General features: G+C 40.9%; 4 protein-coding genes across 4 annotated transcripts; 3 read left to right on the top strand and 1 right to left on the bottom strand.

Moving 5' to 3' along the window:
* Positions 1-54,182: 54,182 nt before the first annotated feature.
* On the top strand, positions 54,183-103,683 carry clmpa (CXADR like membrane protein a). The gene is made up of 7 exons (XM_066709843.1): positions 54,183-54,636; positions 93,646-93,806; positions 95,678-95,879; positions 97,098-97,265; positions 97,788-97,910; positions 99,035-99,176; positions 99,771-103,683. The coding sequence occupies exons 1-7, from the start codon at positions 54,531-54,533 to the stop codon at positions 100,093-100,095; spliced, it is 1,227 nt and encodes a 408-aa protein (XP_066565940.1). The 5' UTR covers positions 54,183-54,530; the 3' UTR covers positions 100,096-103,683.
* A 3,656-nt stretch (positions 103,684-107,339) lies between these two features.
* Positions 107,340-111,531, bottom strand: smfn (small fragment nuclease). The gene is made up of 7 exons (XM_066709818.1): positions 111,186-111,531; positions 110,224-110,307; positions 110,057-110,134; positions 109,647-109,758; positions 109,392-109,500; positions 108,981-109,034; positions 107,340-107,773 (listed from the first exon to the last, which is right to left on the bottom strand). The coding sequence occupies exons 1-7, from the start codon at positions 111,498-111,500 to the stop codon at positions 107,644-107,646; spliced, it is 882 nt and encodes a 293-aa protein (XP_066565915.1). The 5' UTR covers positions 111,501-111,531; the 3' UTR covers positions 107,340-107,643.
* Positions 111,532-111,981: 450 nt separating this feature from the next.
* rbm7 (RNA binding motif protein 7) lies at positions 111,982-117,830 on the top strand. Its single transcript, XM_066709831.1, has 5 exons — positions 111,982-112,219; positions 112,837-112,999; positions 113,195-113,282; positions 114,106-114,208; positions 116,137-117,830. Exons 1-5 carry the CDS (start codon positions 112,127-112,129, stop codon positions 116,485-116,487), a joined length of 798 nt encoding a protein of 265 aa, XP_066565928.1. The 5' UTR covers positions 111,982-112,126; the 3' UTR covers positions 116,488-117,830.
* Positions 117,831-124,598: 6,768 nt separating this feature from the next.
* On the top strand, positions 124,599-144,031 carry barx2 (BARX homeobox 2). Its single transcript, XM_066709805.1, has 4 exons — positions 124,599-125,105; positions 136,717-137,026; positions 141,111-141,195; positions 141,943-144,031. The coding sequence occupies exons 1-4, from the start codon at positions 124,919-124,921 to the stop codon at positions 142,216-142,218; spliced, it is 858 nt and encodes a 285-aa protein (XP_066565902.1). The 5' UTR covers positions 124,599-124,918; the 3' UTR covers positions 142,219-144,031.
* Positions 144,032-144,179: the final 148 nt, after the last annotated feature.

The raw sequence follows: 144,179 nt of genomic DNA, 5'->3' as shown, positions 1-144,179 counted from the left end.
TGGGCTCTGACCTGTACATGCTGCACTCTCAATAATTCGATTATATTAACCAACTGCAACAGATGTTTTACTGGTACAAAGTAATCTTATTATAGCAAACAATAGCAGTGATTGAATAAGACCTGTATTGATTTTTACAGATTACAACTGTTGCAACTGTAGCAGTAGTAACTGGCTCTGTAAATACTGATGTGTTGTAGAGGTGTCATAGTATAGTGGCATAGCCTGACAAGGGGACAAAGAAATAAAAATATGTATGTGCTTGTCAGGGCATTGAGACTCTGCAGTGACTTACCAGTGTTTTATATTAATTTGCATTATCGTATGATGCTGGAAACTACTGCTTTAGTCCTTCAGGGAACCAACATATTCGTTTTTATGTACATGTGTAGGAACTGTGTAGCAGTGTACACAAACCTGGAAATAGATGTTGTATTTCCATTGCAGGCATACAAACCAGGCCAAAGAGGGAAGTGGGATCTGGATATCCAGTCGTGCATCACCTAGCTGTATGAAGTGTTAAAGTCCCGTGAGTAGAATTAATTTCAAGAGTTCACAGCGGTCCATTCATTCAGTCAATCAAATCAAATAAAGCATAGAAATGACACACACCAACATACCTTGATGTCCCCAGGCTACTCAATCTGCACCTTCATTTCCCCTTTCACTCTCCTCTTGGCTTTAATCCGGGCCAGAATTGGATAGAAAAATACCAATCGAATCACATGTCCACATGCATTCCCACCTCGCAATGTGTTTAGCAGTCAACTTAGTTTGCAGTTTCATTTCCTCAGTCCCATTACGTTGTTCAAGACCGAGGCAGGGACACAGTTGCTGGAAAATCAAATGGTATTTCCCAGACCCATGAAGTCACTGACCGCTCCACCAGATATCATTTTCAGAGCTCAGAGTTAATTGTGTGTTAATCACATTTCACTGTCATTACGTTTTAAATGTAGTAGTTTCCTGCACACCACTAATGGATGGGTAATGTCCAATATTTCACAGTCCATTTTGGTGAAGGACAAGTAATGTACCCAATGGCTGTTAGCTCACATTTATACATTTGCTGATAATTAATATATTTCCTGTTACATGTCCTAACATAAGTGTTTTCCCACATAATGCCATGTTGTTCAGACATCGATGTTTGTTTACTATAATAACTAACACAAAAGGATCAATTTTAATTGGTCACTGGGGAAGCACATGAAGGATTGCTTACATATCCAAAGAGGCATTGTGGATTAGCCTTGATGTACTACAGCTGTACTTCACACATGATTTAGTCTGATTCATCTTTGAACATACTGGGTATTTGTATTAAAAGTGTTCATATTATTTGAGCTGTGTGTAGTGAATTATACCGGCTTCTGCAAGCGAATACTAATAATTAACTGCAACGTGTAAGGAAATCAGTTGCCATTAATAAGCTAATAGAAATACATTGGTCATTTGCTTATTAAGTTTGAATGTATGTAATGATAAAATAATTGCTATGCATGAATTTCGGTGAAAACAGTGGTTCCCAACCCTGGTCGTTTCTTTTTTAAACAGTAGAGGTTTTAAGTTAAGTATAGAATTGTTTAAAGAACACCAACTCTTTTATTGCAGGATCTTAAAAGTCACATCTAAGCATATTGTTATTATCAATTAAGGCTCAATTAAGTAATTTAGAGCTCAGTTGGAACAAAACCCAGCAGGGCAGGGGGTCCTCCAGGACCCCTGAACTAAAAGATAACCGCCGTTCTATGATTCCCTTCATCACTTCACATATCAATGATTTCTCAAATATGTGATGCATGTATTCAGCACTCCAGTTAGTTCCAGTTGATGTTTAATGTATTGGTGGAACAATGATTATATATGCAATTAATTAGAAACCACCGTCTGCATAGCACCCTCCTTGTGGGCCACTTTAATGGGATGAGCAACAGATTAAATTATTATACTTTATGATGTGCTTTATTGCAAAGAAAAAGTAGGGGAGTAAAAACAGGCTTTAATAAATAAAATCTATAATACCCAGCTGTGATCATTAAAAGGACTATTTAGCCAGTTCTGTGTGTGTGTCAGTATATTATATTCAAAAGCATCCAAATGTATCTTCAAAAGGAGCTCTAATTTCTAATTTTGTGAGAGTGGGTGTGTGAGTTCAGGCTACAGGTGAACTGGTCTGGTTTCCACAAGGACAGATGAGTGTTCGGTTTTACAGAAGCTTCCGTTGAGAAAACATATAATGGTTTAATCTTAGACGTGTTCTTCAAAATCGCACCCTCTTCACCTCTCATCTTTCTAGTGGCTATAATTAGTGCCTCTGAAAGACAATGAGTCTTTTCATTCTGGGTCACACTAATTCTCATTACACTTGGCTTCCCTAAAATACGAAGGGTCTGGAGGTGAGAGGCACTCAAATAGCAATTAGTCATCCAGCATGTGAGGCTTAACGGTAAAATTTGAGATCCTGTTGTATTTGTGATTGCTGATGACATGAGTTTCACATTTGTGTTGATAACTATTCAGAAATGTGATTGTTCCTTCTTCATCAAGGTTGCTTTGTCATTTTATTTGCATGTATCTTATAGTACCTATTGAGTTATAGATTGATGCATTGAAGTTTAAAAGGTAATATACATTGTGATTGGCTACTTTATCCTGCCTTTAAGTAGGAGTTTATCTTTATAACAAACTTGTAATGTGTATTTTCATTGTTTTTGTACCATAAATTACTTTGACATTTAAAAGCCCTTTCCAAATTAGGGCACAGCGGTTCTTCCGACAGCACTTCTAGAGTTGCATTATTTACCCCATAATGTTCCAGTCCGTGACGTGATAGCACTGAGATCGGTTATTCAGGCAGGACGGTCTTATTTATAGACTGGTGCATCCTATCAAGGTCAACACGGCAGTGCTAACGTTACCCCTCGTTCAGAAACACTCGCATTTGGGTGTTAACCATCCTCGTTTTATGTAAATAAGATGGTTTTGGAAACATTTCTCTACTTTAACCAAAACACACTATCTGTGCATCTTAACCGTACCCCCAAAATGCACCCTAATCCATCAGTATACAAAAGACAGTCTCCAGAGACAGTTAAAGTTTATCTTCCATTTATTGTACCCCGATTTACCAAAACGTATGGTATGTCAGAGAGATTAAGGGTGCTGTGGTGAAAAATCATTTTTAAGTGCAAGATCAATGATCCATTTATAGCTCATCATAAATATTTCCTCCCACTTTTTTGGGGAGGAGAATACAGTCGGTCTCCACTAGAGGGTGTGTCTGTAACACAAAATACTTTTCCTGCATTGTGTATTCTTAATGCATCGGGCCATGATTTCTCCTCTGTAAACTCTACTGCTGTGAGTATGAGGAGAGTCCCTTGTCAGTTAGGGAAACCCCCCTAAAATGCACTGCATTTCAAAAACGGTTGAGGTGAATGCAAGAAAAATTTATAAAAACCTCATACATTAAAGGGCCTAAATTAGATTGACATTTCAAGTGAAACACCATTGATACTGAACAAAGAATCAAACCGCAGCATGTGAAATGTTGGTGCCATGTTTCATGAGTTGAAATAAAATATCCCAGGTTTTTTTCCATACGCACAAAAAAGCTTATTTCTCTCAAAGTTTACATCCCTGTTAGTCTGCATCTCTCCTCTGCCAAGATACTCCATCTGCCTGACAGGTGTGGCAAATCAAGAAGCTGATTAAACAGCACGATCATTACACAGGTGCACCTTGTGCTGGGGACAATAAAAGGCCACGCTAAAATGTGCAGTTTTGTCACACAACACAATGCCACAGATGTCTCGGTTTTGAGGGAGCAGTGATTGGCTGCTGACTGCAGGAATGGCCACCAGAGCTGCTGCCAGAGAATGTAATGTTCATTTCTCTACCATCAGCCGACTCCAATGTAGTTTTAGAGGATTTCGCAGTACGTCCAACCGATCTCACAACCGCACCACACCAGCCCAGGACCCCACAACTGAGGAAGCCGGGTGTGGAGATCGTCTGTAACCAACCACCCGGGCAGCTGATGAAACTGTGAGTGTGCACAAGAGAAGAATCACAAACTGTTAGCGTCTCAGGGAAGACGCAGTGGACAACTTCAGTGGGCAAATGCTCTCCTCCGATGCCCGCTGGCACATTGTGCTCTTTATGGATGAGTCCCTGATCTCCTTATGTGAACTGAATCTTTGAAATTGTTGCATGTTGCGTTTATATGTTTGTTCAGAATGCAAATTATGAAGCTGGTATTTGATAGTGGATGGTAATTTGGAGGTGTATTGCTTCTACCATATGCCAATCCTCTGGCAAGCAGTGGGATTGTGATTTGCAATTGGTTGGAGTTTAGAAAGTTTTGATTTCACCCACTTTGAACCAGTTTTTCTTCCTCTTCCTCCTCCTCCTCCTCCTCCTCCTCCTCCTCCTCTTTTTTCATCTTATTCTTCCTCCTTTTTCTCCTCCTCCTCTGCTTCTTTTCCTCTTTTTCCACTTCTAATCTTATGGTCACAAGTGCTGCATCTGCCATTATTACTGCTACTTTAAAATTCCCTTATGCTAAAAAGCCCTTGTGTCTTTTCGTAACGGTTCATGTCAATGTGAGTTTGAGGAAACACTAAATAAGACAAACGTAGGATTTATTAATACCCTGCCTTCTTAAGGTTGGATTGCACATAATGGTCATTTTATAGTCAACGTATTTTTTCTTTTCTTTTTTCTTTCATTCAAAAAATGAATTACACTTCATACACAAAACCACCAGTAGAGGTCAGAATTCTACAGCCTTACCACACCAGAAATTACATTTACACACAGTTTTCTTTTTCTTTTATTTTGTGCCCCTTTTTTACATTTACCTTCAGCTAGATTTCTTGCTTGAATCAAGTGACATGAATGATACATGGAATGAGGTTGTTTGCTGTACGAACACACTGCTTTATGTATTTCTATGTATTTTGAAATGAGTATCTCCAACATTATCTAGAGAAGTCTAGACATCATTTTTATTTCCCCAGTAGGTTAAGAACCCGCTAATGTTTTGGCTGGAATCAAAACGATATTCAATGATTATGTGGCGTACGTGGTTAAAATTAAAATCCTTGATCCGTCCTCAAATTGGAACATAAGATTAAAAACAATGATTCTCCGGCCCATCTCCCTGTTCAGTCTTCTGATCTGCGGTCGTACGTGTAGGAATCCGTGGTGAACCACTCAGACGGACCAAAGTTACTATAATAATTTATTGAGGTTCACGTCTCGTTTCATAATTCATTATTCCCATTGAATGAAGTAATTCACCTTCATTAAATGAATAAGAATATTTGTTGTATAAAAAATGTATTGAGCCATCACTCAGCGTGTGGTAAGGGAGTATTCTTATTCTTTGACTTAATGGCACTTCGAACACTAGTTACATTCGCAAGTCTAACTCTTTTCATTTGGCACTCGATGGCTTCCTTGGGACTCTTGGAGGGTTAGGTGGCTCCTGCTCTTATCACATGGAGGTTTATTGATCGCAAGTGCAATGGCAGAGGCTAGGAAACTGCTGTAACTGACATGTAGGCAGAAAGAGAACTCCTGTATGATTGTATAAGTTAATAGGTCGTGCGAAAGAATGTGTTTTATGTTGTGCAGTTTAGGTGAGTGGACGGTTCTGGCTGCACAAACTGCACGAAATAACATCTCTTGTACAATAAGAAACCCTCTTCACATGACCTGTTAACTTATTATAAATCACACACGTAAGGATTAGACACATCATAGTGAAAAAAACACATTCATTTTCATTCAATTTAATAACCAACCCCCTTTCTCTCCATCTAAAAATGTTGCAGTACAGGATCCACTATACAGGAGACACTTCTTCACACAGAGAGGCGTCACAATCTGAGCAAACTCCACAGCAATGTGGCTGAAGAGACAATTTGGGAACATTCAAAAACAGACTGGATAGGATCCTTAGATCACTCCTCTCGATTGTAAACTTTATGTTCTTATGTTCGTATGTTCTGAAACTATTATAAATAAATCTACATCCCGTGAAACTTGCACCACTACCATAAAAGTGTCCTGAAACATTGTTGGTAAGAGAAGTGTTTTTAAATACTCATAATTATATGCACAAGATGACATTTATACGTAAGATCTAGGAATTTCTTGAGATTAACTGGTTTCTCAAATATGATTTATAATGCAGATCAAACAGGCAATTGGGCAACCAACCCACTTCATTCCAGGCTGAAAGAATTCACTCGCCATACGGGCAGGAACTGGCTGTAGCAGAGAGCAAAATGGTTTTAAATATCCTTGGACGAGCACTCCGTCCACAAAGGCACACACACCCTTCATGTATATTAATGGGTATCAAGGAACCTTCAGTAATTAGAGGCTTTTTTAAATCACTAGGATTAGCGTTGACCAAACATCCACATCTATAAATACAATTTAGAAAAAGGAAAAGTCAGAAATCTTGAAAAGCTTTTGCGAATTTGTGAAATATGTAACACAGTTCATTAGCTCTTTCTTAGAGGGGTCGCAGCTGGAGAATTTTATAAGCTTCCTGTGAGGTGCTGTTCCCTGTAATGGACCCAACGGATCACGCAAGTGTCTGAGTGAATTCTCACCTTGCAGAGGGTCTCCTTTGAACCGTGGCGTGAAAGAAGTCACATCCATTTATCTATTGCAAGAGCAAAGACAAAGGCAAAGGCAACCTCCGCAGAGGTCAGCGGTCGGCCGTCTCAGTGTGTGCAGAGACAGGTTGCGGACGATAGGGAGCACTGCTTTGTCACTCAGGTTTATTGAGGCTCACCGGGCTTTCGGAAAGGCTTGGCGCGCCCCGTGGGAACGAAGCACTGAGTCATCCTTTCACCTCCACCGCTCCCCTTCCCCGTGGGAGACGAGACATCACTGTGCCTTGTATTCATAACAAGTCGTCAGATGTGCAGATGTAGCACTTTTTGGTCTGAGTTGTTGGCGTGATTGGTGTCATAGTTAAGGGCATGCACAATATCCTAGATTTGTAACAGCTGTCATATGACCTGAAGGAACGAATTGGTCTCATTGGCCGAGTTCCCTGTTTGTTTTGGGGGGTTTTTACCGCCACTTTTGTTCCACATTTGACACCTGTAGTTTGAAATCACCCACTGCTGTTCCACCTGACTGGTCACAGCACACACTCATGGATGTCCTGTGAGACGTGTGCAGTCACAGCGGAAACATGTTTTCTCGTGGCGTATTGGGACGGGGACAGCAGAACCGAAATGCCAACTGCAGGCACTACACATCTCCAATGGCAGTGCTTTCAAAGTCTCCCGTCTGGACCCACTGTGACTTCTGGTTTTCACTCCACCAGCGACCTCGATCACTGAGGCTCATCAAACCCTTTTATTTAACTCTTTGTTTAGTAAGATGTGTGCTTTTAAATACAAATAAAAGCAGCTTAAAGACTTGAGCGTCAGAACAAAAATAACCAGTCACAAGGGCATTTAGGTGAGCTATTAAAACATCCAGGTGTCTAGAATTAAACCAACGAGTCTACAGGCACAGAAGCAACAATACTTGAGAGTGACAGATAGATACGGTAATTACCAGCCATGTCTGCGCTGTGTGAACTGTGTTATCCATTAACAGCAGTTTAGAACTGGTTAGATTGAAGATACAATAAATTGACGACATACTGGGTATAATTCTCTTTTCTCACGGACTTGATAACACGTGAAACCAGAACTGGCAGCAAGAAATAGAATCAATAAATAAATACGAGTTTTGAAAAAGAACTAATTAGGAGAAGAGTTCAATTAAGGGCTCAAGAAGTCTGGGCTCTTTAGATGTGGAACCCAAACCCGCCGAAGACAAGGACTGGGAAATCTGTCTTATCGGTGCTGCTCACTCCTGCAGCTGCCCGACCACAAGAGGGAGCCGCGGCCCGGTCGGATTCGGTTTCCCTTTTGGGTTAACCCTTTCACATCCCGGCCCCTGCACTCTGGTCGTTAGCTGCCTGCTTATTTAATATGTGATGAGGGACCTCCAGCGACTGAAGTCAGGCTTAGGCTGCGGAGTCCAGATCTGCGTCCTCTGCTTCCCAGATCAATTCCATCTCAGGGCTGTTGTCCTAGAAGTTATTTAATTACTGGAAATTAAATAATTAAGGGCTGTAGCAGAGCGGCACGTCGTTTTGCATAGCCCTGTTTTTAGGGAGCGAAGCATACGTACATTTTTCACGCTCATCAAATCCTAGCCTCCTCCTTTTTAATAGAATATCCTCTGCCAGCTGTACCATACCGAGCAGAGATTCGTTGAGTTTAGAAAGGTCTGACTGTGCCTTTTTTTCAGAACTAATGGATGAATGTAAAATAAATTAATTTGAAATGTCCAGAACTTAGTCATGTAATTGCATGAGGGATGGTTGCATTTAGCCATGTAATTGCACGAGGAAGCAATGCGTTCAGCCTTCCATTTGCGGAGTGCACAAGAAGGTCAAAGAATCCTCAATCTCGTTGGCAGCGCTCACTGTGTAAATTAATTGCTGTCTGAAGCTTTATGGAATAATTGAATTGGGAACAAACCGTATATTGGCATAAAATTACAGAACTAACCTTCAAATGCGCGGCAAGTTCCCGGGAGAATGGGGATTCTTTCCCACCCTTTTGTGAGGCCTATTTCTTCATCTTCAATATCGTTTCAAAACCAGGTTGGCACTCCAAATGACAGTTTTATTTTATTAATTCAGAGTATGATACAGTAGGCAAGTTAAAGCACAGACTGGCGAGCAGTTATGAAAGTTAGAGACTGAAGAATATGTCATAAATCTAGCCTATGATAACGTTTAGCTCAAGTTCATTACTGTCAGAGCCTCGATGGTGATTTACGATCTCTCTCTCTGAGCCTGGCACGGGTTGATTAACAAGGCATTTTGAATAATTCCACAGTTTTTGTTCATTTAAAATTTTCCTCTAATTACTAACATGCATTGTGTTGTTGCTGTAAACCCTAAATTAGATACTTCATCACATTGGTGTGTTTCATCATCCATTCATTAGATAAAACTGAATTAACTTGAAAATAAATATATGAAATCTGCATTACAATTGTTCAATTTGAACTATATTCAGTATTATTATTATTATTATTAGTAGTAAAACTATTATTATAAGCTGTAGTAGAGGTATCGTTGCTTTTGTTGTTGTCTTATTTTATTGTTTGCTAAAATGTTTTTAAAATGTTTCATCTATTTCGAGTGAACAGCAGCATATCTTAATACTCAGAAGAAGTTATGAGCTAGTGGATCTGAGATTACTTTAAATGTAATCAGCTATGGTTAGGCACAATGTATGCGTGATGTATCTGCTCTGTTAGAGGAGAAACTACCAAGTCTTCCAAAATAATTTCCATATTTGCAGCACTGCATGGCTCGGATGATGCCTATAAAATCAAAACCTACCCACTTTTGAAGCCATAAATTGACTTCACGTCGAAATGAATTTGGGTCAGCGATGATTGTGTGATATATAAAATGCTTTATATTCTTTGTATGCTAATCATAGTGTTTACGAGTTCATAAAAGCAGTCCCTGGAGCAACAGTAATGCATCAGCACTCTCCACGGTATCAATGTGGGATAAGCAGTAGATCTCTGGACAGGTACCAATACTTTCCACTAGAATATACGATGTTTGATTAACCGATTCCTGCACTAAGGAATATGTTGAAAGCATTGATGCATTTTCCTGTAAAACAGATTCCTATTATGTGGCCTGAGGGAACTCGTAAAAGATTTAGACCTACAAAAGTGTTTATAAATAGTCTCTATGATAATCCTGAGTTTCTCACACCTGCACAAAGCACTGACTAGCTGCCAGGATTAGCTGTTATAATTGAACTATTTTAGTTGTTTGAATGGAAAATCAAATGGGGTGATCGCAGTTTCTGGCTTTGCTATCATTGCATTTTCTTCCTCTGCACTCTGCTCTCAATTAAGGCTCATAAGCTTTAATATTAACTGCAATGCCATGGCAAGCATGGTCTTTACCTCTGCGCTTTCATATGCATACTGCCATCCGGATGACATTAAACAAAGGCACGGCTATATCCCAGATTTGAAATGAAAGAAATGGGAGTTACAACCTTCCTGTCAGTCTAATCTAAATTGACATTAGGGGTAATGTATTATAAAAATGTGCCCTGGCTATGTATGGACTAATGTACCCTTACATAACCCAGATAGGGAAATACAATATTATTCAACTTAATTACAGGAATACAAAACGCTAACATTTTATATTATAGTGTCATTAATTCATTATTGGTAAATAGTTTATGAAACAGTTATGCACCATTTATACATGATTAATAAACCTTTATAAGATCATAAAAAAGTGCTTTAGTGCTGACAAAACACATTTGTTTCAAATCTTTATTATAAATGATGAATCATATCTTATAAAGGTTTATTCATCAATTTAAAATTGAATTATTAATGGTTCCTAACTGATTTATAAACTATTTACCAATCATTTATTAATTGCACTGTAAGATAAAGTGTTACTACAGTGTAGTAAACAGTTAGTAAACAAGAATGTTACCATATGTTAAGACAAATAAACACTATCACTCCACGCAGAGAATCAATTGTGTTGTTGACTTTTTAGTTTTGATGCACATTACAACACACACAATCCAAACAAACCAAATTAAATCAAAGGATGTGTTTGTATTTGGGATTAATAATTGACATAAAAAAGCAACCGCAAGTAAATGGCAAATAACTAATATAGAGAGCTGGGATACTTGTACATAAACAACATCCCATCATGAAGTGGAATCGTTGTGGTGCATGGAACCATAAACTGTGAATGTTTACCAACATCACGGCGTATGAGAGAGATTAGCAACCCTTTGTGAAGTCCGGTTTCCTTCCAAACACATTCAGTCAATCAGAGAAACAAGGCTTCAGCTTACTGACAACAATCCTTTGACAGGAATCTGGTCCGAGCTCCCCAAGTTGTTTGATTATGGGCTATGTGAGCAATCTCTGGTGCACTGCCATTAATTCTCCACGCTTTAACCTTCTTTTGAGGACTTTGTAAAGGATGGGGTTCATTGTGATTCCACACATGGATAATATGCTGTATGTATGTATGTATGTATGTATGTATGTATGTATGTATGTATGTATGTATGTGTATGTGTATGCATAACTGAAACAAGGAATTTGCTTTCTTTCTCATGGCCGTTACCAAACCGGGTTACTAAAGAGATTTCTTTAAAAAACCCTAGAGATCCTGAGAAAGAAAGGTAATTGCTTGCCTTAAATACGCCTCCTGACATGACCTCTGTGCTCCTCAAGAAGGAGACAATACTATTATTCTCGTCAATACCCGTGAACAGCTGTCAACTCTGGTGAGCGTGAGATGAGTTGAGCTCCGGCCCAAGCCTGAGAGAGAAATCACACGGAAATCACAGTGAAATGCACCTCCCTCATTGAGAAATTAAACATGTTACCCATCGGGTTGTGTGAACAGGCCTGGGAAGTCAGGTGTGTGAGCCAAGGCAGCACGGTTTATTTACGCTCGGTGCACCTAACGAAATTCTTCATTCGGATCTCTTGTTGTAATTAGAAATTAAGGGGAGTTTCTGAGTGTCTGGTGTGGATATCTGAGTCAGATCTGATTAATTTAGTCACAAGTACATGATTAAGTGCAAACTTGCATTTCCCTGTGTAGTTCATTACCTTTTACCTGCTCCCACCGCCAACTGTTCAACCACGCATCATTCGGCTTACTCAGCGCTTCTTGTAACCAAACAAAGTGCTGTGTCCTTAACCAGTCTTAGAACTTCATATGCCCAGTGTTTGTGAAATATATATACACCGATCAGCCATAACATTATGACCACTGACAGGTGAAGTGAATAACATTGATAATCGCGTTATCATGGCACCTGTCAGTGGGTGGGATATATTAGGCAGCAAGTGAACATTTTGTCCTCAAAGTTGATGTGTTAGAAGCAGGAAAAATGGGCAAGCGTAAGGATCTGAGCGACTTTGACAAGGGCCAAATTGTGATGGCTAGACAACTGGGTCAGAGCATCTACAAAACTGCAGCTCTTGTGGGGTGTTCCCGGTCTGCAGTGGTCAGTACCTATCAAAAGTGGTCCGAGGAAGGAAAAGCGGTGAACCGGCGACAGGGTCGTGGGCGGCCAAGGCTCATCGATGCATGTGGGGAGCGAAGGCTGGCCCGTGTGGTCCGATCCAACAGACGAGCTACTGTAGCTCAAATTGCTGAAAAAGTTAATGCTGGTTCTGATAGAAAGGTGTCAGAACACACAGTGCATCGCAGTTTGTTGCGTATGGGGCTGCGTAGCCGCAGACCAGTCAGGGTGCCCATGCTGACCCCTGTCCACTGCCGAAAGCACCTACAATGGGCACGTGAGCATCAGAACTGGACCACGGAGCAATGGAAGAAGGTGGCCTGGTCTGATGAATCACGAGTTCAAGGTGTTGACTTGGCCTCCAAATTCCCCAGATCTCAATCCAATCAAGTATTTGTGGGATGTGCTGGACAAACAAGTCCGATCCATGGAGGCCCCACCTCGCAACTTACAGGACTTAAAGAATCTGCTGCTAACGTCTTGGTGCCAGATACCACAGCACACCTTCAGAGGTCTAGTGGAGTCCACGCCTCGACGGGTCACAGCTGTTTTGGCGGCAAAAGGAGGACCTACACAATATTAGGCAGGTGGTCCTAATGTTATGGCTGATCGGTGTATATATACAGTGAGGGAAAAAAGTATTTGATCCCCTGATGATCCCCTGATGATTTTGTCCACTGACAAAGAAATGATCAGTCTACAATTTTAATGGTAGGTGTATTTTAACAGTGAGAGACAGAATAACATCAAAAAAATCCAGACAAACGCATTTCAAAAAAGTTATACATTGATTTGCATGTTAATGAGGGAAATAAGTATTTGATCCCCTATCAATCAGCAGGATTTCTGGCTCCCAGGTGTCTTTTATACAGGTAACGAGCTGCGATTAGGAGCACTCTCTTAAAGGGAGTGCTCCTAATCTCAGCTCGTTACCTGTATAAAAGACACCTGTCCACAGAAGCAATCAATCAATCAGATTCCAAACTCTCCACCATGGCCAAGACCAACGAGCTGTCCAAGGATGTCAGGGACAAGATTGTAGACCTACACAAGGCTGGAATGGGCTACAAGACCATCGCCAAGCAGCTTGGTGAGAAGATGACAACAGTTGGTACGAATATTTGCAAATGGAAGAAACACAAAATAACTGTCAGTCTCCCTCGGTCTGGGGCTCCATGCAAGATCTCACCTCGTGGAGTTTCAATGATCATGAGAACGGTGAGGAATCAGCCCAGAACTACACGGGAGGATCTTGTTAATGATCTCAAGGCAGCTGGGACCATAGTCACCAAGAAAACAATTGGTAACACACTACGCCGTGAAGGACTGAAATCCTGCAGTGCCTGCAAGGTCCTCCTGCTCAAGAAAGCACATGTACAGGCCCGTCTGAAGTTTGCCAATGAACATCTGAATGATTCAGAGGAGAACTGGGTGAAAGTGTTGTGGTCAGATGAGACCAAAATCAAGCTCTTTGGCATCAACTCAACTCGCCGTGTTTGGAGGAGGAGGAAAGACCTCAAGAACACCATCCCCACCGTCAAACATGGAGGTGGAAACATTATGCTTTGTGGGTGTTTTTCTGCTAAGGGGACAGGACAACAGCACTGCATCAAAGGGACGATGGACAGGGCCATGTACCATCAAATCTTGGGTGAGAACCTCCTTCCCTCAGCCAGGGCATTGAAAATGGGTCGTGGATGGGTATTCCAGCATGACAATGACCCAAAACACACAGCCAAGACAACAAAGGAGTGGCTCAAGAAGCACATTAAGGTCATGGAGTGGCCTAGCCAGTCTCCAGACCTTAATCCCATAGAAAATCTGTGGAGGGAGCTGAAGGTTCGAGTTGCCAAACGTCAGCCTCGAAACCTTAATGACTTGGAGAGGATCTGCAAAGAGGAGTGGGACAAAATTCCTCCTGAGATGTGTGCAAACCTGGTGGCCAACTACAAGAAACGTCTGACCTCTGTGATTTGCCAACAAGGGTTTTGCCACCAAGTACTAAGTCGAAGGGGTCAAATACTTATTTCCCTTATTAACATGCAAATCAATTTATAACTTTTTTGAAATATGTTTTTCTGGATTGTTTTGTTGTTATTCTGTCTCTCACTGTTAAAATACACCTACCATTAAAATTATAGACTGATCATTTCTTTGTCAGTGGGCAAACGTACAAAATCAGCAGGGGATCAAATACTTTTTTCCCTCACTGTATATCCTTGGCTAGACCCAGTTATTTTGAAATGTACACACATTTGATGATGCTGCTTGAAATATATATTTTTTTATTAAAGCACGGTAATTATTTTATAATGTAAACGTTCAATTATGTGCTGTTATTGTAAAGAAACAAATTAAATTACAAAAATGGTAACAAATGTATTATTTGATGACATCTAATCTAATGCCAATTCATTTTTTCTTACCCAGACATTAGCAGATTTAGTGGAAATAAGCAAGAATAACTTTTACATTAATCATTGAACTGGTATTGCGAATAGCCACACATCTGGTCTCCGTGAAGTAGCTCTGTCAGGGCTGATAACCAGAGAGTGGCGAGGCGATGCATCTCCAGCAGTCGCACTGTTAAAAGCTCTCTTCGGATGTATTTTTAAAGTCTCGTTCACTTTAAATTCCCTCCTTATGCATTGACCAAAATGCAAGTGCCAGCTTGCATTACATTAGACAGTCAGACACTATGGGAAGTTTTATTCAAACAATGAAGAATCTCCCGAGAACAGTGGTTAAAAACAAGCGCAGGTTACACTAAACTGAAGTAGACTGCCCTAAAGGAAAAATATGGCTAGGTATTCCCGAAGGTAAACTTCACCAATTTGTTCACAAGGCGTGAAGTGTAATGTAACACACAGTTGGATTTTATGGCGTAGATGACTAGTATAGCTAGTAGGCCATTTTCCACAAATTAAAACAAAACAAAACAAACAAACAAACAAAAATAACAGACAGAAACTAAAGCAACATAATATTTGTGATTTGTTGTGAACAGATATACACTCACCTAAAGGATTATTAGGAACACTATACTAATACTGTGTTTGACCCCCTTTCGCCTTCAGAACTGCCTTAATTCTACGTGGCATTGATTCAACAAGGTGCTGAAAGCATTCTTTAGAAATGTTGGCCCATATTGATAGCATAGCATCTTGCAGTTGATGGAGATTTGTGGGATGCACATCCAGGGCACGAAGCTCCCGTTCCACCACATCCCAAAGATGCTCTATTGGGTTGAGATCTGGTGACTGTGGGGGCCAGTTTAGTACAGTGAACTCATTGTCATGTTCAAGAAACCAATTTGAAATGATTCGACCTTTGTGACATGGTGCATTATCCTGCTGGAAGTAGCCATCAGAGGATGGGTACATGGTGGTCATAAAGGGATGGACATGGTCAGAAACAAAGCTCAGGTAGGCCGTGGCATTTAAACGATGCCCAATTGGCACTAAGGGGCCTAAAGTGTGCCAAGAAAACATCCCCCACACCATTACACCACCACCACCAGCCTGCACAGTGGTAACAAGATCCATGATGGATCCATGTTCTCATTCTGTTTACGCCAAATTCTGACTCTACCATCTGAATGTCTCAACAGAAATCGAGACTCATCAGACCAGGCAACATTTTTCCAGTCTTCAACTGTCCAATTTTGGTGAGCTTGTGCAAATTGTAGCCTCTTTTTCCTATTTGTAGTGGAGATGAGAGGTACCCGGTACTTCTGCTGTTGTAGCCCATCCGCCTCAAGGTTGTACGTGTTGTGGCTTCACAAATGCTTTGCTGAATACCTCGGTTGTAACGAGTGCTTATTTCAGTCAAAGTTGCTCTTCTATCAGCTTGAATCAGTCGGCCCATTCTCCTCTGACCTCTAGCATCAACAAGGCATTTTCGCCCACAGGACTGCCGCATACTGGATGTTTTTCCCTTTTCACACCATTCTTTGTAAACCCTAGAAATGGTTGTGCGTGAAAATCCCAGTAACTGAGCAGATTGTGAAATACTCAGACCGGCCCGTCTGGCACCAACAACCATGCCACGCTCAAAATTGCTTAAATCACCTTTCTTTCCCATTCAGACATTCAGTTTGGAGTTCAGGAGATTGTCTTGACCAGGACCACACCCCTAAATGCATTGAAGCAACTGCCATGTGATTGGTTGATTAGATAATTGCATTAATGAGAAATTGAACAGGTGTTCCTAATAATCCTTTAGGTGAGTGTATATTATAATGATCTTGACTCTGCAATTTAGTTAGCAAACTTGTCCAATTTGCAGATGATGCTAAAATAGATGGCTCAGCAGATACAGTCTCGGCAGCACAGGCTATTCAAAGGGACTTAGATAATATTCAGTTGTGGGCTGACATCTGGCAGATGAAATTCAATGTAGACAAGTACAAGGTATTACATGCAGGTAACAAAAATGTCCACTATAATTACACTATGGGAGGAACAGATCTAGATGAAGTAACGCATGAGAAAGACTTAGGAGTCTATGTGGACTCCTCACTTTCTCCATCCAAACAGTGTGGGGAAGCAATAAAAAAGGCAAACACAATGCTAGGGTATATTGTCAAAAGTGTGGAATTGAGAACAAGGGCAGTGATGTTCATACTGTACAATGCACTAGTTAGAGCTCATCTGGATACTGTGTACAGTTCTGGGCTCCACACTTCAAGAAAGATATCGCTGCTCTAGAGGCAGTTCAGAGGAGAGCAACCAGACTTATTCCAGGTCTGAAGGGAAAGTCCTACTGAGAGACTGAGGAACTGAACCTTTTCACCCTGGAACAGAGGAGACTACGTGGGGACTTGATTCAAGTCTTCAAAATCATGAAAGGCATCGACCACATCAAACCAGAGGAGCTTTTCCAGATCAGCAGGGACACACGCACCCGGGGACACAAATGGAAATTGGGCTTCAAGGCATTCAAGACAGAAAACAGGAGACACTTCTTCACACAGAGAGGCATCACAATCTGAACAAACTCCCCAGCGATGTGGCTGAAGAGACAATTTGGGAACATTCAAAAACAGACTGGATAGGATCCTTGGATCACTTAGTTATTAATGGACACCAAACGAGCACGATGGGGCGAATGATCTCCTCTCATTTGTCAACTGTTCTTATATATCACTGTAACTTTCAATTCATACATTTAAATATATATTTGGTAACTAAAATACATTGAAACAAAAGATGCTCATATAACAGTAAAGCCTGCTGTATTATTGGTTTTGGTTAAAGTGCACTGAATCATGTTGCATTATATTTACATGCATGAAGAAATATATTACTAAAAATTAGAAAAATAAAAAATGAATTATAAATAGTCATGTTTCTAATGATACAACGGAATATGGTTTATTGTATTAGAATCCACTTAGAAATGAAACAGCGGGCACAGTGGGATTTTTCATTTTTTCTTTCTAAACTGTATTATAAATGGTCCTCATCCAATTATGATGAATTCTGTACTCAGATTATATATCTCGCCACATAAAGCTTAATCTAGAAAGAAATTATGACACTGACACAATTAAAGATAATGAGATTTCAGAACAGTCGTAATTAATGAACTTCCACAAATAAAGAGAGCCTGATTTCTCCAAGTTTCTGCATGCATGCTAATTATTAGTCACGCTGAAATATGTTCCAAATATAGGACTGGTGAATGTGTGTAGTTTAAAAATACTGAATAATGCAAACGCTCATGTTATCCTATTTAATAACGCGGTAATAGGAATTACAAGTGATTAAAAAAAGATGAGACAAATGACTCACAAAAATATTGTAATAATCATTAGGATAAATCTGATTTGTATGTAGTGGGTTACTTTTTGCACTTTGAGATTTTGTTAATGAATGATTCATTCAGGACTATGATTACATTTAAAATAAAACGGGTCAATTGGGTTGTGCTAAAATAGAGCACCTTCTCCGATGTCTGTCGCAGCTGTTTTGTTTTTCCCAGCAGTGGGTAAAAGTAAGTATTTTTAACTACTTTAATGTGGGTTGCTTCTTTTCTGCTGGGACCTAATACGGAAATTAATATGATTTCCTAGTTTTATGAGTGGCTGCTTGAACATTTACAAAACCTCGCTGTGAAGAGAGCCCTTGTGTCTTTGTACAGGAGCCTGCTACTCAGTCCCAGTGCATTTTGGGTCTTAAACAGAGAGGCAGGCTTGAACATGTTTCTTCCACGTGAAACAGAAGGTGCCGTCTCTTTCAAACAAATGCAAACATGGCCTTGCAAACTAATCCGAAGCCACAGTTATGGTTGAAATGTCCCCTCCAGGTGTCTGACTGGCTGATCGACCCAGCAACTAGAGCAGGGAAATCAACTTTATCCCACAAGTCCAATAGAAAAGGCGGGTCAGAACAGGGGTATGAGGACTGGACTCCAGGGACCCATGATCCCCACATGGGCTGGGTCCCACCACTACAGCAGAGCAGTCCACAGGCCCCTATAGCCAATCAGTTAATCATCCTGGCTGGCAGTAATGGATCCTTCTACTTGTCCTCCTTCCTCTATAGCAGGACATCCTGGGCCCTCTGGGTGTGGGAAGCTTCTACCTCCTCCCAGTGCCGGACCACAGGGGACAAGTTGGACTTTAGAGAAGCTCTGGGGATGGCTAGGATATTGAGGACAGGTGCAGTTCCTTTCTCCATCTGGGAGAGGACGTCCCTTCCTCCTAAATAACACAACTTTCTCTGGAGACAGCTCTCGAGCAATATAAATACTTATGTACAGGACAGTCTACCTGGTTCACCTGGTAAACATTTATAAACAACACATTTACAATACATTAAACATCTGTAAACTTCTTGGTATCCAAAATATGTGTCTCTATGTCCATCTAGCCATATCCATCGAAGCAGTTTTTTATCACTGCGAATGTACATGTATTTATAGGAAAATATGATGAAACAAAGCCAAAAATAGAAGTGTCCTCTAAAATAGGTTGCATCTCTGTGTTTTTTCCAACGAGACACATACAATCCTTGTGATCTATTATCTGCTAGACACAGTCACCGGTCAGAGCCTGCGCTGTAGGTATGGCATGGACAGGAGTGAAATAATGGATCCAGGGGATATGAATGCTGTCGTATATATATATAGCAGCCACCTCCTAAAATTAACTAAATTAATAGACCTCTTTTGTTATTGTTGTTATTTTGGTTGTTAGTTTAATGTATTAAAATTTTCCCTCCTCAACCCCCCAACTCATTATATGCCATCATCGTAAGTGCCTTTGCTCTATTGACAGGCCTGCAGGGTGGGGGTAATAGTGTTCCCAGCAGCGGTGTTCAGGGATGCAGCGCCTTTCAGATACGGCTGCCCCGGGGCCGTCATTTATGAATTCATTCCTCCCTCTCGGAGCACAGCTCTGCTGTCACATCACATCAAGTGCGCAGAGACAGCTAATGATAACCGCGCGAGAGCTTTTCATATTTCAGATGAAGCTCTAGTGAATATCGTGTTGCTGTTGCCTTTCTCTTCTGCATTTGTCTGCTGAACAAACGTTGGGGGGGGTAACCTGACTTGTTTTCCATATTGTTTATTGTCCTTCCCACTACTGTTGATAGTTGACAGTTCTCCACCAGCATAAATAGGTGTCCAAGATCACGTCTATGGGAAGCTAAAGAAAGCCACGGCTCCTGAAACCTTGTCAAACCACAAGGAGTGTGGTTAGAAATTGTGCATTTAATTTGTCTTTCTTCTCTCCTCATCCATAATTATGAATCTCAGCTTTACTCCGATATGTGTCCATTCCATTTTGTTTTTTTCCAATTATATCAAGCAAAACCGTTTTCATTTCTTTAAAATGCTGAAGTGCCAGATAATAGGATAACTTGACTCTCATTATCCTAAGTGTCGTTGGTTTTCTTTTTAAATGAGTCATTTAAACAGAAAGATATGCTGGAAAATATGTTTTTCACTCTGCCCTCTTCGGTTTAAGTAATGCCCAGGATGTCCATGTGTACTTGTGCAATTGTCATGTTCAGTTTGCCATATTTGAACTGTTTTTCCATATCTTTGAAGGTTTCACCAGGTTGTAGATCTTTGAAACAGAAAACAAAGAAAGAAAAATAAAAAAATACATTTATATTTAAACACAAAAACTGTCCTCCCCAGGGGAGTTCTGTTTAATAGACATAAAAGTAGGACAAGGTATAAAGCGTGAACAAAAGGAGCCGCCAAGTGCTGGTCAGATGCATCTCTAAAAAACATTAAAAATAAAAAGTAAGGAGGATTGATAGGGTCTGGCGATGCAGCAATAGAATAAGCAACGTTTTTAAGAGCAGGTATTACAAAGCCGTAAACAATTTGAGATGCAACAACCAGACACATCAATCCTAAACGCATGATGAAAACAAAACAAAACAAAACCCAAGCAAAACATCCACTTTAATAAAACATTTTTTTTAAGCCGCTGTGAAGTTATTTGTTTACTAACACCTGAATGCGCTTCGGTAGAATTTTGCTGCAAGTCATAGATGGCAAACAAAGACAGGAAGAGAAAGCGATGACGGAAAAATAAAACACTTATTAAAAACATTGAAATCCATAATTCGCAAATGAAAAAAGTGGAAATCATAGCCTAATTGTTTCCATGATATTTAATTTACTGCTTCAGGACTTTTCTTAATTAAAAACATAATCTCTAAGGAGAATGTGTATATGTGTTGTCTGAATAACATACAGTTTCAAGGTAATACATTCATGAGGTTCCTGTGTGTCAAAAGAGGAGCTTAGATGTTACTGAAACTGTCCTGATACGTATTTAAAACACAGAGCACTAAATGGAGGTTGTGTTTCTGTTGGATACAGTCATCTTTTGCGGAGGTCAAACAAAGGTGACGCGAACGCTATGGCATTACGTTTTTACATAAGTGGAACATATGCCATTTTCCCTCCAGGTTAGCAAATATGAAAATATAATTCAGCAATTTGAATATGATATTGAGGTGCATTTGTGAAGTTGTCAGCAGCCATAACGGGCAAACTCCTAGGATGAAAGGGCTGAGTTTCTGTGTTGTGCGGTTTTCTCTTTGTTGCGGTTTATTTTTTGTGACACGTATTCCCAAACCATTGTCTGTTTCGGTTTCCCAAATACATTTCAAATATCTCTGAATGAGTTATTCTCCCAGTGGCACAAAACATTCTGCCTTCTTTATGGTGACATCACCGATGCGCAGATCCTTCTGGATGCAACAGTAATAAGGACAGTTACAGCGGAACAGAAATAAACACAACACAGAGGGGAAAAACGCAGCTATTTGCTGCATTGTTGGGAAATCAAATCCCACTGTGTGTTTTACTTCAGACATAAATCAAGTTATTGGTGTTCAATCATGTACAAATTCACTGTGATTGCCACTGAACGGTACATATACTGTTCGCTTCAAACGGTAGTTACCCGTTATTTGATTTCACGAGTCGCAATATTACATCACGCTGCAATGATGAAAGACTCACGGTGAGCCTCAGATTTGTCCCTGCTTTTGCTATCCGTCAAAGCGGCAATATATTCCTGGAGGATTTTCCTGGGATGTGGAGCGATGTTTTGTCTCAGAGTGTTTGATAATGTAACTGTCACAGTGGTTGCGCGTCTCTTCAGAGACAGTCATGCACAGAGTGGCGGCATCTCGGTGTCTTCGGAGGGGCGCGGGAGTGGGAGGCCCTCGCATCCCGCTTTCCACTCAGAGTGGCAGCTTTATTGACCGTCCGCCTCACGGGCCTTCTGCCTCTAACAGGCACGGAGTAGACACAGGGAAGCACAACTATAGCCACGAGGGGGTCAGGAGGGACCGAGACCACAAGACTGAGCAATGTGTTATGACCAGAGAAAATACTTCTCAGATCCAAACACCATGCAGCTGTAATCCTTTTCTTCTTCTTTTTCTTATTTTGCAATACTTCAGGGGGAAACCTCATTTTCTACATTGTGTTTTCTGAAATCACCCTGTTAGTTTTTCATATACTGTTTTACTTCATGAACGAAACCAAAAGGTCATTGCTAGGTCAGTGCACTGGGGTCATATTTGATGGACAGCTTAGACTTTGGATGCAATATATCTAGTGTACAATAATTCTCCCAGACCTCCCATATATATCTGAGTTCTGGGAGGATGACTGTAATTTTTGTAGATAGGGATAGCTGAGGTGGTGTCAATCAGACATTATTAGTTTAGTTATTTCCTTAAATGTATTTATCCTTTAAAACTGTAAATGTCTAATTAAATAAATGTTTTCCAACCATGTTGTTTACTTATTTGCAACTATTTACATAAATTGCTTTATTATTGATGTTGTCCATTGTTGGTATTTTTGCAGTTTATATTTTTCAAATTGTTTAAATAGTCACACTGCAATTTGATACACTAAACAAAATATATGTGATCTGTTTGTACTAATGTAGTTAGATCAGTGTGGAGGAAAAGGCTGGCTTTTCATAAGGAGGGTGGGGGATATCGGATATTGTTTTCGAGAGCTAAACCCCAGAAAAGCTGTCATCCCTGCTTTTGAGCCCCAATCAGTGTGAAGTAAAGAGCTAAGTGACAGTTCTGGTCGAATCTCCCCACTATTGCTGGTCATGCTGTGAATCACAGGATGACATTATGTAAAGATGGCTGCTGGATACGTTTCTTTTGATGAATAATACCACAGTCGTCGGGCTTTTAAAAAACGAAGAGCAAGAGAAACATATATGCCAAGAAATTATCATCGTCGTGTGCCTCAAATTGTCCTCGTTTGGAGGTTTCTGCGCTAACAGGGCGGGGTGGGTGGTAATCGGACTGGACAGGGCCTCTGTAAGAAGAAAACCTTAACTTGCAGCGCTGTTCCTTGAAAAGTGAGCGAATTACAATCAAAAAAGACATCTGTCACTTTAGATCGAGCATAGGTGGCAAAGATCTAGGGGCTTAATTCATAACCCTTTCAACCAGCACAAATTGAATAGGTTCTGATTACTTTTGATATATTTTTGTTCGCTCCTCTTTTTTTTTCTTCCCAGGGATGGAACACAGAATTCAACCCGAGTTCCTCCGCTCTCCCGGACGAGTAGTGCGGCTGAAACGATACTCAGCGTTTACACAGTGAGTGAAGCTGCAGTTCCAGTCCATGCGCACGAACACGGGTGCGGTGCTTCTTTTCGTATAACGGTTTGTGACTTGTGTGTGAAGAAACACGTTCACACTCTCTCCGTTTCTTGTCTTAAATTGTTTATTCACCAAGAAGGCAATCACAGATTTTCTGGAGAGGTTTGTTTAAGTAAAGGTATTGAGGAGAATGTGATGTTACGTTAGTAGGATATCATTTTTTTTCTCTTTCAATTAAAAATACATCTGGGTGTTTTGCATATCCATTACACACTAACAGTTTTTTGATGTGTGAAAAACATTTAACAGCAGCTATCAATGCGCCTGTCATTAGAGGCCTTTAATTATCTACAAGTGTGAGTTTTTTCTCACTAAAAGGTGTGTGTTGCACCTAATTACAACACTCTGGTACTACAGCAAAATCTGTTTCCCAATCTTAATTCAAGATACAGTTGAGGTAATCTGTAATGTGTGCCTTCAAGCAACAGAAACAACAGTTGTGTTTCAGTCACAGAAATCGCACGTTATTGATTTCACAGAGAGCCTCTGATAACAGCTCAGTTTCAGGAGCAGCCGGTCAGACAGAGACCGTTCTCGCTATGTGACAAATATAAAAAACTTGCTTTTACAGGCTTGGTCCCTGAGGGCCACTGTGTTTTCAATTTTAATTCCACCTGAACTAACAAATGTATCTCATAATGGGCTTAATTGGACCAATTATTCCATCTCTTCAGGTGCTAGATGCTTGAAGAGACCAAACAAAACTAAACTAAACAAGTAACAACAAACACAAACAACAGATATAGATGCAGATATCATCTAGATATTTGATAACCAATGATAACCGTTAAACTTTTTAAGCCACTGCTGCCTTTCTTTGTGTAACTCTTACTGAAAGAGACGGACAACTAAAATAGTCCTACATGTCTGTGCTTGTGCCCCTGGGGTGTTGTGAGCCTATAAATAATTCAGTGGGAGACAAATAGAAAAAGACAGGTTGTCAGTTACCAGATTTTCTCTGTGCAAGACGATATGAGACTGGACAGACTTCCTTCCACACAGCCAGGGTCCTGTGTGCCTTGGACTTCCCTAATGGCAGACAGAGGTCATCAATACCTGTCTGGCTACTGTCCCTAACTGGAACCCTTCTGTAAGAGCAGGTCTGAATATCCATCTGAGCGCCGACCAGATCATATAGCCACACAGCCGCTGAAGCTGAGCAGAGGGACTGACAGGTGTGATTTTACAGAAGGTGTTTCAAAGTCTTAACCTGACACATTATCTTTGTTTTACGTTCCCTGTTGGTTTCTTCCAGGGTCTTTAAAGATTAGTGATACAGATCACCTGGGCTCACCTCTTCATTGCTCTTTCTTGTGTGACAATGGATACGTTTTGTTTTGAAGAAAGAATACGGGAGCAACTAGATGAAGTAACGCATGAGAAAGACCTAGGAGTCTAGGTGGACTCCTTACTTTCTCCCTCTAAACAATGTGGGGAAGCAATAAAAAAGGCAAACACAATGCTAGGGTATATTGTCAAAAGTGTTGAATTGAGAACAAGGGCAGTAATGTTCAGACTGTACAATGCACTAGTTAGAGCTCATCTGGATACTGTGGACAGTTCTGGGCTCCACACTTCAAGAAAGATATCGCTGCTCTAGAGGCAGTTCGGAGGAGAGCAACCAGACTTATTCCAGGTCTGAAGGGAAAGTCCTACTGAGAGACTGAGGAACTGAACCTTTTCACCCTGGAACAGAGGAGACTACGTGGGGACTTGATTCAAGTCTTCAAAATCATGAAAGGCATCGACCACATCAAACCAGAGGAGCTTTTCCAGATCAGCAGGGACACACGCACCCGGGGACACAAATGGAAATTGGGCTTCAAGGCATTCAAGACAGAAAACAGGAGACACTTCTTCACACAGAGAGGCATCACAATCTGAACAAACTCCCCAGCGATGTGGCTGAAGAGACAATTTGTGAACTTTCAAAAACAGACTGGATAGGATCCTTGGATCACTTAGTTATTAATGGACACCAAATGAGCACGATGGGGCGAATGGCCTCCTCTTGATTGTAAACTTTCTGATGTTCTTAACATCAAACAAGTTGTGACGTGGAGATTTTTAGTAGCTACAAAGATGACAAAACGTGTCCATAAATGCCTGACATTATGAATCCCACTTGGAAGCTGAAATAAAATAATACAATCATTAAATAAACGTCATAAAAAAGCACACTTCTATACACTTGCTCGAAAATGTAGACGTATATATATGGAAGTGTAGTTATAGAATAAGCAAAGTTTTCATCACATCAGCTCTCAACAAAGAAATATCATCGATTTGGAATTTTCCAGTGAAACTTTTGCTTATTTCATCATCTGACAGCAAGGATATAATTACCCAGGAAGAAAAACAAAACAGAAAAAGCTTGTTATTGGCTGAAATGATTTTGACATTAAACTCCCTCACTGTAAATCAAGAGGGCCCTTTCTCATTGTACAAATTGATAAGGTTCTGGAAACCCCAGGAAGATTCTTGCGGTTCCCTTAATGGTTATTTGTGTCAGTATTTATTGCATCTGTTGAAATATGTCCCAGGATGTATCTGTAGTTTACCCTAGTTCTTAAAATGTTGTTTGCTTTGTTTGAGTCTCTGTTGAACATGCTGTAGTTTGAATTGTGTTGACCAAGATGAAGCTTCATCTATGCACCAGCCCAATGGTGACCAGAAGGGGCTAAGCCAAAAGCCTAGTTTTAAAACTGGAATAGATGGGAACATTGAAACACAATGAAGAAGTAACGGTAACACTTACAATAGGTCTCCCAAGTTACAGTGTATTAACATTGTAGGTACGCAGTCACTACATCTTAGTTACTAATAAGAACAGTGAAATTATACATTTGTTAACATGTACCTAATGTGTAAAAATGATTTACGGTGCATATAAGTGCACATGTGTCTGGTAAGGATGCCTTTGGAGCTATACCAGGCATGGCCCATTTTGCACACATTAAGTACATGTTAACAAATGCATAATTACACGGTTCTTATGAGTAACTAACATGTACTTACTGAGTACCTACTATGTAATTAGGGAGTCCTAGAGTGTTACTGAAATACAACTGAAAGGTGGACACTAGTTCATAGAGTAGAAGTTCTTGGACACACTGCACTACTATTGTGTAGTGTGCAACAGTGTAGCATGCTGGTATCTTCATGTGTGATTTGGGTTTTAAAGAATACAAATTAACACATGATCATAAGTTGGTGCTAACCCAGTGATAATATTTTACATTAAAATGTTTTAGAAAATAAAGTGAATGTCCAATCTCAGATTTCATAAAACCAAGTTAAACGCAACATCAGGATGGAGTTTGGCAAAGACAAACACATGACTTAAAATAATTCATAAAACGGCATGTTCAGACAGGACGCTGATCATTTCAATCTGTGGCAGCACATGGCTATAATATTTCAGCTAATAAAATAACTGAAAGCCTCTGTCTAGTTAGTTTCTTGATGGTCTGGTCTGCAGAATCATGGAGTAGTGGGACCATTCAAGTGGTTTCCAAAGTATATGAAAGTGGACAGGCTTCCTATAAGAGAATGCATGTACAGTGGTATTGCTGTCTGTGTACCAAAGAACACGACACGCACGTCTCTTTCGATTAGATTTATAGAATTAATTAGCCAAAGAATAGGTGTTCTCATTAGGACTTTAGCATGTTTTGTGTGACAATTTAACTCGGTCAGTTAAACACTTAATTATAAGTGATACCTTTGCTTTATCCAGCTCGCAAAGCCCTCTGCAGGAGGGGGAAATGTACAGTATGTTGGCATTCATTTTTTCTTTTTTAAACTTTGTAGGACACAGCCAAAAACGCCCTCGTCCAAACTGCAAGTCAGCATGACTCACTTGATGATTGCCCAAAACACGATGCAGAACCAGTGCGACGCAGGACTCTGGGCCAGGACCAGAAGACAAAAGAGCTCATTGAGTTCCCAGGCATTGTCCCAACATTTACATTAGGTTACACAGCAGCCCCGTTTGCTGACTCCCAATACAGGGTTATAATATCTGACTTGGACATCTTCAACTTAAATTATATTCTTGTTGCTAGCAAACTTATGTTTACTTCTGCGTGCCCTTGGACATGCTGGCTTGGCCGCGGGTTGCAGCAGATAAATACTGATGGACTGCAGTTTTTGTGTGTGTGTCTGTGTTTTGCTCTGCTATGATGCACAAAGTTCAAGTACTGCGGCTCTGCTGGATTCGATAAAGCCATACACACACCTGAGGCAGACAAATGGTTGCGGATGTGTAATTAGTGTCTTTTTCTGCTAACTCTCAAATGTGCTACAGGACACAAATCACACTGGATACCATTCGTTCCGGCCAGATAAAACTGTGAGGCTTGCACTGAATAATCTCCAAGCAAGTGTCATAAATATTAATTTAGTTTATCTTCTAGCTAATCAATCTTTCACTGCCCTTGTCCATAATCCCTGTTGTTGAGTTTTGTGTCCCTTTGCGCTCCTGATTCTGGTCAACACTTCCAGTCTCTCAGTGTCCCCTGTACGACATCTCCTCTGCTAAAGCCTTTTCATCGTCTAGCTTTGCGTACTCTATAGGTTGAGACTAACAAGCAGTGTAGAGCGTGTAGATATCCTTTTCTATAATTAATTGTGGCATTTATCTGCACAACACTTCTCTATGGAATAAGCATTAAAAGTGTAATCTCAGAAGTGGTAATCTGCTTTGGCACTCTCGAATTCATGGGTAAAATCACAGTACAGGAAAATCTCTGTGCGCCGGTCGCTGTATTCCAGCCCAAGAGGAATATGTTTCCGATGGTCACCAGTGGCCAAATCCAATTCTTGTTTGTAAACGAGCTCATTTTGACCTATTCTCACAGTGAGAGATTTAAATTAGTTTCCCATTAATGAAATGAGAGATTTATAACCTTTTTAAGAAGGAGAATTGCGGAGGGAGGGAGGGGGCAGGACAGCAAACCTTATCACAAAGCGTCGCTCATCCCAGCTCTGTCTGTGGGTGGAAGACCTATCTGTCTATCTGAATTGTATAATATTAAAATTGTCCTTATTTCTTAAAAATATATATATATATATATATATATAATTAAGGTTTGTAAAGCTTTTCTTAGTGTGTCAGTATAATCAATTTATGGTAATGCGTGAGATGATGTGGCCCAATTGAATATTTAATAGATTGCTAATCTATTAACATATAACGAATTGCTAAATACATATCAATAGAATGTTAATGTAATATCCATTTATACTACAAACGTCAGCATGAAAAAAACCGCAAGGTCCAGAATTGCGCAGCCATCTAAAGTGGAGATAACACACCCATAGGCCAAGTTACAGGAAACAATTGGGTCAAATGTAGATCTCTCCACTTTAGATGACTAAGTTATTGTTTTTTCCACGTTGACAATGTTTTTGTTATAGAGATATTATATTATCAAGTAGTTGAATGTTAATAGATTTTTAATATTAAATTGGGCCACACAATCTAAAGCGTTACCCAACTGATTTTGAATGTATTATTAATTATTGTAATATGAATTATCAATTTATATATATATATATATATATAATATATTTATATATCTATTACAATTCCACAGAGTTCAAATCACAGAGTTGCCGATTTTCTTGAAACCGGCAAACATGTATTAGTAGCACAACAGTTTTTATGGCTTATATATAATGTATATATAATTCCTCCTAATTTCTTGTAGGGCTCTAATTTTCTCTGGTAAATTTACTCTGTTTCCCATGGGAACAACATTCAATGTCAGTACTTCTGTCCTTCATCGTGCGAAAGGAAATTTTTTTGCTGACTGTCTTTTTTATTCAGTTTACCTCCAGGGGCAATGTTTAAGTTGTGAAAGTGAGTTACCTTGTTTCCTGCAATGGATTGACTTTTAGCTCTCCAGAGACTAATGGTGAAGTGATGCACCGAGTCTCAATGCAGTGAAGCTCTCAGTTATTAATTTCAATGCAAAACATTAACAAACAATCTATCCAGCACTGACACCCGGCAATGAGCCTATAGCCCCTTTTAAGTAGAAATATAAATTGTTCCTTGTCATGAAGCGAACTTACACTCTCGTTCCAAGCATGTTGGTTTTGCCTTGATTGAGCAAGACTGGAACTGAACCATTCCCACTTACCGTACGGCTCACGCGTTCTACTTAAAGACAGAAACAGCCGATGTGTCATTTTTCATTGGAGGTTGAAATTAGATATGGTGTACTGGCTGCCACCCAGCAGTCTTAAGGGTGCTGTTACTTCTGGAGCTACAATGAGCGCTCTGGTGTCAAGGTGACCCTCTTTAATCTTCCTGTCTTTTGATCCTGAAGCAATTTCAGCGCGGCACACAGAGAGGTGGGCTACGATGTGAGCCGAGCGCCAATTCGATCCACACTATTTGATCCACACATGCCTGGATTCTGTTGTAATCAGGGGAGGCAGGACACGAGTCCCGCGGGCCCCCGGGATCAGATGTGCAGCGTCAAATCTGTGGGGTTTTCTTCTCGGGGAGAGGTTGTATAATTAAAGCCTGATTGTGGATCTGAGGGACACGGACACAAACTCCATCAGCCTGGCCATCCAATCTCCCCTCTGATGTAAATCTTCTGTCGTACCTACGAGTGAGAATTACCTGCACATGAAAAGGCTCTGCTCTCCTCTGCCCTGGCCGGTCAGGTCTAATCAGCACCTCGGCGGTGAAAAAGAGCAATCCTCTGAGGGAGAGAGAATGAAGGCCAAACTTAATCTCCTCGATGCCCTTGAACGTATTAGCAGGCTTGCTCTTAATCTTTGTTGGCCTTGCAATTTAATAAGCAATTTGCATATGCATGCACCCGTTATACACCTTTCACAGCAAATACTTGTCTTTTAAGATCTTCATTTGCTTTAACTTGGTCAAACTTAATGCAGTGTACCTGGTTCTGTTTTAAACCTTAATTACTTCTCCTCTTTAATGTCTTTACATTCACGCCTAGCTTAGCAGCTAATTATTGTAGCAACTTTGTGAGATGTAACTAACAGTCTTTATTTTCCCGTCATATTTTTCAGGCTTGATTGTGTTTATACGATCATGTTATTTAATAATCCCAACAACTGAATAACTGGATATATAATGACATTATAATGTTTTTATTTCTTACCAGGAATAAAGAAATGGCCTCAGGCATCTTGTGTGTGTTTCTAAATTGTGTGCACATGGAAAACTAGGCCCCTGCTGAGAAATTAGACTGAGAAAATCCAAAAACAAACTCAATTTCACTCAAGCTGTTAGCTATTGTCAAACAGAAATGAGTTTCAGACACGACTGACTATCTCTAAATATAAACTTGTGACCCTGAAGTGGAAAATACATTGTGTGGCATAAATATAAACGAGAAAGAGAGAGAGAGACAGCACTCTGCAGCCTCGTATTACTGATTTTTGCATTCAATTCCCTCCAAATGTCTACCCTTCCCATGTCCTTCCGCAAAAAGAAAATAAATAAAAAGCCGATTATCCATCGGCTCGTTTGTGGTTCGGAAATATATGATTGAAACAGGATGTCGTTTTTGCTGATAGTTACTGAATCGTTTCATGTGGAGTCAGGTATCTCGGAGAGATCGATACCAGAGACGCACAGTTCACTGCTTTGTGACCCCGGCGATGGCTTTTGAAATGCTGTCCACTTGCAGACCCCAGAGACACAGGAGTGTGATTTGCAGGAGCTTGGCAAGAAGCAGAACATATTTTTAAAAAGCAATACAATAAATCGATTAATGTATAATTTGTATGTAGTTTATTTTCTAGATATTTTTGTATAGTAAACATTGCACATGGTTCATTTTTGTGCATATTTTTGCGTCTTCTCTTAATGATTGTTGCTCCCCTTCCTGTGCACCTGACAGCCACCTGTCAAGTTTGCCCCATCGGTTCCTTGCCTGGATGTCTGTTCACCATCGCAGACCTTTACTCATCGCACTGCCTCTCTGCACCGCAGTTTCTGAGATATACAGTTGGCATTTGAAATAACATTGTTTATTCTCTGTGATCTCTCATTGTAGTTCACTCACTGAAGGATAATTTTATTACCAGCAACACTCGGAGTATATAAAAAGGCATAATTGATTTCTCTATTTTTCTCTTTCTCTCTTTGTGTATATATATATATATATATATATATGTGATTTATGTAATCTTTTTGTGTCTTTTGTATCTCAATTGCTCAAACATACAGTGAGGGAAAAAAGTATTTGATCCCCTGCTGATTTTGTACGTTTGCCCACTGACAAAGAAATGATCAGTCTATAATTTTAATGGTAGGTGTATTTTAACAGTGAGAGACAGAATAACAACAAAAAAATGCAGACAAACGCATTTCAAAAAAGTTATACATTGATTTGCATGTTAATGAGGGAAATAAGTATTTGATCCCCTATCAATCAGCAAGATTTCTGGCTCCCAGGTGTCTTTTATACAGGTAACGAGCTGAGATTAGGAGCACTCTCTTAAAGGAAGTGCTCCTAATCTCAGCTCGTTATCTGTATAAAAGACACCTGTCCACAGAAGCAATCAATCAATCAGATTCCAAACTCTCCACCATGGCCAAGACCAAAGAGCTGTCCAAGTATGTCAGGGACAAGATTGTAGACCTACACAAGGCTGGAATGGGCTACAAGACCATCGCCAAGCAGCTTGGTGAGAAGGTGACAACAGTTGGTGCGATTATTCGCAAATGGAAGAAACACAAAATAACTGTCAGTCTCCCTCGGTCTGGGGCTCCATGCAAGATCTCACCTCGAGGAGTTTCAATGATCATGAGAACGGTGAGGAATCAGCCCAGAACTACACAGGAGGATCTTGTTAATGATCTCAAGGCAGCTGGGACCACAGTCACCAAGAAAACAATTGGTAACACACTACGCCGTGAAGGACTGAAATCCTGCAGCGCCCGCAAGGTCCCCCTGCTCAAGAAAGCACATGTACAGGCCCGTCTGACGTTTGCCAATGAACATCTGAATGATTCAGAGGAGAACTGGGTGAAAGTGTTGTGGTCAGATGAGACCAAAATCAAGCTCTTTGGCATCAACTCAACTCGCCGTGTTTGGAGGAGGAGGAATGACCTCAAGAACACCATCCCCACCGTCAAACATGGAGGTGGAAACATTATGCTTTGGGGGTGTTTTTCTGCTAAGGGGACAGGACAACAGCACCGCATCAAAGGGACGATGGACGGGGCCATGTACCGTCAAATCTTGGGTGAGAACCTCCTTCCCTCAGCCAGGGCATTGAAAATGGGTCGTGGATGGGTATTCCAGCATGACAATGACCCAAAACACACAGCCAAGGCAACAAAGGAGTGGCTCAAGAAGAAGCACATTAAGGTCCTGGAGTGGCCAAGCCAGTCTCCAGACCTTAATCCCATAGAAAATCTGTGGAGGGAGCTGAAGGTTCGAGTTGCCAAACATCAGCCTCGAAACCTTAATGACTTGGAGAGGATCTACAAAGAGGAGTGGGACAAAATCCCTCCTGAGATGTGTGCAAACCTGGTGGCCAACTACAAGAAACGTCTGACCTCTGTGATTGCCAACAAGGGTTTTGCCACCAAGTACTAAGTCGAAGGGGTCAAATACTTATTTCCCTCATTAACATGCAAATCAATGTATAACTTTTTTGAAATGCGTTTTTCTGGATTTTTTTGTTGTTATTCTGTCTCTCACTGTTAAAATACACCTACCATTACAATTATAGACTGATCATTTCTTTGTCAGTGTGCAAATGTACAAAATCAGCAGGGGATCAAATACTTTTTTCCCTCACTGTATATACTGTAATGTCAAACCCATCCCTAAATATTCCCAAATGTAGCTGTGATAGGGAAACATCCGTGGACTGTATGTGACACTGTCTGGCAGGGCAGCTTTCTGAAAGTGGGTGAGATTTGTCAATTCAAGGGCTCTGTTCACAAATCTCTGACAGTAGTGCACTCTGTGAAGGAACGGAGTAAGCAGACATAACAAAGGAAAGTGCAGAGGACTGGCGTTTTTAAATAAGAGCTACAGCGAGGAGATTTGAAATAACCTGAGGTCGAGTTGACATCTGTGAGATGATATTGCACTTTTTAGTTTTTGTATATTTTACACCAGGTTTGTATGGTGAGCTTTTAAACAATCCAGGAATCCACGGAAATGTATTGTTTGTAATGCTCAAAACAAAACAAAACAAAGCCCTAATTGTGAGCAACAGCGATGCATAAAAGGATATGTTTTTATGAAGAAAAACACACACACACGAAAACAACAACAAAACAAACACGCACAAAAGCAACAGAAAACAAAAAGGCACGCCTTAAGAATTTTCCTCGAAGTCACTTTTATTATCTGAAAGTGCTGTGTCTCTAGGGATTAGATAACAAAGTGTCTGTGTGCATTAGATAGAAGGGCTGAGAGGTAGAAAGGAAAAAAGCTGCATTGTTCTCTCTCATTTTTCTTCATGTTTTTCTGTGCTTTGAAATAATCCTCTAGTGTTCGCGAGCTGCTTTAAATTTCCTTTGCATTCTGCAGAGAGCACGTCCCCAGTGCTATAGCATTAAGTCTTTACAGCATCAAATTGAAATATCCAAAGTGTAGATGTTGATTTTATATCATATTATAACATAATTAATAAACATTGTTTATCAAACATAATATTATTCTGCAAATATATATATATTTTTTTAAAGGTTTGTATTTTATGGCTATTTCCAGGAGGAAGGGATGCAACTGTTGTCATGATGGAAAGCTGAGAAGCAGGTGCAAAAACGCAAAGACACACGAGTTATTCATACTTGAAGGCAGGGTGGTGGCAGAATGGCACTATAATGGGACTGCTTGGCATCTAGTGGCCCCCAGGGAATGATACTTTATTGGTGGCATCAGTGATAGTGTGGGCTGTAGCAACCTTCGAAGAGAAATTATAGTTTACTAAATAAACAGATAGAGGTCTCGCAGCTGACTCTGAAACCACAGTGCTCTGGGGTGGATTAAGATCAGTTTATCTGGTTCATATTGACCACTCGGAGATTATAAAATCCATTGACAGTCAAAACAGGATGAATTGCTTTAAAATGTATTCAGATACATTTGAACGAATGTGCGAAACATAAGAACATAAGAAAGTTTACAAACAAGAGGAGGCCATTCACCCCATCATGCTCGTTTGGTGTCCATTAATAACTAAGTGATCAAGGATCCTATCCAGTCTGTTTTTAAATGTTCCCAAATTGTCTCTTCAGCCACATCTCTGGGGAGTTTGTTCAGATTGTGACGCCTCTCTGTGTGAAGAAGTGTCTCCTGTTTTCTGTCTTGAATGCCTTGAAGCCCAATTTCCATTTGTGTTCCCGGGTGCGTGTGTCCCTGCTGATCTGGAAAAGCTCCTCTGGTTTGATGTGGTCGATGCCTTTCATGATTTTGAAGACTTGAATCAAGTCCCCACGTAGTCTCCTCTGTTCCAGGGTGAAAAGGTTCAGTTCCTCAGTCTCTCAGTAGGACATTCCCTTCAGACCTGGAATAAGTCTGGTTGCTCTCCTCTGAACTGCCTCTAGAGCAGCGATATCTTTCTTGAAGTGTGGAGCCCAGAACTGTCCACAGTATCCAGATGAGCTCTAACTAGTGCATTGTACAGTCTGAACATTACTGCCCTTGTTCTCAATGCTACACTTTTGACAATATACCCTAGCATTATTTTTGCCTTTTTTATTGCTTCCCCACAATGATTGGTTGGAGAAAATGAGGAGTCCACATAGACTCCTAGGTCTTTCTCATGCGTTACTTCATCTAGTTCTGTTCCTCCCATAGTGTAATTATAGTGGACATTTTTGTTACCTGCATGTATTACCTTGCACTTGTCCACATTGAATTTCATCTGCCAGGTGTCGGCCCACAACTGAACACCAACTTAATTCTCTCAGCATCCCGTCAGAGAGCAGCTGTCGAGAAAGTCAAGGGAGGTAAAATCAAGTTCTGAGGTGACTCTAAATGCTGATGATTCTTTAGGAAACAAAGATTTTTCGGCCATGAGCACAGACAACATTTCTAGATCAAGATAATATATGTTTATATATACTTGTCTGTCCTTTATTAAATTCTGTCTATCATGAATACATTCAAAGCACGAAGAGAAGGTACACAAAGTTAAATGTGCACTTACAATGCTGAGAAATAACCGCAGAGGAAAGGAAAAGAGAAGGGGGAAGTGATCTGGTTCCTATTAAATGAATCATGAGTAAAGTTGTGCAGAACAAGAGTATGCAGTATTGTAGCTCAACTCTGACTGCTCCGTGACGACAGGTTTATTTTTAGAAGTCAAACAACAGGAAGGAAAAAGGGGCCAATTGTACCTGGCAAGATATATTTGAAAGATGACACAGACGCACTTTGTAGCGAACACAGCGTGCTGAAGGGGATTTTGGCTGAACATGTTTTCAGACTGAGACTGCGCAGGATGCCTGTCCCCACATGGGGTCTGAAAAGAGAGCGAAAACTTTTTATTACCTTCCCACCAGATCCAGTTTGGCAGCTTTATCTCTCCGTGACATAGTCTTACCATGGAGAAGAGAAAATATCCGTTAAATTGTCTTTCTTCTCTTATGTAGGTCATCCATACGCTCGGAACACGAGAAGTTTTAGTCTCCTGTCACTTTTTTAAATGATTCGTCTTCTCCGGTTTTATAACCTGAGACAATCCCAGGGATGCGGGAGTTTTATATTGCAAACGTATCACCCATGATAAGTATTAGAATTGGCTTAAAGATTATTTAATGCTTTTGGACGTAAGTACATTTTGAGGAAAATTAAGTCGTGTATTCCGATATGCCCAAATCTTTGCGTTGGCCCAGAGGAATAGGAGCTACCAATACTCACAACGACTGTGGTGGCTGAAGATACACAGACTTCTGCAACAGTACTGTGTGACATTTAGTGCGATTTGGCTTTTGTGGTCCTCAGGTTTCCGAGGGGAGGTTTACAATCCAACTGAGGAGGTATTAGATGGGTTTCCAGGGAAATGTCAATCTGCGTTTCAATAGGGCTCAATTTGCACATTGTGGGGATGGCACATTAAGTGCTCTGTAGGCGCGACCATCATATAAGAGCCACTTAAGTATTTGTGTGGGGATTTCATTATTTCATGATGATTTCATTATAATGAGCAGATAGAGTAATTTATTTCAAACGCAAATCTCCGCAGATGAAGAAAAATACTCCCATATAAGACGAGATGCAGAATTAGAGGTTTGAGCTGGTTACTTAGGAAAAGATCATCTCACCCAGCTGGTTTGATCTGGGATTGGGTCTGGCTCATACTGTACTCTCATTAGCCTGCAGACAGCATCTGGAATAGGGTCTATTCCCTACAATCTCTCTCTGTCATGAAAATGAGATTTGCAGAAATGAATGTGCTAATTTCCTTAATACAGCGCTTGACATGTTTGTCATGTTTGCAACGAAAATATGACAGAAATAGAAAAGATTATGTTTTATTAAGTAAAAGATTCCCCCCCCCACACTATGAACGTGTTTTTTTAAAGATCTTTCATGATGCATGCCATACACTAGTAAACAGAGGCAAAAATTATGTGTTATCCTTTTTTTTCCATTGATGTGTACTAAATATGTGTAGTGGAATTATTCAACTGACTTTTTGTTCACTCTCTATTTAAGGGAAACTGCCCTTAGCTAATTTGCTGTTATGGCAGCAGAATTATAAATAGTTGTACACTGGGACTGCAGTGGTCCAACACGTACTCGAATGACAAAGGTAAGCTTGAGTAATGACCACACAGGAATAAGAGACTTTGTAATGGGATTCGGAATGGTGCTGTCGTCAAGTTTTGGGCGATTAGTGGGAGAAACGATCTGCCCTTTGATCACTCATTAGCAAAAGAAATTGAGATGTAGACACCAGTTGTCTCAAAAAGCATCACAACTGGAAGACATCTCTGTGTATTTCACCAAGAGGTATATTTTTATGATGTCTACTGTTTCTTCCATGGTAAATGCTTTACAATTTTAAAACAAAGCAGAAATATGTACTTCCCACTTTCCGTGAATAGAACATCAGAACATCATCACACATTGCTTTCTTTGCTTTCTTCAAACTGAACAACTTAAATGCAAATAAGTCAAACCAAGAAAGAAGTGACAGGGAGGTGCATCAGATCCAAATTCAGAGTGCTAGGTTTCGCAGTGAATTTGGTCGAGTGAGGGGTGGGGTGGGGGGGGAGTTATTTTTCGCATCAAATTTGGGTCAAGACTTGCAATGTGTTATTTTTAAGTATTGGCCTCTTTAACCCGTGTCTGTGAGTTACAATAAATGGAACCAGGATTTACTTGATTTGCATTACTGAGAAGACATGAGCAAAAAAATGATCCTTTTCTCCCCCTGCCATTTGAATAATTTATACTGTCTGCATTAACAAGATCACATTTTTAATGCTGCCAATGTTTCCAGACTTTGCCACTTTCATTCGCTGCTAGACGGACTGGAATTCACCTGAGCAGCTTCCCACTTATGCCTTCGCCTTGCTTGGTACGAACAAAATTGACATTTTCTGGCCTTTGATGGGCCATACATGGAGTCTGGTAATTGGCTTGTTAGTCCCCTGGAAAAGCCCTTGACTGCTTCCTCACACGGCTTCTCTTGAGCCTCCTACTGGGCAGTGGATAGAAATCTGCAAAAATGTCAAAGGTCTGCCCCGTCACAACAGATAATAAGATACTGAGATATCCTGGGCAAGAGCAGGGCAGGAGAGAGATGAGTAAGTGCGCGGGTAATTATTTCATTTCTCAAGCCAGGAGTGGAGTTTTTTTTTTTTTTTCATTATGAAAAAGTCACTGGTGTCTCATACAAAGTCCAGCATTACAGGAAAAAAAAAACATACAGGCAATCCGAGAACAAATCACATAATGAGGATGCCATCTGGGATTAAACACTGTCTTTCATACTTTATAGAGGAAATTTTACCTGCAAACTTAGATGAAAAATTGGCAAATTTAAATGTATTAATAATAATAATAATAATAATATTATTATTATTATTATTATTATTATTATTATTATTATTATTATTATTATTATTATTATTAATTATACTCAATTTGGTTATATTTAATCTCATTTGCCTCTTTAAATGGCTCCTTTTATGTCACATTATGTTGTATAATATCTGAATATTTCCATTTTAGATTGCTTTAAAGCAGCTATACTTTCAGTCTTGTATTGAATGTAAATGTGTTTCTCTATTCGCAGATCTTATTATGAGATAATTGAAAGCATTTAAAATACAATATCCACCCTGTAGTTTAGGACTGACATTGTATTTGGCTGAGTCATCTGGATTGAATGCCTAGCTGGAGCCATGTACTAATAGACCCAAATAAAACTTGTAAAACATTGGAGAGCTATATAACGATCTGAGACCAGGTAGAGTATTAAGCTGAGAATAATGCAAACATTTCTATCTGAATAAAAGTGTGGTAGTAATTTTACAAATGCATCATCATTTCCTACCCAGTTTAATTGTCTTGGGGAATTATTTTAATTATTGAATCATGGTATTTAATACTTTATATAGGAAAATAAGTACCTAATCCATCCAACCTAGTTAATAATCATGTACAGATTAAAATGTCCAGGCAAATCATTTTATGGAATCATATTGATAACTACTGCACTATATATATTTATATGTATTTATATATATAATGATCATGGTTTTATATGTCATATTTGTGAAGATGTGTATTATTGGCACATTCCTTACAGTTAGAGCAAAGTTTGCATTTTAATTCAAGTCATTACGGTTTGCCAAAATGTCTCGGTTTCTGTTTTTCTTTCTTTTTTTTTAAGTTCCACAAAAACTTTAAATAATTTGTGTGCTGAATAACACAAAGGCATTCTCAGCTCAATGAGCTTTTATAAGCATCAGTGAGAAGAGCTTCCACTATTGAGCACTGCATTCATATCGCCCTGATTTTTCCATTATTTTTGTGTTTTCCTGTTTTTTTTTATCTAACCGCAGCAAGGTTTGTGAACTCGCAGATTACAACAACATGCGACAGGGGAGACTCCAGTCCGTGAGCCAGATTCGGAATATTTCTCAGAATTAGAAGCAGACACTTCTCTGCTGAGTCAATCTGCAAGTCTAATGGCATTAGAAGCCAACGCCAGGAAATATATTTAATGAATTTAAATAAGCCATTTACCAGCACTAGGTTTTCTGGAAGATGTGAAGCATCCATCATGCACTGCATCATTTTTCGTCTGATTGACCATTTCATTGCTGGAGTGGTTGTGTTTTCTTTCTTTTGATTAATTAAAAGTATACAAGTTCAAGTCTTGAAAATCATGAAGGGCATCGACCACATCAACCCAGAGGAGCTTTTCCAGATCAGCAGGGACACACACACCCGGGGACACAAATGGAAATTGGGCTTCAAGGCATTCAAGACAGAAAACAGGAGACACTTCTTCACACAGAGAGGCGTCACAATCTGAACAAACTCCCCAGCGATGTGGCTGAAGAGACAATTTGTGAACATTTAAAAACAGACTGGATAGGATCCTTGGATCACTTAGTTATTAATGGACACCAAACGAGCACGATGGGGCGAATGGCCTCCTCTCGATTGTAAACTTTCTTCTGTTCTTCTTCTGTTCTTAAATTAGTTAAAAGGGCGCTCAACATGGCTATATGTGTGTCTGACAACTTCCAGAAAGTCTTCAAATTGAAACCAAATACCAGACATTGCAAATTGATTATGAAAGTATACAAAAGAAAATCAACGTATATCAGAACACACCTGCCACAATGCCCATCACATAACAATGAACACAACAGAAAGGAATCACAGGGCTTATTTTTCTTCTTGTGGAAACCTAGAGGGAACTCTTCCCATTTGTGAATAAACCCACACCAGCAATGTTGATTGTCAGATTCGTCTGCAGCATTGTCATGATATTTAATATAATCTTACTTCAAGGAGCCTCCACTGTTGTGCTCCAGTGCTTTGCAATGTGGTATATCCTACGAGCTCCATAAATAACACTCCTGCCCCAATAAATAAATAGACCTGTCTCTCCCATAATGCCATTTATAATCAGGATTTCAATAGCGATTACCTTTTGTGTAATATAATCCTGTCTGAACTGAGCCAAGGGGAAAGATGAAGGGTGTATTTTCTGTTTACTATTTCCGCAGACCGAAAATTTACTATTTTTAGCCCAAACGCTCCAAGGTAGAGAAAATGCTACACAGTGGCTATTTTTAGCGCGTGGCCTTTGCGCCTCTCCTCTCTGTACAATGTAGCCTTATGTCCCGTTGCGCTCCTGGCTGTCAGAACAACACTGCAATGTCTTCCCCTGTCCTCTCGAAGCGGCGAGAAGTGGCTGCAGCCCACTCGGGTCTCATGCGATGCCAAAACCACCAGGTGCTGTACTCCTGCTCCGAAACATGTTTATTCAGAGAGCACATGCCTCTGCGTGGAGGTTAGGAAATAACAAACCTAAGATGTAAGCAATTTGAAAGCTTCATGCAGCATTTTATTTGATAATTGTATAATTTGATGAGTCTTTATTTCATTGTGGCTTTTTTATTATTGTTATTGTACTGCTCTCCTTTCAGGAGCGTACAACCCAGCCATTAAGTAAATCCGTTCATGGGATATGCAAAAATCCATTCATACAGGCAGTGATGTATAGTCCTCATTGACATTGCAGTGCTAATGCAGAGAGAGAACCTCCCCCCTTTTCTCCAGCGAGTGCCAAGCAGCAGTGCAGCTGAATGAAAGTAACTTTAGCTCTAAAGCAGAGCGCAGGGAGTCGGCTAAATGAAATCAGAGCCCTTGCCTCTGGATTTTTTCCCCTCCGCAGCAAAATGGAGGGCAATCGCTCCATGGGCAAAAGAGCCTCTCTCTGAGGTCCGACTGCAAAAAGGCCATGCTGGGGGGACCCGGGGGTATGTGTGGGAGTATTTTTTTTTTTTGGCGTCAGATGATTTCACCGAAGCGGGTTCCGTGAATGATCACACCACAGCAGCAGACACTTAAGTGTTTTTCTGATGAGCTCCAAATTGAGATCTTTTGGTTACTCGCGAATTCTCTGAGCTACACGATGGTCCTGGCGACACCTGGGAAGCTGTTTCTTTCTGCAGTGTCATCTCAAGGCATACGCGGTCTTGTGCCTTGTTTTTGACAGCCCTCCTTCATGGGAGTCGTGAAAGCTTAGGATGTGGCTACTTGAACCCATTCTTCGAAAGAGGACTGCTGCAACGCGTGCCTTGGCCGCTTTCCAGCGCAGGCGTTGTCAATCTGGCCTGCCTACATTTCTCCCTGTAGTTTAATTTGCTAAGTAACTCCTTGCTTTCCCACATCTGCTGTGCATTTCAGATTCCTGTGCACAATGGCCCTCACAGCCCAACATGGAGTCTGTAGGAAAAAAGGGAAACACGACCAAAATGCTAAGTTCTTATTCTTGTTTTTATTTTCCTTCTGAATGCAGCAGAGATATTTATAAACCCTGTTAAAAAAAGCCACTGTGAGGTGGTTTTAGCATTTTATTTTGGTTTCACATGAAGAGTTCAGTCATTCATATCCCTGTAATTTAAAGTTAGCTGCGTTGTCAAGGCTACCGCATGTGACATATGTCTTTTGTGAGCCTGTTGCAGAGAAATCTCATTTACTTCCATGTAGATACAAAAAAACATCTTCTCTGAAGCCCAATTCCCTCAGGACTTGTGTGCAGAACCATACACCCATATTTAAACACACACACACACACAGGGGGTTTTGTATAGAATTGTGAAATGTTAATTAATTAATAATGAAGGTAAGCAGCACTCACAGTTGACCTTTCTAACCTGGATCGGTGAGGGTCTCCTTGTTAAACCCGTTTAGGTATGAGGACAGCGTTTCGTTTTTCTGAGAGTAGCCTTTGTAACCACTGATCTCAGAACTGCTGGACTCTAACTGGACTGTGCCTGTTACTGTATCAAGCATTTACAGTCCAGCAGGGATCAGAAGCTGAGCAACTGTCAGAACTTCCTCAGAGCTTCTCGCTACACAACACAAGGGCAGTGCAGTGGGGTTTACGGCCAAACCACCATATCCATTTACCGTGTATTCCAACCAACCTGCAGGGAGCAGTGAAACCATGATGTACTGTTTATAATATGAAGAAGGACAAGTGGTACTCTGTGGATTGAGAGTAGATCATTTTGTGGCAGGGAGCAGGTAAATGCGATGCTTCTATATTGTGTCTGGGTGGGTGCTTATTAAAAACAAATAGCTGGTTGCATTCTTTTACAGAGTTTATCACGTGCCAATGCTTGGATATGTCATTTCTCTTATTGTGTGTTTGTGTAGGTGTGTTATTTGACCCTACTCTAAGATAGTACACAAGTATGCTAACCGACAAGTTATCAAGACCCCACCCTCAAAACCATTGTATTACTTATTAAGATCAGTGTATAATATATGTATATATGTATATATATATATAAAAAAAAGTTATCCCAAAACATTACAGGAACTTATTAAGAAAATTCATAAAATTCGGTCGTTCTTGGACCTGAAGTGAAATTTCCAACATCCCAAATTCCCAGCTGAGACATATTACCCTTAGCCTTGCATTTCACACTTCTTTTGCCAAAGTTTGCTGTGCCTCGTGGGAATAAAGTCATACAAGTATGATTTTTATATTCATCACAATCCCAGTTGAGACACGACCAGCTTCGCTCCCACACCTCTGACCCGCACGTTGTCCGAGACACTCTGATTGAGTGACTGCATGTCTTTTACACCCTGCTTACTTTATTTTTTGAAAAGGTGAAACTCAAAACGAAATGCTCAATTTAGCTTAATGAAATAAATAGTGAGAATCTGATCTGCAAAGGTCAGACACCCCATCAATAAAAAAATCTCTGGATGGGAGACGAGAGTATCGACCAAGAAATGGCACTTTGACAGTCTATCATTTCCCCATGACACTCTCTCTTTGAAATGTGTTCCTTTTGCGCTCATATTTTATGTACTCGGTGGCCTGGATACTGTCAAAGTGCTGCTTCTGCATTTTACTTAATTCCATGATTTTTTTTTTCATTAGGAAAATCGATATGGATTTCTATTTTTATGTTTCTGCCGTATGAAACACCGAGGTTGGAGGCACGGCAGAGGAAGAATTCTGTGATGGGAGATATAAACCTACGTTGACAATAAACAGGAATGGAGATTGCATTGTTAGATATTCGTTGTTTTCCCGTGTGTCTCTCCTTAGTTGTCAGAAGTCGTCAAACACACATGTTTAATCTCTGTGACAGTAGACGTCTGATAGCTGTATATGATAAAGCATCGCTAACAAATGACATATTTGCAACTGAATGATGATTTCCCGCAGCAATTGTCTGCTTTTACTTTTCCTTAATGGTCCAGGCGTTTGCGTGTTGCGTGTTGCTGTTACTGTTATCCCTCAGTGATTTATAGGAGAAAACAGCCCAATCACCACGTATTTCTGAGCTATTGCAGAAAATATAGAACACCCTTGATATTTTGACCTTAAACATCTGCAAGCATTTGATTGTGGTGATTTGCACGAGTTAGCAGGGAATGGTGTGGAAGAGAGAGGATGTTGCTTCTCTTCCACTTCCAGTTAAAGACAAAGCGACGACTCTGATGTTCTTCAAGTTACATTTGCTCGCCACTCCTAATCAGCCCTTTCTTCCGAACAGACATAAGAAAGCTAATGAAAACACACAATCATCCATGTCTGGGAGCTCCGAGCATATTCGTAGCAAACAAATTTGCGTGTAACACAGCAAAGGATATCATTCCTCTGTGCTCAATTTATAATATGCCATCATTCTTCTTCTGTAGGGCTTGTCAAACAAATTATCTTGCTTGGGCGGTCTCAGTGTCAGTCACGCCTAAGACCATTGCATTTCTGGAGAATACCCTCAGTGCCGGATTAGGCAGCGGCTCAAGGCGTAGAATCTTTCTGTGACCGATAAATTTCCTTTATGGGAAAATTATTGTTCTTTAAGATTTGGAGGTCATTTAGCCTCTAAGCATTCCCTCACTTAAACACATTCTTTCAGTTTGTTTCTTTTTTAATCTGGAGGATTTGTCAAGGACACAGCATTACATATATGAATGTGTGTGTGTTTTGTTGTAACTGTTTTTGAGCATCTACGCACTTGCTTTTGCAGTTGTTATTGATACATATTTTCCTTCAGAATCCATGTGTATTTCTCTCTTTTTTTTTAAAGGCGGTTGACGTATTATGAATCTGAACATTTAGCTTTGTTCTCCCACGTTTTGACCCTAATGCGTATTTCCTGTAGTTTTTAGATTATTGCTGCAGTTAAAATAAGAAAGAGTTCATATCCTCCACAGCACATTGCACTTCTTGCATCAGTTATGCTCTGCAGAAGATGAGAGAAGCATAAAACACATTTTACACTATTTGCTCTCATTATAGTTAGCGCACTGATTAAAATGTCAATTTATCACAGTTGACACATAAGGCTGTGCCACTGCCAGTGCAGGCGAGGAATATTATAACATATTTTCCTCTTCCCACAATTAGGTAAACTGTGGTGAAGCTTAAATGCATTAACTCATCTCCTATATTACTCATGTTGTTATTTTCTGTTTGCATATCTCAAAGAAGACATGAACTGGAACTGAAAACAATTATTCCAAAGTCTTTAGATGGATGGCTTGGGCATCAAAGCATGCACTTTTTTCTCCTCCCCCCCTATCAAAAATGGAAGTAAAATGCTAAGCGTTCTCCTCACCAGAGCAAAGCATGCTCCATAAAGTAACTACTTCAGAAATGTAATTTTATCTCTAAACTTGAGGGCATTGTTAGTGAAGAGACTGTGATTTACTTAAGAGGTCTCTGAAGTACTTTTACAATCAAGCCTGGCACTCTGTGAACTCCCAGGTGCCTCCCTGCCTGAGAAGCAGGGAAACAAGATCAATCAATAAACTGCTCCATGCAAATCTATTTGTTGTTTTGTTCTTTCCTTAAATTTGTATTAAAGGAAAATAGAACCTTCAAGAGCTTCATTCTATTTTAAGCATAGTCCTTTATCTCAAATGTCAGTGTGACATATGAGAACAATTAATAGAATATGAAAAAGAAGAAGGAAAAAAGATACCATGTACTTCCCAAACAGTCATACTAACCAGGCCTGTCCAAGTATGGTATTTACCTTTGACTGTCACATCAATAATCTTTGTTTATAATGCAGAAAGGGAGATTAGAAAGGCCACATTATGGTCAACCACACCATTCATAACTCTGACTGTAGATATAACACAACAGAAATGTACTCACAAAGTTGTGTCTAGTGAGCTATTACAGATTCTTTTAAATGTGCCACAGATTTTCTCATGTCTGTTGTTACTTTCTTACTGCCTTGCAACAACATTCTACTGCAAGATTGGTTGTGATCCTGAAGACGTTCACACTCAAGGCTCCCATTCCCTGGTTCAGGTACGCCTCTCTAAACACCACACTGTGCTCACCTGTTCTTGTTCCTCGTTTCCAGCCTCTTCTCATATCCCACTACCGCCACCAATGTGCGTCAGATTACCTCCCTGTGGTCGGGGTGAGCTGTAACTGAGCAAGCATCCCAACATCAAAGAGGACGAACCCAGTCACCCAAGGAGGGAGAAGCGCAGCCAAGGAAAGCTTCCAGTTCTTGCAGAGTTGCGGGGATACTGCTTCCACTTAAGTCTACCGATAACCCAGCTAAGTCCATTTAGTTCAATAAAGATTTCTAAATTCCCCATGTTGCCCCCAGTGGCTAATCTTTTCAGCTCATTCTCCCAATGATCCGATGAAGCTGAATTGTTGGAAAGTTTTATGCCAACTCGTGGGCTCTATCGAAATCAACTTTTTTCTCCTCAGAATAGGTTGTTGAAGTACTGAAAGCATAACAAGAATCTGAGTGAAAGACCTCAGGGAAGCTGAGATGGTAAGGCCTGTGTTTAACAGATAATCGTAATCATTTGACATTTTATAATGAATCGAAGGGTTTGGGAGTTTTTATTTTTTGAACTCAAGGGCATAAGACTATATGAATTATTGAGATGAGTTTAAGCTTTTAAGCATATCCAGTAATACTGCGGTCCTTTGTGTGTTCAGCAATATGTGATAAAAGTAAAAGTGTTTCATGAGTAAAAGTACCGTGATTCCGTAAAAGTAAGAATATAGCTTCTAGAACAAAACGTAATGAATCAAACAGCACTCAAGTAGCAAAATTAGTGGCACTAAAATTGTATATCACAAACACACACCTATATACAGACGTGCTCAAATTTGTTGGTACCCCTCCACAAAAAATGAAGAATGCACAATTTCCTCTGAAATAACTAGACACTGACAAAAGTAATTGGCATCCACCATTGTTTATTCCATATTTAATAGAAATCAGACTTTGCTTTTGATTTTGTTTATCAACATAATATTATAAACAATAAAACAAATTAAAATGGCATGGACAAAAATGATGGGACCCTCAACCTAATATTTTGTATTTTAGAGGCATCACAATCAAATGTTTTCTGTAGCTCTCAATTGACTTCTGCACCTGTTTACAGGTAGTTTGGCCCACTTTGGCCCACAAGCTGTCTCAGGTTTGATGGGTACCTTCTCCAGACTGCAAGTTTCAGCTCTTTCCATAGATGTTTGATAGGATTCAGATCAGGACTCATAGAAGGCCACTTCAGAAAAGTCCAATGTTTTGTTCTTATCTATTCTTGGGTGTTTTTAGCTGTGTGTTTTGGGTCATTATCCCTTAACTTGCGACTAAGACAGAGCTTTCTGACACTGGGCAGTATGTTTTGCTCCAGAATGCCTTGACAGTCTTGAGATTTCATTGTGCCCTGCACAGATTCAAGGCACCCTGTGCCAGGCGCAGCAAAGCAGCCGCAGAACATAACCGAGCCTCCTCCATGTTTCACTGTAGGTAAGGTGTTCTTTTCTTTGAAAGCTTCATTTTGTTGTCTGCGAACATAGAGCTGATGTGACTTGTCAAAAAGCTCCTGTTTTGACTCATCTGTCCAAAGGACATTCTCCCAGAAGGATTGTGGCTTGTCAATATGCATTTTAGCAAATTCCAGTCTTTTTAAATCTGAAGTGGAGTCCTCCTGGCTCTTCTTCCATGGAGGCCACTTTCACTCAAAAAGCAATGGATGGTGGGATCAGAAGCTGACGTACCTTCACCTTGGAGTTCAGCCTGTATCTCTTTGGCAGTTATCCTTGGTTCTTTTTCTGCCATTCACACTATCCTTCTGTTCAATCTGGGGTCGATTTTCCTCTTACAGCCGCGCCCTGGGAGGTTGGCTACAGTTCCATGGACCTTGAACTTCTTAATATTTGTAACTGTTGTCACAGGAGCATCAAGCTGCTTGCAGCCTTTACCTTTACCATGCTTGTCTATTATTTTCTTTCTGATCTCCTCAGACAACTCTCTCCTTTGCTTTCTCTGGCCCATGTTTAGTGTGGTGCACACAATGATACCAAACGGCACTGTGACTACTTTCCTCCATTTAAATAAGCTGAATGACTGATTACAAGATTGGAGACGTGTGATACTAATTAAAGAAACTAATTCATTTGGAATATCACTATAATCCAATTATTTATTCTCTTTTCTAAGGGGTACTAACAAATGTGTCCAGGCCATTTCAGAATATCTTTGTAGAATGAGCAATAATTCATCTCTTTTCACAGCTTCTTTGCTTTATTCTATGACATACCAAAGGCATGCAAGTATACATGATGCAATAGCTTTTAATTTCATCACTTTTCAGGAGGAATTAAGCATTATTTCAATGAGCTGTAAGGGTACCAACAAATTTGAGCACGTCTGTATATAAATCTCAAAAGTCAGGAATAGAATTTTCATTCACATTTTTTATTCCACAAAACACATCAATTTATAAACAAGATAAAATCAAAACAGACAAACAAAGCTATTTTGACAATGCCTGTAAGTGATACTTTCCTGGGCAAATTTACTAAACACGATTAAATGCATCCTCATAACATGCATAAGCAAGACTACAATAAACACAAACAGATGAGTCAAATTACTGCAAACATTTATTTGTTTGATCTTCCGCACTCATTATCAGCTGCCCTGCGCAATCTTGAGTTCTTTGAATTGGTTACTCTGGTAGATAATGCATTCGCAGATTGCCTTTGTTGATTCACCATTCATTGGATTCTGTAAATGAAATTTCGGGAGAGGAGTCCGACCCTAATTTTACCCACAGCATGTAGAAATTCACTTTAGGAATAGTAACTTGAGGGTTGGTAGAGTTGTACTGTAGAGTAAAAGTACAATGTTTTTTTCAAGCATTTAGTTTTCCACCACAGGCTATTATATAGTAGGAGTATTCACAGATGTTGAGGAATAAAGTGTGATGATACATTACAGACATAATATTTCAGTTATAGCCTTAATATTAACTGTAAACAGTAAACACAATTTAATCTAAACTGGTTTAATTACAAAAGTCATAAAAAAATGATCCAAATACAACAGAAAATTGACAATCTGAACAAACTCCCCAGCGATGTGGCTGAAGAGACAATTTGTGAACATTCAAAAACAGACTGGATAGGATCCTTGGATCACTTAGTTATTAATGGACACCAAACGAGCACGATGGGGCGAATGGCCTCCTCTCGATTGTACACTTTCTTATGTTCTTATTTATACAATGATGCTGCTGCTCAAAATAGCTTCATTATTAAAACACAGAATTAAAAAAACAACTTTTAGTGCACAATGAAGTAAAATTACATTCTAGTCATCGATTTGTCTTGCTTTTATGCAGCACACAGACGATGATTAAATCTCAGGTCGGTGCCAAGCTCACTGACAATTAGATGGAAATATCTGAACCCTGAAGAAGGATGCCTGCAGAACATTCAAAGCTATCGGTGATGCCAACGTCAGCAAATGGTTCGATAACTTCTGAGTTTGTATTCATTTTAGTAAAAAGAGTTTCAAAATGAATGTTAGCAAGGACGGCACACAAATACACCATTTTCGGCATGAAATATGTGCGCTCTTCTTTGGCTACATTAAAATGCGCTGAACTAGTTTGTTGTACTAAAGTCATCACTTCCCACTGCTTTTTGAACGAGGCACGGCTGTGACCTTGCCTTTCCTGCAGTGCGTCTCGCTTATGAGAAATCTTCATGAATACTGTACATACACAGAAGACATGCCTCGGTAAACACACTTTGTGACTTAGGGGGACCGGATCTCTTGAATCTTAGGGAAAGAGTGTGCTTTTAAAGTACCATGTCTTTTCAATGACAGCGAAAAAGACCTAAAAAAGAAGCAGAGAGCACATTATTCAGAATTTCATATTGTGGCAGAAATCCTCTTTTGCAATAACAAGGGACTACAGCCCTGTGGTGTGCTGATAAACTAGTTCCTTTGACTGTGTCTTCTTTTCCTTTTATATTGGTCTTAAAGCTCAACAAATTTGCTTGTCGGCTTTGACTAGTTGCATTAAGCATTTGACATCATTATCTCAAGAGCATTGTTGTGTGGATGTGCAACGTGTCTTGGTGACCCCCCAAAATCAAACCTCTGACTGGGATCAATAGACATCCCGGCGCACACTGTCTTGAGAAGCTGACCACAAATCTCCAAGGGCCACCTTCTCTCTCATTAAATTATAAAAGATCTGTGAGCAGAGAAACGTTAACAGTGAGCATTCCCAGTGGGGACTAAAAATAGATGAATTGAACAAAGACATCTTTCCCCCCATACTGTTACACAAAAATCCTTTTAACATTGTCTTGGTTTCTAAAGGTCAGGGAGACAGCACCTTATCAAACACCGTACGCAGACGATCTGTGTTACAAAAGGCTCCTCTGAAAACTGCTGACACAACGACTGATGTCACTGAAATGTAATATTGTGTCAGACTCGCCGAGAACACACAGGTGTGCGATTCCTATCGTTCGGCACAGTGCACTTTTTGTTTCTCTCTCAGTTTTTTTTTTCTCTGCTTTACATTTGATTTGCAAATATATTACAGTGCATGAGCTCAAACCACTACAGACTAAAATGGAAGTTGTGTTTGTGTCTCGGGCTTTTAAAAAAATCATGGGCCTGCACTTAGGAAGATTACATTTTCATACCGTAAAAAAGCCAAAAAATATAACCATAATGATGGTTCGAGTGTCTTTGCCTTAGGAGAATTATGTATCATGGGAGATGCATTAATTCCAAATAAATAATGTGTGTCTTATGCATTATCAATGCGTGTGTGCCATTATTGGGCACAAAATGTACCTTTCTCTTTTAAAGTATTTCCCAGGACACAGCTTAGTTACAACTCAAAGGCAAAAAATATATATAATTATTGTTTACATTGGTTATTAAACCTAAACATAAGTTGGCTGCTCATTTAAAAAATGCACTCTAAACAAACCCTGTTATTGCAGAATAATACTGTCTGTTCTCACCTTTCTGCCTTGATACAAACATTACTGGTACCTAGAAAGCTAGTTTGTATGCTGCCCCAATACTGCATCCTTTTTTTTTGCCTTGCATTTCAGCAATAAGCAAGTCTTTGTCATTAGTCATGTTGTGGCATTTGCGGTAGCATTCTTAGGTCTTTTTTTCCCCGTCCCGAACAAATAAGAAGCACTTGCTTTCCCGGAGATAAATATTATTATACCTGTATGGGGATTTGTCTTTCTCCCAATCTTGGAACTACACATAATAGTAATTGTAACAAATATATAATTTATATAAAACACACACAAACATACACTTTTTAAATAGCAAATTAATTTGCACGCTACTGTTTAAAACTCTGTTATATGCTGAAAGTTGTACATGTTGTGACATTTTATCTTGTTGGTGAATTAACCCACAATCACTGTTAGGTATGAACCTTTTCAAACAGATGTCAGTTCTAACGTGATAGAAATCTTTATTTTCTATTATTTACATTGACAGTAAAAGTGTTTTATTGCTCATTCTTGTCCGTCTCATTCCTTTTACTTCTGTCATCATATTATTTGACTCCCCTCTCCTGACATAAAACACTGTGCTCCTTGTTATGAAGATCATTTTAAACAGATTTAAACAGCACAACCCCTATTACATATTTTTACAACATTAAACAGCACGAGTGAAACATTTCAATGCCTTGCATCTTTCTGCGGGGTCAGGTCTGCTGAACTCCACTTTGCATCAGAGTGATAAAGTGAAAATCTCTGATTTGGAGGTAAGCTGACAGCAGTTTAGGTATGTTTTCATACAATGCTGACATATCAAAACAGATTATCAGGTTTGCTCGATTTTTTAGTGTAACATGCAGGTGCCTATGTACACCTTATATTGTTAAAGCCTCTAATTTTCTCTCCTATATGATAAAGGTCTACTTCGGTCATTGGCCACCCAGGTATTCATAACTGGGAACTGCAGCACCCATGAGGGTCGGCCTATTTCTGAGGTAATAATTTCACTTCTTCTTTTGACTTGAGTAATACAGAGGTTTTGATTGACATGTCTGAAGTGAGAAACAATATGTATACTGCGACTATTTAGTGCTATGCTATGTAACTGTGGAGCTCAAGGCTTAACGAAAAAAATATATTGCAGCGGGATGTTTACGGATGATGATTTTTCCATTTCACGCCATATCATGACAAATCTCTAAATAAATGAGCAGAGAATCTTCTAAGTCCTGTTGCTTTTCCTGAAATAGCCCATGCAGTTTCATTTCTACAACCGCTACAGTCACAATGTAATTTGTCTGATTTACAATTCTGATTTAACCCACTAAGAATAATATATGTCCTGTTTACTTTTCCTTAAAACACACAAACAAAGTTGACTCTTTGCAAAGAAACAAACTAGTCTGATTTTTCCCGAAACCAAAAAGCACAGTAATGTCTTCATTCGGACCATAATGTTCTGCTTTTAAAAAGGTTGATACCAGAGGCGAAACTAAGGCAGAAATAGCTTACAATGCTTTTGTCAGCAACCACTCAGAAACACTCAGAACAGTTCTGATGTTTGTGTTTTGGTTTTGCCGTTGATATTTTATCTTTTCATGCCGACGGTGTTAGGCAGGGAAAAGCATGGTGCCATTCAGTCATTGAGATGTACAATTCCTGCAGATCATGACAGAGGATGCACTTTTGACAGTGTCCTCCATGCAGTTGCCTTCTGAGAAGAGGACCCCTTCTTGCGTTATTTTTTAAAAGATGCCCAGAAACAGCAGAGGGCATTAACGCAACATAAGCCTGCATTTTGTGTATGAATGCATGTATTTATTTATTTATGTTTGTTTGTTTATAACTATGTCTTTCATGTATTTAAATGTACTTTTATTTAACTTCCTGTACAGAAGGCAAGAGTCCCAATATTGTTCCAAACACAACCACTCAGACCCCAGTGTGTGTTAAGTGTGTTGCAAACAATTGTGGTGTTCAAGCAGGGAAAGCAAACTTTGGTTAGAAAAGTACACTGTCTTTTCTTTCCTTTTTAACATGGAAACTGTGTTCTCCTTGTGTAACTCCCCATTGCATTGTCTCCAGTGCAATATTTTATTTTAGTTGGGCTAAATTATGAATCAGAGAACTACAGTTACATAGCAGGGGCAGAAGCCACAACACACACTGAGTGCTTGAAGTAAGTTGGCAAAGATGTCTTATGCTATATTTCAGTATGTAAGACCCTGCTGCTTAAGAAGTTAATGTGTTAAAGTTAAAATCATGTTAGTTAAGTAATGAGGTGTATACAGTACTTTGCCCTGTAAGATTGATTCATCCCTAACAGAAAAAAACTACTCAATGGATTACTCAGAGATTCCCCCTGATCAACACAAGCCACCAAACCTGTGCAATTATCAACAGGGGGAAAATATATGGTTCCTCTTATTGATTTTCCTCTTTTTTGCATCTTCTGCAATATAACTAGCAACAGAGGTCTCCCTCGAGACCTTCTCCACTTAAGAGAACAAATTAATGGAGCAGTGCATTGATTTTTATGTTGGTCTTTAAGGTTCTTTTCATGATGAAAGTGCATCAAAATTGTTTAATCACTTTGGAAACTGTGGCACCCAATTTTTAAATTAACTATACAGTAAGTAAAGCAAGAAAGCAAGCATAGATATTGTTTGGTCTTATAATTTTACACATCCAGAAGAAGATGGGAACACACCCAGGCTGCTGCTGTGTGAATGTGTGTTAATCTATTTGTTTCCCCAGTTTTGCTCATTGAGATAAATGTGCCCATGCATTTCATTGTAATCATGATCATTCAGAGAATAAGTCCTGGCACTAGCCATTAAATGAGGAACACATACCATCGCTAATACTGACACGCATTAGATGAAAAAGTCAAACAAATAAATATAAATAAATCCACACCTAACCCACCCCATTCCAGAATGACTGTGCTGTATAACATTGCATTGCGTGTATATAGTCTTAGTATATTAATTATTACGTTGCACCTAATTGTCTGTAACTCACTCCTACAAAACATTATGCAAAGTGCACAGTTCTACACTGTAACGTGCAAATAAACAGGTGATCAAAACATCTCCTATTTGCTGAACAGAGACCGCAAAATCACACTACATGTGCATCTTTACACACTTCAGACATGTAATAGCCATGTTTGCCTAGGTAATGGCAAATCAACGCTTCTGTAATAGTAAGGAGTGGGGCGGGAAAGAAAAAAAATCATCCTAATGTGGCTTGTAAGACTGGAGTCCGGGAGTCCGGCTGTGTGTCCCGTTTGGAAATGCAGCGCTGTGCCTTTGCTCCTGCTTCTCAGAGGCAGGGAGATATGAGCCGTTCCGACTCTAGAGGTCTCCATCCTTCAGCATCCACCTCTCCCCTCGTTTGCATTTGAGCAGCGAGAGAAAGAGAGCGGGAGGAGGAGAGAAAGAGCTCAGACCCAGAGTCGCGCATCCCCAGGAAAGCCGAGGGAACTTTGTGTTGCGGGTTACTGTGCGCAATGGACCCGGAGACGCGTTTCCACTCCACCTGAGCGCCGGGGGATGAAAGGTGTTTGAGATGCAGTGCGATGGACGCAGTTCATGCTAGAAATCTGTCTTTCAGTTCTTTCTTCCCCCTCAGGTTTCCTTCAGCCTGACTGTACACTTCTGTGACTTAAATGCATTGCATGGGAGCTCGACACCCTCCTTTATCGCCTACTTCTAAAGGATTTGCCATTGAGATGTTGGCCGTTATGTCTGTAATTTTTCATTTATGGATTTTAGGTAAGTTCACCTGGCATATCAATCACGTTTCTTTGTAAACTTTCAATTGTTCTGGACTGCAGCGTTTTAGAGAGTATAAAGGCAAATGCAGGGGTGAAATTCAGCATTATGATTGTGTTTATTTGAATGGGTATTTATTCGTGTTAATGAAAATCGGGGTGTGTTATTTGGGGTGCATTATACCCTGGTAAAGAAAGAGAGGTGCATTATTGTAGCCCCGAAAATTGAGAACAAAGAGTTGCTATACCCTTGGTCGATTAATGGTTAACAAAATGTTGAATAGAGGAAACAAAGATTGTTTTAAAATACATACATATACGTATCTACATTGAAACAAATTGCAATTATTTTAAGTTCGGTAGAAGGAAGTTCACTTAATTAAAAAGGGATTTTTCCTCATTTTTTTTTTTTACCCAACAGGCGTCTATAACGCAAATTGGAAACAGATGTGTGTGTGTGTGTGTGTGTGTGTGTGTGTGTGTGTGACTAAACCACCAGCGAGGCATTTGTTTGTTGACTGAGATAGCGAAAAATAAAAATAAAGGAGTAGGTCCAGCAAGACTTGCAAAATCATTTCTTTGTCCTTTTTCTTTAAAAGAAGAAAGAAACATGCCCGCGTCTCGCAGAGCGCACAGAGCAGCACACGCTGCGGTCTGCGCATCTGCTAATGCGTTATGACACCGAATGCCAAAGAAAATGAATAGATATACGTATTAAATGCCCCATGGTCCAGGCGATGCACCGAGCGGCTGGAGCGGCTGGTGCCCTGCGTTGGTAGTGACTGCGGGCAGGGCGCCGGGCACTGCGTGTGGAGAGGTCAGTGCGCACTGGCAGCGAGTTGCCAGGCTAGCGCTCCATCCACCCCGCACTGGAGCTCGCCTGGGCTTTCACTTCTTCTTTTTTTTCTCTCGATCTTGCTTTTAATGGCAGTTTTCCCAGTTTGTTTCGAAACCACTTCTCGGTCGTGTCTCCTGGTCATATTGTAATCACTGCACCAAACTTTGCTCAGTGATCAATCATGTGTTGCACCTAGCTTGACAGATACGCGGAATGAGATGCGATTAACCAGCGGTTTGGCCTTTTAAACTCGGTCTGGACTATTTCTTTAGGAATATTCGCACTGCACATGCAAATTAATTTCAATTTCACATTTAGGCGACACGCTATTAGGTGAACGGTGTTGATTGCATACTGATATGGAAGCATTTAACTCGCTTTAATAGTTTTGCAATAAAGTTCCATAGTGCTAGGAAAAGTAGCATACAGCACGTTGCGTTTTCCAATTATAGCATCCCTGAGAAGTGTGTCAGGTTGACAGGCTTGGTGTACAGCATTATAATGCGTCTGTATGGGGTATCCTTATACCCATGCTCTCCACATGCCTGCCTAAAGCGATCTCAGCAACGGGATGCCCCCAGACAATTAGATCCCCTGTCTATAGAATTGTAATGGTTTTAATTATTCTGTCTGTGCTGGATATAATAGAGCCATATAGGTCACATATATGCTTTATATTTTGTGTTGGTAATATACATAAATAAACATAATTAAACAATCTTTTTCCTCTACCCAAAGTATGTTTTGTTACCTGGGTTACTAAGCCTGCTCTTCTGAGCTTCAGTGCAACAACCACCACAACAACACTGCAACATAATTAGTACCATTTTGTGTTCTTTCAAGTGCTCTATTCCCACTGAAAGTTAATATAAAAAATGGAAGAACTGAAAGGATTTAAACCAGATTGTTTGCATTTAAATTGTATGCTGATGTCTTGTGTAGATTTGAGCTCAATCTGAAAACAGTTCCCTTCCCAGCCAGCCAGGACACAAACAATCTCTGGGCAAGTGCGTGACTTGTAACGGCATTGTCCCCCAAATATGTGTTTTCCAATCTGTATGTAATGATCATAATTTATTTTTGAATTATGCAATTGCACCATAAGCTATGAAACCAGGTGCTGGGATTTCCGAAAGTTGTCAAATCCCAGATGTCAGCTGGTTGGCTCTCCACAGGAATGCACGTGAATAGATTTTTTAACGAAGTGTGTGTATTTCAGGGAGACCAATCACAGACCAATAATGTCCTTCTTGTAAGAGTGTACCCAAATGGCAGAAATAGCTTCTGGCATTAAAAGTAAATTATCAATTTTAATTTAGAGAGCTGATGTCTCCTTCCCTGCTGGTACTGCTGTATTTCCAATATCACTTGTTCCCACAACTCTGGGGAAAACAGATTATAGGTATTAATGTTACAAATGAATGCCATAATGATGCAACAGTGTGTCAAAAATGTTAAAATTGTCCATTCACTGTGGGCTGTGGCAAAAAGCTGAGGCGTACAGTACACCAAATGAAGTCGGTGATGGATTACCTTCCTTTTTCTCAAATAACTGAGTGCTCAGAATTAAAATGTGTTTTAAATTACTGTCCAGAAAGTGCATACACTTAACTGTAGGATAACTAATGTCTAACTCAGTTGCTATGGGGATTTAGAGTGGAAATTAATTTCACTCCCGTATATTTCATGAATTCTGACCTGTCTCTGAATTAATATATGTATGTGTATATTTATATATATATATATATAGAGAGAGAGAGGGTGTAAGATTGAAAGAGAATATTCCTTTTTGCATAAACTATGCATACGTGCAAATTCACATTTTCTTAGAATGTAATATAAAAATCATTTAATATTCTTTTCACATTTATTACACTTCATCTTACACGTTTTGCAAGGTGCATTGTAGGAGGATGAATCCACGTCTTTTTGGCCACGGATATTTTTAGCTCTACATATTTGCGTTGAATTATACCACAAGAAAAATAATAAAATGCAGCTCTGTACCCAGCCTATATTTAGAATGAATCTCCAGAGGCAGTCAAAGTATCTGTCAAATCTGGAGATGACTGCAGTCTCCAGCCCCATAGGTTATGAAGTGACATCTCCCTGTAATCTCTGGCTGATTCAGTGGAACATGCACACAGGAACCGTATGACTGGAGCTGTGGTGCAGGCGAGGGAAATACAGAGAGCAGTGGTTTAAATGTGAATTAACCGTTGTCTTCAGGAGATGAAGCTTTTCTAGCATTTCTGCTGACGTTCAAGCTTCCATCTGTCTATTGATGATCGTCAACACAGGCTGGCTGCCCAACTGGGCTCTTCCATTCCTTTGGAAACACAATAGTAGCTTCCAAACCTCCCATATACAGTCCGAGGTCCACACTCACGTCTGTCTCCTGAAATGAAAACGCAAGAAAGAAAAGAAAGATGATTATCATGTACCATGGCTATTTTTATAAACCTTGGCAGATATTTCCTCTCAGTCGGTGTGCTTATGCAGTGCCTCACGTTGTGATGCGTTCTCCTGGATAATTGTAGTTAAAACCTTCCCCCGGGTCTCTGCTTTGACACCAGTTGCACAGAGTTTCCAGTCTTGGCCGCAAGCCTTGTCTGGACAGTGACTCTGACATTCCTGTGGGCCGGGGCAAGGAAGCTGTCTAGATTGTATTTGCCTTGTGATGTCAGAGAGACCTTTATATCAACAAAAAGCAAAAAACATAAAACAAAAACAAAAAAGGAAAACAACAAAGCAAAACAAAAATGTCTAAAAGATAACATTGGGCTAAGCAGCTGGAACATCTCAGGTGAATGTCAGGGAATGGAATCTGACTAAATAATGACTGATACAGCATCAAGTTAATCCAATTTTATAGATGTCTAAATAAATAAAACCATAATAATAATAATAATAATAATAATAATAATAATAATAATGTGACACAAACTGGGCAACCACAGAGAAGCCATTGGACGTCCTGAATATTGCATTCCAGGCAGCACTCCAGTTGCTTGAACCACATGCCAATGTCGGGGGATGTCTTCTTGTATTGATCGAAACTGAAAAGAGCCAGTGGAAAGTCAAGTAATAATGCATCCGGTACCTTTCTGCTCTAAATATAACCAACTGTAAGATAAATAAAAGGGGGCCCGGAGGCAAGCCAGCTTTAATTAGCAGGGCCTTGCACAGCGGGACACACCTAACCAGCGGCCACATCAGCCAGCAGAGCGAAATCGGAGTGACAACCTCTGTTCTTCCACCGCCATGCTTCCGAGGACCTGAGAGTGGCTCGAGACCCGAGCTCGGGCTTGAAAAACAGGCACCTTGAGAAGTACTTCCCATATTGTATAGCTTAAAAAGAAACCCAGAAATCCCCTGCACTGTTCAGCGGGTTCAACTATTCCCCACTCTGTTCACATGTCAGTTTGGACAGCTGGCATATCTATTACAGCACAACATATTACCGACTACTTTTACATTATTTTGATGAGCTATTCTCTCTGTTCTTTGTTCAGGTCTTCTTTCCAGTGTTTAAAAAGCCTGAAATCTTGTTGGTCTTGGACGCGGCTGCTCTCACTATTTTTCATACCTGCCTTTACTGGCTCTGACAGATTGTGCTCTTGCTATTTTCCTCCACTCCCAATCCTAGTTCCCCCTTTGAGCCCTGACTGATTAAATTACTACCAGATTATGGTAAAGTACTTTCACAAGGAACAGGAACTGCCTATTTTACTTTACAGCTAACCTTTGACAGATGTGCTGGAATGCGTCTCATTTTTCTTTAACTCAAGCAGCCTGCATCTCAGGCTTTAGTTGTAAAAAAAAAAAAAAGAGAACAGAAATCTCTTAAAAAGGCTGGTTTAATCCATCATATAAGTGACTGCTCCAAATTCCTCGTAGGTTTACAGTCTAATACTGTACACTGGTACTTGCCATGGGGAGCCTGGAATGCGATGGTTGAGGTCAGTTGCGAATATAAAGGAGGATTTCCACATTATTTGGGGGAGTAAATAACCGCAGAACTCAACGGACCGAGGGTAATTGCCTTCCACCTTAAAAATAAAAGCCACAAAGGAAACCCAATGCAAAACCAGACCAGACGCTAAACTCCTGTGCCTACGGTGAACGTAAACAGTGTGACAAGGGGAAATGAAAACATGCAAACAAACTCCTGCCAGGAAGAGAATTGTTTACCGCGCTGCTTTATCGCATGTATCTATCCAGGCATCTCTGTTACACCTTTCAGTCGGGAGTCAAACAGGAGTGTGGGTGAAAGTAAATTAAATCCTCCAGGGCTTATTAAATTGTCAAGTACCCCACTGGGATCTTTGCATACCACCAAGTCATCTCTCCGATCACAGCTGTAATAAGCACATCATTGTTTGTTCGCTTTTGGGAGTGTTAGCATCAAAGTATATCAGTGTTTTGTGCCTAAATTATTAGCCTGCAAAAGCTTTGAGTGACAGAAGAAAAGGAGGCTGGGATGCCGGGCTACATGGAGCAGGCAGCAGCTTTTGATCTGCTCATTTCTAAGGACAATCTGTATTTGATGTGAGGGAGTTAAGATCCTTCTATACAAGAAAAAGCCACCACCAGTGTCTTTGCGTGAGTTGATTAACATTTTATTTCTAAGCCCTTTCAGTTTATATAGGAAGATCCAAAACGCTCCTCTGCATGTCCCAGCGCCCACAGTGCACATGTGAAGTACATAGACCGTACCGTGTGAAGCTCAGAAGCTCAAATGAAAAGGCAATGTGTCTCCTTGTGTCCGCTGAGCTGCCTTGATGTCGAGTATGGATTCCTTAGCTGTCAGTAGCCTCGCCGCTTCTGCCACTTCCCCTGTCTGTGCTCAGTAGCCACCCCATTAGTACTGTCTGACTCTGGCACTTCCTCTCAATTGGGCTAAATTGACTCTGAGGTCTGTTGCCTGGGAAATTGGGACATCTCCTTCTAACCTGGCTTCTAAAGCAGATATCTGACACAGCCTATGAGCCCTGATGTTGTAAAGACTCAAAACAAGCCTGAAGTGGATAGATTTTGAAAGGGAGGCGGAGGTGGGTGGGGGGTAGAGTCCCATCAGCTCTCAGGCGTAATCTTTTGAAGGACAGCTCTACACTGGGACAGATAAGAGATCCTGTGGGCCAATTAGCTTCCCATCCTGAGGCTACGGTCCTTCAGTCTGGTGAATTATGAATGAAGGTCCAAGGCAGGAGAAATGTAACGGTTGAGTGTGTGGCTCGTGTTGTAAGAAAGAAAGAGAGAAAAGAGCAGAACCCTTTTTAAATGATGGTGATGATTATTATTATTAAATAAAAATATTTTCTTCCACACAAAGCAGAAGACAAGGGGATGCCCATGACTTTTACCACGGGAAGCAGGTCAATTGAGTCGAGTTTGCTCCACGACAGTGTTTAGACACCTTTTCCTCCATTCAATTTGAAGCGGTCTATTACCCCCGTGCGGAGGGCACATCATTCCTGGTTTCGAACCGCTTGTTCTACTCTCTTTCTCTCCGACTACATTTGTCCCACTCTTGCGAACATAATTTGCCGAGCTCTCCTGCCTCCTGGCATTTCTCCACAGCCCCCTTTTGCTTCTGTTTTTTTTTTTTTTTCCCTCAGTGTACTTCCAAAGATTTCCAAGTGAATTCAGGTCAGAGATTTGGTGGCTATTGATTAAGATATTTTTACATTGATAGTGACCTGTGGGGGCGAGTAGCAGCGACAGAGCAGGAAAGCTAAAGGCAGGAACTGAGAGAGAGGCAGTGCTGATATTTGCTTTTGTCAGCTGGCAGTTTAATAAAGAAAGCGACACATTTACAAAGCATTTTCTGTGCTTTCTGTCTTCTGTGAGGGGAACTACAACTGGCCAAATCTGACAGAATTGCACAATATTTTGGATTCATCTTTTATTCTGTTTTCAACCAATTTTGGGTAACATTTTAATTGTTTTACAGACACAAATGCTTTGTTTAACCTTTTGGGTAATGGTGATATACAATTATACATTCACCATTGCATTGTGGGTAATGAAAATACAGTATATTCATTGTTGCATGCTTTTGTATGAAATTAGTTTCTTCGCGTTTGGCTTTGTAATACATGCATTTGTGATGGATGCAATAATTAGGAGGGACCCATTCTAAGTGTTGTGTTCTTCACACCAGCAAAAGAACATCAAAATGTATATCATTGATCAACCATATGGCAAACTGCCATTAACTTAGTAATATAGTTAATTATGCAGTGGTGCCATTTGTCATTTAAATTAATTGCTTCAACCTTTTACACGGAAATGGAAAAGAAAAAAGAAAAAACCTGCTGGCTTGTATACTTATAAAATTAACTCGCTGGTTTAGTTGCTTACACCATCAGGAATCGTGAGTGTGCTGCAGTGCTGAAAACGCATTTTCTGCCTGGAAATAGTTAGAGAACAGATGGCACCACCACCTTTGTTTTTTACGAGTCGTTAGACTTGATTTTTTGATGAAACGGAGCCTTTCCACTATATTGAACATGCAGATGTGTTTCTTCTTGGCTAAATGTTTCCTCCTTGTTCCAGAGATAACACCCCATCGCCGTGCGTCGCGGCATAAAATCTTTACCTCACGGGGCACTAAAAATACATGAAAGCGAGACACACTATCAACACACAACACTGCCAGAAGAAGAAAGGACCCCAGTGTTGTTGATTCTGAAATGATGAGCGTTTCCTCCTAATTTTGCCTGGCTGACGTATTGTTCTGCTCCGGGAAAATTAGCATCACTGCTTTGTTTTTCTGTTGTACAATTGTCTGAGGGGACAATTTAATACTGTCTTCAACTCAATGGAAGCTCCCAGCAACGTTTGTGCGGATGTTACTATTTTATTTCCATTGTTAGTCGTTCTCTGCCTCTCCTGAGTCTATTCATAGCTGCTATACCTTAGACTTCATTTAGCTAGACAACATAGCTGAGGCAAACACTGTTGAGCAAAGTGGCTGAGGATTATTTCAGAAGTTTATCATTATCATTTTGCCTTTTTAGTTTCTACCCATTAACTTGCATTCTAAGGTAGAATAGGGTTTGCTGTACATCCTTAGAATATGCATAAATTGTTTGCTTGGTTAATCAGTTGTGCGCAGATTACAAAATTATGTAGTGTGAAAAGACTAATGTACTATGAACAATTGCTAAAGTTCTGTTTTATTCACAAAATCTGCTAAATCGCAATATTGTTATTGTGTACTTCCTAGTGTTGTGTACTTCCCTGGTTAGACTTTACACATTTCCCCAGCAGTGAGATGTGGACTGAGAAATACATAATAACTAGACCACCCACTCAAACAAACCTTAGTTTACTTAATTGAAGGCACTTTATGGACATCATTTGTTTATAGAGAGCTTTACGTAAAGTAAACCCGGCTTGACTCGAGTCTTCAGTCATATTTCTTCTCAATGTGGAAAAAGAGGCCATTAAAATAATGTATTTTCAGCCCTTGAAAATGATTTATTTCCTGAGTGTGTGATGAAAATTAATGAGAAAAGGCCTCGTGGATGTTGGCATTAAAACCTCTAGCTCTTCCGTTCGTCTTAAACACAACCGAAAAAAACACAAACAAATTCACGTGACAAGTAGGAGAAGCTATTTATTGTATTAACCATTCCCCCTCACTGCACTGCTGACACTGAACAATGTGGACATGCAGGCTTCTAAGAAAGTCCCTGCTAATGAGGCAATTATGAAGTCCATCTAAACTGCTCTGGACATCTCTGTAAGTTAAGTAAGAAGTCTGTCTCCATACACATCAGGCCCATTAGAGCCCAGAACTGACAGCAGCCACGTCTTCAGCCGTTTAGAGAAGTTTTCTCTTCATTATGGCTCGTTTATAAGGCAACATTATAGGCCGCTAATTACTACAAACTCCCCTGTGTGATAATGTTTGGTATTTGGAAGGTGCTGTATAGACCCTTTTACTCAAATCATTAATTACTTTGAAGTAACACTCAGCTGTTTGTTGTTATTTTTTAATATACTTGTTCCTATGACTTACTATATGCAATTCACACCATTATTTTTTCCTTTCATTAAATTGTACGAAGACAGAGATTAATGTATTTTGAGGATTACTAGTTTGCTTAGCCACGTAAATCTCAGGTGTTTGTCAGGGTCTGATACTTTCTTCTTGTTGTTGTTGTGGTGTTAACTTTTCCACCATGGTATAGTGTACATAACCATAGTGGTTTCCTTCTTTTTAAAAATTTTCCTGCAGTCTTTTTGACATTTCTGGAGGTTTGAAGTCTTCCACGGATTCTCAGAAGAGCACTGTCAAGACAAAATCTAAAATCCTGATACACAAGAAGTTTAAGCAAGAAAGAAGTCATTGTCAATGCTGTAGAAAATGTTGACAGATGCCCCAAGGGAATAAATTAAACAGGGTTTTAAAATACCTGTTTTAAACTATTGTTTCCTCCAAAATACATACTGCTGAGCTGTGCGTGTTGAATATATTTTGTTCACTCCTACGTTCTTAAATTCCCACAGATTTAATTTACCACAAAACTGTGCTCTTTTGAAGCCTTGATGGATAAAACTATTCTGCAATCCTTTAAAAAACTTAAAGGAAACAACAACTTGTTATTATGATTTACTCTATATCATTGTTATATAAGTTATATAAGTAGAACAGGAATAAAAAAGGCAAACAATGCACTGTCACAGTTGCTTTGAGATTAGGTGCAAAGCCCACTTCGCTTACCATAAAGTTTGTAATTTGCAAATATAGCATGGCTCAATGTTTTGATGTAAGCCCGGCACTAGTCACTTCAAATAATAATTCTAGATTTAGTTTGGCTTCAAAAATCTAAATTTTATAGACATACTGTAGAGCCAGATTAAATTTCACTGATTGTGCCGCCATAGTCATTATAAAGAATATAGCTAATGCAGCACGATAACTCTTGATTCAATTTAATCCCTTGTCTTGCAACATTAGTAGCTCTGCCAGCTGAAGAAATGACATTTCATATTTATATTCATGAAAATATGTAGTTCTCAAGCACGGTTCTTTTTAACCTTTTCTGTAGCTTCTTTCCACCTTTATCAGTGGGCATTGTTGTTATGCTATAATGATAAGACAAGTAAACATGTGAAGTCCTGATTTGTATGAAGTACTGGATAAAGTAACTTGCTTGTAATGTGTTGGCGTTATACACTGGAAAATAAGTCTCAGAGTCCAATTAAATTAGAGTGACACCAATTACTTTACGTTTTTCATGGCCCAGTGAGTTTGCACTGTCATGAAAAATAAAAGAGTTACATTAATGCATTTTAAGAGATGCACAATTAAACTGAGTGCAAGACAGCAAGCGTATCGCTGCTCAAAATAGATTCTCTCACATAGTTATCGCCGTCATCAGCCGCGGTCTGATTCTCCAACTTCTTTCCCCTAAGTTGCGGCAATATTTTGATGTTAAATGGGAAAGGTTTTTTTTTTTTCGGGGGCCAAACCGGAAAGATGCTCATTAGTGCGGCACGCGTGTTGTCGTCTGTTTTCCATGTCAAAGACGGAGAAGTGTGAGCGCTGATTAGTGGAGGGAGCTGCCCTGGTCTCAAGTTCGCAGTTCCAGTCAGCAGCTGCTGGCTACGTTTGTGAAATATCTTTTCACTTGCCTGCTGTACTTTTGGTTTTACATACAGTTGATTTTGAGTGCATACATGTACAAAATCAATTACTGGTACTTGTTGGTTCTTGTTGGTTGGTTTTTTAATGACAGTAGTTGAGATCTTTATAACAAAAGGGCATAATTTTAAGGGCCATATGTCAGCCTATATGTTACTATGTACACTTGGTTTATTGTAATCCAAAATGTACCGTTGCACTACCACTTTATAGCACAACGATTTAATTCAATTACTCAGTTTTGTCTGCTACCTCTCTCTCTTTATATCTCCTTAGTAGTTAATCTAGAACAATAAATATATAAATATAATCTTTCACTTCAGCAAATATGGTGTCTGTGCTGTACATGCAGTGAAATTTTCCGTAACAATAAAGCATCTGCCCCCTGCTTGAGAACCCACCGATAACTGAACATGAAAACCGAATTGATGCATCTTGTAGGGGTGTAAAGTGTAAAAAAGGGCCATCATTTATGTATATTTATGTCATCCTGCCAAATCTGACCTTTTGTATCACTTCCTATCGTTTAATGTGAATCTATCTCTGTCAGTCTTAAAGGGAGAGAAAAATACACAACGTATTATGGAGTAGTGCAGTGTGGGGTTTCACTGAAAAGGCGAGAAGGAGACCCACAGTTGAAGTCCTTAAAAATAATGTACAAAGCACACAGAATCAAAGAGGACTTTTCTACACAAGCCCGGGGTTGCTTTTTAAGAAAAATAAATATGCCGCTGTGTACACATTTGTTGGTCACAGTTAGTTAATACAATTATTGATTAACTTCAGTGGGGGAGTTCATATTCAATCACAGAGCAGATTCAATGGTCTCAGACCCTTTAAACTGCATCACGCTGAAGCGGGACTTCTATTCAAGAGAATAAAAAGTGGGTGCTGCTGTTGTGTGACTTGGAAGTGACGGCAGTATTGTTGAGAACTTGGTGCAAAACCTAAGACACCATCATGATAGTGGCACCCATGGTGTTATTCCCAGTGAAAAGTTCAGCTAAGACCCTTTCTGAAGAGGAGAGGATGCAACCCCTGCCTCAGAGGCCGAGTTCAATGAGACTCGCGCTGGTTGTGTATAAATGCCGTTTAACGTCAGATGGGCAGCACAAAAACACAGAAATACAATCAATGATTCTACTCTTGCTTGTGTGGATTCATCGAAAAAGATAATACACACAAGAAACCAGACTGTTTGTGTTAACCGCAGCTGACCTCGTACTTCAACGCCGATCACTCGGGTCTGCACGACTTCTCTTTCGCACATATCAGAAGAGGGTTAATCATTGAGTGGATGTGGTTTCTGTGAAACTATATATGGAGGCAAAAAAATTAACCCTTCTTAGCGCCCTGTGCTACACTCTGATCTCTGTGCCACGTCTTTAATTTTAATGCATTACAGCTAACACGGCCCTGGGCGATACGGATCTGCACATTAAAAAAAGAAAAGGAAAGTAATTATTTTGCCCTGGATATTACATTTTTTGAGACTGTGTGATTCAAAACATTCAGACTTTGGCTATCTTCCGGACAGCATTATAGTGTGACTGTGTGTCAGGCACATTGCAGCCGTCTGAAGATGTCTTTTCTCTTTTTTTTTTTCCTTGTTTAGCAATCAGAAACTTGCTGTTGTGGGGATTTTCAGATTGGAAGTGACAGAAGCACTGATTTATTTTGCTAATGGGAGATCGAGTGAGGATGCGGGGGCCCTCTGCTATATAAAGCGAGTGGATGTGAATTGCACGTGGTTTTCTTTGACGTCCACGCACGGACTGATTTATGAAACACAGTCCCGTATTGCCGTGGATCTGTCTCCTCCTCGGGGTACGAAGCCAGTGTTAGAAATGTCCGTGGCGTCGGAAATGAGCTGAGGAGGCCGAGCCAATGCGACCCGATCTCGTTCCTTCCCCGATGAGATGTGAAAAGTGTCTTTGTTTTCCTTTTAATTAATTGAAAAGCTAAGAAGACCCATTCATCGGTTTTACACCCTTTCTTAGGAAATGGCTTCACAGTAGTGCCACTTTCAATAATGCGTCACCGTCGTTAAAACATAACTGCCGTACTGAATTAAACTGCTTTAAACTCCTCTCTATGCTTTTAGTGTTCATCGTGTTGTCTATTAAAACTCATTCTTTTCCAGACAAAGGAAGAGTATTAATCAAGGTGTAGGAAAGACCCCTTTTGGCAGGGTGTCGTCAAGCCCTAGCAGGAGTTGAGCTCCATCACACTCCACTCCCCATCCCAGCTCTCCCGGCAGGAGCGCCGAGGCAGAGCTCTCCGCGGTTTTTCATTCACTAGACTCGGGACGCGAGGAAACGGATGGAAGCGGCTCCCGTTAGTGATGGATGTCGGGCTTCTCCGATGCTTGCCGCTTCTCGGAAAGGAGGCTGCGTTTCAGTGGTGAGGTAGAGACATGCATCTTGTGCGGGGCGAGGCCTATTAGAGGGCACAGGCGGGTCAAGGACTAAAGAGCGCGAGGATCTGTCACCCGTCAGCAGGCATTATCGGGGGGACAGCGGTAATGAGGCCGGTGAGTCTCGGGGACGAGGAAAAACAACAGCGGCTCCTCAGAGAACGGTTGCTGGCGAAGTGATTGATCATTTTCATTGGCTAAGCGAGCCCAGAGAGGCATACAGCCAGCATGGACATTGGACTGTGTTTATTTAAAAAGGATAAAAACAATGATACACCTTGCATCGCTGTGCAAAAATAATGTTACGCGCACATCGCTTCTATTTTGTTGGAACGAGTTTCACGAATTCACCAACAGCAGTATGTTATAGTTCCCACTGTTGCCAAAAAAAAAAAAACCTTAGAATGTTTCATGACCTAAGAACACATAAGACACCAGTAAAAACGATGCGGAAATACTGATTCTCTCCTGGCGTCTTTCTCTAAGAAATAAAGAACTGATGTAGGTAGCCTGCGATGATTTGATTATTATGACTTTTTTTCTGTCGGAAAAAGAAAAAAACCCTCAGGAATGCTGTCTGTGCATCACTTAGATCAATGAGATTGTCAGAGACCAGGCAGTTAAACAGGCCTTGATGCGGCTGATGCAATGACTAGCAGTTACATTATGTCACTGGAAGCTATAGGGGGTGTGCTGCCTATTACCGAGACCACTGATGCCTTTCTTTGCAATCTGCTGTAAATGATATGTGTCAAGGTCAGGAGCCGAGTGAGAGAGGTTATGAATATACAATGCACGCTTTTCTGTGACACTTCCCTCCATCCGAGACCTGCGGAGAGAGAGACCCTCGACTACCAGCGGGGCATGGCTGTCCTTCCCGTCCCGCCAGCAGAGGTTGGAGTCCCCTCTCACGGCTGACCGATATCGCTCCTGGCTCAGCATGCTCTCGAGAGGGCTGCGCTGCCGTCCCACGGGGAGAGTTTCCCCTTCAGGGTGTCTCTTCAGGGAAGCCGGCGTAAGTGTGTGCGGCGTGCAGATTTTGGCTCAGTAATTATGTAACACCAGTGGAAACAATAAAATACTTCTGTATACAAACCAGGCGACGTGTTAATGTCGGCCCCCACATAAAGACTCGCATGACCATCACTTAATCACATTCCCCGATTCTGACATGTATAGGCAAGTTGGGGGGAAAAAAACAACTGATTATTGGCCAAAGTCTGCAGCATACTTGGCCCCAGTGACAGAGCTGCATCTGTCATTGTTTGCAAGCACACTTGATAGCAGCCACAATATGCTTTAATACACAGAATCTGTGCACCCTCTCTCACTGCTAAATAATAATCATAGCCATCATCATCATCATAATAAATACTGCATGTTATTTTTTCAGTCTACATTCAAAAATCAATCTCTGTCTATTGATCATAGATATGATTTTAATATTGATTAATCAATCGTGACATTAGCCTGATTTTGGAAGAACTCTTGTCTTCATTTTACTCCTGATCCTCTAAACTTACTGCAAGCTCACAGTATCCAGTTGTACTGTTTATCCAGAGGGTTTTAATTAGGATAATATCCGTGTAAATTGATATTTTTGGCGGAAAAGAAGGCCATATGCAAGCGGGTTTTATGTCCACATGTAAATCGATAGAACAAGTCATTAAAATATTGAGTAATTCCAAATGGAAAAGAGATGCAGCCCTGGAGAAATCTGAAGTTGGCCTGAATCCATGCGATCTTCGCAGTTGAAAGAGTCACACTTATGTCCCCTTCCTGGGTAGGGATGCCCACACAGCGAGGTCCAGCCTGATTTCTGTCCCACACTCTGTGACACTCACTCGGACAACCACGTAGTATAATCACACTCTGTGCTGAGATTCCTTGTGCCGGTTTGCTGTACTGTGTGTTCCTATTGTCAACACACATCTTTATGAAGTAAATACACAGCTCAATTCATGTCTCGTAGTCGCAACTATCTGACCTTGTGACACGCCTTCACACATGCCGAAAATTGACTGTGTTGAAAGTCCGTCTATGAAGCGTTTAGTAGCTAACCACTAATTACAGGTTTTCTTGCATTAATCTTCCAAGTAATCTTTCAAGTGGTAACTCTGTATACTCCATGCAACTAGAGCATTTCATTTAGATTATATTTGTTTGCCCATAGCTTTTGAGCTGTCATATTAAGTTATTGCATGAATAGAAATGCAGTCTACCTTTATGAAATTATGTACATTGATTCCCACCCTCTTTGTTAATATTTACTGTATCCAGTTTTGTTTGTAGGAGAGTGTGCCTATCCTTCCATAGGCATTTATTGTGAAAGCACAAAGAGAGAAAACCTTCCTTTAATGAATGGTCTTGATGACATATGCCAAAAAACATTCAATCCTCACACATGGAAAGCATCCATCTGTTTTTGTATGTGGGTGTCTCTCCCCGTGATTGCCTTTTTAAAAACAGTTTTGATAAAATCTCATCCATGTACACACATTGGGTGCAAGTGCACATTATCTGTGATGCAAATCAAATGTCTGTTGTCGGTGAAATGCAGGATTCAGTTACATTCTAAGAAAGGAAAACAACAAGGGGCTATTGTCATACACACACCACAATGTTCTGCATTAAAGATGTGCGATTGCTTTATTTTCTGTAAGGCAGAACGATTAACACCAAGCAAAATACTCTGTCCCAAGCAGGCACCGTAAATCACTGCGGAGTCGCAGCCCGTTAGCTGAATTTCTGCACTGCGGTGGGATAACATTGACTTAATTACTAGAGGAAGGCTGAGAAGCGGTGTTAAATTAACAGATGTTCGTGATCCGCTCACAGCACACAGCTCGGCACCGAGGGAAGTGCTACAGGTGTATTTGTAGATGGGGAAATTTGTTGTCGTCTTTTGTTGTTTTTTCACTATTATTTATTTATTTCATTCATTATTTTCCTTTCATTATATTTTCGTTCCTTCCACCGAGCCGACAGACTCCTGGCAAAAGCAATGAAGCTGCACAGATGTTTAAACTTGTTAAGCAAGTCCTGTTGAGCATCTCTTCAGTCATAATAAACAGACCTAATTTACAATTAAAAGCACCTGGCGCCCCTCGACTGGCTATTAAGTGGAGCTCGTAATCAGCCGTGGCTTGTGCCGCAGACTTAATGACTGCTTTGTGAGTATGCCCGATTTAACCTCACTTATTCACTGCCTCATTCCTTGATTTCTGTCCTATCTCTCTGTCTATCTCCCAGTTGTCATTAACAGTTAGTGCCAGCAGATTTGAATGATCATTTTCGCTCCTCTTTCTTAGCAAACGGGAGTTTTCAGAGCTTCGGCTCGGTGGCCCTCCAGTCTAGCCTTCTCCACGTGACTCGTTGCCATCCAAGTTGGGAGAACGGTGATCTGTGTTCCTGTATGTATTATAAGGCATTTGAAGGCCCTGAAATGATTACATTTGGTGCGGTGATGGTTTTTAAGTCGAACGGATGAGCAGCGAATACACAGAGCACCTCGGAAACCCATGTCATTAACGCTCATTGTTTTCCCCGTCTCTCCTGAGAAAGTCAGATTTTTAAAAGTATGCGTTTTACAGCCACACAAACTAGGCCTTTGAAGTTTTTCTCCCATTCCCCCTCCCATCATCTAGTCTTCATTGTTCCCCACTGGTTTCGCTGCAGAACAGACTAAACACATATAGGGAGCTGAACTGTAATTTAATTTGAAGAGCTTTGCTTTGAAAGAATGTGGATTTATAATATTAGAATTCTAAAACTGTCAAAGACTTATTTGATTAGTGTGATGGCACCATTCCTTGGCATTACTTGGTGGAATATTGTTGAAATACTGCCTGTGAAAACGTGGGCCTGTTCAGATCACTCAGGGCTTGAATGCAGTGACCCACGGCACACCTAGTCATCGGTTTTTATTACCCTTGAATTATTGCCGGTCCCTTAATGCAGGCATTGCTAATTTAATATATTTTCCTTAAAAATGAATAAAAATAGAAGCTCAGTCAGAAAACCCCTCTATGTTAATGGATTTCTATGTGCAAACTCAACTGGCCTTTTCTAGGTCTCTAAAACAACAGAGACACAAACCCTAGAGCTGTACAAGAGCCATCAAAGTCAAAGGGTTTTTTATTTTTTTTCGGCTCAGAGTTTGGCAGAGCACTGGAGCCCAGAACAGGCAGCTCTCCAGGGACCTTGAAAGAAGAAAAATGCAGCAGTCCCAGAAGATAAGCTCCTTGAACTGGCAATGTGTAACATACACTGGCATTCACGTTCACACAATCTGGTCGCTGCGGTCTACCCCCGGGTAAAGCCGGTTCGCTCTGCAGACACACAAACGCACATGCAGCGCTTTGTCTGTTCCACAGGTTCGCGTTGTAATTTCCTCGGTCCTGCTGTCCTTCCGCAAACCCGTCATTAACAGAAACATTTGAACAACCTTTATGCCCATACAGTGGCAATAGCAGACCGCTGCATTTTAAAAATAAATCTAATCTTGCATGTGGGGTTTTGAAACTATCGTTTGATCACCACCACAAAGGGAAAACAAAAACAGGGGAAATGAATTCTAAGGACTAGAGTCTACTGCCTTTGACCCCATCCTTTCCTGGCTGAAGATCACTGAAAGAAATTAAATGTGCAGGTTTACTGTTATCAATCATCAAACTTAAGCTGGAACACAGTCTGTATGTAACAACTATTGTTTTGTGTGAGTGTGTGTGTTCACATAATTGAAATCATTGAAAATGGGGTCTAAAGTTAATGTCAATATATTGACTGCATAGGTCTTGCTGTTCAATAGAATTCAAATCCAACAACAAGATTTAAATTAACACTAGACTTCTCTAACTTTTCAGTAAAGAGCTAAAGAATGTAGCCTCAGCTTCTGTTTTTATAATTGACCCAACATGTTGCCTCAGCTGGAACCGCTGGTTTTGCAAGTCGCCTGCTAGCGTCGACTCAGATGGTTTTGCAGTGCCCACCTCTCGATGGTGTGGAAGTTCATTAAAGCTCGACGCGAAACAGTCGCGGAGCTGTTGTTAATGGAAGGTTTGGTTAGTGAGGTCATCTGGGTGTAGATCTCGGTATCCAGTTTCAGAATACTGAACACCAGATGTTGACAGCAGAAGAAAAATAGAGACCCAGATGTGAACGTTTAGGCAAGGCCTGGACTTTTGTGCTTTGGCACAGTGTGAGTTTTTTCAGCTTTAATCTTTTTTTTTTTTTTTTTTTAACGTATAGTCAACAACGCATTTTTTACATTTCCCTCTCTCCCTTTTATTATTCGCACATTCGAATCAGATGCCTGTTGATAGGAGTAAGAAAAACTGAAATATTTTTCTTTTTGTAAATCATATTCAAATTTCGATCAACCAATCAACCAATCAAAACAAATCTAGCATGAAACCCCCTACCCCCTGCCCAACTGTATCTGTGTACATTTCTCTCAGTGCACATTACTCTCTAAACCTTTTGTGCAGCCTGTCCTCTTCCATTTTTACTGTCATGCATCATATGGGAGGGGGAAGGTCTTCCAACAGGCTAAGCCAAGTGCTCAAACTGGCCAAAACCAGTTCATTCTTTATCTCCTAAGTAGAATTGTCCAGTTATTTGTTTCCTATTAAATTATGTCACATAGTTGAGTAGCCATTAAAAACAAGTTAACCCAGGGGCAGCATAGACAGTCTCTGCCCTGGTTATATACCTCGGCAAGGCCAGCAGCCTCCGAGGAGGTAAGAGGCCTTTCCATTTTCCATATCCATCACACCTCTGATATTTTTCTTTCCCCTCCAAGGTTACTTGTCAATATCACCAGTTATACTGAGCTATGGGCCAGTTCTGTGGTGGGGTGGAGAATAATGCTTCGGTTTGGACCTCCTAACTCACTTTGATAGCTGCACCACATTATGACCCGCGCTGACAGGAGTGGAAAGCTTGAGGTTTGATGAATGACAGCACTTAACATGACAGGGCATGACCATCAATCTCAGCCCATGATTAAAATACAAGCTGATGCGTGGTATTTACTGCCTAAGTGCAAGGACACGGCCTTGGGAACAACGTTTTTGTTCCTCGATGCAACAGATGGTCACACCAGTGCAGATGTCTTTTACGTGCAGCAGTAATGTGCTCGGTTCTCCATCGACTGCTGTTTTGATTGTGAGAGTCAGACATGTGGCTGTGTATATATTTTACCTGTGACCCGGAGTTGCTCTGAAGGAATTCATCTGATTCCTCAGGCATGAAGGTCACATCACGCTATGATTTTACTTGCCCTTGTGAAAACACGATGATGTCTCATAAAGAGCCAATCTGGGTGGGGTGGGGTGGTGGTTGTGAGGAGAAGAGCAGGAGATGAAAGAATCGGTCCTTCTGGTTCCCTCTTGCTCTTAGAGCTCCTGATATAAATTATTCAAAAACCAAGATGTGCACCTGCATCATGTGTGAGATAACCCATTTAACTTCTATTTTGCCTTATGCTAGTAACAGTTTTTTTTCCAAGAGCATTAATCTTTATATATGGCAGCATATAAACCTGGCAGAACATCAAGCCTCACAGTGATGCGTGGGTCTTGTCAAGGTCTAAAGAGAAATAACCGTGGTCTGTTCTTGGCGAGGCACAGATTCCTATTCTGGAGGACAGTTCTCCACACAGTTTATTGCCGGGGAAGATACTTTTTTTTTGGTATTCATGTGCATTCTCAAACGTTGTCTCGGGGCTACACTTTTTGTGAAGATTGATACACAGTGTCAGGGTATGAACTGCACTGCAGTGTGACCTATGGGATTACACGTTAGCTGTAAAAAAGTGCCAAGATGTAATTTATATAAAAGTATGACTTTATCAATTTTTTTGGGGGGTGATTTTATTCCTCCACGGATGTCCAACGTCCAAGGAAGCTTTAGGCGAGAATCGGTCCTTGTCTGAATTGATATTTGTGTTGATCACAAAGCTAGGTGTGTTCTCACTTGTTGACAAATATCTTGAAGAGCCAAACAGCGTATGAAGACCCAAACAAAGCATAGAACGTTTTCAAAATGTATGATAGTCACAGAATATATTTTATCCATACAGATTTTCTTTGAACTGCAAAACGAATGCCTATATTTCATGACAGAAAGGATAAGAAATGTGGTATCACCCAGATGCTCAGCCAAGACATACCTCCTGCAAAAACAGTATCCGGGGAGTCGACCGAACTGCAGAGACCAGGAAACTAATAAAAGAAGCATCCCATGATAAAACATTCATGGCACATAACTGAGAAGATACATGACCTAGTCAGGGCAATTATTTTTAAGTGGAATCTTAGTCTTTACTGACAAGACAGATTAAGAAAAATAACCTTAATAGAAGAGATGCACACTTGTCAATCCACAGCTTAGTGGAACACAATCGTTTTCTTCTCATCAGCTCTTTGCGAAAGCCGGAGTGCGATTACAATTGCTAGATCAGGTGCTCAGGTGGAATAGAGCTCGTGTCACAATAGACCAGCCACACAGAATACTAACTTGACTGTGGAGGTATTGCAGGCATCGGTAGACGGTCTGCACCACAACCGTAGTTAGCTCAGAGGTCTAAATATACATATACGTGTCTGTGTCAGTGGATTGTTATTTTGGAACTTCTTGTAACTGAATTAGTAACTGATTTATTTTAAACTGCTCGCTTACACCCACAAGATTGTCACCCCAGATAAATACATTACGTTATGTATTTATCTTGGATGATAAATTACCTAATGGGAATGTGGCATCATCGACCATCAGTTTTGTTTATAAATGTTCTTAAAAGGAGTGACTTTAACATTCAATGCATGGATAAAGCACCCACAATTATGAACCAAAATTAGCAAGAAAGAAAATACAGTTTGACAACTCTCAGCTGTCGAAGTTCTTGCCAACATCAGCCTCCATCCAACCTTCACTAGCACTTTAGTCCTGTAACCCGGCCTGACAAAATGAACGCACTGACGTCACACACAGCTTTTGTATACAGCGTGGTACACAAAAAGGGTGATGGAATGATCACAAATATCCGCGGCATCTCGGGGATAAACACCCTGCGCTAACAATTAAGAGGTCGGCCTGCTCGCTGAAACACAAAATGTTGTTTTGAAATCTGCTCTGGGAGGCACTGGGGAGATTGCCTAGGCTTTCAAGTGCTGCCGTTGCGTTCACCTCCATCAGACGGCACCTTGTGTACGCCGAAAAAAAAAATCTTAAAACGGTTTAACAGCTGTGTTATTGTGAATCATCTCCCAAGCCGTTTGACAGGCATGATTCCTTTGTCACACATTAGCATACATGTTTTCCTTTGTCTGCTTCACTTGCAATGTCCTGTCGCAGTATTTCTCCCGCTCCCCGTCTGTCGGGAACGATCCACGTATCTGAAAACGGTGACACTTTACCTAATGTCTGTGCGTATATTTTCAGAAGGTTCTCTGGTCACCATCCAGCTTTGGGCATCAGGCACTAATTGATCATACCTGAATAAGACCTTTAATTTCCATTGTGATTAAACTGTTGTCAACATATATCCAAATTAGTATTATCTGATCCCCCTTTCCAATATCTCTACTATCAGGCATTTTAATAATACAGAAACAGAGAAATTAGCATTTTGGACACATCCTGTGCTTTTGAGGTCTATCCGGTTAGGTAAAGCGGTGTCAAATTGCTTCCTAAATCAGTTGTGAAGTGAAAGGAAGAGAAGGAAGGAAAGCAGAATCTGTATAACACGTTTTCAAATTACGTTTGCGATCCGCTCTGTTGTTGCCAGCGGTTGTCTTAATTGACTATATACATTTGCCTGGAGAGCTTTCTATCAGAAGTATGAAAGGCTTGTGAAACAGTGCTGCAGATCAAGGGCTGTGACATTAGCAGAACTACTTTGTAGTCCGGTTATAAATATGCCACAATCGTCCTGCACAATGTAATGTTCTGCAAAAGCGCTAATGGATGCAGAGCCTGATGCATGAGCTGTTTTGTGTCATAATTTCTTTCTAGGTGACCTTTGAAAAACATATTGATTCATATCAAAATATTTGTTATGAATAGAGGCTCTACAAGAGCGTTTTAATGAAAATGAGCACAATTCGAAAACAAATGGAGGTTTCTTCCCAAGGACTTGCTTGTCTGTCAAGATCTTGCCAATTTCTTGTTTTTACACAATGGTGCTTATCTACTGTAGCTCTAATTTAAAACTGGACCAGGACGGTCATAATCTAAGACATTTATTTATTAAAAAATATATATAATATAAGTCCAGTTCACAGTTCCCACCATTTGTAAGATCAGTATTATTGGAACAGATCTAATTTCTGCTTGTCTAAGAATGATGCTTTTTATCTGCTTGGTGGAAAGAGGAAATAAAAAAAATGCAAAGCTCGAGCAAAGGAAGACAGGAAACGTGCTCTGCCATTTAAAGGCAAGATGAGCCTTCATGACTGTATAAGGAGAGAGAAGGAGCGTGACACCGTGCTCGGGTCTTGTGCCGTTCACAGCCGTGCTGCTGTTGGCTGCTCTGCTCTATCTCAGCTTATCCAAACAACTTGCACCGAATCTGGAATGCGATCTGTTTGCTGCATTGGAGGAGCTCTGGGCTTTTGAACTGTCAGGAGTGTGTGTGTGTGTGCGTGCGTGTGTGTGCGTGTGTGTGTGTAGTTTAAACTTTAGGTGGAATGCTTCTTGGCAGGGCGAGCAGTTTCACCTGATTGCCTTGTATAGTCAGGATTAATCAAGGAGACGTAACATTAGAACATGGCCCGAAGGAAAGCAAAATTCAGAATACACACAAACCTTGCATAAGGGAATACCGGAAACAATGTTTTTAGAGTTTTGGGTTGGCAGTTCTTGAAAGGAGCGCTGGTCATGCAGTTGGGCGGGGAAAGAAAAAGCCAAATAATAATGAATGAATCCGAGGTTGTGTTTGTCTGCATTGTTCCATGGAGAAAGCAACCTTAGGAAAGCGATTGATTCACAGAAAGGGGAACTTGAGGCAAAGTGACACTGACAGTGCACTGACACTCAAAATTTGTTCAGCTGGCGCTCAGTATTTTTAGTCTTCCTTTCACAGGGAGTGATTTGTGTTTTTGTTTTATTCAATCAAGCCGGATTTGACAGCAATTCTTTATGAAGGCCGAGAACGAGACGCACCTTTTCCAGTTTTTACTGTTGTTCTTAAGTTAATGGTTTTCCTTGTGTTTATACATTTACATATAAAGAGCATCTTCAGGGCTCTTTTGTCATCCAAGTGTAGCCTGTGCCGAGTGCAGTGCCATGAATACAGTCAAATCACTGCCAGTCTTGACAGTGTAATTGCCACGTGATGTTTTTTATGGCACCAAGGTCCCTGGAGCACGATACACTTGACACACTTGTCATAACTGTCTCGCTGCCTCTTGATGCCCTCAGGAAGGCCGACGGGGCGGACTGACAGCTCCGTCTCTGTGTCTCACCTCTCTCAGGTCTCCTTGAAGAAGCTGCAGATCCCCCCCTGGGGCAGAGGAAGCCGGCGCGGGGTGGGTGTTTTCTGTGGCCTGACTCTGAAAACCCTTCCCGATCGATACTGCACATTAATGGAACTCCGGCAACAAAATTAATCACGCCGATGTGGCTTTTATGCACGGCGTGTCTTGAACGGATGTCGCCCGGCAGCATCCCGAGTCTGAAGTTGCCGATTTGTTTTGTTTGCCTGGTGCGGCTTACAGTCACAAACAATGCTGCCATTTATACAGCCCAATTAAAATGCAGTGACATTCAGCGGCCGAGATGGAGTGACATTAAGATTAATTTCTCAGAAAACGCATTGACATTAAGCAGCCAACCTCCCTGAGCTTTTTCTTTGCACCTAGTTGCCAAGAGGATGATCGCTACGGAATTATCTATCAACTCTTTCCTATCAACAAGGTTTTTCAGTGTATCTGTCAGAACAGTTAAGATTTATTTTGCCCTTTATTAAAACATCCAATCGATTTTCCTTGCTTTCTGTCGCTGTCAAGCTTAATCTAAAAGGTGAGAGAAGCTTTCTCTAATTCTTCTGCTCCAACGACTGTTCTGCTTGCCCAATGAGGTAACGCACCAAAAAAGAAAAGTATATCTCACTCTGCCACGGCTGTCACAATAATGACTTCTTATGGTTGGGGGGTATGCGAGGAAGCTCGTGTGCGAAAAATCAAAGGTTCGACTTCACCTCCACTGTCTCACACACATGCCGAAGCAGAGCGACACCGAGACATTCACAGCCAGGCCCGACTGTTATACCGCTGTAAATATTTATCAGTGAGGGCATGCCCTCATGCAGCAACTCTTTAACATTTGCCTCACTTCAGAAAACTCCTCTGGTCAAATACCCCGCTTGCATAAGTAAACGATTCAAATATTCAGTGATGCGAGCAAAATAAACAAAAATAAAAATAAATCACGCACATGACGGCAATGTTGAGCCAGCTATAAATACAACAATGCTGTTTGTGGATGTGGTGGCTACAAAATATCCATTCCTATACATGTTTTGTTCCTGTAAAATTCTGTGTAATTCATGCTTCATAAAACCTGTTGGTTCTAATTTCGACTTACTAGGAGTGTGTTGGACCATGGCTTGACACCAGGGGAAGTACATGCTGTGGAAATAATTGCTTAGGTTTTATTTATTTAATGCTTCCAGTAGAACACTTAGAGGAACATTCTTGTGCCTCAAGTTATCGTGTCCCTTGCTCGTTAATTAGGCTCCGATATTGGGAGCATTTTTGTCTCCTCGTGTGCAATGAATAATTCAAGGTGTTGTTTAGTCACAGTCTCTCATTCTCTCTATCTCTCTCTATATATACACACACAATTGCTCAACACACGCGTCATGCAAAAGCGTTTCACCTGAAATGCCCATTAACTCCCCGAGTGAGAGGAATAATAATCAGCCCAAATGATTGTTTACTATGCTTTTGTGAGAGAACTTGAGCTTGACAATCTGAATTAAGTCTCTTTAGCAGATATTTACCGACCGCGTTTGACTGACGGGGGAAACGATTCTCTGGTCATAGCGAGATCGGTCGGGCCCCTCTGACTGACATCCAGGAGCTAATTGCTAACTGGTGCCTCAGTGAGTACGGGGATTAGACTAGGCTTGAAGGTCACAGCATTGAATCCAATCTCTCTGCCCTGGGGTTTACCACTGTTCGGGTGGGGGTGTCGTCCGTAGGTTGGTGCTTAAGAAACTATTGACATAAAAAAAATAGACAAATAGACTGATTTATTTATTTATTTTATTGGTAAAACTAATAAAAAACACACCAAGAATTTCTGTGCCAGTAAGTCTTCAATGCATCCGTGTCATTTAATCACCAATATGCTTTGTATATTAAAATACGATTATTTTTGCATTGCCCCTTCTCAATTCAATTTTTTGTTCTTCAATGGTGTGCGCGTTGAACCACATGATACAAATACGACACCAACCGATGATATAGATATATATTTATATATGTATATGTTTTGTTTCTCTGAGCAGATTAAGTTATCTTAATCCACAGGAGAATAAAGGAGATAAATTGCGTCCTGGCTGTGTGGTGAGCACTGTGGGATAAATAAGCCTCCAGCAAAGCCCATCTGAAAGAGATATGGTGCCTTCAGCGCTGGCTTGAGTCTGATCCATCCCTACTCCAGATGCACAGGGCTCTTGGCATCTGGGACAGAACTGAAGATGATTTAATCAGTTCTTGTTATTAAATCCTGGGGAAATGTTGTCATTGCCCTGGCATTAGTCCACCCATGCATAGCACGTGCATTATTTTCCTTGACTGCACAAAGCACTGTGCCGTCCCGCCAACCATGGTGCAGCTCATTGTTATCTTCCCAAAGAGGTCTGTACAGCAGCCAGTCCTCGGGGCCCGTCTCCTCTTTAGACAGGAGCTTTCTAAAACTTTCCCCATTTAAGAACTACCTGAGAATAGGACACAGCCCGGGATCTAGCATCAGTGATGGCTTGGGACGAAAGTGATTTAATCTGTGTGGGGGGTTTGTGTGTCTCTGTGTTATGAAATATTTTATTGGCAACTTATTTGTTGATGCGATGCCTGGAAAGCTATCAAGGGAACATGTCTCGTTTTATATTAGGTTTTTGTTTATCCGCTTGACGTTTTGCTTTGGAAATGTCTGTTTATTACGGGAGGTATGTGTGTAAATGTCAGTAGGCAGACCCAGGGAAATGAAGACAGCATATACACCAACACTGCGCTACCTCGAGCTAAAGTTGGCAACAAATATCAACCCCTCATATTCCAGCACTTCCCTTTCTAAGTGGGTGGTCCCTATTTCACGGCTAGGTGGTCAGTGCACATCTGCCCAGCGCGCTTGGGCTCTGCTTGAAACTTATTAACTCAGTGTGGAGAGAGCGCACTTTTCATGTTCAATCAAATCAATCTAAATCAATCCATCAATCAAGGCAACAGCAGAAATGGGAACACTGTTAATATGTATGCAAAAAGGATCCACATGCTGTAAATATTGAGACCAAACGCTGAATCCCTTGAAGACGCAACTGCCTGAAATATTTGCATGCAGCAATTCTGTTTCTAACTCTTTATGCCCGTATATGAATTAATAAAAGAACCGTGATGGTTTTATAATGAAGAATGTTCAACTGCCATCTCATTCCTCGGCAAGCGTATATTTTGGTTTGGTCCAGGATTTAGGTACCTGGTTTGGGTGCCTGTCGGACGAAGACTTGAACAGTACAGAGTAAAGTTTAAACTGAGAAACTGGTGGGTGTGTTTTCATCTCCGCACTCCCACAAACTCCACATTTCTCTGCTCCTAAAACTGGGACACTAATCAAACTTGGGGGTTATGGGTCACCAAGGATGGAGCTTCAAGTCAAGTGTGTAAAGAGGCCAAAAAAAACATCCACTGAAAGTCTTGCCAGATAGTAAATAATAATAATAACTAAAAGCAATGTCCTGAGTAAAACTAGTGGCCTCTTTTTGTCTTGATTAGCAATAGTCTTTTTCTTCAAAGCCCTCAGTGCACAATACAGAGCCAAACTCCCAGCTCCCCTGTGGAAAAACACAGTTGACTTCCCCCATCAGGGCTGCCTCCGGAGGTAGTTCAATTCAACACAGTGGGAGTGTAGGAAGGCTATCACACACACACCCCTGCGCACACATCTGCACAGCTTGATCGAAGTTTCCAGTATATGTAATGCTGTTGATTTGGCATCTTGCATTAACATGGTTTTACTTTTTTATGAGGTACTAAAATCTTTACTTCGATCATAATGCACAAATATATATGGCCTTGACCTGAGGGTTGTATCACCATAAGAGACTATTATTGATATTGAGTGGGACATGGGGAGCTTTCTAAATAATGATATTGATCATAAAAAAATGCATTACATCTTCCCTACGTAGATATATTCATGTGTTGAGAATGTGTGAATGACATTTATACACTTGTAGTGAACGTGAGGGAGTAAAACTGTAATATGTATATAAACAAAGTGTCATGTCTACATTCGAACGCAATTTTTTTATGACTACTTCCCCCCCCAGACTCATACTGTGGTTGCTTTTAACCTATACATACACGTGCCTTGAGTGAAAATGAAACCAGAGAAAGGCGCTTCGTCAGTTTCTTTTTATGGATTGGCAGCTGCTTCCTGTTGCTCAATTTCAGATTAAATAATAAATTGTGGCCGGGGAAGATAAGTTTGGCCAAACAAAATCTTGACTGTGTTTTGATTCTTTGAAATCTACTGAGACGTTCTCTCTGCACGTGAGAAACGCAGAGGACGGTTTCAGGAAGGTGGATCAGTACAAACACCCAACGTTCATTAATCGTTGGGGAAAGCCATGACATTAGCAGGAATGGAAACTTAAACAATGCGCGTTGGTTCCGAAAGCATTACCGAAGTTTATGTTAAAAAAAGGACAGGGAAGAAAAAACAGTGCAAATATATGTCTTCCGACTCTTGCCGTGGACACTTTTTATATTAAGTGAAAAGTGTTTCCTCCAGCATGATGCACTTAGCACAGCTTGCCTGGAAATCTGAAATAGGATTTTTCATTGTATTTTGTCAAATAAACCCATTTGTTGCTTGCTCGGGGGCAAGGTTTGTCAGGACCGAAATAGGTTAGTACGTTGATTATTCTGGGATCCATACAATGTCTTCAGTGCTTTAATGCTCAGTGCTATTGAGACTAATGGAAATGAAGGAAAATCAGGTATTAACTTACATGATACCCCCCTGTCTGTCGGTTCTTTCCTTTGAAGGGGAAATTGAAAGCTGCTCTTAAATGGGCCGGTTGAGGAGAAAGTACGATGTCAGCAATTCAAAAGGAATCTGATTCTTGCTCAAAATGTTGTGGAGTTATTTCGGTCCTAAGCACTTCATTTGTAATACACTGTACGTGGTTTATAAAGGAATTTGGTGGGGTTTCCTGTATAGAGTTTCAAATTGCCTGGTAGAGGCTTTGAGTCAATAAAAAACAGATTAAAGTGCAGAATAAAATACTGTAAACTAACAATAGCACCAGTGGGGGGGGGGAACAAGAAGATTAATGACAGCTTGACCTTTGTCAGCTTGAAAAATTACCTTGAAAATAGAGGACGGTGAAAGTTAATAAAGCTACAGATATTTTCTGGAATAGTTATGAGTTTACTGTAAAGTCACATAGCGGTGTAACCTCAGGCACTTCCTCATATCACCTCATATCCAGTCCTGAGAGCTTCATTAGGAACACTGACTTTCTTTACTGGCAGAAGTCTGCTTCCAGTTTGCTTGGTAGTCTCCCCTTGCAGCTTCACAGCTTCTTGTGTTAATTATCGATAGAATCCTTAAACATTTTATTAAATACAAGCCTGCTGTGATACTCAGCAGGACAGTGATAAATTCAGGCCTGGAAAATCCACAGCATCGTCCCCTAGGATGTTCGATGCGTATGGTCCGACTAGAAAAATTGATCATTCACTCCCTAGTTTTGTTTCCTTTTAACATTCTAACATATTAGCCGTGACCGTGACATGTGGAAGAAATCACGAGAGCTGGTTTTGGCTTTATAAACTCATCAGGTTCTTTTGTGGTCCATTTTGTTCTAGAACACATCATTTGGATTCCTCCCAATTGTTCGGTTCAAATTTTGCTTCTCTGCTGCAACAAGCAACTTAGCAGAGAGCAGCGATTTGATAAGCGCTCTCATATAAATGTGTACGTTCGAGACTAAAGTGCTTCTGGTCTGAGCCCTTGCTAGTGTTCCTCCTAATGATTTGATGTTGCGATTTATTCTGATATCCCACCGCTGACTCTTGTGTTCAGGGGCGTGTTTTCATTTCTCATCTTCCACTCTGTGACCTATATTACTTCCATGTTCCTCTCTGTACACGAAGAAGAAACAATGTCAAGTGACAGATGCCTCAGAATCCCCTTTGTGCCAAAACCTCCTTTGAATTAAAACCATAACCACACATTTCATTTTTATTTTTTAACTGGAAAATGTAATCCTGCATTGGTAGAGTGTGGGGTTACAACACAGTGAAGCAACTACCTGATGTTTTATTAAAATAAAAAACAAAAAAAGGTTTAAATGGGCTTTCAGCAATGTTTCACCACGTGGGGTTGTGTAAACTAATAAACCCCTAATATCAGGGAAAGAACGGGGGGGAAAAACTTGGCTCGGTTTCTTCACATCTTTTATTAATCATGCTTCGTGGGTGAAATATTGACCTGCCTAAGAGGGAAGATCAGTGCGCAGTCATCTGTTTTCGATTTCATCCCCTACCATCTGGTGAGGTGAGCGATCATTTTGGACATTCCTTTTTAGAGATTAAAAAAAATTAAGCCGCGGAGAACGACGCGGGGCCGTCTGAAGCTCCCGTTTCGTAAGTCACATCCCGAGCTCTCCGCCAAGCGTGAGACAATGACCCTGCAGCACCGTAACCGTTTTGTCGCATTATTTTATGAGTGTTATTATGATTTATTTATCCTGCAGATGCCTTTATCCACCAAACACTACTGTACAATGCATATATATTTACACCACCACCCTATGAATCTGTGCGTTAAAGTGAGGAGAAGATTAGACTGATAATCTAAACAGATGTGACTAAAGGAGGCCTCAAAAGCCACTGCAGTCCTAATTCTCAGGGGTCAGAGAGGAGAGTGAGCAAGCAGGGCGTCGAGGATTGTAGGTTTTAAAAAGTGTTGTTAGGCTGTGGGTAGATGGTGCGAAGCGTTTAAAGGGTTAAAACGAGGTGGGGTGCCTGCTGAGGCGGCCTGAAGAGATTTCCAGAAGCAGCTAACCTCAGACGCTGGACTCGTAATCATTCCAAATCATTAAAAGCTGCGCTCCGGAACGCCAATCAAAACCCCCCGTATTCAAACAGTACGTCTAATGTCACAGTAGATTGTCTTTACTGAAATACTGCTCAGCTTGATCTTTAATTGACTGGCCACATTCTTTGTCTTCTTCTTTTGATTAATTTCTAGAACTCGGAATTCGAAATGCCACCGCCGAGCCTTTCGGGCGATCATCATCATCTCATTGACAGATTCCTAGAAACGGCGCTCTGGTGCCTCGCTGTTGCGGACGGCGCTGCAGCGGCTGCAGAGTGTGGCGTCAAGCGAATGCTGTTGCGTTTCCTCCCGAGGCAGGCGATGGCATTCTCGACGCGCGGGTCACACTGCGGCAGAGTAACCTTTACCAGCTGCAGGGCCACTGGCCCTCACACTGCCGCTGAAATATGCCCTGTCAGGCAAGATGGCCCGTTTGGTGTCATCAAGGCCGTAATAGTGGTGTATTTCATCCAAACAGCTGGCGAACTACCTGCTTATTCAGTCACAATGTCTCGGCCTGTCAGGCTACAGAGACCCATTGTGCATCATTCTCAATTTCAAGTGTTAGCTTTAATTTTTAACCCGAAGGCTGTTAGATTGTGCCCACACACTGAATGGCAAGTGAGACATCATTACAATATCTTGCATTTCTTGGAAACATGTTGGTGATTTTTCTCGGGCAGCTGCAGTTGGCATTGGTGGGACTTCATAAACCAGTAACACATTTGATTGCAGGGACACACGCACCCGGGGACACAAATGGAAATTGGGCTTCAAGGCATTCAAGACAGAAAACAGGAGACACTTCTTCACACAGAGAGGCGTCACAATCTAAACAAACTCCCCAGCGATGTGGTAGAAGCTGAACATTTGGGAACTGGATAGGATCCTTGGATCACTTAGTTATTAATGGACACCAAACGAGCACGATGGGGCGAATGGCCTCCTCTCGTTTGTAAACTTTCTTATGTTCTCATGTTCTTAAGATAGAGACAACCCTTGTGATGGCCAGCAAGCACAGCAAATGAATAGTCGCTTGTAAATGATGACTATTAACAGAAATTCATTAGCCGTCCAAATAATCAAACAGGACCTGGATCAGACCTAACTTACTGTCGGTTTCAAGCCTCTACATGTTTCTGACTATGGTTTGTTTACATGCCTTTAGTGTTTCTGCTACAGCAATCAAGTAAAATCTTTCAGCTTGTTTTGTGTCTGAGTCATTTTCTTTTTGTTTATTTGAGGTGTCGCCCTAGAGTTGAAGTTGAAAGAAACCAAAGATTATGTTTGTCTCAGGTGTGATTTGGAGAAGGTTTCGACTTGTTCTTCGCGTCCTGGTTCCAATTGTGAAAGAGAGAGATGTGTCGAAGCCCTGGAACATTGCGCTTGCTTTTCCACTGTCGGATAAGTAACTAAAGCTTGAGGTCTTTTTTGATATCGATGGAGTCCCTTGGCATCATTTCTCAGCACTGTAAACCACAGAGCTCGCTAAGCCACAGTATTACAACTGGAAACAGACCAGTGTTTCCAAACCACAACTAGAAACTGCTCTAATGGTGTCTGACTTCATAGGTTGAGCAAAATATGGAATTCCACTGAGTTATTTTTCAATTAGTCTCATGTTTTATGCATCACAGGTTTTAGCATCCATTGATGTTTTTGAAACCGTTCTACAAGCTATAAAAGAGAACTGCAGATGTATTTTTAACACTCAAAGGCACTAAATTACATCATAATAAAACCGGCAGAACGATATGCAGGAGGTGGAGGGCTTTATTTTATATTTGCGCTGGCCATCTACTATTATAAAATAAAGCACCCATCATGAGAGCCGAGACGACAATGATACATATCACATCCTCTGTTCCCACACCTAGTCAGCTGTATTTTTCCACCTAATGGACATAAAAAATTGCAGATTGCAGCAAAAGGGGCTTGGCAGCACAGAAGCTTATTAAGTATTGATCTCTGGAGGTCAGCGCTCAAAATCCTGCTCTAGCAACGTGAGAGGAGTTTGGCATTCAGCAAGCCGCAAATGGAGATTAGTCTGCATCACAGAACCACCACGAAATCTTGCCTGTAGGCTTGAGGCGACAGCCTGAAGGTTGACGGCGTGAGGGGAATGGACGACCGCCTCACGCCCTCGATCGGGGGAAAGGGCAAAGGCGTCAGGAGAGGGAAGTTTGCGAAAGATGTCCGTGGGAGTTTTGGGCGTACGGAAAGTCAGCTGTCAGTTTTTACATTCCTGAGCCCCAGTCCGGCCGCCACTGCCCCGACCTCCCACTTTAGTCCATGGGTGTAGCAGAACTGCTGGGGTTGGGAGAATTTATATATTTTTTGTACTTCTTCCCATGCCCTGCCCTTCCTCTAGAATAATGAAGTCACTGTGATAGAGTGATGCAGAACAGCCACATCCTTCCCTACCCGCAAGAGTCACCACAACAACAAAAACGTATATATATATATATATATATATTTAAAAAAAGCCCAGTTCCTTATTCCTGCGCTTGCCGATTCATAAGACTCATCTGCAAATCTTGGGTCCATTTAAGAACTTCGTCTTTCCTACACAATGCTTTGGTTTTTAAAGTTTGCGGTGCATTGTGGATCTCTTGCGCAGCCACTGTGGTGGGGAGAACATTTCGTAGAAATTCTGTAAAACAAATATACAAAACAACAAACCAAAATGTAATCGTATCCCCGTCTGTTTCTGTTCCTCTCCTGAACCTTTGCCGTCCAACTCCTCACTGTGTAATTTAAGTCCTCTGTGATAAATATTTCCTTTTCCTCTTTTGTAGAGCATATCCAAAAAAAATAACTTAATGCCACTCACAGCACGGGGGGGAAAACGGAGGGAGACAATAGCGATCTGTGCAGTTTCTTGGAAAAAGCCAAACGTGGTTCAGAGAATAATAATAAAAACAATCTTTCCAGAAAAGGAAAAAAAGCAATAATTTCCATTATGGAGCTCTAATTTCTAGACAGGATTTAAACATGTGTTTTCTTTTAATATTGCAAATTGCTGAGCCACTGCGTTCAAATCCTGCAGAAATGCCCCCCTGGCTAACTGACACGCACACAAACACGCACACACACACACACACACACACACACCCACACACACACACACACGCACACACACACGCACACGCACACACACGCAGGCACACATGCGATTCCAATTAAGGGCCACTGCCATGTCCGTGTTCCGGGGACAGCGCACGGACCTTGCTTATTAAAAACATTAGCGGATGGGTCCTCTGGGACACGCCTGTAGTGTGACCTTCCCCCGGCCTCCTTCCAAGATGTGGAGTTGTTGTTTTTAACACCGAATACCTCAATCCGCAGAGCGCTGGTGTTGGAAGGCAGTGGAGTGTGCGCAGGCCTCCGCTCCGTGTGTCTGGAGCCGCTGTCCCGCTCCAGGGAGACGGTGCCCTTTTGGCTCCACACACTCCAGTGCAGCAGCTCTCCAAAGAAAACACAAGGCTTGGATCTGACTCCCACCGGTGAGGCACCGAATGAAAGGAGCAGCTCTCCGCAGACATGCCTGTGTCTGTGGCGCTGAAGATCAGGGTTTTCTCCAGGCTTTGTACCAAACTAGAACCTGGTGTGCTTTTCCTTTTGTGTTTTGCCGTTAAGGGAAAATGAAATGCGTCAAGGTTGAAAAATAGAGCTTTTAAATGTACAGTAGGAATTCACCTGAGACATCATTCTTACAGTGACTTTTCTTTATCTTTCAGGTCACAGGTTTCTTGCCATTTAGTTCCCACAAATCATCTGAGGCTTTATTTATAGGAAAGCTTCTGTAAAGACAATAAACAACCCTATTGTGAATTTGCCTAAGACTTATACATGATCTGTTTTATTAAAATCCTTTTTTTTCTGTTGGGTTTTTGGTACTTTACGCGAACACGTGAAAGACAAGCAAAGGATGAGTTTCAACTGCACTTAAAGAAATGTGTTTAGAGTGTATTTGTTGCCTGGTTTCCATGGCCTGTTTCTGCTGTTCTGCGATGTCAGTGTTTCGAGTGTTTGTCGTAGTCAAGACTCATACTGTTTGGATCTTCCAGGAACCACATAAAGGTGGCAGAGAGGAAGTGAGTGGGAACGGCGTTTGCATTTGCCAACTTCAACAAACCAGACTTAATGCTGATGTTCTGTGAACTCTGGGTTGCGAGTTTCGAGTCACACGAAACACTCAGAGAGACGGAAAATATGAAGAGAACCTGACCGCCACTCATATATATTACGATCACATGCAAAATTCAGACTAAGTAAGCAAGTTTTCTTTTTTCTTTCTCTTGTATATTTATATATTTATTTTTTGACAGGAGAATCCTTTGGGAATGATGTAATTACATTTTTTGCTGAGAGAGAAATCTGTGGGGGAATTAAAATTTTCTATCATAAAACCAATATACCATTTTTATTTCTTTATTTATTTCTTTGGATTCCAGCGCCAGGCAGACGAGCTCGCCCTGCATTCTTGACTAAGACAAAGTTTCGGAAAAAGTTACTAAACACTGAGCTGTTCGCTTCACTGCACACGTATCGGATGCTTCCAGTAGTCCCTGTGTTGTCGCTGTGGTCAACTTTTGCCCTCAGATTTCATTCCATAACAAATGTATTTGCTTCTGAACAAGTTGTAGTTATACTACTTCCTTTATAGTTTAAATGACTTCTTTGCCCAGGTGTTCAATCAATCAATCAACACCAAGGAGTCCCAAGAATACACTCCAAACACCGAGCGAGTTTTCTTTTAGATTTCTTTGAGAAATGTTTCATGATACTTCCCTGCGATTTAATAGTATGTCACCCACAAGGGCCACATTCCTCGTCAGCAGAACTTGTCGCCACTGTGGAAGGCAGCAGATTATGTAGCTTATCCCTTCAAAGCACAGCCTGCAGTCAGTTAAAACACAGGCTTTGATTTCAAAAGCAGGAAAGAATTCATGACTTAACCAAATAAACCAGGGGAAAATATTTGTGTGTGTGTGTGTGTGTGTGTGCTCCAAATAATTATATCCAAAGGAAGCGGGGGGAAAATATGTGTAATTGCACCTCTATTAAAAAGGATATGCAGGATTGGAACTTATAATTAAAGTCACAAAACAATGTAGATTAACATGGTGTGCCATATTTCTGGCTGCAGCTTTTGTTTGCGATTTAACACTGCGCTATCTCTACATGGAGGAGTTCAAAGACTGCGGCCTGAGGAGATATTGTGGCAAAACGCAGAACGTCTGTGTGGAACGTGTCTGTTTTCTGTTGTAAATAGCGGTTTGGGTTTGTCAAGTAGATTCCAGTTTCACCTTTTTTGCCGGGATGCTGGGCTTTAAATCTTCTCCTTCCAATTCGGGCAGCACTTTCATCCGTAAGTGCAAGAAACGCAATCAAAAATTAAGTCCTGGTTTAATTTTAGTTGCACTTTTAAGTGCTGTGGTACATCTAGACATGAACATCTAAATATTGCAGAGCTGCTGTTCATTTTAATTTAACATTTTCGGGGACTTTTTCTTCGGCACAACGTCATGTGGAAGGGTGGTGAGTGAGGCGCGCACATTATAGAAATGAATTTTACATTTTACCGCACGAGGGAAGGAAAGCTGATGAAGTTGAAGCAAATATATATTTGTTCCTGTATGCCTAGGCGGTTGAAGTGATGCAATACCTTTCCCCCTTTTTGTTGGCTAGATGGATCTGTCACACGGGGTAAGATATAATGCTTTTGCAAACAATAGCCTGCCTGAGCAATATTCACTGCGTCTGAAGGCAGTTGGCACCGTGTGGCCCAGCACCATGTGCCAGTTACTCATTTGGGATATGAGACTCGGAAGAGCTGTTAATATTATATAGCCTATTCTTCAACCTACATGCAATAGGTGTGATTTAGTGTTTTTAATGTGGCCTATGCGTTGAATTATGGATCTAGTAAATTTAAACATATCCGTACGGCACTATGCATCGGGACAGTGTCAAAATAATGTGTGTTTATAGACCCCCTGTCTTCTCCAAGATAATTCAAGCATGAACGCCGACTTAAAGACTGGAGCAAACAGAGCCTTGTAACGAACAGTATGGAAAAGCGAAAATACAGTGTGTGACTGGGCTGACCCTGTGTTTTCACAATTACTTGGGCACCCGGTGACACTTCGAGAAAAAAAGAGTCATATTGAAAAGCAGTATGAAAGCAATCTTTCGTTCTTTTTTTGTGTTGTTGTCTGAGTTTTAGGTCAGAAGCGTTTTCATTAACAAGGCCCCAGCCCAGGCAATGTGCTGACTGGGTTGCGCAGCTTGACTTTGGGCGATGTTAAGGGTATCGGTGCTGGTTATGTCCCACTGGCTGTACTATAATAAGATTTTGAGAATCTGTAGGGCGGAGAATTTACTGGAGCACAACTCCCCCTAGGGCATCTTCATAGAAATTGGTTCCTTCACTTGCATGAGGCTCTTTCAGCCAAGCTGCTCGGCTCCTTTTGTTAATTATCATGCATTCCTATTCTGCCTGGACCGGGCAAGGACACAGTGTTGCCAAGCCAGAAATTACAGTGCACAGCTGATCATGATCCAAAAAGGAGGAAAAAATGAAATAACTGAATACATTTTTGTTTTTTCCTCTTGCCTGAGCCCACGATCATTAACATAGCAAGCTTATCACTACGATAAATGCACAGCGCTCCAGTCTGAAGAGCCTCCTTAACATTACTTTGTGTTTCTACTAGGTCAGCCTGCTCCAGAGTAAAAATAAACCTCCATGCACGACAATGGCATTCCTTCACCGGGAAACTTTCGAGAGCATTTGCCGCAGCTTAAAAGTCCAGGGAAATTTTTCTGCTGTTTTATTTGTGGAATTAAATCCTGGATTTGCTTCTTGTGAAGTGTCTCTTTGAAAGCAAACCTCTTCCAAATGGTCTAATTCAGTAATCGTTTGTAAAAAAAAAAAAATTACACAAATAGAACAACAACAAAAGTGTAAAGAGGCTTAATTTAAAATTAGAAATTGGTCAATACAAACTAATTTCTCGAACAAGCTCAGCTGTAAATATAGAGACATCAGCTGAGTTCAGTCTTGATCACGTCAGTTACTGAGCACGGGCTCTGAAGTCTCTCTGACGATCACTGCAATTACCCCACAATAGAAATGCAAAAAGGAATAAATTATTGTTTTCATTTCCCTTGCATTTTTCAGCTATGAGAAAGAGAAGCAATTATAAATAATGACAAGAAAAGAAACACATCTGAGTTTTTTAGGGGGTTATTTCATTTCCACAGACGTTAAAAGCTTGTAGCCAAATGTAAACATATTTCTGAGTGTGATATCACCGAATTTCTTGAACCAGCTCTGCCCCTGTTTATGAGATACACGTGTCAAAAGGAACAGTAATACAGGATTGATACTATGTAATGCAATGTTATGATTTCCTTTACACACTTCTTCTTCTTTTGACACATTTACAGCAGCTTTTAGTGAGAACATTTCTAGACATATTGTGTGTGAGAAGACCCTTAAAAACAAACACACCAACAAATCCACAAAAGTCTCATTGCAGCATCCATACTGTAAAAATCCCCATCTTTTTGTGATTTGTTACTTTGCATTTAAGTGCTTTACAGGTGGTGTGGGTTGGTAAGAGGTCAAAAAGCATTAGCACAGGAAAGCAGCAAGCAGGGGGAAAACTGTAAGAATTTGCAAGTATAAATTGTAAAAAGCAGAGATTATATTGCAGCGCGAAACCATCTGGGCAACAGCATGCCTGACTTGTGTTGGAGGGCCCCGCTCCCCACGGGCAGCCCGTAGCGCACCAGGCCAGCCCCCGCCTCTCCTCCTGAAGCAATTAAGGATGTGCATCAAGGACAGCCAGAAAACCTCAGGAGTCCGGAGCACTTAACTCGGCAGGGTACCTTTGCGACTTGTAAAACCCAAAAGCGAAACACAAAGATAAATTACTCTGTAAATACCGCATAAAAAAATAATGTAGCGTTATACCCAGAGGAGGTATCTTCTGCTGGGGGGCAGAGGCGAACAGCAGGGCAGATTGGCTTGCACTTTAGTTGGACAAGAGAAAGTGTCTGTGCGGGACTGAGAGAAATCGATCACGTTTTGTCCGCAGAGAAGCTCTTGGAGACAATCTCGGCCGGGATGCGAGAGCGGAGTTACTGAAGCAGTGTGAACGTGGTGCAATGCATGAAGTACAGCAACGTCCAAAAAGGAAATCAGGCCTCTGTCTTTGATGTGAGGATTTTTGGATTAGCTATCTCACCCATTCCTACAGTACAGATCTGTAATGTCTACTTGAGTGTCTGCGTCCTTCACACATGCGACGGGAAACTCTAAGTATCATTCCAAGTGCGATAGGAAAGAAAAGGCCTCTTCAAAAAAGTAGCTCTTTGGAAAGAAGGCAAACGGCGGACAGGAGTAATTCTGCCTGAGATAAGTGTGTCTGTAGCCCAGTCCATTTTCATCTATAGCCCCACCAGGTGGGTGGAATTACAAATGACTGCCGGAGATGGAGAGCAGACCCTCACTTAAATCCCAGTGACGCCACTCCCTAATACCCCTTGTGCTCCTCACTATCCGTAGATATAATAAACAAGGATTATAACCTGAAGAAAACAGTACTACTGACACTGAGGCAGCCTGCAATCACGCTGAACACTGCTGCTCCTGAGCTTTCCAACTTTCAATACGAGTGAAACACCACTAAGAGCGTTTTAATTGAATTGAAAATGACAGAGCAGGTCTTGTTGTCGTTCGCAGTTCTGCTGAGTGTGCTGACCGTGTGCGCCCAGACGGAGATGAAGAGGGTGGTGGGAGACAATGCCACCCTGCCCTGCCACCATCAGCTGTGGCAGATGGACACCAAAGCGCTGGACGTGGAGTGGTTGCTGCAGAAGCCTGGCTTGAAGCAGCAGACTGCGGTGAGCTTGCCTTTAATTACTCATGGCTGAGCAACTTCTACTTCTTCTCCTTTTCCTTTTCCTTCCTCTTTTAGCAGTAGTAGTATCAGTAATAGTTGTAGTATAACTATTGCCTTGGATAATGGTGCCTACCATATGAGTACAAAATAGCAATAACCATAACACCTAATCATAATAAGATTAGCAGAAGCAGTAGTAATTGTGACACCGTTGAACATGCATTCAATAAGTCAAAGTCAAGTGCAGGAATATATTTCAGCCATTAACTGCTTGTCTTTTGTCGGTGCAGATTAGTTCAGTGCTAAAACACTTCCATGTTAACTGACATCTGTGAGATTAAACCGCACGTATACAGTCTCAAGAGCAATAGCAGGACTTTAAAACCATTTGAAAAGAGTTTGTCTTCTCCAGAGCAAATTGTGAAAAGCTTGACAGAAAACCCTGTGCGAGAGACACGGTTAAAGTAAACAAACAAGCAATGCTAATTCGGCATCTGTCTGACAGTGTTTTGTGAGTGAAATTGCTGTAACAGCTTGCTTTAAACTCTAGACAACAAGAACCAACAACAATAACAACAACGGCAAAAAAAAAAAAAAAGACAACCAAAGAGGATTTTTATATTAAATAAAAAGCTGCAGGAAGATTTTCTGTCAGTCTGTTAATTCATATGTTTTCCCTTTAGAACTTGAAAGCAGACATTTCATTTTCTGATAGTATTGTAGTACAAGGCATCAAGAGCTTTCTAGTGGCATTCAGATTGCATTCTACCAGTACATCAAAATCTTCTGCATTGATTATAGGTAAAATACTATCAGAGGCTGCTACTTAGCTGTTTGGTCAGAACATTACAAAGATCGTAGAACAGCTTTCATTTGCAGCAACGATCTGTTGATTTTCTGTTGATCTGTTGATCTCATATTCCAAAAAACAAAAAAAAGGAGGACTAAAGTGCTTTGATATTCATAATGAATTAGTACAACACTTTGAATATTTAACTGGAAGTTAACAGAAAGCATTCCAGACTCCGATAATTAAAATTAAAGAGCTCTGCAAAACTGACTCTGGGAAGCATGCGTAGGACACAAGGAATGAATTATAAATGTTTGCTCTCCTCTAAAAATACATGCTGGAAAAAACAGAAGCTTGTCAATATTTGCACATTGCAAATATTTGAAGATTCAGGGGGAACTACACAGCGTAACAAGGGGCCAAATGGCTCTGTGGAAACTTCACTTGAGGCACCAGGGGCGGCTTTACTATATTTAAGCCTAGTCTGAATCCAGGGCACCAGACCTATTCCCATCGGTTAGCCTGGCATAGCTAAGTATGCAAATGAGCATCACCAACTCCCATATCAGTGAGAGATTTGCTGAGGAAAACGTGTAGCAACACTTGTGCTGACAGCCACGGTGTGATTTTGCTTCCTGTAGCGGCTGAGGTACACCACCAGTCAGATACTGAGGTCCAAAGGCAATCGCGCATGAGAGCCCGGGTCCCGGCATCGCCAGTGGCTACGAACATTGTGTCTCGGCGGGCGGTTAAATAGAATTAGAAAGAGCACCAGTGCAGGCAACCTGATGAGATTTGGCAATTCGGAACTGGAAATGCTCAGGGGGTATCCGGGGTTGAGGATCGTGTTGAGCTTGCAGAGTCAGGGAAAGACTCCCTTGTGGTCCCACCTGGCACTGTGGCTCGCTGTTCTCAGTGCCAACTTCAGAAGAAATCCTCATGAAAGAAATGAATATCTCAGATCAGCCGTGCAGTATTGAGTGATGGAGAAGTGTGATCGATAAGGGAAGCAGATGAGCATGTTTTGATGAAAGTCAGGGAAGAGATCCTTAATGTTTTGTATCTGTTTGTCCGGCTCACAGGTGATCACGTATTCAGGGAGCTCTGTCTACACCAACATGAACGAGGACCAGAAGGACCGGGTGTCGTTTGCTGCAGACTACCTGAAGGGGGACGCCTCTCTCCTGATCAGGGACCTCCTGCTCACGGACTCTGGAGAATACAGCTGCAAGGTCAAGAATGTGGGGCAGTATCAGTGGAGCATCGTCAACCTGATAGTCTTAGGTGGGTCTTCAGCAGTGCCTCCATGCTGGCAATAACGGCATCGTTGGTTCCTGATATATTTAGGCGGAAGAGGGAAAAAACTTGACAAAACTGCTTTTTTGTCGTTTGTTTATTTTTCTTGGTTTACATGTACAATTGGCAAGCCTTTTTTCAATCCCCCTGCTTCCACCAAAGTGGTTAAATTTAAGATTGACTGTGGTTTAATGTATATTTTATTTTCTCTTACACAAGTTCTCTGTTGTGTTTCCATCTCTTTGGAGATTTACATTTTCTACTAATCTAAAATCCTATTCAATATTAAACTCCCCCTGCCATTTTCATGCATTTAACAGACTAGTCATTTATTATTTGCGCGTTTTGGCCAAAACCTAAAGGGAATACGATAAAAACTGTAGTATAAATGGTGACCGACGGACCAAAACATTGCTTACTGTATCATCTCTCTTGAGGTCTGAAATACTAGAAAAAACAGCCCTTGTAAGAAACATGCGTTTTCTCCATAAAATGTCTGTCCTGTATAATTAAATCCAGACATGTCGTTCAAATGTATTTTGATGTTGTCTGTTTTGAATTATTTAATTCCAGTGCTTAGAGTTGTCATTCAACTTTCATGGCTATTATGAGGCAGATCTACATATGTCAACAGGAAGGAATAAAATCTGCCTTTCAGTTTTTTCTCAGGATAGTTGAACTTGGCAGAGTAATTTTGCAATCTTAGAAATGTGTTTTTGTGAAATATGAAACAGCAAGGATTAAAGAGAAATGTACACTCAGGCATACAATATATGGATAATCTGTATACATTTGAAACTAATATGTTAAAGCATTATAGGCATTAGAATAATTAGTGTTCAGTTTAATTAATACAGTTTATGAAGAAAAAAATGCCCACAGCTTTTTGATGACACATTCAATTTTGACCAAGGAACATCTGCATTTTTCTTGCTCAACACAGAAGCAATAGCTTGGCAGCGGAGCCAGATCTAGTCACCCTTGAGTTACGTAAACGGTTTTGACAGTGACACAAGATGTATAAGAAGGAATAGTCCGTAACTCCCAGATGAGATCAATTTGCTGCATGCTGGTGAATTATTCCATGCAACTCAGCACAAAAGCAAATGGCAGTTATGGAGGGTGGGCAGATGGGCTTCCCTGCGTATTACAATATCTTGTAATTTATTTATTTTTAATTTATATTTTTTAACTTTTTTTGTTCAGTCAAGCCATCGAAACCTAGGTGTTGGAAGGAGGGAAATCTGCAGGTCGGCAGTACTGTGAAAATGAGTTGCAAGTCCTCTGATGGATCCGATCCCATTATTTACAAATGGGAGAGAGTGCTGGACAAAGGCAAGACTGTGGGCAAGCTTCCTCTGCAGGCATATTTCGGTGAGCTGATCATTTGGCTGCCCCCAGGAGCCAGATTTTTACTTTACAATGTTAATGGGAAATCTATATGGTGTGTTAAGGATAATTCCATTTGTGTGTTGGTTTGTTTGTGTGTTTGTGTTTTAGAATTATTACAGAGAAAGAAAAATGACCTGTATTGGTTGATTGATTGATTTTTCATGTTTAATGGCCCTTGCAGAACAATTTTCCATTTCATATTTTCTTTGGAAACCAAACTCGGCTCAATGGGGCATTTCAGAAATTCTTAACACTTCCAAAATACTATCTTTCCCTGTCTCTGTTTCTGCCAAGATTAAATAAACATTCGCTGCTTAGGAACAAACACATGGCCGTTCCTCTCTCTGCATTACAGTGCAGATTTATTAACTTAATAAGAAATAACACAGACTTACGTGAAGTAGTTAATGAGGGGGTCTGTGAACCAGCCGGCTAACGTTGGTGATTTGACCCAGCAAATTCCAGTTTTGGCCTTCATGTTTGTCTGTTTATCTGTTCTCTCAGATAAGAAGAACCCTGAGATCATCACTCTGTCAAACCTGACTCAGGAGAGTACGGGCACATACAAGTGTACAGCCAGCAATGATGTAGGGGCAGAGAACTGCATCATTGAGATCACCATCAATTGTGAGTATCTGCGCTGGCTCTGTAAATCTCTGCAATACTGAAGGATTGATGCGGCAGTTAGTGGGCCCGGCCATTGCATTGTCTTCGACTCTCCTGACTCAGCATCCCAGGAGCAGGGGGCTGGCCAGGAATCAATGTCTGCTGGTCATTACCGTTGCATTGATCCAGCATTTTCAAACAGCTATGCGTCAACGTCGCCAACACAATCAGCTTGCGACACTGAACAAACATTTTCCCAATTACTTTAGTACACTAGACAGTGCCTACACCAACTTGTTTTTTTATTTTATAAGCTATACACCCTAATAATGGATTCAGGACAGTAAAATCATTGCAGAGCTTGAAGCAGTATGGCAAGCCCTGATACAAAACACAGCGAACCGTGGTAAAGAGAGTGTAAACACGCTAACACCTTGGGAAAGTGAGGATATGTACTGTGGTCACATTTTCATATGGGATCTACTGGATGACAAAATGTGTTTCTGTTATAAACAAACACGCTGTTAACTATGAGCCTATGTCACTCCTAACAGCTGTGAGCAACCATTAAGAAAAGCAGATGAAATTCAGCTTGGGCCCAATGCCTCTTTCATTCCAATGGGTGTTGATTGAACAGCTGGAATCATCTCACTTCTTGTGTCTGGCATTACTGTGAGAGGGACCCTTTCATTAGATGTTCATAATCGTTTGCATTAAGGCATGTTTCCCAGTGACAGATGATTCCAGCCATGCAGGATCATACGTATGAGCGGGAAACAGCATTTCAGAAACCTCTTCAGTTCCCCCTTCAACAAATAATTACCCGAAGCAAAGAGGATGAGAAAGCATATGCATAAGAGCGAAAACAATATAAATTATTAATCCTTTTCCCCTTGTTCCTCTTGACGTAGATGTTTGTTATTTCGCCAAGTCTTCATCGCATTGTTATTCCATGGAGGATGAGCGTTACAGCTCTGAGGACTTCTCAAAAGAGTGTAGACAATGGCATGGAAACAAATGATTGACTGAAGAAGGAGAGTGAATGTAAAGTACAATTATGGCTGTAATTCACAAGGGGGAGGGACCTGTATGTACTGCAGCAGAGTTTGCCGGTGTGAGTGCTGTGTCTTGTGCCTTGCTTTCAGATGTCCGAGGAGTTGGGGTGGTTGCTGGAGCAGTGGTAGGGGTGGCCTTCGGAGTGCTTCTCATCTTATTCATCATCTGGTTGGTCTTCCACAAGAAGGAGAAGAAGAAGTACGAGGAGGAAGAAACTCCAAATGAAATAAGGTAGATTATATTATACTTGTCACCAAGCCCAAGGTCTATGTTCCACAAGCATTCAAACGCGGGCATTTAAAAACCAGGTCGTTCAGAATAGATAGGTCGCCATATTGGCCGGGGCTTGGCTGTTAAATGATCTGTTTGCCTCATAGTTTGTGTTACATCATGTTTAGGCATGTGTTATTGTCCGTTGTCTGCTGTGAACTTTGCATCACTGTGTGTAAGCTACAGTGCACATGCCTGCTGAATATTACATGAAGCCAACTCATTTGAGCTCTATGTTTTGGAAGTCCAGCATCAACAGACACAAGTAGGTAAGAGATATGGGAGTAAGCAATCATCTTCACATCATGCTGTGGTGATATCGGTCCCTGATCAGTGCCCAGGAACACTGTCAGTGCATTTCAGAGGTCCATGTCTGGCATTTCAGGGCACACCAATCACAATCAGATTATTTTGCAAGCGTAAACACAGTAAACAGAGTCTGGCATGTCCAACTTTCTGCTGCCACTCCATGATTCCACTGTGCTCACTTTATTACAACGTTGCCACTCTTCTTTTTGGCTTATTTGGTTACTTCTCTTTTGTTTTCCCCTGCAGGGAAGACGCAGAGGCCCCCAAAGCCAAACTGGTGAAACCCAATTCTCTCTCTTCATCTCGCTCGGGCAGCTCTCGCTCAGGGGCCTCCTCGACACAGTCAATGGTCCACAGCAGCGCCCCCCGCGGCCACCGCCCACGCCCTGTCACCACACTGAAAGAGAACGGACAGCCTCCCACCTTCACCCCGTCCCCACCCACCTACACCCAGGTCATCACGAAGGAGACAGAGCCCGACAACACCAAGCTCAGCCCTGGAAACCTGACCAGGATGGGGGCCACGCCTGTCATGATTCCTGCCCAGACCAAGGCCTTTCAGACTGTCTAGGAAACCCTGCAGGCCCCCACGAGGAAAGCAGACGAAAACAACAAATGTACTCTTTGCTGAAAGACACTCTGAAAAGGAAAACAATAATATAGGATGTAATTGAAGGGATCTTTGTAGGGAACCAGGAACAGACAATTATATATATTTCAATGAATGCATTCTAAAAAAAGGAAAACAAAAAGCAGCGTAGGCCCCCGTTCCCCCCAGATATCTTCTCAATTTTTGGGAAAGGTGAAACGTTTTTCTATGTTTTACTTTGTTTATTTTAAAGTTCCAAGTCGAGGAGATGGGCGAGTAAAATCCACCGTATATTGGGATTACAGTTCTTTTTTCTTTTTTCTCTGAACTCAAAGAATAACAGCATGGAGGAATGAATTGCAGTGTGTTACCTTACATAATTTCCAGGTACAAAATAATATTACTAAAAAAATTAAAAAGAGCCAAAGATGTTCCAGCAACCAGGACAAGAAGATGACAAGCCCCTGCCGTACAGCTACAGCTCCTGTCAACCGTGTCGCCCTGGTGGACTGTGAAGAACCACTACGTTATTTAAACTCTTGCTTCTCTGACTCTTGATGAACCTATAAACCTATAAATGTATGAAGCTTCCAGCACTTTCTGGAGGAGGTGAGGAGGGTGGAATTGCAGACAAACCAACTCGAAGACTCGACTTCAAGCACCTCATGACTTTTTCAAAGACGATTCCAGTGTCAATACGGAACGAGTCCAGTCTTGGCTAAGAGCATGTGGTCCACTTCCTTTTTGTGGAGCCGTAAGGCAATTTGTGGGACAGGAGGTGTGGGAAGAAGTTGTCACAAAATCTGTAGTTTCTGATTACCTTATTCATTTGAAGCATTTTCATAGCAAGTGTTTCTTCAGCTACTGACACCTTTTTCAACTTCTGCTCTGCTTTTTTTATCCATGCTGCAGCGTTCCTCCTTCGGACACACGCATATATTCATAGGCAATCGTGTACTGCTTTCTAAATCTGTCGAAATTCATTGTAATGTGTGAGCTTTGATCAGGAAGTGATGGATATTCTATAGATGAGTCTGTAGAAGCTTCTAATCGGGAAAGTACGAGAATGATACTTTTTCATTGTTACGCTATAGGTTATAGATTCTTAAGGATGTTATAAGGAAATGAGGGAAACTGCTGTAAATCAGTTCTGAAAACGTTCAAATCTGTTCTCAGATGTTGAAGTTGGTTCATCACTGCTTTTTTGAATGTTTTTTTGGTTTGTTTGTTTGTTGTTTTTCTTTTATTATTATTTCCTAGGTTGGAAGAACCAAAATTAGTTAACAAAACTAAGAATGTGTGTATAACAAACAGATTAATATTGCAGAATATTTTTCATTACTTGATATACTAGGGATTTTGACACTTTTAAATGGTACTTTGGCACATACATAAGAGTAGGTGGATTATATTATTGAATGAGAATGACAGATATATTCACAGTACAACTAATCACAAAACATTTTCAATACAACAGATTTTTAGATGGCATATCCTTTTCAGTTTCATAGCATTGTATTTTCAACTTGGTCATTACACCATTGTGTTTTTCATATGTTAGACTTTTAATAATTGTTAATCTACTATTTTGAAGGGTATCAAACTGGTTTCATTTACACCTATATTTCTGTCTAATAAAACTTACACACAAAACAATTGGATGAAAAACGTAGCCCTGGAGATGTGCCTTTATGATTCCTTCTTTCTTTAAAAAATGATTTAATATATAAATATACTGAATGAAAGAGAAGAAAAACATTTGACAGAAATACAGGGGGACATCTTAGCTCTCATTGCTGACTTGGACTCCATTCATAAAACCCTATAAAATGAATATACTGAACTGAAAATATTTTAAATGGCTGGGAAAATATATTTAAATATGTTGGCAAATATAATAAAATACAAAACTATATTTACATATGTTTAAACACACATTTCTCTCTTAGGAATTTGTGTACACTTTCTCCACTCCTTTATGTATCAGATTGGGTGTTTTGTGTAGCTGCGTATCCCAAAATAAGCAAGTGCCACAGTTTAGGATTAATTTAAAAGAAAGAAAGAAAGAAAGAAAGAAAGAAAGAAAGAAAGAAAGAAAGAAAGAAAGAAAATAACTGTTTGGGTGATGATATACATCAATGTCAAAGTATATGATTTCATAGGGGCTTCTTGAGTTATTCATGCAAGTGTTTATGGAATAATATATGCAGCATAAGCTCAAACAACAAGGGAACGAACTACACGTCTGAATTAAAGGGGCACTAATTAATTACGTTGGGTATAATGAACCTGTTAGGGAAATTAATTTGTCACAGGTGGTCAATACACGAGGACACATCACATAATGCTATTTTTCCATAACTCTGCTCCTTGCTTCTTAGGTAATTAAATGAGTCATGCCCAGTTACATTTCTGTCCCTGCTTCGCTGATTTTCGAGACAACGGAGCTGGAAAATTCCGGCCCAGATGGACAACAACACAGCCGTCCGGAATGAGACCCATGAAGTGTTTCTGTAATATAGACACTTATTGCTTTAATGTATTTTGTTATATTTGCAATGTTTTTCCACTGTATTTTTCTTGCCATGTTCCAATATTGCAATACATATCTGACATATAAGTTTAGAATATGTTTCTTGATACTTATTTTCCATGTCTGGCCATCATCACAGACACATAAGTCTAGGTGGTGAATTTATCTGGTGTTAAGTTACGCTATTAGTGGAGGATTAAAACCCTTATGGATTCATTAATAAGCTAGAAATGCAATTTAATAGACATAAAGACCTTTTTAAAAAAATATGGATACATCTACATACATTTAACCTTTTCATTTTAACTGAGAAAGCATCTTTTTCATTTTTACATAAGAGATAAATATTTACTTTATAGTTACAGAAGCTTAATTATATTCTATGTACATCCTCAGAAGGTCAACATCATGTCAAATTAGCTGAATAAATATAAATAAATACATTACAAACCAATGGGAGAGGCAGAAACAAACAAACACTAACTTCTTCCGAACTGCAAGGATGAAGACAAATATGATCAGTTTTCCCTTCTGCTGAAACTTTTGCAGTCCTCTAGTGTCCAAAGTTACAGTGCCATAATGTACCTAATATAATGTGACTTTTTTTAGCTGAAATCCCATCGCTGACATCACAGCCTGCAACTGTCTGTCTTTTTATGACTGTGGACAAGTCGTTCTCTGATTTGAGTGCGTCCCCCAAAGAGACAGCCTTGTTATTTTTATTCCCTCAGAATAAAGTTGATGGATGAAATGTCAGGAAATATTAGGAGTGACTGATGGTGTAACACCCTTAAGGTTAGCACAATGGATTCCTTTTAGATAACCTGGGAGTACCTCGCTCCTTGCAGACAGTCAAGTGCATAAAATGTTCATCCGGAAGAGGCATTGTTGGAACTTCTCGCCGAAGGATGTGAGAGAGCATGGAAAATGGAAAAGGGGAAAATGTATTTTTGTGCTGGCTGTTATTCTTACACTAGAAGAGGATTTGTTGAAGGGGAAAAAATTCTCTTAAACAAGATGAGACCTGCTGAATTCCAGATGTGTTTGTGTTGTATCTCCACCTGTTCAATATCTCACTATACTGTACCTCCGCAGTGCCACAGGGCTTTTAGTCTTCTGTCTGTGAAATCCCGAGCCCTTTAACCTCTCTAAACTACATTTTCATCCATGAACGGAACTGCTATAGAGAAGGGAAGGCACGGGCGCTTATATGTCCGTCGGCTGCTCCTGTCTTCCACAAAAACCCTTTCAGTGCAACTTCTCAAGCTCTCTGCTACTGCACTCCACGAAAGACCACTGTCTCTGGTACGTGTTAAATCCATATGTTGTACAAATGGGGGAACGAGGGTTTAATTTAATTTAATTGCATCAAATCAAAGAAAAACTGGATTACTGACACAGTTCGAACCACATCAAGCTGCAAAGCTTATGAAATGAGCAGCAAGTTGCAAATGTCTTCAGGCCCTTACAAAACTAAATCCGTAGTCTTTACTGAACTGAAATAATTATGGGGTAGCAAACAAAAACACAAAACAAACAAAAGTTTAGTAGTAGTTTAGTAGTTTTCATCAATCAAAAGTATACAGATGCTTTCTAAACACCTTAGTATCACATTTCACAGACACAAGCACGAGGAACAAACACAGGAAACATTGACACTGAAAAATGAAACCATAAATTATTGATTTAAGGTCTACTATATTTCATCTATATCTATTTCCACTGTATTGCATTCAATGTACAATAACTTATACTGCAGGCCTGTGATTCCCCATATTGTGAACTGCATATGCATTTTTCAAGAGAAAGGGATTGTTTTAACACTAGGACATGTTACTATGGAATGGCTTTAACCCTTAATCTGTAAATACACCAGAAAGGAAATGTTTAGTATTTTCCTTCTTATTTTTCTCCCAACTCTACGTATTTTGCACTTTCATATTCTCTGCTCAGTTCTGTCTGTTACAAGTGTATGTTGGTGTCAGAAAAACGCCAGCACGGTACAATACGGGGAACTTTAAGCCACTGTTGACTTTCCCTCAGTGTTCATTCTTGCCACTTTCTTTGATTTTGTTAATTGCTGAGATGTTTCAAAATAATTCAGACAAACAATACGAAACGTGTAAATATGTCCTTCACAAGTAAATTGTATATTTTTTACGATTTCTGAATGATCACTGTTTGATTTGTAATAAAATATGCAATGCCAAGTTATTCCGCACCGTAGCGTTTGCTTGGGTCGGTCATAAACTTGCAGCAGATGAATGGGTTCGATAGCCTGTGTTTTATTGCACACCTGTAGGTGATTCACCGATTGGGAGTGATGACACGTGTGTTTTGAGTTTTACACAACTGGTCAATGTGTCTCCCTCTGTCCAGCCAGGGAGCTTCTGACACAGATGAGGTGCAGTAGGGAGTAAATCCAGTGTCTCTCAATTTCAGTTGCTTCAGGCTGGAGCCAGATAACTTTTATAACCAAAGTAAATATAGAGGCATTTCCATTAGACATGGTACTGATGACAGTCATATTTTAATGATGAAATCAAATACAGTATACCAGTCTCTGTGTTACTGTTATTAGTCCTACAACAAGTCGTTTCAGCTATAATTGAGGGGAGGGGGTATTGTTTGCCTTCAGTAATCAAGTTGGATCAGTGGATCAATCGGAGGTCAGCTGGAGCCAACAATAGAAGACATTATGGCTGAGCAGGACCAAGGTTGCAAATCACTAAAGGTATAATTGCACTGGTTAAAACTGGGGGTGAGTTTAAACAGGCAGCTGCACTGATGCTGTTATGTTTTTGCACTGGTATATTGTTGTAGAGCTTATAACCAGCTAACAGATACGTCTAATTCATTTGAACGCAGGATGATATATTATATTAGGTTCTTATATATCCCTTTTTCTAATTCTGCACTATTTAAAGGTCCACCCCGTTGAGCAGGCACCGCCGTGCACAGCATGCTTCTCATCAAAGAAACAGGACGTTCCCTTCTTCCACAGCGTTCCTACCATTCATACATTTCCCCAGGTATGTCATGTAAAAATAAAAAGGATTTGTCCTGCTAAGACTAATAAACACACATTACAGATGTGAGACCAGGACTTCTGTCCGCACAGTTTGCAACCGAAAGCATCAAAGGTTTATTGAACCAGGCCAAGGAATCTACAGGCGATCTCATTTTAGCTGGTCTTCTCAAAAACGCTGTTTTATCAAGACAACACTCAACAGATGGGTCCTGCTCTAAATATGTGTTGTTTCCCGACACTAAATGCTCATCATTCAGTGGGTTATGCGGCTCTGTGGCTCACAGCGGCTCACAGGTTAGCGAGTCGTGCAAACGCAACGCACAAGGTTCAGTGATTCGCTGGACCCTCCACCGTGTTGTGTGTACGGAGCGGGGGTGCACTGGGCTGCACGAACACCCACCCACCTGATCCTGTTGTCAGGCACTGATCGCACTTGTGCTGCTTTAACATCACCTAACCAGGTGGGAAACGATTCGATGTGATTGGATTCCTTCACCTGTCAAGTGGAATCATCACACGCAGGGAGACCCTTCACCCCACGTGCTGCTGCTCCTTTGGGTGGCTGTTCCTTCCACTCAGTGTTGTTGGTTCTCACGGTGTAAAAGCTAGCACTGGCCTTTTCCACTTCCTGAGATCGACTCTATATATTCACAATCTTATATATTTGTTATATGTTATGTATATAACATAAGTAAGAATATAAAATGATTGGGAAACACTGTCACCACATAATTGCATTTATTTCCATTAACTTTACCCCCAAAGCTTGTTAATCCTGCCTATTATTTGTGTGATTAAGCCCTAAGAATGATACAACTATCCACTCTTGAGTGGACATCACACTATTCAGTTTAGCAAGTAACCCAGTAAAAAACTCCACCTAAACCCAAAGTGTAAGGAATATCATTACTTATTTATGAAGGTGCTTTGAGTTGTTCATTAAAGGAGCTCCTGCAAATGCAACGTACTAAAAAATAGCCATAGGACTCGTGTTTTGTCCGGTTACACCCTTAGCGGTTATCTGTTTTCTACCACTGCATGCAATAACACTAGGAGACAAAAGTAACAAAAGGTTTCACACTGCCATCTTGTGTCTGCTTTCCTCGAGCTGACGTGCAGGCAGAGAAAGAGCAGATCGGAAGAGCAAATAATAGTGAGTCAGTTATGAACTCTGAGGCTTCATTGCTTGATTTAGGAATTTTATAAACTGTACCTAGATGACTAAATAAGGGCCCTGATGACATCATAATATGGATGCCTTCAGTCGGCCTCCTGCTGTGCTCCGCTGGCATCAAACAGCTGGTTATGAGAAGACTTCAGTGAGCTGTAAATGTGTCCGTTAGATGTTTCTGCATCAGAGCAAGAACATTAAATCCTTCCAAATTGGGAACGGCACCTTTTACAAAGCGGAAAACCCTGGAATGGCAATTTTAAACAATGTTGTGCCCATTAATGTCCTTGCTCTCACACATCAATTTAATCCACCGGCTTTTCAATGTCATCATTGATCTACACAACTACAATACTTGTATTAACGCTCAATTTGAATTAAAAACAGAGCACAATATGAAGGGGATTTGGTGTGGCGTCTGTTTAAAAACAAATAAACAGATACAGACCCCAATGACATGGTGCTGTATTAAAGATGGTCGTAAACAAAGCAAACATCAAACAGGTTTATTATCTCAACACCAGGAGAAAATGAAAATTAAAAGCAGATGTGTTTGAAACAAAGCAGACATTCAAACTCAACGGGCATCTTCATGAGCAAATTAAAAACAAGCTGCAGTTAGAAGGAAACAAAGAGAAATGTTAAAATAAAAGACACACTGCTTTCTCTGCCATTCACAGCAACAATACAGTAGGGATTTTAAACAACGTCGCCCCAGAGAAAGGCAACTGTTCCCAACTGTGTGCAAATAAGTCTTCAAGTTTATTTCTTCTCCGTGAAACTGACCCCTCCGGCTCAGCGGGACGCCTGGTCATTCTCTCCGTTTTCCGTGATTTTCTGTTTCTTTTCTTCCATTTCCACTTTGAAGACGTTCATTCTGTAAAACTGGAGCTCTTTGATGCTCTCCTGGATGTCGTCCAAGGCTCTAGAAAGGGGGAAATACATAAATAACAGTTTTGCCATCTTTTCCAACATTTGTAATTTATTTTTAAAGTGCCGAACTAGTTTCACTATCAAATATTTTTTCTTTTGTGTAATTAGCACTGACTCACAAGAATTCTACACTGTTTTTAAAAAGCAACTTCTGTGAATATAAATACACTGACTCAGGAATAAAATGATGATGTGTATAGGATAGTGTTTGCCTTTTTTATTGCTTCCCCACATTGTTTGGATGGAGAAAGTGAGGAGTCCACATAGACTCCTAGGTCTTTCTCATGCGTTACTTCATCTAGATCTGTTCCTCCCATAGTGTAATTATAGTGGACATTTTTGTTACCTGCATGTAATACCTTGCACTTGTCCACATTGAATTTCATCTGCCAGGTGTCGGCCCACAACTGAATATTATCTAAGTCCCTTTGAATAACCTGTGCTGCTGAGATTTTGTCTGCGGAGACACCTATTTTAGTATCATCTGCAAATTGGACAAGTTTGCCAACTATCCCAGAGTCCAGATCATTAATATAGATTAGAAAAAGCAAAGGCCCTAGTACTGATCCCTGTGGAACTCCACTAACAACCTCACTCCAGTTAGAAGCAACTCCTCTAATCAACACCCTCTGTTTCCTAGACATCAACCAGTTCATAATCCATCTACTTACATTACCCTGAATGCCTACAGCTTCCAATTTGAGGATCAGTCTTTGGTGTGGAACCTTATCAAAAGCTTTCTGAAAATCTAAGTATATTACATCATATGCTTTCACGTGATCTACAGCTGCAGCTGCATGTTCAAAAAATTCTAATAAATTAGTAAGACATGATCTGCCTCGTCTAAACCCATGTTGACTATCTCCAAGAATATGGTTTCATTAAGATGATCCTCTATTTTCTGTCTAATAAGTTTTTCCAACATTTTACAGGTGATGCAGGTGAGACTGATTGGTCTGTAATTTCCTGGCTCAGTTTTGTCCCCTTTCTTGTGGATTGGTGTGACATTTGCCGTCTTCCAGTCAGTTGGCACATCCCCTGTTCTAAGTGTCAACTGGAATATTTTAGTAAGCGCCCTATAAATAATTTCCCTTGTTTCTTTTCGTGATATGGGCTCAAGGCAAAACTCCTGATACACATCTAATGTTGGCTACCGCCCTCAGTCCTCCGAGATCTACAAGCGAATCGGGACAACTTGCCTGTGCGACGCTTTCTTCTTCGGCGCGAGCTTATACTCCTCTGGAAACCAGCGTCTGAAAGCGGAGAACAGCGGACGACAACGCCCGGGGAGAATACGATGAGTGCGATACGGGAGAAAAGACCCAGAGAGGCCAAAGACGAGAGCTTGTTCACATGCAAGCTGTCAGGGTGCTGGTGAGGAACAGTAATCATACGGATGGTTTGATTTCATTTTGAAGTATCCAAGACTAGATACTAGTTGACAGGAGAACAAATTATTTCTCAGTTGTTTATTTGGCTGGTGCTCTCATCCAGGGCAGCCCACATCTTGGAGATCATCTCGTGCATTTGGATGACACCCATGTGAATATCTGAATCAATTCACACATGTAAACGATGCCCCTCTGCAAAAGAGGTTGACCCCCGTTTACCTGCACAGCTCCTTGATCGTGCTCACGTCGATGATCCGGTAGTGAAGATGACGCATGAACTGGGGCATGTACTTGTCCAAGAACTTCTTATCGGCGTGAACCGAGTTCCCTGGAAAGACGCCGACACGGAGAAAAAGGTCAGCGCGCTTCACCCGCTCTCCCGAGCCGAGTGCACAACGCTACGGCCATAGAGGTCGCAGTAAACTCTGACAGGGCTGTGTGATTGTGTGCGCGCGTCGGAGCTGGACTGGTTACCTGCGAGAGGACAGTGGCCAGGGGGGGTGTACTGGCGGATAAAGGACAGGAACTCGTACTGCGCCTGCTCCAGGGACATCTTGCTGTCCCGCACGGCTTGCGTCAGCCCTGACTGGAGAGGGGAGACGCACAGAGAGGGAGCTCGACGCCTCCGGGCATGGTGCTGCATCATGGCGTGCCCCCCCAACCACCCCCACACCCCTCCTGCACTGCCAAGAAGTAACTGCACAAATTCAATACTTTAGATCTACAAATTTTCAGCATAAAAAACAAAACATACCGATGTAGCACTTAGATTGATTTCATTCAATGCTGCAGCCTGGTCTGAATGGGAGTGAATGTATCGATTTTTAACATCTTCCCATTTCCACATGTCATCCCAGCCGAGTGGTCTGAAGCTACATATTTACCTTACCGTGATGTTCCTTGCACCAGTCGGACATGCCATCCAGCAGCTTGTCTGGCTGATTGATGATTAAATTGGGGCCCTGTTGATTGAAAGACAGGGATACTTTCACCATAAACACAGAGGATGAAACAACCATGAGAGAGCAAGAGAGAGAGAGAGAATATTCACCTCCGCCAAAACGTTGAGGTCCGAGTCCGTTATGATGCAAGCCATCTCGATGATCTGGTCCTTCTCGATATCCAGGCCTGTCATCTGTCACAATTAAGAGAAGAGGCTGCAGCTTCACTGAGCAAACCTTGATTAACCCAGAGCTTAATCAATACGCCACTAAAGGCCCTGCCTATAATCTTATTGAAAGCTTTAAAAAAAAAACTAACTGACAGTTATTGGACCAGGAGAGAGCCAGAGAAATCCATCAGGGCTGTGACACTGCACTCAGCGGTGCTCAATCATGCACTGAAATATATGCAGGCTGATATATACTTTTTGGGAATAAACACTGGAAAATGCAGTTTGCTCAGATATTTGCAATGCAGAATGAGCTTTAGCTCTGCCACTTTTATTTTTGCATTAGAGAGATTATAGCTGACTGTAAGGTTAAATGATTTTGCAAACTCATCGTAGGATTTACAATCATCAACATTTTAACGGCGTTTCTTTCTAGCTCGTTCACTAAGGATTCAAAGCCATCCATCTCCAAACCCGCTTATCCGGGTGAGGGTTGGATTCAAAGCCTTGTCATCAAATTAAGTAGACTTTAAATTAAGTTGTATGTATATGTAAAGAACCCAGTAACAAAGTGGCATTTCCGAAGCTGTTTTGAAATCATGCAAACACGAATTAGAGAACTAGAAACTTCTACCAGAAACAACAACTAATATACTTGAAGGCGTTTCCACCCTCAGAGAGAGAGATTTGCATCAGCAACTTGACAGCAATCGCGCTCTCTCTCCTGAACACTTCGGTCGCATTCATGTTGCGCAGATGTCCGCAGTTCTGCGCAGATCTGCGGAATCCCACCGCTCCCATTGGTGGAGCCGCGCAGAACTGCGGACATATTCGCTATACTTGAACGCAAGCCTTAGGTAGCCTTTGTAAACAAGTCAACCTCGCTAAAATGACTCGGGTACCTCCAGGTCCACCCACACCAGCCTCTGGCCCATGCTCTCCGCCACAGACACCGGGGAAGCTGTCATCTTGCAGAAAGTCCGTGCGGGAGGATGATCAAACCCAGACAGCCTGCACCGTAAGCCCGCAGTTATGCCCGCAGTTTTGCCCTCTCTGGCAGATGCAGAGTAAAGTGCGCAGCAGAGCCGTGCAGCAGCAGCTGGCAGATCAAGTGTCCGGGTCCCGGCTGGCGCTGATTCTGCGGGTCCGGGCGTGAGCAGCCGTCTCCCAAAGCCTGTCCTAGCGCAGCTCCACGCCGCTCTCATGCTCGCCGGCATCCTGGTCGACTTCCGACACGGTGTCGTAAAGATGACAGCGAAAACGCGGAAACGACATTTGCATTTTACAACATTTATTTATTTATTTATTTATTTGTGTGTGCAGTGATTGATTGTGCTGTAACGACTGTATTTTACTGTTGAGCCCTTATGATTAGAAAGACTTGCCAGGTAATTAAAAAAGCATAATGTGTAACTACATGTATTAGCTAAATAGGCTAAATTTAAGGGCAAAGTTGTTTGGGATTACATTAAAGCGCATTCAACCAAGCTGGTGGCAACATTTCTTTTTAAATAAACATTGCATGTCTTTATATAGAAAAATGACGCATGTATATATATGTAAAATACATTCCAAACGTTAATTCCCACCCAATTAATTACACAAAAGAGCAAGAACGGCTTAAATCATCATATCAGAACGAGGCTTGCGTGGCAAAACTGTTGACTGGAAACGAGGCTTGCGTGGCAAAACCCCGAATGAAAACGAGGCTACGGCAGCGGCCTGGCAGTGTTGCGTTACGGCTGGGTTTCCTGTTCCGTTTTTGCGGGTTTTTATATCGATTATCCCTTTTTAAAAAATATATATGTATATATATTATTTTTAAAACAGTTTTTACGTAAACATGGGGATATCCGAGGAAGCCGACCGGACACTGTTCGTGGGGAATTTGGACCCGAGAGTGACAGAAGAGATTTTATTCGAGTTGTTTTTACAGGTATGAAGCTAAAGCAATACAACAACCGCGAAACTGCAGTTATTACAGTGTATAATTACCACAGGGGAAGAAATGTGGGAGAAATGGCGTTTTCCCTGTGGAGCCCTGCAAACTGCGAGAGCGAAACGCGGCACTGAAGGGAAAACCAATTCAGACCAACGTGCATAGCATGTCGGGCAGTTGAAATGAGTAACTACCATAGTCGTGCCATGCCAATACATGATCAGATACCCTTCGGACTTCTGCATTTTAACCCCCACTGTCCTGCTGCAACTTTGCAAACACACCCTAAGTTATTATTTAAAAGATTGAATTATTTTGCGGTTGATGTTCAAAGCTACATATGCATTAAATTGATGCACTGTTTCACCATTTAAGTCCTGTAATGGGCCGTTTGCACGATTGCATGCTTTAAGACGTTAATGTGAACATGTCAGACCTCTTCTATATGAAGTGCATGTTCAGTGCTTCTCAATTCATGCACATCTCATCAGCTGGCATCATCATAGTGTAAGAGATGAATGAGAGGGGCAGCAGGACCCAACACAGTAAATGTCCGGTTCTGCCGAGCTGATTCATGCTTTCTGCTTTTTGTGTATTGTGTTTGTTCACGTCAGGCCGGCCCCATGATCAAAGTGAAAATACCAAAGGATAAGGATGGAAAAGCCAAGCAGTTTGCCTTCGTGAATTTCAAGCATGAGGTGTCGGTGCCCTATGGGATGAGTCTGCTCAACGGGACCCGGCTGTTCGGGAGACCCCTGAAAATCCAATTCAGATCAGGTTAGTAAATTCTGTCTTTTGTGTCATTCACAATAAATGGGTGTAGGGGTGCTGGTGTGCACGCACACAGTTTCCTTTTTTTTTGCCCAAAACACTAAATTTCAAAGCAAACCACAGTCTGACATGTTTTAAGAGTCTGCATGCCGTGCTGCGGTCCCAGAGTGTTACTTGACTTGGTTTCCTGTTGTGTCTTAGGGAGCAGCCATGGGAACACGGATGCCAACAGCCCAGCCCAGTCTCCGGTCCCCAGCCCCTCCGGCGCGCCCTCCGCACACGCGGGCAGGTGTGTTGTCTGTACTCGAACGCCTGTGATCGGTGAAGGAATACCGGCTGGAAGAGTGTGCATGTGGCTGCAGGGATGAGGCAGAGCGGCTGCATCTGTTTCTGCAACCCTTCAGATGCGCTGGGCCGTGTGATTCATTTGTGTGTTTAGAGCATAATCCAATCGAGAGGAGGACATTCACCCCATCGTGCTCGTTTGGTGTCCATTAATAACTAAGTGATCAAGGATCCTATCCAGTCTGTTTTTGAATGTTCCCAAATTGTCTCTTCAGCCACATCGCTGGGGAGTTTGTTCAGATTGTGACGCCTCTCTGTGTGAAGAAGTGTCTCCTGTTTTCTGTCTTGAATGCCTTGAAGCCCAATTTCCATTTGTGTCCCCGGGTGCGTGTGTCCCTGCTGATCTGGAAAAGCTCCTCTGGTTTGATGTGGTCGATGCCTTTCATGATTTTGAAGACTTGAATCAAGTCCTCACGTAGTCTCCTCTGTTCCAGGGTGAAAAGGTTCAGTTCCTCAGTCTGTGTTAAGTGTTAAGTCTGAGGTATATGGGGCTCCGTTGAAACGATCACAGAAACGTTTTGTCAGTTTGTTGCCGGACATCAGCCGGTCCGATCAATCCATTCTGTCGTTACCATGTATGTCAATAAGTATTGATCCCCAGTAAAGATCTATAATGTCAGTGTAACTGTTTCAAACTGGAAAATAACGGGGCCGAAGCCTTTACAATGGGAGAGGTGGGGGTTGTAGATGCAGGATGATGCCATAAGGGACAGTGTTTGCGTTGTTGTGTCTCCAAGCGCTTTAAGGGGCTGTTGTTTGCTCTCCAGGTTCGACCGGGCCGCCGATCTCATGAGCCCCCTCATCGGCTCCCCCCCAGCCCTGATGCAGAGGTCCTTATCCTCCCCAGAAAGTCTGCAGAGACAGGTCATGGTGAGTGTCCAGCTCGACAGGCTGACCGCCGTCCAACGGACCCCAGATCCCCCGTGCACTGCCGCGGACTGCGCTTATGCGGTTCGTCTCCAAGCACACCTTTTCATCGAAAGCAGGGATTCCCGATGTCTGGGGGTGGAGGGCCAGTTTCTGGAGGTTGCACAGGATGGGGGGGCTGCAGTAGAAAACTAAATAAATATGTCCTGAATCATACCTTTTTATTTCCTATACATTTTTGTTAGGGAACATTTATTATTTCCCCCCAAATTACATGTGGAGTTTGTAACAAATGTTCAGAGTGTAAAAATATAGTAAAGAGTCGCATAGAGCTAAAACAATCAGTACATAATTCATTGTAATCTGCCAAACACAGGCAGAGGTTATTGTTGTCTATAGCTGTATAATTAAGAATGGTGTTTAATTACAATTCACTTTTCTGTACAGTACACACATAGAACTAACTGGATTTATTTACTTATTTATCTATTGATGTATTCATTTATTTTTGTAATGAGAAGCCAGGAAATATGAAACGACGCTTAAATATGAAACAAAACGGAGACTCAGTCAGGGCAACAGGGTGGCGACTTGTTTAGTGTACGTGTTCAGAGTCTGATTTGTAAGACTGTTGCTCGGCGGGACACTGAGTGTGAAATCTGCATGCCGAGTGTCAAAGCGTGTCTTGGTTTTATGTTGTACGTCTTGCCAAATTACCGGTACTTCGCTCCGCTCTTCCCATTCCTGCACCTCGATGCTCATTTTGGACGCTGCGGCTTTTCTTTGCCACTGACTTCTGCGGTGTCGTTTCCGTTTCATCTCCCGTTCTTCTCTTTAAGGTCAACTTAATAATGTTCTGCACTACCGTGTTAATTCAGATTAGAAGCATTCTCGCATCTCCTGTCCCAGAGCGGGAGACTCGGCGCACAGCGTGTTTTAGTGGCGTTACTTGTTAACGTACCTGTTGTAGTTTCTCGTTGTTGGTCCTGGTTTCCTGGCTCATTGATATTGCTAAAATGCAAAATCACGCGTGAGGTGGCAGTAACGAGTGGGCTGCGGTCATGTGATGAACGGGCTGCAGGTTGCCTGTTCCTGATCTGAAGCGCTAATAACCCGTCTAATGTCGCCCTCTGTGAGTAAGACTAGATCAAATTGAATAAAACAACCGTGTGGCACTCATCAGACTCGCTCTCATTTGGCTTTTTGCAGTGCGTTTAGAAAATATACGATTACACTGGTAATGTATACATTTTTCATTCTGAAAGAGCAGTGTCCCCCATTTGCCGGTATGCCTGTGTTACTGTGCTGTTCTGTATTTTTACTATAGTTTACCCACATGTCAAGGGCACTGTGTTGCAGTGTCTTTAGTATTTACTACTTTCAGCACAGTTGTCTGTTTTTAATGTTACTGAACACCGGGAGGAAACTACTCATCAAGGGAAGTAAAATCAATACCCATACATAAACAATAAAAATAAATAAAAACACAATTACTGTTCGAGAGAAAACGCCTCCTTGTGCTTTAAAAAAAGTCCTTGTTTATATGCATTGACTGTAAAAAAAAATAATAATAATAGGATTTTCTTTCAACTCTATATGCTAGTAACTTGTGACATCATCAATATATTATGCAAATTAGCAACAACTTCTTTTCTGAGTTTTTCAAATCGCCGTTCCCATCCTTTCACTACGGGCTGCTGTTCCACTTCTGAGAGCTTGTTTTGTGGTATGTTTGGTATATATGTAGAACGATCAGCGTACACAAGGAAGAGCCAACCCTATTGCTCTCGGTCCGCTCGGCGTGCAGGCGTTTCTGCTGTCAGGCAGCCGGTCTGTGCTGTGTTATTCTCTGCATGTTTGTGAAATGTGTGTATACTGTGTATCGGCTCGGAAATAAACCAGCCTCATCGTCGCCTGTCCCCGTTTCTCAGATGAACAACGTCTGGCAGATGCAGCAGCTGAACGGCGCGGCCCTGACGTCCGGGTTCCAGCAGCAGAGCTCCCCGCATTACCGGCAGGGCAGCCCCGGCTACGGTGGCGGCTGGCAGCAGGAGGCACCCCCCCAGCGCGGCCAGAGGCACCACCAGGACGCCGGGCACTACAGCCGTGAGCATCGGGGCCCGGAGCGGGGCGTGGACCCGGGCTCCGAGCGGCACTTCAGGGCCCAGCGCGATGGCTACTACCACCAGGACGAGCGCGGGGGCGGCCGCAGCAGCAGGGACAACATAGACCGGCGCCGGGACTCGTCCAGGGATGGCAGGTGGCGTCCGCACAAATACTGAGGGGCCCGTCCTTCCCTGGGGCCGAGATGGGGCCTGTCCTTCCTGGGTGCTGGGGGGGGGGGCCTGTCCACAAGGGACTTCTCTCGCGATACTTTTGCCTTTAAAAAAGAAAAGAGAGAAATGTATTGTTTCTGGTCCGTAAGATGATTTAAAAAAGAAAATATTGTGATAAGTGTTGTTCTGTATTTTAATAACCGGATCTATAAGAGTTTTTCTATAGGTTTTTTTTTTAAACTGGGTTTTTTACTTTAATAGAGAATTCGTCTCAAACTGGCCCCTATAACTTGGTGCTACAGGCGTCCACCGCAACCCTTTTTAGGCTGTGCTGGGCGACCCCGGGCCGGCTGGGCAGCAGGCCTCTCTGCGCTCCAGGGTTATTTGGTGCTACATGCCGGCCGAGCGGATGCACCGAAGTGGGAGGACGGATCGATGGCACTGCGGCCTTCGAGAAACTGGCAACTGTACAAATGGTAGAGAGAAATGAGACACATCGGCAGAGACAGCGGAAGAGCCTGGATAGCCGATGCGTTACAGACACAAACTGATTTGGGCAACGCTTATTTTGTCCTTGGTCTTCTCATGGAAAACTTCAAGGGTATAGAGCTCTGAAGCATCACAAATGAGTCTCGGTTTTCCAACGCTTTTCTTTTTTAGTTTCTGGGTATAAAATGATATCAAAGTATTGAGGGAGAGAAGGATGTGATACTTGTGCAGTAGGAGCGACAGTTCCAGCCGTTTCACGCCGGTCACTGCTTGATTATGCTATACTGTAAGGCTGGGCTTTTTTCTGACACAATTATTGAGGTATTCTGAAAATTGTGATAAAAAATGTATTTCTAAAGTCGTAGCGTGTTGCGGGCAAATGTGGGGGGAGAAAAGAAAAGTGTAAACCTTTCGGGATTTTATTTGAAACCATTGTATGTAGACGGCCCAGTATCGTTTTTAATTCATGTGAGATGCATTGTTATTATTAATATACACAGAATACCTCCTCGTTAATACTCGGCTGCAGATCGAACACACAAGACGTCAGCGATGCAGATGGGGAAAATTGCCGGCAGTAACCAGAAGTCATGCGTTTTATATGTGAATCTTCCGTTTTAATAAGGTTTTACAGTCTAACTTCTACTGCAGAGACTCTGAAATCACGGAACTCCAGAATGTTTTATAAAGAGCGATGTACATATCTGAGGGGTGGGGGGGGGAACAAACTAAATTACGCCTGAATGTCGAAGAAAAAGAAATGGAAACTGGTGTTTGGTGTCTTTTGTTTTTAAGAAAAACAACTTTGTTCATTGCTTAAAAACTCTCAGGTATTTGTAGTAAATTCCTTTTCTAACTGACCTCCGTCTGCTGTGTGTTTACTGACGGGACGCCTGTGTGATTTGTGCCTCGGGCTCAGCGTGATCTGTGATGGAGTTGTAGGTGAGTAAGTCTTGAGTAACGCAGGTCGATATCTGGGTCCTATTCCTGCAACAACAGAAACGGCGAGTTGGTTTGGGTATTGTATTCATTGTTTCATTACTTGATTTTCAGTTTTAACACATAAGAGTCCAATCGAGAGGAGGACATTCGCCCCATCGTGCTCGTTTGGTGTCCATTAATAACTAAGTGATCAAGGATCCTATCCAGTCTGTTTTTGAATGTTCCCAAATTGTCTCTTCAGCCACATCGCTGGGGAGTTTGTTCAGATTGTGACGCCTCTCTGTGTGAAGAAGTGTCTCCTGTTTTCTGTCTTGAATGCCTTGAAGCCCAATTTCCATTTGTGTCCCCGGGTGCGTGTGTCCCTGCTGATCTGGAAAAGCTCCTCTGGTTTGATGTGGTCGATGCCTTTCATGATTTTGAAGACTTGAATCAAGTCCCCACGTAGTCTCCTCTGTTCCAGGGTGAAAAATCAGTTTCACATGATTTTGTGTCAAAACCAGATGTTCTGTGAAGGTGGTAATTGTGTTTAGTGTGAGATAAATAAAACTAATCGTCTTGTAGTCGAGTGCGTGAAGTGGCATCTCCCAGTTCTACCAGTCCATTATTTCAGCACCTTGGCCAGCACACTGCATGTCGGTGGAGGCAAGGTTTCAATACTGGACTTCATTGTGGGTCTGAATGTGACTTTAATTCCTTTAAAAAGCGCTGTGAATGGAAACCATATTTGGAACATCCATGAAAATAACTGATTTAGTTGGACAGTTTGGACTTTTGAAAAAGCAGGGAGGTGGGTATGTCATGCGTAAATAATATGCACGTTTGTAAAGATGTGTCTGTTAAAACGTATAAGCACTTTATTTCGGTTAACAAATTCGCGAGGCACTGTCATTTGAATATTACATTTTTTGGGAGAAGGATAGTTGTAGAAACATTCATAATAAAATTAACTATAATGACACGCATTTATAACCGCATGCTCATGACAAATCCCCTACGAGACAAAGCACGACCCAAACAAGACTAGGAATATTAAAACACGGACTGTTTTTCCCCTTAAGGTTGCCCTCTGCTGGTTAAATACAATATTACACATCAAGTCCAGATTTAAATCTAATCAAGAGGGCTGGGAGGGCTTTCAGTGGCAGGTAAGTATCGCACAGTGTCGTGTCCCAGCTCAGCGCCGGGTCCGAAGCTCAGCCCCTCTTCACAGGGAGTGGAAAGTCCCGTGTTCGTCTGTGGCTGCAGTATCTTCATCTGTCGGCAGGGGGCGCCACAATTCCTGAATGACATTTTCTCCGCATGCATTGTTCTAGAGCGTTTATCTAAAGCCTGCCCTGTATTTGTTGATTTATTTGGAGGATGTCTGCATGCAAGGCATCTTACAAGGTTTAGAAGAGTAAAAAATAAATAAGGAACAATACATATTTACAACCTGACAGCTTCAGAATCTAAAGAGCGGTACAGGAACTCAATTAGCAGTGCATTAAATTAAGCAATAGTCTCCGTTTTAGGCTTTATTTAATTTACAGATTTATGAGGATAATTAGATCATGATTTTTATAAGTTTACATTTAATTGGTTAATTATACATTCATCACACTTCTTTACACATAGAACTACTTCATAGAGAACATAGAAAACGGTAGGTTAGCTTTAATATATATATATATATATATATATATATATATACACACACACACCATATGTATGCATGCAAAAAATGTGAAGCTATAATGTTTAGTTAATTTCTTCTGCTTGAATGTATAGTTTGAAGATGCATTCATACATAAATCAGAATGTGTACCATAAGCAAAGTTTTCAATTACCTCAGCAAATCACACACACACACTGTAAGCTCTTTGTGTTTTTATAAACTGACAAGTGTGGAATTCCTGACTGATGCTTGGAAATTTCCCTAATGAAGAGTATCCTCCCATTACAGCGCAGTACTGGGAAGGCCCTGATTAAACGCGGTTGCTGGCATAACTGTCTTAATTGATTAATCTGGCTGGCGTCTGCGGGCCCGGGGCGAGGGGATTACCGGCTCCCATGCACTTTTATAGAAGCGACTGCGACCAGCGCAGCGGAGGTGATCCCCACCGAGAACTGCCCGCCCGGGGCCTCACGGATCCCACATCCTGCTGCTCGGGTTGCAGGGCACCTGTGCCAGCGCTCCAGGACAGAGGTGCCCTTAGCCCTGCCCGGAGGCGCCACAGGGACACACTTTTGAAAGAGGCCGGCCCAAAATCTTCAAAAGCCTCTGCATTTTAGATTCATCCCTAAAGGTTTCCTTCCTGCAATCTTCCCCACAGGGACCAGCACCGATGTCAATCTGTGTGAGGCCTTCTGAGGAGATCTCTGTTTTGGTGGCCTCCAAATTATAACTATCCTGGTTATGGATAATTGTAATGTTCACTTAAACCTCTCTGGGTACATGGTTTCTGAATCGTATTGTTTAATCTAAAGGGAATAAAGAAACTGGACCAAAGGAAAGGGATTGTTTCGCAGGCTGTAAGACCTTTCTGTGGGATCTGGAAAAAAACATAACACCTTGAAAGCTGCTTCAATATTTGTAATGTCTTTCAAACATACTGATCTCCTAGTCCTGTACCTTACCTTGCTTTCAGAAGCAGCTGACACACACAGGCAAAGCACAGCCTCGGATTATGCCAGTTCATCTGGTTGAGATCCAGATACTAAATGCTCTTTTGATACTAAATTATTCTCTAATTTGTACTTAATTTTCAAACGTGTAGCACTCCCTTGAATATTAAACATTACTGTTCCTGCCCTTTCCCCGAGGGTAAATCATGTTCTACTCAATTCACAGCCTTTCTGAACAATGATCAGTTCATCTGTGTTACTTACTCTAAAAGTGGGTTTGTTCTAATAGCTCTAGCATGACGTCACAGAGTGGGTGCCTCTGTCGGCAGCGCTGTGATGCCCCCTGATGTCCCTCATGCCAGCAATACAACACCGGCTGCTGTGTGTGACTCCTATACACACTGTAAGGGGCAATATCAGAAGCTGGTTGTCTGATAATGTCTATCAACTCATTCAGGTTGTTTAACATTTTAAACGGTTTATGTTAAATGGGTCATGCTTGCACTTGATGAACCTTTTCAACAATTAAAAAAAGTGATTTTGGGAAGAAAAAAAAAACGTTTCATTGAGGGTTACTTTGTTTGCTTGTGCAATACTGATACCTGCTGGCAAAGATATTGTTTTTCATGTTTTTTTCTTGTTTTGTTTTTGTTCTTTTGAACGGGATTTATTTTGATGCCTTCCCTGTTATAACAAGCACACGAAATATTTATAGAAACGGTGTCCGCACCCATTCAAACTGAATGATCGCAAATCATCACCATGTTTTCGTAAGGGAATAGCCTTGTGTACTTTTGCGAGATGGGACATTTTAGCTGCATGTGTGAGCGACTGTCGAAGCTGGTGCAAGTGTAAATAATAGTAAGATTATACAATTGATCATCATTGATTGAATTGAATATATATATATATATATAATTTAATAATATATTGTGCAATCTGTTGGAGGACAATGGAAAATGGCATTTGAATACTATGATAAAGATATTAGTACCATAGTTGAGTTGAATATGGTATAAAGTAGTATTTTCTGTAGGTTACAGCTTAGGTGTTCAATAATATTTTAAATTATGTCCACGACAGTATCGTTATTAGTAAAGTACATTACAATAGTACACTCTGTATATACATAGACACACACATATATGTAAATATACAGACAGATATAACTTGCATCTACACCACACACTTTACATAAGCAAATTATGTATTCGTTGTTTTTCTTAATTCACAAAACATTAACCCATAAAATGTAAGCCACCTCCAATTGTTTTGCATAATCTTATTTACAGAATTAATGACAATATACACGCGTGTTTGGTAACAAACTAGCAATTGTGCGTTAAGTGATGCTGTGTCAGAACAGGGGGTTATCGTTTATTTGTTATTGCAAAATAATTCATTGATTAACTGCGGAACAGTTGCGTCTTTCAAGTTTCCCCCGTTCATGTGTTGAAATTGTCAATTTACTGACGCGTCTGGGTTGGAAGAGAGTCGCTTAGTTTGGAAGGGAATCTGTAAACCCTGCAGGGAGACAGGATAAAATATCATGGTTTTATAATTGGTATTTCCAAACAGAAAAGGTATGCGCTGTGAGGCATACATGGCGTTACGTTACATTTGATAGTCTAATAAAGCAAGAGGTTTAATTGTGGGTTTAAAATGTTCAGAAGTGTGCATAGATTTGTAATTGATGATGTAATTTATTTGGCGGCGGATAAAGAACACTTTGTTTTAAAATGCAGGTGTCAACATACATTAAAATAATACTCATCTTTATCAATTGTATAGGACTTACCGTGGTTGGAAATGAATGCTGTTTACAAACTAATATGTCATTTATGCCATCACTAAGAAATACATACAATAGCGTTTCCTTCCTTCCTTCCCCACCTGATCTTGTGAAATGTCACTCATGAAGTTCTCCTGTTATATTTTGTCTTCAGTGATATATTTTCAAACGTATGTTGCCAAAATATATCCAAACTAAATTAGTTCATATTATTATTATTATTATTATTATTATTATTATTATTATTATTATTATTAATCCTTCACCCAGGTGATGGCTCTGAATAGTTAGCATTATAATTACTTAATTATTTAAATAAAAAATAAAAAATCAACAGGCAACGAAATCTAAACAAATTAGAAAAATGTTTCAATGGGATATAGACATATATATGTATGCTTGGGTCACTAGTCTTTTGTTTATTTGTCTCACATTAAAGTATGCTAACAATATTAATACACATACAAATAATAATAGAAAGTTATTTTAATTTGTATCGCAGTTGTCAAGGGTATCTGATAACGACTTATTAGAAACATAAACACATTGCTGATTTAACTGAATGGATATGTAAAATTAATTATTGGATGATTGGCTTATAATTGCATACGACTACTAATTTTTCTGTGTAATAGATGGACGCAAAACAAACTAAAAATATAAGAAAACTAATAGATTGCAAATATATTATTATTATGATTATTATTATTATTATTATTATTATTATTATTATTATTATTATTATTATTATTATTATAGAACTACGTATATAAATGTGTTCTCCGTGCCAAGATAGTGAAAGACAGCAGTTAACCATAATTATGGAGGAAACTTCAAGCAAACCTAATGAAGCGAAAAAAATGAAATCAAAGTTAATATATGAAGAAAAAAAAGCATTAAGTCTTAAGGAAGCATATTGGAAACTTCAAGCAGCTTATTTCTAATGACGCGCAGAGGAATAAACCCGAGAATAGACTAATAATATTACATTATTAATAATGAATTTGTATTCATATGTACGTATTATTATTATTATTATTATTATTATTATTATTATTATTATTATTATTATTATAGGCTAAGTATACTGTTACGGATATACACATCCCGGTTTCCTATACATCAGAAAGTGAGGGAGAAAGGCTCTGGTTTCACGTCTAGGAAATGTTATGACAGTATATGTTGTATTCAGTCAGCTAGGTAATAACAGGGTATTGTGTAAAGACAAAACACAATTATAGCAGACATTTAAGCTATTTCAAACAGGAAGAAACATCTATCTGGCACAGTTGTGAAGAAACACCTGTATTTAGAATTGATTGTTCTTCTAAGTGTTTATATATTCAAACCAGTGCACAGTCGGAAATACATAACCAATCAAACCAATACTACTACTACTACTACTACTACTACTACTACTACTAATAATAATAATAATAATAATATACGGTAATAAATAATAATAATAATAATAATAATAATAATAATAATAATAATAATAATAATAATAAAAGGTACATTGCCAAAATGTTAATGCTATATGATCATGTAACAATAAAGTTTTATTCGCATGTTAACAGTAGTCAAAATTATGTTGTACAAAGCAAACAATATAATAGTAAAAGGAATATAAAAGTTTATATATACAAAAACATTATTAGGTCAAAATGTGTTGCTGGATTTTAGCATGAAAAAATAGGTGCCGCAACCATTCTTGTTAATAACACTAATACTTAAACCAGGAATATTACAAGCACATGGGGAACATATTAAAATGGACATTAATCTTTCTATATCGATACACATATATGTGAAGAAAAAATACCTCCAGATATGGTAGAATACATAGCATAGCCTATATACATATATTTGTCGGAGCAACAATACAATATTATTGTTATACTGCGACTACTAATACTGTAATAATAATAATAATAATAATAATAATAATAATAATAATAATAATAATAATAATACGTTCTCTGCTTTCTGTGCTTATATTAAAATCCAGTTCTGGTGCATATTAGTCTCAAATGACTATTCAATTTGACGCGGTAAAAGGAAGTGGCTGTATTTGGTAACAGCGGAATAAAAAGAGAGAAAGGGGAATAGAGAGAGGGAGAGTTAGAGAGAGATACAGACAAGACACACAGAGAAAGAGAGAGAGAGAGAGAGAGAGAGAGAGAGAGAGAGAGAGACAGACAGACAAGACACACAGAGAGAGAGAGAGAGAGAGAGAGAGAGAGAGAGAGAGAGAGAGAGAGAGAGAGAGAGAGAGACAGACAGACAAGACACACACACAGAGAGAGAGAGAGAGAGAGAGAGAGAGAGAGAGAGAGAGACAGACAGACAAGACACACACACAGAGAGAGAGAGAGAGAGAGAGAGAGAGAGTTTTGATTGACAGTCCCAGTGTCCTGAGATGGGATTGTAAAGATGGTTTATATAGCCGCGGCTGCGGGGCACTTTGTCCTCAGTGCATTAATAACTCTTCACACAGACTAGTCTCCCACAGAAACTGAGCGCAGCCGCCGGGACCTTTGAGAGAAAACGACACGACCTGCCCGTGTGCGCCTGCACTTTCCTCCACTCCCGACACAGCGGGCCACCATGCACTGCCAAGCCGAGCTCCGGCTCTCCTCTCCCGGGCAGCTCAAAGCAGCCAGGCGGCGCTACAAGACGTTCATGATCGACGAGATCCTGTCCAAGGAGACTTGCGATTACTTTGAGAAACTGTCCCTGTACTCCGTGTGCCCCTCTCTCGTCGTCAGACCCAAGCCTCTGCACTCCTGCTCGGGTGAGTCCGCTGTGTTTGCAGCCCTTCACCCCCTGGTGTTGCACAGGAGCCGCAGCCAGGTGCGCTCCTGCAGAGGTGCAGCATACCTGTGTGTTGTTATTGTTACTTTAATGATGGTTATGATTATTATGATTTTGAGTTGTTGCATTAGTAGTAGTTCTTTCACAGTATTCAGTAGCCTGGTATTACAATAGTAGATACACAAATAGTAGAGGGATCTCAATGGTAAGTAAACCTTGCGTAATGGTGAACAAGGAATATTGCGCTTAAATATATATATATATATATATATATATATATATATATATATATATATATATATATATATATATATTTATAATTTACAATTCCACCGTTTTTACAGTATAACTATTATTATTATTATTATTATTATTATTATTATTATTATTATTATTATTATTAGTGTTTTTGTCTTCTTCTAAGAAAGCAATATTGAATATGTTTAATAACCAGACTACGTCAATAGTTATAATTGTTAATCTGGAGATGAGCAACATTTTGAAAGCTTGAACACTGAAATACCGAGAAAATGAGCTAAATATGGATTTTGACAGGCAGTATTGGTGGAGAGGCATACGCTATAGAAAGGTCAAGAGAGCCCACACTCACAGTTGCAGATATTACCATGTTTCTATTTTTGAGAGCATTGTTTTGCCGATTTAATAGTCAATAACAAGTTGTTTCCCACGTTTTAGAAAAGTTAAACACAAAACTTGCTATCGTATATATATATATGCCTATGTGAAAATCCGACTGTAGCCTATTGTTTTAAGCCAAAACTACATTTCTGTTACCAGTATGTCTAACTAATATTAATGAAAACCCACGGAATATCAATTTCGATTTAATCATCTTCATGCATTTTATTAGATATATTTGGTTGGTTGCGCGGAAATAAAATCCTCATTCAGAAGTCGTTGCTAATTAAACGAGTCAAAGAAGCCGGCAGACCCATAGACGGACAAACACAACCTCATCAAAACCAGAACAGTTTAATAGATTGTTTTTTACATATAGATACTGTTTAGTATTGAAGCCGCCTGCACTTCTGAGTCTTAAGGAACCGAAAAGTCCTGCCCCGTTCAGTAGAGTTTCACCTTGATGTGACCCATCCTTCATCTGACTGAATTCAATCCTGTGCTGGGAGCTGACAGTCGGGACAGATCACGACGACCGACTGAAACTGCTGGACAACATGCACGCAATGTGCCAGTTTATTCCTCTCATGAGTTTCCCTGTTGTTGTCATGTCTGTCCCGGTGCTACAATGACAGCAGTCAGGATGAGAAAGTGAAACAGAAAGCCGTTGTTTGTGCGCATTATTATAAAATTATCAAATTATAATCTGAGGCCTTTATGGATTTTTTTTATGTTATACAAGGGCACTAGATATTGTTCAGGCCAATGATGCAATTAAAAGACTGGATTCAAACCTTTTCATTAGGAAACAGCTGCCAAATTTAAACTGGATGGTTCATTAACTTATGGATATTGTTATAGTGGTTGCTGTTTTTGTGAATCAGCCATTTCCAATAATAATAATGTTCCAATTAAAAAAAAAATCAATACAATATCCCCAAACTGTACTGTACTTTGTAAATACAATGCTATTGTAGAGGGCAGATTTAATTTCTCCTTCCTGCATGTTTGTTAAATCAAAACGTTTTGCGCTACACTGAAATAACTAAATACTAAACTCATTATACTGTTAGTGGATTTTAACACAAAACTGTATTCATTTTGTGTTATCCATTTGAACATAAGCTGCTATTCAATTTGATGTTGCCGATACAAGATAGCACACATGATGTGTTTGTTTTAAATAGCTTGAAAACAGTAAAGATAATAAATCCATCTGTGCTTCTTGAGAATTTGTGTTTTGTGCAATTTGCCATATCAATTATATGGACAGATCGTGCAGCACGCGGCCCTATTTATAACAGCTGCAGCTGTACAATAAATCTGATTTAATCTGGCCTCTGGGTAGCTACCTAAGTGTGTGGAATAGAAACCATTTAAAACAATCAGAGAATGTCTGTCTTAATCAGCTGCAGATATGCGGTTTCTAAGACTGGGACCACGTTGCTGTTTTAATCTTTGAGATCATTACAAATGAGAGGTTTACACACTGCGGTTCTGTGGGACTTAATATATGAGAAGGAACAGTACAACTTTTTAGACATATCCTTTTCAGCTTTGGTAGAATTATTATTATTATTATTATTACTACTGGTCCTCTGCGATTTTCTTCTTAATTGGTGAAGTTGAAATGATGTCCTGAATGGTGTCTGCCGATGTTCTGGGAAACCCCACCCCAGACGCTGAAGGGACATTTCTTTGAAAGACCCCAGGAGGCTCAGAGGGATATGTGAATGTAAATGTTAAAGGCCTTTTGGGGTAAATAGTTTGATAAATGTCATGGCATCAGATTCACCTAACAGCATTAACAGGTTCTTAGTAATAAGGACACTTCGATTAGCAATATTCATTTCATGATGAAGGCTGATAAGCAAACTTTCCTATCCAAAGGTTAAAACCATAGAGTTTCTCTTGGAGTATACAGAATTGGAGATATAGTATCCAAGCAAATTTAAATGATATATTTCATCATCATTAATTGTTTCCCTTCCCATTTCTATAATCCAAAAAAAAAAAAAAAGTTTTGACGGTCTGTTCCATTACTTTTTTTTTTCCACTTTCCAAAACCACCAACACACTTTACCTCATCGGTCAGATTTGTGGACGCTCTTGACAGGACAGATGAGCCACTAATTCTGGGCTGGGGTTGAAATCTCTCTCCTCCTGCGCTCGTCCTTCCCGACAGGAATGTGTATGGCGGTTCACTCTGCTGCACTTTGAATCACAGGAGGCCTATCCTTTTGTTTTCCAACCTATCACCTCTCCAGAGCGCCACAACAATTCACACGCACACATGCTAAACAAATCCTCTTTATAAAACGCAAAAATATTATTGTAATGATAATACAGTAGTTGGCTTTTTAAGCCTTTAATTTGACGTGGTGGTTTCAGGTGACAGCTTAACCTCAAGAGCAAGCCAGCACGGCTCAGCGGCGGGGAAAGCATCAATTAAAGTGTAATTATTTGTGTTCCGAAAATAAAAGCAGGCACTTTACTGTAAAAATAGTTCAATTATCTCATTTGGAAACACTTATTTTTAGTGGTTGGGCCACATGGTCTAAATATAGTAACTAAACACTTTTATTCCTGCTGTCCCCTGTCTGCAGCTATTAGAAAGTGGTGCCAGTGACAAACAACAAATACAGAAAGAACAAAGTCTACAAACGAGAGGAGGCCATTCGACCCATCGTGCTCATTTGGTGTCCTTTAATAACTCCGGATAAAGTGCTGAGTATTATGACCGAGTAAAAGGAATAGAGTTCCACGGGTTTATATTCAAGGAATGGTATTCTGCGGCTGTTTGAACATGGGTCTCTTTCACATTCATGGCCTCGAGGTCTCCATAATTACTTTTATCAAACCAGTCGTCTGGAAGAAAGTGATCATTCTCAGTGTTATGACTAAAACCAGACTGGGACCCCAAAGCCAAGTGCAGGGCAGGCCGACTCAGTTCAGTTTTATTCCTAAACATGACGGCAGGCCTCTCGCAAGGTGTGACTCATCTCTGACCAGGTGATGCCTATTGCTCCCCCCCGTGTGGGCAGAGAGACGAGGCGCTAAATCGCAACTTGAGAAGGTAAACACGAGGTTATCTTTGGCAATTTCAGATCCTGTTTGGTATCCAGTCCGTCCTGAACACGTGTTCCGATGAGACTCACAAGGTTACGGCTGCCTCGGGGACACGCTCCTTCGGCTGAGTTGTCATTAAACAGTATTTAACCAAGTGAAACAAAAAGCAAAAACAGACAAGCCTCGCTGGTATTCGAATCGAAGTCTCAGTGCTGTGATTTTCATTTTTGTTCTTCCTCACACCGGTGCGCGTCATACTCTCGAACTGTGCTCCTCTGTTAGAGAGGCCACTGCTCACTCCCCGATCTGATCTAAATTAAAGGCTCTCTTTGCTGCTATCTTAACATCTACAAATGCGATCTCTGATTGTAACGATTTCTCTTGTCTGAAGTTAACCGAGACCTTGCTTTAAATTGAGACCTTTAAATTCCAGGAGATCGAGTTACAGCTTTTCAAATACGCAAATCTGTGTGTTGTGAATACAAATCATATCGATTTTAACGTTTTACTTCACTACTGCTCTGCATAGCTGCTGCTGAGATGGTACTCAATACAATAAAACAAAACACAATTAAAGGTCTTGCCAGCTTGTGCCAATTCAGAGAAAGGCATACAGGTACTTTGAGCAGACTGTAGGGTCTTCAGTATCTCTACCTTACATAATCAGAACCATTTATTTTTTAATAATAAGTTAGTTAATTAATGTAATATATTACTTAATTCGATGATAAATATAAACAGCTATTCTTTCAATAATATGGAAAAATGCTTCATCCATTAGAAACTGCAAACACACAAGTGAGACTTCATGAGAATATTGTGACTTACAACTTCACAGGGGTGGAACCGTCACAATGTGCTGGAGCCTGTTGCTTTATTACAGCGTATTGTGTGAACAACGGCTTCCTCAACTCAAACCATTAACCCCTTATTAACCCAGGAAATGGTTAACCAATGCACGTCATAGGACACGGTAAGCGAAATGCAGCCATTTGCAGTGCGTTCATAATGGCTGTGCATTCTAATAGGATTCATATTAAATACACAAACAAATAAACAAACAAATGAATAAATAAGCCTTTGATCTTCCATATGTAAACATGCTACTCTAGAGGGTTAAACATTCCCTGAAACCTGTTTCTGACCTTATCTTTTTAGCGGTATCTGACTGATACTTATTACAACCTCCAGTAACAAAGAGATTTACTACCCGCCAGGCAGGAGGTTTAGTAAACATTTTCTCATGCTAAGAAATGAAAGAAGGACATGCACAGCAACTCCTTTAATGCATGAGTTACACCTAAAGATAGATCTTAGGATAAAAAATCAGCTTGTCTGGTGTAAAAAACAACATCAAAAATATGTATATTAATCATACTACTTTTACTGTTGCTACTAGTACTACAAATTATTATTATTATTGTTGCTATTATTACTATTATTGATAAACAGTAATTAGAGTAATGCTTTGTATGGTTTCGTTCTGAAATACATTTTTGACGGACGCTGGTTTTCTTAATTCTTCGCGCTCTTTTCTCCCCCGAAAGCCGACGTGCGATTCTCGGTGGATCAAAACAAAACGCCTTTGACAGAAATGCCCCATGAGGAACACAAACTATCACACCAACGTAACTGCATTTAAAACACTACACAGAATTCCTAGTCCCCACAGAATTCATAATTATTTTTTTTCACGGAGAGTGACGCGAATAAAACCAGAAGACGGAAACGCAAGCAGCGAGATAAAAATACATGGACCAGCGCCGCTCTGATCAATATCCCAGGCCTTGCTTGGTGCTAGAGGGCACTATAAGGTTTTGGCAGCGCTGCGCTATGTGGATAGAGTGACATGTTTCCAGATTCTGGGCCCAGTGTCCCCCATTTATTTGAAGCTGTGGGGCCGGGTGTGAGATACTGTATATTCATCCTCTTCAGTGGCTTGTATTCCCAATTTAGATCCTGGCAGGCTGAGAGGCCCTTGATTTTCAAAGGCCACGAGCCCTGGTTTCAGTGCTGGTGCTGGGAGAGGAATCCTAGCCCAGAGATCTGCGGTCGACACAGTGTCCAGCAGGTGTCACTGTGGGACAGTCCTGCCCTGGAGTCCTTTCAGTAGATGTAATGTGGTGAAAAGGGATGCTTTTTTCTCACACAGTACAGGCAATAAGGAAATTCAATTAGGGTGGAATACAGTTGAAAATGACCGAGTACAACAGCTCTGGCAAAAGTCACTGTTATTTCCTGCCCCTATTCTGTTCGCCCATCTCTGTTTCTCTCACTCTTTCTAGGCGTCGTTCTTTGAAAATATAAAATGATAAAAACAAAAAGAAATTGATTTTGTAATTTGGTGCGATGAATTTCAGTCAGTTAATATGCAGGTTAAAACAACACCAACAACAACAACACAAGGCATCAATAAACAAACTGTATCTCCTAAAATGAAAAAGCGAAGAACCAGATTTCATATTCTCATCTCTGTTGCACTAATTAAAAACACAACAAAATAAGTTACATACATGAATACAGAGCCACGAGTTTAAAGACTTTTCCCCAAATGTATTTCTCCATAAAGAATTGAACTTTGATTTACCTGTCCTTTTGTACGGCTTGTCTTCTTTATTAGCACACTGTAGAATATATGAAGGTCACTCAAACGCAGGCATTTGAAGGAGCGGATAACTGTTGTGTGCAATTCACAAATAAGACACAATTACTGATACAAGCAGAAAACTGTGCTCGGCAGGATGACAGATCCAATTATTGCGGAGAAAAGGAATTTGACGTCTTGCAGTGAAAAGCAGCAGTTTTGTGGAAGTGGTATTTGATCATTTAGATAAGAGCGAATGCTTATATATGGCCCAGCAGGAGGATGGGTGTGCCGAAGAACTTGCCATTATAAATCAGCCGAAGGACAGAGTTATAGTTAAATACAATGTGCGCAATGTGGACAATTGAAGTATATCCCTGCTGGTGCACAGTGAATGCAAATGTATCTTGGTTTTCTTAAATGCATGTAAAATAATTGAACTGCAAACGGAATCATGCAAAGAAAAATGATCAAGGAAGGGTCTGGGTGGATTATGGCTGTGGAGACACTGCAAACGTTTCCTGGGAGTCGCTACGCTATCTCAACTGAAGAGTAGGAGGCTGTAACTCTATAGATCATTACAAGACACAGGGAAAAAAATGAATGGTGTAACACTGGGTGATAATATTTCATTTGGAAACTCATCTCTCATCGGAACCCAGGGCAAAGCTTTTAGTGGGGGAAAAAGGTAAAGATAACATCAGCACTCGAGTAATCTCACATGACAGTGTGTTGAAAAATGTGCAAATAGGAAAGTGCAGTCATCGAGCACAAGTTGATTCAGTGGCCCTCTTGCTAGGGGGGGTGGCTCACGGAGGAGAACCGACAGGAGAGCTGTGGCTTTTACAGAATCTGCAGGATAATCCTCAACAAACAGAGCAGGCCGGTGTTGTTGGTAGTGAAATGTCATCAAGTCTTGACACAATTAACTGGTAGCCAGAATTCTTTGCAGTTAAACAATGCCAACTATTTGTACAATAATGCATTTCAGTTGTAATCATTTTACGTTTCCATTATAAAACAATGATGTTACTACACAACGTCTTCATGCAAACAGAGCCCTACAGTCACAAAAAATGTCCTAAATTGCAAATTACATATATATAGTCCTTCATCCCTCATGATTATGATGAAGATGATTATATAAAAATACACATTTAACACACATTTAATAAGTGCAATCTCGAACCTTAACTCTGTGTCAAATATAATATCTGTTGCCCTTCACTAAACCAAGGGCGTTTCTTTTCTCAGCGTCACAGTCACTGTATTTATTTGAGTAACCTGTTGTGCTTTGCATCGTGTGGTGGAGTCGTAGTCCTAATATTAACCTCTTATGAAGGTGTTGCTGATCCTATATGTGAATTGGTATATACTGTATAGGTTAAAAGTAATACATTACACATCTCCCAGATTGTTTACTGATCACACGCACAGGGACTGTACAAGCTCTACGGCTGGCAAGGAAGGACATGAATGACAAAGCCTGCAAAAGTTGGCTTTATGTGGTTTTAAAGTTGGCCGTACACTTCACTCAAATGAAATCAAACTGACATACAATGAAAAGACCGTTGGGCTTTTCTTTTTAGCAACTGCAGTATTAAACACACAGCTGTAACTGTAACTTACAACGAAGCGCTCATTGCAGAAGACGTAAAGCAAACATCCACAGGGTCATGGTAAGACTCACATATTGTCCTCACTGTTTATCTTATGGGAAAGAAAAAGACACTTGTGAGGGTTTGTGGAGACGTTTGTGTATTAAAATCCACCCTGATCAGGTGCCAACCAGTGAGTAGTGCCTTCACAATCCCACAATGACACGACTGACAACCTGCCGGGCTGTCAGGATCCGAACGTGACACACCGCTGACAGGCACTGATGTCTTTTCAATACAACACAAACACTTGATTCATGAACTGTACAAGCACAACCGAGTGAGACACCAGGGATCCACCGGTGAAAGGGCGGCTGCCCAGGGTGTAGCTCTAGAGTCAACATATATATATATATATATATATATATATATATATATATATACTGAAATTCCAGTGCATCACTGCTATAAAGATAGAGAATTATACTTGTTTATGACACACAAAGTATAAAAAGATACACCAATTGCCTTTACCTTGGGCAGATGTTTCTCAGATTAATTATCTCAATGCACTATAGTAATCTAAAGCAGTTGTAATGAAGTCCTGCAGTGGGCAAATTAAGGATAAATAGTCTATTTATTTATCTGCCAACTTTCTTGATTAGTAGAATACTGCATTTTGGCTTTATTTTTTTTTAGAATTTCGAAAAATGAAATGTAAACTTGTGGTTGCAAATGGTTTAGGAAATACTACTGTGCCTGCTGTTGATTTTCTGTTGAATTAAATCCTAATAATATTCTAGCATCTGGCTCGCATCTTCCAAACCTGAGATTTAAAATATTGTTCATTAAAATAACTTCGGCTCCACCTACCAAAAGCTCATTGCTATTTTTATCAAATCTGGGTGATTGTATTAGCGGCCGAGATAATTATTTATTGGACTGAGCTTTCAACATGCACCCTTGTTAAGAAAATTAATGGCACGCATCTGAGCGAGAGCGAGCAAAGCAGGCGAGATTCCTTCGGCCTGACATGAGTGTTGTGCACGGCTAGAGGAGCGTCTGTTGAGACTTGCAGCCCCTAATGATCCTCTGAGGTGGAATATCGGGGATGAGATAACCGATGCCAGTGATGTCATCCTGAAGACAACCGCGGCGCTGTCGCTCGGAGCGAAAGGGAGAGCGGGGAGGGGGCAGGCTGCAACACACTCTGACTCATCCACACATTTCCCCCTGGGCTCCTAACACATGCTGAATTACCAGATTACAGCCACCGATTTACTCTCCATAAATAACTTATTCATCTCTTGTCACCTTAAGTACCTCAGCTTCAGTTGAGTTTGATTATTTTACCAAATAATAACCAAATACAAAAGTGTTACATTCGAGCCGTTACTCCCACCAGACTCGGTGTACATTTCAAGCAGTTTATTTTCGGCCCTTTCTAGGGTTTCTCTCTCTCTAGAGCGGAAGTTGAATATCTATTATTAAGAGATGTCAATAGTGGTTGAAAATCCCTTTCCTCAGAGTGCGGTGAGAACTGAACAACACGTTTTGTGCTGTAGAAGACATACAAACTAAATTAAATCCCATGATACACTGCAACAGTTCTAGAATCATTCCGTTCCAAATGCAAGTTCTGAGAGGATTGTCCGAAAGCAGAAAAGTAAAGTTATCACCTGCTAAACAATATTATTAATCATATGAATAGTAGTACTAGTGACTCAGTGGGAAGGGGGTGTGTGAAAACTGAAACTGCCAGGCCACTGAGAAACAATCACAGGTTATGCTTTGATATTCCCCAGGCCTCCTCAGAGCAGTAACAGATAGTGAGGGCAAAATAGCCTGTAGGACGTCTGAAATATGGAGACGAAATTGTCACAATAACTAGTTTGAATTCCTTGTGCCACATAAAATCAGGGGAGGCAAAGTGTCTGTTCATATTTTTTGGAAAAGCACAGAAGATGCATTTCAGTCTGATTTTACACATACATTACAACTGTACTTTATATCTTTGAAGGCTTAAGGGTTTTTCTGAATTAATACCGAGGCAACATCTTTATTCACTACTGGTTAGCTTCCAGACAACTGCTGTTTTTTATTGACTCCGGCGTCTCAGTGCTGCCCGGGAGGGAAAAAAACAAACGAGAAAAACGACTTCTTGTGACAGCCCATGTGGAGATTTATTGGCCTTCACTGCAAGCGCCTCCTGTTGAAGATCACAGTTGAGTCATGTATCTGCTCGCATAAAATAAAAATGATTATCTCGGAGAGTTTTGTCTTTGCGAAGCGAAACACGCTGCGAGTGATGAAACAAAGACCTTCCGTTAGTACCCGTCTTCTCGCTGTATTTATGATCCAAAGCAAGATAACGCTTTCCCCACACCTGTCTGATCGAGAGGACGTTGTGTCTCCAAAGCAAAGCCAGTGCATTGTACTGCATGTGTGTTTTGCGGTACCAAATAGGTGTGCAAATATAGGAAGGGAGGGGGAAAAACATTAAATCTTAACTTTGAGGGAAAACACTAACTGTAAAGATGTTATTGGAATGGTCATTTTCAAATATGAGTCATGGCATATGATTAATACATTTTAATGATCCCTAGTTGGAGTCTGAGGCTGCTGTGCAAAATGTCACTTGTGTTAGTTGTATCGCTTTTTTCGTAAATCTGTGTTCGAGTCTACGTTTGTGTCAGTTTGTGTCCATCCTGGTATGATTGCGTGAGCTGCGGTCCACCGTTTGCAGCAGATTGTTTTCAATCCTCTTGCTCTGACTCACCTCAGAGCTACAAACCAACAAATGCATGAATAACGCAGGGTTTGTTCAACCACGAGCGACTGACCCTGACTGACTGGTATTGATTGGTAATTGCATGCCGTGTGTTGTTATCTATTTTGTTCATATCACTTAATATCTGAATGAAGGGGCGAATGTCTATTTCTCTAACAATTAAATAGTATGATACTACATACATTTAATATTGCATACTGAAAAACAAAACACTCAGATGGAAAAACACTGCTACAACAACAATAATAATATGAAATGGTCAACTTTTTAATCATTTTGAAATTATATTTCTGTGTCAAAAGGGCAGTAACTTAGAGAGGATTCCACTGAAATCTGTATACGTTTAAAACGATCATATTAATCGTCTTCTAAGTTTGAAAACACACACAGAATACAAAACAAAAACAAAAGCAGTGGGGCTGGGATTAATAAGTGATGCTTAGTTAGCAGATCTTAAATTCCCATTAAAACGGACCAGCACCTGACAATACCAGCAGCTCCCCTTCAGTGCAGAGCTGTCCAGGGTACCAGTCTCTGTCTGCACACAGTTTACTAGGAATACGTTCCTCTAATGGAGACAATCCTCCCCTAGAGTCATAAACTGCTGAAACACACTAACTGTTCACTTCTGAATAACCCTGGGCAGACTGCAGTCACTATTGTGTTTGTCTGCTCAAATGGGGAGAAGCTGTGACGCATTTAAACTCCAGATCACCTTGGGCAGGGCAGTTTTAACATCGTACACTCTTGTCTGAAAGGCCACCTGTGTTAGCATGAGCCGGGGGGCCATATTAAATCTGAAGTTTGACCCACCCACTAAAGACTACAGGAGAGAAGCGAGTTACCAAAAAAGTCACCGCGGAGTCCAGTTGTCTCACAGCGGTTTCTCTTCTTTGTGTTGTGCTTCCAGGCCCTTCCTCCCTGCGCGCCTACCCCCTCCTCTCCGTCATCACCCGCCAGCCGCCCGGCCTGCCCCACCTGTCCCGGCAGTCCTCGTCCCCCCCCGCCCGCATGCCCCTGGCCCTGCCGCTGCTGCCGGCCCCCCGCGGCGAGCCCCCCGCCAGCGAGACGCCCCTGAGCATCAGCAGCGAGTCGGAGACGGAGCAGGGGGCCCCCCGGCTGAAGAAGCCCCGCCGCAGCCGCACCATCTTCACCGAGCTGCAGCTCATGGGGCTGGAGAAGAAGTTCCAGAAGCAGAAGTACCTGTCCACCCCCGACAGGTGAGAGAGACTCTTTCGTGTGGTAAAACGCAGAGCAGCTACACAATGACAGAAGAGCTGATTGAGGCACCGCACAGGGGAACTGCCACGCCTCACTGGGGCGCCGTCTATAGGCCAGACGATATGCGTGCGTTTGTTTTTTTCTGGGTACAGAGCTCTTTGATTTGTTCAGCTGTGAACGATGGACCCTGACTGACTGGGATTGATTGATTACTGTTTGGGTTTTTGTTGGGCGTCTTTCGATTTTCCAGCTGTAGAATATCGTCACTGGCGACGCTGGGCAGATAAAACCTATTTTCAAGTTGCTGTGGACCTCTTAATCAGTTACATTATTTAGTTTTTTACTAGGAATCCTGTATAGTAATCCCCAACACACACACATACACACACACACACTCTCTCTCTCTCTCTCTCTCTCTCTCTCTCTGTCGATCGGTCTTGGTCTCTCTCTCACTCAGTCTCTCTGTCCCTCGGTTTGTGTCTCTCGGTTTCTCTCCCTCTGTCTCCCTTTCTCTCTTTCTCTGTCTCTTGGTCTGTCCCCTCGGTCTGTGTCTCTCAGTCTCTCTCTCTCTCTCTCTCTCTCTCTCACTTTGTCTCTGTCTCTCGGTCTCTCTCTCTCTCGGTCTCTCGGTCTGTCCCTCGGTCTGTGTTTCTCAGTAATACAGAACAGTAATATTTTCTAAGCGCAGAAACAGTCTCTGCATGGGAAAAGGACACATTGGTCACCAGTCTCTCTCAGCATTTTATTAACAACAACAGCGCACTGGAACTTCTCAACAGTGAAATAAATACAAAAAATCACCTCCATTTTTCTCTAAGATCACACTAACTTTCCTGACAGTCCCTGCAGCTCCGTGATCGGACACATGAATAATGGCATTTTATGTTTCTCTCGTTTTTACTTTCAGGAATTATTGAATTTTACATTAAACGTGCTGCCAAAAGGAAACCAAAATAAAATGTTTCATGAATGTAGCCTTTTATTCTCTCCTAATGTTAGATCAAATGTACATGATTCAATGTTTGAGTTTATGGTTCCCTTAGAAATGTATCAATGACCTCATTCTAAAGTCAGAATCATATTGTAGTCAGAGTGATTAATTCCCTTCCTAGTTTCAATTTGTGGTTATTGGAAATATTTCAAGCAATCACACTCTTCTGAGCATAACCTCAGGCCATAATTAAAATTCATTTGGGTTTTCAAAGTAAGAAATACAGTTTTTATAACCTGACCTGGAGTTTAAATCAGGAGACGCAAAACAAACTCCTATAGCCTTACAAAAACTCAGACACATTCGAACAAATAAATTGAACAAATAAAATGATCTGTGCTCAGAATTACACCGGTAACAATATTTAAAAAATAATTAATAGGACAATGCGCTTGCTGAATTAGCTTTTAAAGAGATGGCATTTTTCTTAAAGATCTGGCCTTGTAGACAAACAACACCACTACTTGATAGAATTAAGATTGGAGTAGCTAATTAAAAAATAATAATCATAATAAAAGTCCAAATACAGGTGAATTGAACAGACCTGAGTGGCAGTGATTTTAAACCCCCTTGTCAGTCATCAGTTCTCTTAACACGAACGGCCAAAAACATAGGTTGAGCTAATCAATTACAAACAATAATATTTGATCGCCACCTAGATATTTTTTTAAAAGGTGTGTTTGTCTGTTTGTGGAGAGTCAGGTCATCCTGGGGGGGCAGAGATACGATCAGTACGTGGAAGAAACAGGGGAGTTCGGTTTCGGTCTCGGTTTGAACAACAAACCCCATCGTGGTTTCCTAAGGTGGCTCAGTGGTCATGTATAGTTTCTATGATCTTGTTAAACTCCGAGCAGTAAATAAGCATTTGTTGCCGCTGTTTTCATGGCAACAATGATGCACGTCCTTCCAACTCCTGGAAAAATTCACCTAATCCCGATATGACAAGCACACCTCTCGGTTTCACGTCTCTCTCTCTGCCCTCGTCGCCCGCCCTCCCGCTTGCTCATTGGGCTTCAAGCGAGCCAGAGAGGCATAGTTTGCAAGTGAGCTAATGGTTTGTGTAGCACAAAGGGAGGGATTGTGACAATGCGTCGGGCAGGCAAAGCCAAATATTGTGTCCGAATCCGACGCTGGCGTAACCAGATGATTAAATCGTTGGAAACGTTCACTGCAAAAGCCCGACTGTTAACGTCCCAGGGTTTCCCAGAAGAACCCGTTTGTCTTCTCGACCATTTCAAACTGAGGATGCCTCCCTTTCAGACGGAGGAAAGAGGAAAGATAATGACTTACTAATTAATAACACTAAACTTCTGCTACTTTTATTATCATCATCATCATCATCATAAACTATGGAAATAACCCAAAACATCATACTCGATAAATCTAATTAAATCAAAAAGTTCAATCTGACAGACTAATTGCACTGAGGTCAGGCCAGTGAACTCATTTATGGCGTTGGCCTTCTCTACAGCGGTTGGCTGCGCAGAACATGAATAATGACGAATGACTAGCAAGCGGCGATTTCAGGTCTCTAATGACTTTCTTTGCCTCCGCACTTAATATGTGCCTTCCGCCTCGGAGACCAGAGACGCGGTATTGACAAAGTGACAGAGCTGAGCCGTTAAAAACCGATTACATGACCCCCCTCATATTTTATAGCGTTTGTTTTTGCCGTACCATGCTGTGTGCTGCTGCGCTTGGCCCCTTACCCGCTTGCCGCAATGGCGACTGGCCTAAATTATAATCTCAAATGAACACTTCCGATTGATTGACTGGAGCCGAAACGAAGGGAAAGCCAAAAAGTAATCCCCTCATTTCCTCGGGGTGTTTCACTTCAACTAACCCAAAAGGGAGGCCATAATAACAGTAAAGGTGGAAAAGCCTTTAATTTGAGGATTAAGGACTTCCACAAAGAGCATGCCAAGGAACTTTGAATCAAATCATTATAAGGAGGAGGAAAAAAAAAGAACAGAAAAAGCTTTTGATTATTTTTTGATGAACTGCTTTTTCTCACTCATTCATTCAGCCACAATTACGCATTCTGTTCCTGGGAAATGGGCAGAGCGGGGGGATATCATATTGCGGGCAAACTGATATTTTAATTAGTCACGGACGTGTGCATGTGCTCTGAAAGTGCTTGGAACGGATTCTAATATCTGGTTGCGGATGCTTTGATTCGATTATTTTATGATCCGCAGATGTTAGGGCGTGGGACCCTCGGTGACTGCGTGTCTGTTCTTGGTGAGCCCCCCTACTGGGGGAGAAAGGGAGGCCGAGATATGATTTTACTAAACCAATCTGACGCCCGCAGTCCTCCCTGCCAATGAAATCGATTCACCAAAGTGATACGGATGCATATTCACACACAGCGCCTCTTCTCTTGTGTTGGTTTTGACTTCAGGGGCACTCCCTGTTTGTGTAATGAAACACCAGATGATCTGTTTCAATGAATATTGAAACATATTGCATTTCCACAGCTAGTGTCATTTTAGTGACTTCTCTGAACTCACATTGTGTGTACACCATCCTGGGGTGTTAATTGCAAGAATCCTTGAGGGTGAAATGTAATTAAAATTAAATCACCCATATGCAGAGGATCATTTATTCATATTTCCTAAATATCTGCAATGAAGATACGACTAATTGCTATTATACACAATGCCGTAGACCACTTTAATAAATATTAATAATAAAAAGTGTATACGCTTCATATTTTCATTAGAGGCAGCTTTTTTTTTTCATGCATTAAACCATTGGTTTTCAAACCGGTCCTGGAGTACCCCCTGCTCTGCTGTTTTTTTGTTCCAGCCTAGGTCTTAATTACGTAATTGAATGGTATATTGCTTTGTTAGGTCAATTAAGGATTCAATTAAGCAATTAAGACCTCAGTTGGAACAAAAACCAGCAGGGCAGGGGGTACTCCAGGACCGGTTTGAAAAACCCTGCATTAAACTGATGCTTGTGATGCCACCGGACTGTGACAAACAAACCAAACGGTGTGGAGCAAAGAATTAGAAAGTGCGTTCAAAGTGTGTCTGGATATCTCTGTGTATATTCACTGTCTAAACGCTTGTGTCGTCGTCTTGCTGCAGGCTGGACCTGGCACAGTCCCTGGGGCTCACCCAACTGCAAGTCAAGACCTGGTACCAGAATCGCCGCATGAAGTGGAAGAAGATGGTAAGAGGCAAGGACTGGGGACAATGGGGGGAATGGGGGTTCTGAAATATTGAGGGTCTAGACTTGGGGGCCAGCTCAAAAAGCCTACACATCCCGTCCTGGTAGATGTCTATTTCAGTTCAAGACAACCTTAAGTGTCTTAATAATTTGGTAACCTGCAGAACTGTGCATCTGTAGGACTGGAACCGGCCTTGACTGGCTTACTATAAGAGTTACACTACTAAATTGTTGGCAGACCAAAAGAATGAAGACGAGAAAAAAGAAGAAATGAGACATATAATTGTTAAAAGGTCTAATGTGTCATAACGTAATACTTGGAAAAATACAACAAATGAAGTGCAACAGAAAAACAGCTGTTGTTTCCAGTTACCAGAGGTGATTCTTATCAGGTCTGTGTTACAACAATACCTGTTTGAACGCCCACACTATCAAGGAGCTACAAAAGCATAACATTTGTGGGATCTGAGAGACACATGCAAATCTGATGGTTAGTTTCGAAAAGGCCGGCCATGTTTCTCTGAGAAGTGAGCATTTCATTTGTCGAACCGGATCTTTGTTCTTTTTTTGTGTCAGTGCCGGGAGATTAGTTGGACACATGTCTGTGGCAAGTCGCATAAAACATAAAACATAAAACATCTTTAAAACTGAGCAGCTTAAGCACTAAGTACACTAAGTACTCCTTTTGTAGGTATCACTTTCCTTTTATTGGCGTTCCTTTCTTTCTCATAATCCACTTTCTCTTTAAAGGTGCTCAAAGGAGGTCAGGAGGCTCCCACGAAGCCAAAAGGCCGGCCGAAGAAGAACTCGATCCCCACCACGGAGGAGATCGAGGCCGAGGAGAGGCTGGCCAGGCTGGCGGAGAAGGAGCGGGCCGCTAAGGCTGGGCCCGAGCCGGGAGAAACGCCGGCGGCCCGGGTGGAGGACCTCAGTGCGGCGGCCGCGGCCAGCAACGGCAGCCCCACAGAGCCCTCACGACCGGAGCCGGCCCCGACACTGCAGCCAGAGACGCCAGCGTCGAGTTAGAGCCGCCGAGAACCGAAAGACTACCTCCCCTGCGGGTGGGAAACGCAAGCACTTAGTGCCTCAGGGACACTGCGGTGTCACCAGACAGAAACATGACTACTAGGCCTTTATGTCCAGTAGGGTTTGACTAGGGGCTGCGGCGGACAGACTGGAAGACAGCTTCAGGCGTTAAACCCGCTCGGCAAAGATCGGAGGAAACGCGGCTCTAACAGAACTCTCGTGACTCACGTGTTCTCTCTTCTCACAGCACAGCAAACCTCCCCCGGCATGGGACTGCAATTACCCTGAAATGCTACTGATTTCACCTGCCCCGTGGGTCATTCCTCTCCTCAGACATCAGTGTTTAGCGTGCGTGACACACGATACTGTGCTGCCTAACCTTCAGGACGGTCGCTTATTGAACTGGGAGGAGGCTGTTCTGATCCAGTATTATCCAGTCCTGTGCCGTGTGAACTCTGTTAGGTTCTGGGTATCGTCCTCTCTTTTTAAAAGCAATCGTGCTGGTAAAGATGCATTTTCCCCTTGGGAGGAATGCACAGACAACAGCAACAACTGGATGAATTAAAGTATTATATTCACTGTCTTTCGGGTAGATGTACAGCATTTAAAAGTGTTTTCATGATGTTTTGACTAAGTTTATTACTTAGTTTGCCTTCAGCTATACACATAGGCTGGAAACTGGTGTGGTAGGTTTATAAGATATTCAATATACATACAAAAACACAAATTACAAGTACAAGAAGTACAAACACAAATAATCATATGGTACGTTGCGTTCTTGCATTCTCAGAATCCAGTGACAATAATGATGTGTCTGTCTGCTGGGATCAGGTGTCCTAATCCAAACTTTAAATACAAATAAAAGATTAACATGCCATCGATACTGAATCCAATGTAACCAGTTTAGTTTCCAAGTCATTCAGACCCAATCCAATGTCTTTAGGAGTTTAATTTAATTTGCTTAATGTTGTGTTAACTTTATGTTTCACCTGCAGAGACCCAACTAAGGCCACGGATTAATCTGTGCCTATATCCTAAAATAAACACAAGAGGTTTAAAAAATGTGCACAGAAAAAATAACAATGACAACAAAGAAAACTCACACACACAGTAACTACATACACATCAATAAATGCGACGTTCTGTGCAATTATACACAACTTTGTAAAAAGAACATTAAAAATACCATATCAGTTACTTGAAATATCTCATTTTGATATGTAATATTATTAAAGAGGCTTTCACAGTGTTTTCTTTTTGTTTTTTTTTATTTTAAAACACTGTTTTGACACTGGGACATGCTGATTGTATTACTGCAACCAAAGCTAAAGCTGTCAGAAACTCCTGAATTAATAAATCACACTCCCAGCCAGCTATACAGAAATGGAAACTGCCAGACATTTTAAGATGATTTAAAAAAGCTCCTCTGCCCCAAGGCTCTGGTGTATGAAAAAACAAAAGTTTCGACCTACCCATGAGCTGACTGACAGACTACAAACTCAGAAACATGAAACTGTCTTTAACTGCATGTCAGCATCTGTCCGTTTTTTTTTAAACGTGTTCCCTTTGCAATATTTGTATTTGTAAAGAAAAAAAGTATATATTTTTGTTTCATATAAAGACCTATAATAATATTTTTCTGGTGTAAATAAGAAGCTTGTTGGGTAAGCGAATTACACATTTTTGAACGGAGAGAAAAGGTGTGCTCGGAATGTATAATTTTTGTTTCTCACGGCGTTTATTGTAATTTCTACTGTATATGTGTGACTGTTTGAATATTTAAATACATTTAATAAAAAACAAATAACTGAAATGCCATCTCTTTTGTTTGTAAACCCTGTAAACAAATGCAAATACTTCTTAAATGCCGGCTCCAAAAAAAACGAAAATGCAAACATTTTTATAAGTGGGCTACTAATTGGGTGATTTTGTCTTAAAAAACTCAAGCCCTCCAGACACCG

This window comes from Amia ocellicauda, chromosome 1 (assembly GCF_036373705.1).
Source record: "Amia ocellicauda isolate fAmiCal2 chromosome 1, fAmiCal2.hap1, whole genome shotgun sequence".
Lineage (NCBI taxonomy): Eukaryota > Metazoa > Chordata > Actinopteri > Amiiformes > Amiidae > Amia > Amia ocellicauda.
This window is presented reverse-complemented; position numbering and strand designations above follow the sequence as displayed.

Excerpts from the sequence above, each read along its gene's own strand:
- smfn (XM_066709818.1), bottom strand. The coding sequence starts at position 111,500 with ATGCCGGCGAGCATGAGAGCGGCGTGGAGCTGCGCTAGGACAGGCTTT. Across the intron at positions 110,308-111,185 it reads TGGTGTGGGTGGACCTGGAG|ATGACAGGCCTGGATATCGA; the intron begins GTACCCGAGTCA and ends TAATTGTGACAG. Across the intron at positions 109,035-109,391 it reads ACGATCAAGGAGCTGTGCAG|ACGCTGGTTTCCAGAGGAGT; the intron begins GTAAACGGGGGT and ends CTCCGCTTTCAG.
- clmpa (XM_066709843.1), top strand. The coding sequence starts at position 54,531 with ATGCATTGCATGGGAGCTCGACACCCTCCTTTATCGCCTACTTCTAAA. Across the intron at positions 93,807-95,677 it reads GCTTGAAGCAGCAGACTGCG|GTGATCACGTATTCAGGGAG; the intron begins GTGAGCTTGCCT and ends TCCGGCTCACAG. Across the intron at positions 97,911-99,034 it reads CATTGAGATCACCATCAATT|ATGTCCGAGGAGTTGGGGTG; the intron begins GTGAGTATCTGC and ends CCTTGCTTTCAG.
- rbm7 (XM_066709831.1), top strand. The coding sequence starts at position 112,127 with ATGGGGATATCCGAGGAAGCCGACCGGACACTGTTCGTGGGGAATTTG. Across the intron at positions 112,220-112,836 it reads TATTCGAGTTGTTTTTACAG|GCCGGCCCCATGATCAAAGT; the intron begins GTATGAAGCTAA and ends TGTTCACGTCAG. Across the intron at positions 113,283-114,105 it reads CCCTCCGCACACGCGGGCAG|GTTCGACCGGGCCGCCGATC; the intron begins GTGTGTTGTCTG and ends TTTGCTCTCCAG.
- barx2 (XM_066709805.1), top strand. The coding sequence starts at position 124,919 with ATGCACTGCCAAGCCGAGCTCCGGCTCTCCTCTCCCGGGCAGCTCAAA. Across the intron at positions 125,106-136,716 it reads GCCTCTGCACTCCTGCTCGG|GCCCTTCCTCCCTGCGCGCC; the intron begins GTGAGTCCGCTG and ends TTGTGCTTCCAG. Across the intron at positions 141,196-141,942 it reads GCATGAAGTGGAAGAAGATG|GTGCTCAAAGGAGGTCAGGA; the intron begins GTAAGAGGCAAG and ends TTCTCTTTAAAG.